Raw genomic sequence first — 144,179 nt, 5'->3', positions numbered from 1 at the left:
AATCCAGTGGGGAGATTCTGATCGTGAGAAGACGAGGCTCTCACTGAAATGAAGTGAGAAAGCTTTAGGTATCATAACGGGACACATAGGACGACGAGATCACTTATGAAAAATCGGTGCGGCAAGTGTTAACATGTGTAGGACATGTGGTTGTTGTAGCCGTGTGATGTGTTCTATCTTTCGTCTGCTTGATTCTGCCTCCAACTCCAGGAATTCTGCGACTAAAATGGGGTGGGTCCAGAGTGATCTAGGTCTGTGAGGAGTAGATCTGGCTGGGCAGTCAAACAGGTGACGTTTGTTATGTGGTCCCTGGTCAAAATCGGGACATACATCCAGCACGTTGACATCAATTCTTGCTCTGTGGGAATTGAGGCGGCTGGATTTGCCAGATCGTAATTAAGCCATATAGACTCCCAGAGTCTGTATGAATGTATTTTTTGTCCTGTTAATTATATGGTTGGCCCTATGTCATCATCTTTAATTTGTTTATTTGTTTAGTTTGTTTAAACAGGAACCTTCTCTGTTCCTTTTCGTTTCCTTGTTTGTTTTGCTTAGTTTAGTGCATGTGGAATATCTTATTTCCAATGGATTGAAATTTATTTCACACAATTCATCTTCACTCCATCATTGAACATTTTGTGTTAACATAAACAACAGGACCCGCAGCACTGTTGCATCTGCAATGCCAGCCAAGGGTTTAATAGGAACATTGTCAATGACGTAAATATTGCTCATTTACCCTCATCCACTGCCAGGCAATTACAAAAATAATCGAAGATCCTTCTTTTCAGTTTCGTGGTAATTTGACGACAGGATAAAGCCAAGACGACAATATAAAACTAAAATTGTTTGTGTATGGGTTGCCCAAAAAGTAATTGCGGATTTTTTAAAAGAAAGTAAATGCATTTTTAATAAAACTTAGAATGAACTTTAATCAAATATACTTTATTTACACTTTTTTTTTCTAACGCAAGCTAAAAGTAACAGCTGATAACTGACAGAAGAAAGAATGCAATAACAGAGTCACAAGCTGTGAGAAAATTTGTCAACGCCGACTATATGAAAAATCCGCAATTACTTTTTGGGCAACCCAATAAATTGTGGCTGGTGGAGAGGTTGCGCCAGGCTCCACTAGACGAGAGGCGTTTGGTCTCTAATGGCTTCCAATGAAGACACCTTGTTCGGGACTAGAGGATAAGACCGATCCAATCACACATTTGCTTGTTGCCTTTTGTTGTCTAAGTCATTGGCATTCTCGGGCAAAAACATACGCCCCTCGTAGAGAAGGAATAATAAAAGGCGTCTTGCTATCAAATTTGTTGAGAGGCTTGGAGTAACTGATCCTAAGACACTCACTAGAAAGGAGACCGATTCACTTTCTTTTGCTGGGGAAATATTAGCTTACCCTGCTATTTGCTGCCCACACAGTCATTATCTCAATTCGGGAACGGCCCCGCAAACATACAGAAGACAGTGTTTCCTTGGTGGATATCCCATGCCCGAAAGAATGAGATGAGCAATATTAGTGTGTATCCAAAAATATTTGCTAGTGTCACTAACGACAGCTAGAAGAGAGCGGCATGCCTATGAGAATATGGAGTGTGATAGCTGATGACAGTCCATCGATATACCCCGACGTCAGGTCGGGTATACCGGAATTGCCAGGACCTGCTTCACATTGTGACTATGCATGTGGCAGCCCGCCGATTTAAACCGCACTTGAATTAGTCCAGTAGGAAGATATTGCTTCTTGGGCAATGGCACAGGCAAAGATAGTAAGGAATCCTTTAAATCCCAAATCCATACGTGAGAGATTAAGGGAGTGCAATTTCAATCTTACAACCACCAACACGAAGATTTGCAGATTGGAGGTGGTTGAGGCGAAACAAAGATATATTCGATCTTTACTCCGGCTCACTCGATGTCTAAAGGAGTTGTGTCCTAGGGAATAGGCAAGGCGAGACTAAATGTGCATAGATGCCTTGAGGTTGGGGATTCAAGAGACGACTCCACAGGTATATATGAAGACTCCACATCGCTAAAGTTTGGCGGTTTGGTAAAAATTGTCATACTTCGATAAAATTTTACGATTAGGCACCTAGACCGGACTGGTTAAGCCCTATGCCACTCGGTTGGACTTGACTCAAAGTGTGCGTTAGCAATAAAGAAGGTAACTCAGAAGGTATTATGGCAGCAACAACTGGACGATTCCATCTCAGATGTCTGAGAGAAAATCAGTGACCACGGTCCGGTTTCTGCTATTAAATCTCCACCTGTCCTGATGGCTGGAGGTTTTAACGTTGTTTTTATCAAGAGAAAGGAAAGCACAGGAAACAAAACAGTGAAGAAAAGAACTCGCAACAGGTAGTTCCAGCAGGGTCAACCACTGGCTTGCACCGGAATCACCGGAGCGTTAAGGTACACTCCGCAGGCATGTTTGAAAGGATATTCAAAACTGTGCCGACGAGATTGCGCTTAAGCTGAGGCTACTTGGCATGCTGAAGGATGGAAGATACGGCCACGGTTCCATTCTTGATACCATGGATCCAGTGGGCAGACTCTAGAGGTTTTTGAAAAGACCCTCCGTGACACTTAACATCGGTATGTCGGTTCAAGCAGAGGCCTTACCCTAACGATAACAGAGGCCTTACCCTAACGAAACTCACGATTTATATGGACAGTATGGCAGCCCTCAAGGCCTTAGTTTCGAGAACAGTGAGGTTGAAGTACTCGATGGTTTTGGAGGTTGGGAGCCCTGAACCAACTTTGTACTCACGCCAGAAATGGCTCTTCCGTTGGAACGAAAAAGTCGCCGAACTTGCATGTGTGCCACTTGTTAATCTACTAAACACGATAGAGGCGGTGGCAGCGCGGAGGCTGTGATAAGGTGGGAATCTGCTCATGGATACCGAACTGCAAGAACACCCAGGCTTACAGTCGACAGAAGGAGAACGAAGGAATTGCTGGCCTTTGAAAAAAGATCACTAACAGAACTTGTAACCAGCCATTCTGCGAGGAATCGTACGGAAAAGGCGATTATGGAACATCTGTTATGTGAGACAGACATTCCGCTGCATGTTAATAATTCTTTGAAGACTTGTCTAAATTAGGGGATATGGTATTCTCAAATTATTAGGCTTATTAAACATTAGATATAGACCATAGAGCATGCTGTGCTCCAGTCCTATAATGGCAAGTACGTGAAGATTTTTGTTTGATTTTTAAAGCGGTCGGGAAGTAGGAGGCATTACTATTCTAAATGGACTCAAAATGTCTAGGTTAGGTTTAAGTGGCAGTCTGCCATCAGGCTCACTTACACGTTTTCGTCCATTTTGATACCAGAGGAACAGAAAAAGGAAGATGCCTTCGTGTTCCACCGTTGAACCATCCAGATCGCTTTAAAAAGCCCAATAACTTGAGAATGTTCACATCCGCTAAATCAGATAGGTTCTCATAGAAATGAGAACCTAATGTGGAACTCCTTCTGACTGCTAGTGCGAGACATATACACTTCTTCCTCGATGTGCTCACAGCTTCTGCAAAAGTCGTTGCTGGCAACCTTCAGTCTGTCAGATTGTTTTCCGGTTAGACAGTGACCTGTCATGACGGACACAATGACTGAGACGTCTGTTCTAGCCAATGACAGCAAAGTGGTAGACCTCTTCAAGTCTAGATTAGGCCACATAGTTTTGGAATGTTCACAGCCCCCTCTTTGTTACCATCTATCATTCGTTGTCCTTCGGGCCTGGTCCTGAAAACATAGCTTACATGTCGCTAGAGGCATACCCACAGATTCCAGTAACCCTGTTGTGTGTAGGGTAGTTCCTAGTCTCGCAAGCTCATCCGCTTTTCATCCTCATTCCCTGGGATATCTTTGAGGCCCGGCACCCAGAATAGGTGAATTTTCAACTGTTCAGCCATCTCGTTGAGAGATCTGCGACAGTCGATGGCGGTTTTTGTGTTCAGAAATACGCTCTCCAGGGATTTAATGGCTGTCTGAGAAGATATTTATGGCAATCGTCGGAAGGACATTATATCTTAGCCAGTCCACCACTTCCTCAAATGCACAAATGCTTGATACACACTGCAGTGGTCGGGTAACATTTTCGATATGACCAGTTCTAGATCTTTAGAGTGCACACCCAAAGCCCAACTGGCCGTCTAGTTTGGAACCATCCGAATAGAAGTCTATGTAACTCCTATTACCAGGGATATCGTAGTTCCAATCGGTTCTATCAGTAATAGTGGTACAGTAATTTTTTCAAAAAGCGGTTCAGGTAGGGTGTAATCCATACTGCCTGGAACATCGGATATTGTATGAAGGATAACGCAGTGTGCCTAGCCGCCACATGACCAATGAGAAAGCTCCGTTAACCTGCAATTTGTCTAATCACAATGTCCAGAGACATAAGATGTAGCATAAAATTCAGTGCATCAGATGGTGTCGTCCTCAGTGCGGCTGTGATGCACAAACAAGCCATCCTTTGGATCCGGTTGAGTATTGAGCAGTAGATGGACGTTTGGAGCGCCGTCCACCAGACTACAACACCATATAGCATTAAAGGTCTGACAACTGCAGTATATACCCAACGCAAGACACGCAGTCTAAACCCCAACTTTTGCAAATGGCTCTCTTGCAAGTGTATAGAGCAAGAGTTGCCTTTCTTGCCCTTTCCAAAATTTAATTTCCTGTCCAGCAAGTATTTTGCGCTTTCTGTAAATGGAACATTCTCTCCACCCAAGGAGACAGGCTCCACTGTAGGCAACTTGTATCTCCTGCTGAAAAGAACTACTTCTGTCTTGCACGGATTTATACCTAGAGGATTACCACCATCGGTAGCCCACTTTGATGTTGCACGTAGAGATTCCTGAAGTATATCTCTTAGAGTGCTGGGAAACTTTCCCCTAACCACAATTGCCACGTCACCAGCATTTCAGAGACAATAATATATTGTTAATGCCTTTATTCCAAAGTAGAGGAGACAGTACATCTCCTTGAGGTGTTTCTCTGCTGACCCATCTTTTTAGATCCACAGATCTCAAGCCTGCCGTAATGCATCTATAGTAAGTTGATGCCTCGAAACTCCAACTAATTCATGATTGACGTCGGTTTTACATTATTGAAAGCACCTTCAATGTCAAGAAATGCTACCATTGTATATTCCTTGACAGCGATAGATCCCTCTATGTAGCCTACTAGGTCGTGAAGGGCTGTTTCAGTGGATTTGCATTTACTATATGCATGCTGCTACCGCAACAGGCAATCTCCAGGAATCTTTGCCCTATGATATGTTTCTATCAACCTCTCAAGAGCCTTCAGCATAAAAGATGACAGACTAATAGGATGAAAATCTTTCGCCTTCGTGTACTAAGGTTTCCTGCTTTCGGAATGAAAATTACCTTCGTGTCCCTCCATCCCACAGGTATATGTGACATTCTGATACAAGCAGAGTATATCTCCCTAAGCCTGGGAATCGGTCTATCAGACACAGCTTGTAATTCAACCGGTGATACATCATCAGGGCCTGGCGACTTAAAGGAGTCGAAACTTCTTATAGCCCAAAGGATTTTCGGCTCAGACGCAGTTTCCCAAATAGCCTCCGACAAATGCATACCAGTGACAAACTGTTCTGGAGAATTTCCCGGGTTCTAATGTTTCCTCACTAGACATTGTCCATACATTCTCTGACTTCTGAATATACCCCACCTTAAAAGGTCTCGAGGACAGAATCTTCCTTAGCCCAGAGGCCGCAGATGTATCCTCCACGGATCTGCAGAATCGTGTGGTGCTCTTGTGGCTTTTGTTCCTTTGAAGAGTTTTCTGCAGTCCTTACTTAGACCAAGCAGCAGCAGCTGGGGTCCATCATAGCGGTCGCTGTTTGCCCCTTGGCTTGGCACTAGGGCATGCTGACACAAGTGAGTCATTCAGGGCCTTCGTGATCCGCTTGACAACTAAGTCTATATCCTCAGTAGTTTCCACTTCCTTTTCTGGTCTAAAAGGGATAGACGTGCAGAATTTGTGCCGAAATTAATCCCAATCCGCATTTCTTCTGTTTAGCCGAGGGACTACTACTGCAGTATTTCTTCTTCCGATACAAAGGTAATATTTAGTACCTCCTGCCTGTTCCTGCTAATAAAGGTCAGTTTATCCCCTTTATTACAAATCCCCAAGATTGCAGCTTATAATATATTCGATAAGCAGTTCACCCTTTCGTTGACATCCGAACTTCCCCATATCTGGTGATGTGCATTAGCGTCACTTCCTACAATGAGGCTCTTCTTCCATACAGAAGCGGCTTCAATCAGCAACTTAAGATTTGAAGGAGTCATATTTAAGAATGGTGGTGGTATGATGAAATAATCCACGTGAAACTGAGCTCTCTGTATATATGTACCCTGTGAACCTAACGTTCAGAATTCGGTCGGAAGTCTGTACGAAAGTCGGAAAATTCATCCGGATTCAAATCCGAATCCCAAAATTCTGAACCAAAATTATGGGAAATTCGAAAGGGAGTTTAGAGATGTCGTTAAGACTTCTAACCGAATTCTGATGTTGAGTCCTAATGAATACGGATTTGTTTTCCGGCTTGTCTTATCGATTCCTGACACAAATGACTGAATTGTCTTATTGATTTCCAACCGAATTCTGATAGAATTCGCATGTGTTTTCCGACAGTTCAAATTGCAAATTCCCTTAAACATTCCGTTAAGGCTCTCTCTTTTATAGCTATGTCGGAACAGCGAGCCGACACCTTTTGGGGAATAGTTTTTACATGGCGTAGTACCTCACAAATGTTGCCAGAAATAGGAGGGGATAACCACGACTGAAAAGTGTTTTTGATGTTCTCGTCGAACCCAGTCACTCAGCGTCATACATGCTAACCTCTGAAAACCTAACCTCTCCAACGAAAATATTCAAAAAATGCAAGCAAAAAAAAGACAAAACATTCCACATCAAGTTCAGACATCGTTCAGAATTCCTTCCGAAATGTCGGGAAAAATTGTCTACCAGTAAAAAAATGTGCAGCAGAAGCAAGCACAAAATAGAAGACAAGAGAAATCCGACACAGAGTCTGAATTCGTTCCGAACTATCGGAAGAAAAGCGTCAAAAACCCATACAACAGGACCTTCAGAACTGTCGGAACAAAAATTGCTACAGGCAAACAGTGCAGAAATAGTTCATAATTTCTTTCGAACTGTCAGAAGAAAAATTGAAAAAAAAATCCATACGAAGAGACGTTCATTCTTCGTTCAGAATTCTTTCAAAACTCCCGGAATAAAAATTCCTTCAGGATGTCAAACAAAATTCGGAACGAACTCGGTAAGAACTTGTCGCTGGGGACCTACATACATTCACACGTTGGTACAGAAATTTGCCATAACACCCATGATGGCTTTACTTGTTAAAAAGACTTAGTGGGTAGTTACCTACTTGATAAAAAAAAACAGAAATGGCAACACTGTCTCCAACTGATTTTCTATAATGCAATAAGCAATAGAGGGCAAAGAACGGAACAATTAATCAATCAATCGCCGTAGGAAATACAGTCATAATTTTCCACTCAAATCTCCTACGATTCTGATAGCTGTTGTAGTTGTTAGATATGAAGTTCAGCGTGAATTCAAATAGGAATACAGATTTTAAACTCCATTGCATTTTTTTCAATTCTACAATCTCGAATCACAAAAGGAATCATTCCTCTTATTTAATGGTCCGTTTCGAAAAGTATCCCAAGAACGTAACTACAAACATACACACAATATACAGGCATAACAATGACAATAATAACAGAGGAACAAAAAAAACAATTCACTCGGCTAGGAACACAGACAGAGAGAAAATGAGCGAGCGACAGTAAACCAAAACAATGGGGAGAGCACTCGACACACATGAACGGCCAGAGTAACCGAACGCCCCAACGTGCAATTTCAGATAATTGAAAACACAGCACAGCAGCGGCGACAACAACAAAAACAGAGTAATACGAAACATGATTTCTTTTATTAGTCAGTAATTGCAGAGAAAATGACGGGGGAGCACTGACTGATTAAGAGAGAGAGAGAGAGAGCAAAAGTGGAGTGGACACTTGGTGCTCATTGCAGTGGCGTGCTCTCTACATTGGAGCTATTGGCACATGAATAGGCCAAAATTGTGATGTTGGTTTGTTGCGCGTTGGTGTGTGGTTGGCTGATTGTATTGCATGTTAAGTGTGTAAATTTTTCTGTGAGAGTCATGTGCCAATGACTGGTCTGACAGGATGACTGTTATTTTGCTGCTGGTGAGCTCTTGTTGTGTTGTTGTTGGTGGTTTTGCTTATGGCCGCTGTGTGTGTGAATTTTTTTATCATGAACAAAGCGAAAACAAAATCAACCACACAAGGCAGGCAACAACAGTCGCAGCGCCGTTCGCTCGCAATGAATGCTAGTAGCAACAACAACAACAAAATATACAGTATGCAAAATCCGTATTCGTACACCCGCTAAAAATTGAAAATTGATAAAGTTTTCAATCCAATAAACACATTTTTCAAAATTGCATAAAGATTTATTAGTTTTAAGAAAAAAACAAGCTTATATGTACTTAACTCATAAAAAAACTCACTAGGTGGCGCAGTATTCATATGAATAATGGTAAAATTCATATTCGTACAGAGCAACAAGTGTAAAAAGCTAAAACTATAATGAATTATAATAAACGATAATACTTTGTTGGTTATTCTTTTTGTTTTATAACCGAATCTAAACGTCTTGGCATAGGTTCCACTAGTTTGGATGTTAACTTGAGTGATATTTCAGCCAATTCCGTTTTTAGTGCTCTTTTACGTCCTTTACGTTTTTGAAGTCGTACTTTTTAAATTTTTTCTTAAAAATTTACCAGAAATTGTGAATAGTATTGAGATCCGGGTTTCGAGGTGGTGTTTTAAGATATTTCAGACAGTAATATAGTATCCAAAGTCTTGAATCTAGTGCGGTATGTTTGGGATCATTATCCTGTTGGAAGATAAAGTAGGGTAAGGAAGTTGATAAAAAACGGTAATCACCGAAATAAATTTGTACATACAATTCCTGTTACAAACAATAGTAACAAAGCGCTACCACCTTTGCGAATACGGGGTTTGTTTCCAATTAAATGAAAAAAGCTCCATCTACCATGTAATTCCCAACACAGGGTACCACATTCTTTTGTGTCATTTATATTATATGCCTTAAAATTTTAGTAATTTTTTTTACTTAATCATGGGTATACGAATATGGATTTTGCATACTGTATTTTAAACAACAACCAAAGAAAATATCCAGGGTTGTAGACAACGACGAACGACTACGATGAATAATTTCGATAAAGAATATGGGGAGAAACTAAAAAGCAAAACAACAACAGCCGTTTACTCATGGTGGTTTTATTTTGAGATTAAGTGAAGGTGTGTGCGTCCATTGCTGGTGTACATGACACGATGAGCAAATGAAAACAAAAAATAGCAACAAACATGCTGGGGCATACAAATCTTGGCACTCAGTGTTGCTAATTGTGCGTAATTTGGTTTGTTTTTAACTATTCTACTGTCGAAATTTTGCAGTAGTTAGAGCAGTCAAACAATCGCAAACTATAAACTATGGATAGTATCGACAAATTTGTTAAATATATTACAGAATATGCATATTTTGAAAGAAAACACGTAAAAACGCGAAAATTCGCCCGGGCCGAGATTTGACCATCCACTAAAAACCTGGTACTCGACCTAAAGGGACTGCTTTTTTTCTACTCTACTAAAGTGGAAATATCGACGGATGTCGTACCTTTTTGTTACTTTTTCTTAATTTTAAAGACTTTCTATTAAAAAAACGAATGTTTGGCTTATGAAATATGAGATTGTTGGTTAACTCAATAATTTTTATCAAAAAAGGATACATTTCAACGAAAATAAATTTTACCAATAGTATCGATAGAGTTAAAAACTATCGACATGTACCAAAAAATTAAACTATCGATAGTTTGTCTGATAGGACTGGCAAGCTAACGATAGCCGCTGCATTCGATAGTTTCGATATTTTTCTTCAAAAATATCAATGACATCGGAAAATTTGTTTAAGACACAAACCAAAAATAATCTATTGAAAAAAACCATATGTAGAAAATATCGAACACGGTTTTAGCCGAGTTAGCAACGTAAATAACATATGCAGCTATCTGAAATATCCGAGGAACATCTATAAATGGTTATTCGCAATCACTCCAGAATTTACGTATGAGCAAATGCTACCGGATACAATGCCAAAAAGTTCAAATGTTCGGTTATAAGGGCAAGGGAGTCACATTGACCCTGTCGTTTTTGTAGCCAGTGAAAAAGCTTATGGGGGAAAATAATAGTAAAATTGAGGATGTTGAAACAGCTGTTGGTCATGGAAACTCAAAACTTTGCTTTCCTTGGGCTACACACAAATTCACTTCCCTTAGGGTGAGTATGCTCTTGGCAATGTCATATAAAATCCTTAGTTTACTCCTTGCTTGTGAGCTTTTTGCAAATTCAGATTCTCGTAGCAATCGAAAAATTAGCACCTTCTATAACAGTATAGTACTTGATTTTGTAAGATTTGTATTGTTACTCTATATCTCAGTGCTCCAAGCCTTTATACGAATTATAACGAATCAAGTCCTACAGCGGTATTCAGATGTTTGTCCCTGTTCCTTAATCGAATGTTATCTGCGTAATAATAATTTATTATGTTTTTACACCCTACACCATAAGATGGGAGTATACTAATTTCGCCATTCCGTTTGTAACACATCGAAATATTGATCAGAGATCCAAAAGTACATATATATTCTTGATCGTCTTGACATTCTAATTCGATTTAGCCATGTCCAGGCACACTTAATTTCGAAGAAATAAGTCTTGGCGTTTGAAATTTTGCACGAATACTTCTTCCTATAAGTGTAGGTCGGTTGGGGTTGTAAATGGGGTATATCGGTCCATGTTTGGATTTAGCTGCGATATAAACCGATTTCGGATCTTGACTTCTTGAGCCTCTAGAGGGCGCAATTCTTATCCGAATCGTCTGAAATTTAGCATGCTGTGTTTTTTACTTTCAACAGCTATGCGAAATAGGGTCTAAGTAGGTGCATAACCTGGTATAGCTGCCATACATATATACCAATCATCCGATTTGATTTCTTGAGCTTCTAAAGGGCGAAATTCTTATTCGATTTGGCTGAAATTTTGCACATATCGTTGAGGAATGACTCCCAATTACTGTGTTAAGTATAATTCAAATCAGTCCATAACCTGATATAGCTGTCATATAATCCACCCGATTACACTTCTTGGGCTTCTATAGGGCGCAATACTTATCCAAATTGGTTGAAATTTTGCACGTGGTATTTTGGTATGACTTCCAACAACTGCGCCAAGTTTGGTCTAAATCGGTTTATAACCCGCCATTGCTGTAACCCGATCTCCCAATTTGAATTTCTTAGCCTCTGGAGTGCGTATTTATTGCTCGATTTGCCTGGAATTTCGGAGACGGTATTGTTGTTGTAGTTGTGTTTTGTACTCTATCGTTCATTCTGTTGTGTTTTAAGATCCAGGAACTCTGGGACTAAGGTGGGGTGCATTCAGACGGATCTGGGTCTGAGACGAGTGGGTCTGGCTGGGCAGTTAAGCAGGTGACGTGTGGTCCTTGGTCACAATCGGGACATACATCCTGCACGTTGGCATCAATCCGTGCTCAGTAGGAATTAAGGCGGAGGCATTTGCCGAATCGTAATTGAGCCAGAACTACTCTGGTTTGCCGGGGGAGATTAATTTCTTCAGGTGCAATAGGAGGCGGTCGTTCGCCAAGGACCACAATCACCCGGTAGTTATTTCCCGTGTCTGCATGAATGTTGTAGGTTAAAGTTAAAGTCGGCCCAAGCCTGCTTTGTGATAACCTACGTCAAAACCCAAAAACAAAAACTTGATACCCAAATTTAGGGTGGGGCACCCATTATGACCGTCCCAAAACCCGCAAATGGGACATATAGACTATGGCAATATGGGACTCAAATAAAATGTTGTTGTTGTTGTTGTAGCGGAGTATAGTGCTCCATCTTTTGTCTGCTTGGTTCTGTTGAATATACAGATCCAGGATCCAGACGGATCAGGATCTGAGTCGAGTAGGTCTGGCTGGCCATTTAAACAAGTGACGTGTGTCGTGTGGTCCCAGATCACAAACGGGACATACATCCTGTACATTGACATCAATCCTTGTTCTATGTTGGAGTTCAGGCGGCTGCATCTGCCGGATTGTAACTGAGCCATAACTACTCTGGTTTGCCGGCGAGATTAATTTCTTCAGGTTCAATAGGAGTTGGTCGTTCTCCAAGGACCACATTCACCCGGTAGTTATTCCCCGTGTCTGCATGAATATTGTCTAGACCCGCTTGATATGCCGCTAGAACTAGAGGTTCTCTTTTGTAGCTCGGAACCACACGCTCTTGATCATGTATATCTAAGGAGAATAGGTAGAGGTTCCACAAATGAGTGGTGAGCACACAAATAATATTGGCGATGTCCTTAAATAGTTTGGCATGGCTGTCCGTGTCGAATGCCTTTGTTAGGCTACATTCCCTGGGCTGATTGAAGCCACTACAAATGTGTGCGTTGATGGAATGCAATGTAGTTGTTGTGCTATGCAGTCTTCAAAATTCATGTTAAGGCTCGGCAAATGGAAATTCCCCAAAGAGGCTCGGCAATAGTAGTGCCTCAAGCGTCCTGGCTACTGGTGAGAGCAGAGAGATCGTGAGGTCGTGTTTTTCTATGATTTATAACTGCCATGACAAATACGGTACATATCGGTCATTAACTGGATATAGCTCATATATATTTGAAAAGGTCATTCAAAGAACTTGACAATGCGATCCACTCAACCAAATTTGTTAATCAAAACATCAAAAAGGTTTGCTAAAATTGCAATTTTTGTCTGGCGAAAATGAGAAAATAGGCATTACTGTAGTTTCAGCAAGGATAGGGCTGTTGTATTAGCAAACATTTCGGTCAGCTAAATCAGCAAACAAAACTACAACAACAAAAAACTGCTGAAAAAATTGTTATGCTATTTATAATATTTGCCTGTTATTTGTTTTTCTTACTTTAGGTATATTGGTATACATTTCGAAATATGACTGAGCTTGCTCGCATTTTTCGTTATTGCTCTACCGCACTCATAGAAAAAAGTTTGCTGAAAATAGCTAACGCTGTCTGCTGAATACAAGTAGTTAATTTTGCTGCTATTGTAGCAGGAGTTCTGCTTTTACAGCAGTAGTACTGCAATTCCAGAGTAGCAGGCTTACTGCTGAAAAGTCTGTTGTTTGCTGAAAATGGCTGCTGCTTAATTATGAGGGGGATGTTAGAAGAAAACATTAAATACACATGTGGATGTTTATAATCACCACTAAATGTGGTGTTTAGCATGTCCGCCTAGGACGCTCAACGCCTGGATTTGAATTCTCACGAGACGATCAGAAAAATTTTCAACGCTGGTTTTCCCCTCCTAATGCTGGCAACATTTGTGAAGTATTATGGCATGTACTAATTTTTCTCCAAAGAGATGTCACACTGCGGCACGCCGTTCGGACTCGGCTATAAAAAGAAGGCCCCTTATCATTGAGCTTAAAAACTTGAATCGGATTGCACTCATTGATATGTCAGAAGTTTGCCCCTGTCCCTTAGTGGAATGTTCATGGTCCAAAATTTGCATTGCATCCCGTTTTTAAATGTGGATTTATCTACGAAATGCGATCATACCACCTACCACTCACGGTTAGACAACAAATCAGCTTGTTTGTCCTATAAAAAAACGCTTATTATCTATAGTAAATTGACCATACTGGTGAGAGCACAAACTATTGTGGGGATGGTAAAGTGTGCATGTGAATGTGTGTTACTGAGAGTGAGTTTGTTTGTAACCCTCCAAACATTTTCTATCGTGCGAGTCACTAAATCTGCACTCAAGGAAGTTGAAAACAATCTCAGGCGATATCATTTTTTACTCTAATTAGTGTCTCGGTACGGGAGAAAACGTGCCACTTGGCGATATATACCCATGAGTGACTAAATAGGGACTAAAAAAAGTGTAAAATTCGATTATCAACGTCATTTATAAAAATAAATTTTTATTTGCCAAATGTTCTTTTTACCTTTTAGAGTGAGGCTAATTTTTATTTCTCTTTCTAATTTATTTCTTTTCCAAATCAAGATTATTAATCGAAGATTTTATTTGAAATGATTTTCCCTGACTGGGATTTGAACAGCCAACCTTACGATTGTGAGGCGTATGCTATCCCTCTGTGCTACCGACCTTTCTTCATTACAGAAGGCTAAGTTAACATATATTCTATTGTTTGGGGTTTTTTGAGTTAGCGTTCAAAACAACAACAAAAAATCTAATTTTAAATTTGTTGCAATAACAGTTGATTATGAGAAACTAATTAGCGAAACATGAATGATAGAATTCCGACAGTAATGTATTTTGTTGTTGTAAATCTTGAGATCTCTACAAACTATCATACAAAAGGACCTAAAAAGTGACTATTCTGGGAGGGAGTGAGAAAGTCACTTCCAAATGTTTGGAGGGAAGTAGCGCGTGTTTGGTTTGCACACTCACTCCGTGTTCTCTGCAGTGCTCTCTGTTTAGTGAGTCGTGCGATGTTGTTGTTATTGTTTCCCTTTATCAGCAGCTTTCTTCATGTATGGTGTCATTGTAATATTTTTCAATGGTTTTTCATATTCAGTTGCGTTTTTGACGCTGCACAGTTTGCATCACGTGAGAATAGGAAAAAAAGAAACGGTAACAACATCAGCGCCAGCCAGCCCGTAGCAGCCACTAAGACATTTTTGGTTTCTTCATAGGCAACTCTTTTTCTGCTTTCCTTGAATATAATTTTTTACTGCTGTTGTTGGTGTCGAAACAAACGAAACGAAAAAAAAAATCAAATAAAAACAAGTTAACAAAGTGATGAGATTTAGAATTGGGCGATTTTTGGATTAGCGTCGAACTAAACGGAAAATTTTAATACTGCAACAACGTTACTTGTGATCAACAGTGGAAAAATTAAGGTGTGAAAATTAAAAATTAAAAAAATTACATAAGAAAATGTTTCTTTCGAAAGATATCATGATGACAAAGAAAAAAATTCAAAATTTCAAAATTCAATTCCATCGAATATCGGAAAAGAAATGAAAGCAAAAAAAATTAGTTTGTGCTTTTTGTGATTCTACTACACATGACATACAAACACAAAGCCACAGTCACACACACACACACCCATGCAAAGGTCTTCTCGCATATAAGCAAAAAAAGAAAGAAAAACACTGAAAAAAGTCTAAAGTGCCAACATCACCAATATTTACATACATCATCGTCGTCATCCAACCAAGCCAGCAGCAAAACCAAACCCATCAACCTACCAAGCAACCAGCCAGTTATTCAGCCTTACGAACCTACCAAACACAGCTCAGCTCTCGTTTAGTTCAGTTGAGTTTAATTCAAACAATCATCTCAATAATTTTTTTCGCTGCCACTGCCCGCCGTCATTGTCGTCTTCATCTATTTATTGTACATAGAGTGTTGTGACGAAGTTTCGTTCAGTGTGTTTTTGTGCTTTGTTTGTTCGCATCAAAAAGTCGTCTCTATTTTTAAGCTTACAATAGAGTACGACATGTGTGCTGCTCCCCCATGCCTCCCACCCTTCGCCCAGGGCTCCAATCTCTCTCGTTCTCATTCTCCGTATTTAGTATACGTAATTGTAAAATCATTCACTCTCGCGCTCTCTTTCTGTGCTACTGCTATTGGTTATCTCTTTTATATGCTCCCTGCATTTTTTTTATCGGTTCTTTTGTTGTCCATACACTCACGCCCTGGTGGAGCTTGGAATCAACAACAAATACAAAACATGGAAACATTTTGTTTATTATTTTAAAACACGCTTGTCCTCTCCTTTAAATGCCTGATGTATGGATAGATGGACATACGTTTTGTTGTTGCTTTCCTCATTCACCACTGCACCACACCACTACCACCACCATCAACTAACTACCTATGGTTCAGGCATTTTGTGTGAGCAACTCAGCGGACGGGTTTAATGTCGTAGCTGATGTTGCTTTTTTTGCCTAGCAATTTTTTCTATGCTCTCCATCCTCTTTAGCTTTTTTACGATAGGCTTGAAAGTGCGTGCAATAGAGGGGGGCACGTGAGTCATGAATTGTCGCGTCACGTGATTCGTGAGTGACCCTTTTTGAATTCTTAGTGCGTGAACGAGTGAAATCATGCTCACGTATCTAATCACGACTTACAAGAAAATCACGATTTAAGAGAAACTCATCACTTACGAGAAAATCACGAAAATCACGACGACGATTTTTTGCAAGAGTCTTACACATTCATCAAAAAAAACAACAAAAATTATTCGCTTCATGCAAACTATTTTTTCAGCCGTGAGTCTAGATTTCCTTGTGAGTGTCTGGTGGATCGTGATTTTCTTGTGAGTCGTGCGTGAGTAAAATTTTTGTCTCGTATGCGTGTATGATCTTGAGTCGACATGAAAAGGTCAAGCGTGAATAAAGCTTTTTTCGTGAGTGATTGCTCACATGTACATCTCTAGCGTTCAATATCCATGATTTTGCAGATAGAGTGCTGTCATCCACAGATGATTGCTTAAAATTTTCCTATAACAACAATTCGGGAAGATGAAAGGGAGTTGCCACAATGCTGTGTCTTATCCTGTGCCAGTCAGATGTTCTGAATTTCAGTGTAAAATTCTACTGTATAGCGATAACAGATAATAATAACCGATAATAACACTCTGCGTATGTATATGTAGTACTAAAATGAACAGCAATTAGTTATCATTAACTATGCAATAATTCGTTGTTGGCTATTAAGTGTTGCCAACTTTTGTAGATATTTTAATTTGAAGGGCCGTTCACACTGCATAATTGACATAATCTAAATTGTCCCCAAAACTGATAATTCGCATTTAACAACTATAGAGGGCTATCGCTTAAGGCCAAAACAGAATGTGCTTTGTTTTTGAGCAAAGTGTCAAAGTTGAAAATTCTTTCATTTTTGCGCGTAACATTTGATTCATTTGCATAGTTGCATTTTTCAACGCAAATAATAAAGGTTTGACCAAAATTTTTAATGACAAATAGTTGAGACAAATAGAACTGAGACAAATAGAACTTGAATTAATTCCAGGCAGACTACAGCTTTTGACTTTGTCTGAAAAAATAGTCTTTTTTTAAATTCGCGAGTCTCGTAGGAGTGGATTTTGAGGTGAAAGTAAGCTTTCAGACGGAATCGGGTGTGAACCTGGGATGTATTTTGAGTTCGATTTTTTCTTTCATTGTATATAAACGATCGCCCTGATATTTTGCCCGATACAGCTACTGTAGCTAATGTTAACATTAAGGCTTTGCTTTATGCGGACTATATTGTGATATTGTCAGATTTCTCGGTTGGTTTGCAGAAAGTGATAAACTTTTTAAAGAACTATCGTGACAAATGTGAAATTGTCACGATAGGTACAAGGATTGCGTCTAACCTGAAATGGTGCTAAGTAGACAGGTATATCGAAAAAGTTCATTCTTATTTTTTTCTCAGGAACAAACTTTCTGATTCAAAAATGGCGACAAAATGGTCAAAATATTTGAGCAATTCAAATATATCTGCAGACAACCAACTTAAGATCTTCTATGCACTTCTAAGACTGTTATATGCGGTACAATTTTGGGATTTGAACAGTTTGATGATGTTGATAAGTTATGTAAATTTTTTATTAAGAAGTTGTTACACATACCGGTTAACACTCCGGACTATGTACTGTACCTTGAGACTGGATTCAACTCTCTGTTTGTTACAACACTGAGTATGCATTTTTATTAATTCCTAAACGCACCAGGTATGAAAATCGCAAAAAGTTAACTCAGGCTATTTTTAAAAAATCCTTTGGACGATTAAAACGCTATTGGTTGCGTAATAATCGTCGTGAAGAGTTGCTAAAACTTCCGCACACGCAATGGATTGTCCGATGATATCCTAGAAGAGTGTTTCGCAATCCATACGGAAGAACAATAGCTTATAAAAACTTTTGTGGACAGTTGTGTGAGTTCGATTGGGAAATACTTTCTCTTCTCAGTTGTCCAGCCTGTAACCAGTTGGCACCATCATCTAGTTCAGTAGCTAACTTTTAAAGTTAATTTTGTCCATGCAGTTCCATTTTACGCAAAATTCTATGAAAAGTAGTTATTTAGCAACAGGTATTGCTGACGGAGGTTGGTTTCAAAAATGATGGTGCTTCCGGCGTTCGAGAAGAATTTGTACCCATTAAAATTCTCATGCCATTGATATTTTCGCAAGTCCAGGTTCGAGTTCCGGCAGAAAAAAATTTTTTATGCTATTTTTTCTTTAAATTAACTTTAGAAAATTCGGAGTAATTTTCTTGGGTTTCTCATAAATTGTAATTTCTAAATTTTTTTATTTAATTTTGTAGAGAAAATTAGTGGTGTAATGCTTATTGCGTTGTTCCATCATTAACAAAGTGATGGCGGTAGGTTAGAGGATGCACGGAAGACTACCAAACATAAGATGATGAGTTCAAATCTCCTCGTCAACCACAGACAAAACTTAGGTAGAGAGAGTGGCAGAGAGAAAACCGAGAGCAAGCAAAAAAATATTTTTTCAAACATTGAAAAATGAAATGAAATCAAGAAATCACTTACGGAACTAGTTTGTTGGAGGTAGCAGAAGTACTAGTTCCAGAGTCAACTGGTTACTCCAATGACAAATCCATGTTAAATTCACCAATTGTTTGCACTGAAATTAAACAAACGTAGCACGAGTCCTGATTACTTTGGTACTAGTGAATAAACAGGTTTGGAACTAGTAGCCTGGACTACTGGGTTGTTTCATATAATTCGGGGCCACATAGCTACGGATACTTTCTTTCTACCGCAAATACCTACCTATCATTTTTGAAAAAATTCTAGGAATGAATGAATCGAGGGGTAATCCTCGAGAGTGCAGTGTGTATAGATAGAATAATGTTTATCACATACTTTAGCTCAGCAGCCGCTATTAGTTGTTTGGCATGCATTTTTGTTTGTTTGCGTACGTAAATGAGATCCGCCCTAATGCGCATGTTGCATTATGACCATTGCCTTATCACCAATACGGGTATAAGGAGTTGAGGGCTTCAGTACTCTTTATTGTTTATGGAGAGAAGCTCTTGTCGTTCTCTCTAGTTTTTTTTTTTATTTATTTTTGACAGCTCTTTGAGAGCGGGACCTTCTGTGTTTTGTAGCTGCTAAAAACTGTCGTAGCATGTATCCACTACGCTATTGCTTGCTGCCATTCCCGGTTTTTAGGCTCCACAAGATTTTGTGCGTCCTGCAATACCTGTGTGGTAAAACCATTTTATGCAGCTGTAACAGGGTTTTCTAATATTTCACTAAAAACAAAAATAACTTTATGTCCATTTGTCATTGCTGCTTTCATTGTTTTTCTTCCATGAGCTTTGACAAAATTTAGTGGAACAGTGTTTTTGGTTGGGCAACTCCACCTACCTTTAATATTAGTTTAGCCTAGTGTGTATGTGTTTTGTCTGTTGCCTGAGTGCGGCTTTGTTTTCTGCATGAATGTGTGTATGAATGTTTGTTTGGTGGTATATACCTACACAATTGGTGTAGATCTGCCTTTTCATACGTTGCTTGCTGTAAGTAGTGAATTGGTGTTTTTGTTTCTTTCAAATTGCTGTTGCTTTTTGAGTTTCAATTCTTGCCTTACGGCTTTTCTCGAGGTTAGTTGTTGTTGCACTAAAGAGGAAATATTACATGGATTGGTGATTTTATTCAACGCTAACGTCGTCACCAACATCTCTTATCCGTCTCAGTATGTTTGCCAGTGTGTGTGTGTGTGTGTCTGTCTGCTCCCCATCATTCGTTCGACGATGCCAACGTCAACGCCAACAAAGACGACGACGGCGCATCGGCGTTGCTGGATTTGCCTGCCTGCTTGGCAGTGTGTTATTATTTCTAGTGCGTGCAAAGTATAGATGAAGCAAAAGTAGTCAAAGTCGAAAAAGAAGAACGGAATAAAGTTGCGTCAGTTTCATTTTTAGTTTCGGCTTAAATTTCAGACCAAACGCAAAAAGCACACAAGAACGGAAGAAAAACAGAAAAACATTGTCGCTAGATGGTGTTTGGTGTGTGAGTGTGTGTGTGTGTGTGATATATATGGTGCATATGTTGGCTTTGAAAATATTTTGTAGAAATATCCTGATTGGGTGTTCATGCCGTGGCAATACATATTCCGAAATCAAAGTGTATGGGCAAAGCCGAAAACAACATTTCCGTTGTGTGTATCTCTCACAATGTTCCAGGAAAAAGTGCTTTAATTATTGTGTCGGTTTTAATACTTATGGCAAAAAGTGCTGTTACTTACCTACATGCATATAGTATGTATGGAAAATTAAACGTATACGTACATGCGTTTATGCCTAATTAAATCTAAGAGCTATTTTTATATATCCCATTTCAAAAAATTTTTTATTCATTCCCTAGTGCTAATGAAAAAATTGTGATTTATTTTTACCAACAATTCTCATCTGTGAATCAATCAACATTTTATATATATATATAAATACATACCTATGTATATTTTTTAATTCAAAGAGAGAAAGCCAAACAAACAAAAACAACAAGGAAATTCCATTCATACAATCATTTAGCAACAACAACCACAACAACAACAAAAATAATAGTAACAACAGCACTACCATCCTTAAAGCAACACCATAAGTTTCAAAGAAAAAGCAAAACAACAACAAAAACATCACATATACTCTACTGACTCGTTTTTTTTTTGTTTATCAAACAGGTAATTATTATACTCTTCACCAACTATCGTTACTTCCTTTTCCTTTTTTTTTGTTCTTACTCCCTCTGGTGCTCTCTTTGTCACGCTCATCCTTGTTTTCAATCTCACCGCCAGTGTTGCCACAAGCAACTATTTTTTAAGGCTTCTTTTTCAAAGTGAATGACTATCATAAAAGCTGAGGTGGTCATCTTTTTAGAGGGGGAATTAAGTGCAAACCTTTAATTTCCGAAAAGTATTTGGTCTGAAATATCTACAGCTATGAGCGAAATAATTGGGAAGCGGCTACAGCGAGAAACATTTGATGCCAAAACTTGTAAAATGAGAACTGAATCGATGGCTTACAACAATTTTTTCATGCATAGGTATACACTGCAAAAACAACTCCCTTTATGAAAGTTAAAGCAGTTATTTAATGTAAATAAAAAGCAATTATTTATTGGAAATGTTAAACCAAGAGGTTAGTTTGAAAATTTTATTTTATTTGGAATTCTTGTATTTGTACTTTGGAAAGATTAAAGCACAAGGAAAAATATATAAGTTATTCAACGACGTTGTGCATAGAATAGCAGAACCCTTCGAAACCAAGTAGTAAACATTGACATCGAGGGGTCTTTTTACAATGTGCGGACCGGCACAACTGATCCAATCCTTAGATTAATATCGGGTGGACCGGGTCCTTAAAGACTGGACCATATGCTTAGAAACACACCCGCAGAAAAGTTGATGGCAAACGTGCTCATTTTAGTATCATAAGGTATTGATAGTAAAGCCACAACTTTTGTTAACAAAGTAATACCGCATGGTATGGATGAAATATGAAATGAGCAGTACTGCTTGTTACTTGCTTTATTATCGAACTGGTATTAGTTTCAATCCCAATTTGTTGCTGTTTTTTGTACAAAACCGTTGTCGGTTTTAGTACCAATCCGTTACTGAATATTCCCGCCCCTTATGAACCAAAATAAAAAAACCATTTAAAATAATTTGAATCTTGTTTCACTTCGATTATTCATATTAATAAATACAAAACAAAATAATGTTGCTCCGTGACCAACCTCGATTCTTTGTATTCAGCAATTGATTTCATATCCATTGATTCCTAGAAGTGGTTTTTATAGGAATACACTAACACTGCATCGTTTACCACAAGATACTTAATTATTTTGTTGATTTAGAAAACGTTCTTAGAGTTTACACTATTTCCATTTTCACCAAAAGCATTTCGGAGTCTTGTTGCCCACGTAATGATCTGTCAATAAAACAAATATCATAAAGTTGCCATTTCTAGTTTAACAGATATGCCAATAGGAACTTTATAACATTTTATGTCAGCTACCCTGTATGTACTGTGGGGGGATAACTTTTGTGTAGAACATATTTTTATATTTTTTCTTTTAGATTTACTTTAATGAGCTGCAATTAGTTGTTTTTTGTTTCCATTCTCCATTCTATAATTTGGTATAACTGTATATAATTCCCCATTTAGAAATAGCTATGCAATGGCAACCCTACACTATTCCCATTCATTGCTCTCGCTCTCTCTCTCTCTCTGTGCTCTTGGCATTTGTTTTTAAATGCGTTTCAATTTTATTTTTAAATTCCCTTTGCCATTTTCCAATTTGTTTTCTTTTTAACCGGAGTTTGTTTTGCTTGTTTGCTTTTACTGCCTTTGTCCTTTTATGTCCTTTAAATGGCGTTGGTTTCTTATTGGACATAAAAAAACCAACCACACAACATAAACACACTCGCTCACTTACACACACACACACACATACACACACAACAAAGTCATTGATGGTGACGATGTCGATGTGTCGCTGTGGCGATAAAAGCCACACAAAGGGTAGTATGAATGAGCTGTGTTTAATTTATTGTTGGTTGTGTTTTGTGTATTTATGTCGTTGGGGGAGGGGCGGTTGATGTTTTCTCAGCACTTGGCAGCAACGCTCTAACAAAATGTCCACATGTACTATTCACGTGTATTTACTATTCTCTCACAAGCTCATCACAATCATGACTTAAGTTAAATCTCGCTCCAATCCTTATAAGGGCGGCCACAAGCATGCAAAACCATACTTATGTAAATTGCAATAAGACGTTACTCCAGGGGTTAAATAATCTGTAATATAAATATGAAAATATACTAAGAATCTTATTTCTTGGAGGAATTGTCTGAATTACCAGATGTGTGTGAGTTGTTAGGCTTTTTCAAAGAGATCTGCAAGGCTTTGCAATGATAAGAACAGAAGGCATTTTCCTTCTCATAGCGAAGTAAAATGAAATACCTTTCAGATTGTCACTAAAACTTAAGCTAACCTAATCTTCTTGTTCAAGTCGTTTCCCATTCTTCTGTCATTTGATTTTGGACCCTATGTGCTTTTGTTTCCTTTTATGAAATGAAATTTTAATAGGTTTATTTCTTCTCTCTATTGCCTCTATTGTTTGATGGGCTTATCAACATCATCCCTTTCGAGGCGCAATGCAATGAATAAAACGAAAATGTGGGGGAATCAGCATCAAACTATTTGTATTATATGACTTTTAAAATTTCTCAAGTTCCAAATTAACACAATTCAGCCGCTGAAACTCTAAACCTTCCTCCATCTATCCATCCATCCATCATTGCCAGCAACATTTAACACCATTTTTTGTGTGTTTTCTTTCTGTGCCATTGACGTCGTTTTATTAATTCTTCCTTCTATTCAATGTAAAGACGCAAATGAAGCAGCACAAAGAGAAACGATAAAATTCTATGATGCGGCCATTCATCCTTCCCTGCAGTTGAATGCGCCCGTCCACCATTCATTTGCGCATTGGCAGTGGATGGTGTTGTGGTTGTCTCCAGATAACCGTATAATATGTGCAAACATAGGGACAAATGGACGGGCGGACAGACGCACGGACGGACGGACATATCTAAATTGTTTACTCCAACATAACGAAACGACTGGTTTGCTGGCATGTTTTCGCTCTCATACATACTACATACTTGGAAATAATAACATCTTGGAATGAATACCAAGAATTTCATTTAAACCCTCCAAGCTGCTGCCTCTGTTGAATTTTCTTCTGCCTGCCATGGCTGCAACGTCAATAGCATAAATTTTCAGCTTCATAACTTTGTAATTATGATGTGGCACAACCATCATTGCGAAGAAGAAAAACGCATTTGGCCATCCCATCGCACCACAGACGCTTTATTGGTGGTGGCTGGCCATGGGCTGCTCCACCGCACTTACTTCATCACAGCGTTTGGCGGAGTGGGGCGGCAAGCAATGTACCGCACCAAACAACAAAGATCTATTCATAAACCAAACAAACAAGAAGAAAATGTTACAAATTTATTCACACCCATAGATGATGCTCCACATAAAAAAAAGAAAAAACTTTAATAGCGCGCCATAGCGTTGTGGAGCCGCAACTCCTTATTTTGCTGAACGATCAAAACGAAATGCAAAGCAAAGAAGAAAAGACGGAATTTAATTCGTTAGCATAGAAAAATTTTTATATCACCAAAACAAAAAAAAAAAACAATGAAAACTTCTAGGGACAAGGGCGGGAGGCGCAGTGGTGATTCTTGTTCCACAAAGCGTTTTACGCAGAATGTTCATTACGAATGAAATTTTTTAACTCAAAATTAGCTAGAGCAGATGTTGAGCTGAAAATAGCTTGGGTGGGAATCTCAATGGACATATAGTCTAGGCATAACTCTTCAGGTTGAGAAACTATCTCACCTGTGAGTAACTCACCACCATAAGAGTATAACCTATTAAAAAGACAACGCAAACCTATGCTCATACACTCATAGAAAAAAGTTTGTTGAAAATAGCAAACACTGTCTGATGATATAAGCATACCGATCTACTCAGAATCACATTCTGATTCGATTTAGCTATGTCCGCCTGTCTGTCTGTCCGTCTGTCCATGTTGAATTGTGTACAAACTACAGGTCGCAGTTTTCATCCGATCGTCTTCAAATTTGTTACAGGCATGTTTTTAGGCCTAGAGACAAAGCCTATTGAAATTGGAAAAAATAGGTTCAGATTTAGATATAGCTCCCATACATATGTTCGTCCGATTTGCAGTAATAATGCAATAAAATGGTCATTTGTTAACAGTTTCTCTCAAAATTTGACTGGAAGTATTTTCTAATGACTCTCGACATTCCTGGTGAAATTCATAGAAATCGGTTCAGATTTTGATAAAGCTCCCATATATATGTTCGCACAATTTTGAAAAATATTGCAAGTGCTCATTTGTTAACCCATTCTCTAGAAATTCGGCATGAAGGATTTTCCTACGACTCTCGACATTACTGGTAAATTTTATAGGTATCGGTCTAGATTTAGATATAGCTATCATATATATATATCGTCCGATTTTCAGGTCTATGGTCACTGGCTTTTACCTTTCCCTTATGGTTGTACTTAAGACAGCAGATTTTGTTTGCTGACTTAGCTGACCGAAATGTTTGCTAAAACAGCAGCCCTATGTTTGCTGAAACAGCAGTAAAGTCTGCTTTCCCATTTTTAGCAGACAGAAACTGCTGTTTTAACAAACATTCTTGTTATTTTGAACAACAACTTTGGTTGAGTGTAAAAAACCACACCCCACTCTCCATCAAAATTGAAACTGTGATATCAACCCACGCTCACAACCTCGCTCTCTCTCTCTCTCTCTCTCTGATTAAGTTCTAGTCCTCAGTCATACTCTCTTCTCTTCAAATCCTAGTACTGACATCATTCGCTGCGAAAATACATTTTTAAACTATTGCGAAATCCGGCGGACTTTATTATTCGCCAGAACTCAAACAAAAGTCAAGCAACAAAGATAACAGCATTAAAGTAGAGTTGATTGGTTCCCATTTCGTAAGCGCTTACTTGTATTTCCAATTAATTTAAACGAAATCTGTACTGATGCAGTGACTTGTTGCTGTGTTTGTGTGTTTTGACATTTTTTCGGGCTAAATGTCCTAGACTCAAAGGCAGAAATCAAAAACAGGAGATCTTCATGGAATTTTTTATATATTACGATAAGAATTGATTACTAAAGGAGTCAAATCATCAGATCGATTTACACATCAATATTTAATTTTGATTTGTTTATATGAAAATAAAAAAACATATTGGATTTGTCATTTGGATGTCATTGATTTGTTGGACATGTAACTCTTTTTTCGCATTGTTTCTCAAAAACTGCGATATTGTTACAATAATTGGCCTATTACCTCTCCTTGGACTTGTTCGCTCAGCAGGAGCATATTCTCTTTATACATCCCTCTTAGGAGCTTGTTCGCCATAGTTCGGATGTAGAGAGATACTTCCAATGTAATATAATAAATTTTTTGTTGGTTTCGTACTTCCCTATACCAGTTTGTCAAATCTGTATACCTTTTGAATTATATCCCCTTTCGTTTCAACTTTTACAATCTTTCAATTTCAATCTTTAAATTTTATTTAATTTAATTCATTTACTTGATTAAGGCCGATATGTATCTAAATTTTAAATCCTGTATTGTTATTGATAAGACTTTTTGCCTTGTTGTGCAGGAATAACAAGTAAATTGAATTAAATTTACAAACAAATTATGCTGCCGTGCAACGATATAGGCTACCAGAAAAAGTATTCGTACAAATAAAATTCAAGGAATCCCATGCAAAGTTGATGACATTAAAATTTGGAAATCTGCAAAGATAACTAAAGCAAAAGCAAATTGGGTTGAATTAGATTTTATTTGTAAGTTGTTCCAGATTAAAAAAAATGTTAAGATGATTCCTTAAAGAAAAGAAATTTGTGCTGATGAGAGAGATGTTACTTTAAATGTGCAAATTGCAAAATTTTTTCCATGAACATTCCCGTAAGAAACAGGGACAAATTTCTCACATACGAGGGCTGCATTATAAGTTTCTAGCCTCATAATGCAAATACAAATTTTGTCATCAAAAGTGGTTTTATTGTTTTTCAAAAAACACTGATAGAAAAAGCACTGTACTTTACCAACATCGGCTGGTATTATTGGGTTGCCCAAAAAGTAATTGCGTATTTTTCGTATAGTCGGCATTGACAAATTTTTTCACAGCTTGTGACTCTGTAATTGCATTCTTTCTTCTGTCAGTTATCAGCTGCTACTTTTAGCTTGCTTTAGAAAGAAAGTGTAAAAAAAAGTATATTTGATTAAAGTTCATTCTAAGTTTTATTAAAAATCCGCAATTACTTTTTGGGCAACCCAATATTTTTTTTGCGTTATTGGCAAATATTATTAATACCATAATATTAATACCAATAATGGTTTGGTAAAACACTATTAACAGATTGGTACTGAAACCAATACCAGTTCGGTAATAAAGCTAGTACCGGACAGTACTAATCATATTTTATTTCACCATACCATACCATGCGATATTGGTACAGAAGACAATAATGGTTTGGTACAAAACCATTAACAGATTGGTACTGAAACCAATACCAAGTCGGTAATAAAACTATTACCGAACATTACTAATCAATTTTTATATCACCATACCATGCGATATTGCTACTGAAGCCAATAATGGTTTGGTACAAAACTATTAACAGATTGGTACTGAAACCAATACCAGTTCGTTAATGAATCTGGTACCGAACAGTACTAATCATTTTTTATTTCACCATACCATTCGATATTATTATGTTACCATACGGCGTTGCTTTACTATCAGTTAATGTAATGAGTACGTTTGATATCAACTTTTCTCTGGATGTATCCTCCAGCATGATTTATAAACTTTTTCAAACCAATTTTCGAAGAAGTTTTTTACTCCGATTAAGGCACCTTCAAAATATGGTTATTCAACGCATCAAGAGCATTTTCTGGACCATTTTTGACCACACATTTTTATCTTAATGCGCGGGAATTAAAAAAAAAATCATTGGATGCCAAGTCAGGCATGTATGGCGAATGACCCATCAATTCGTCGTTTTGGCTGGTCGTGGTGAACAATGATTCCTCTTCTCTTATTCGTTTTCCTTAAGCGGATCAGTGGCCAGTCGAAGAGCTTCTTCCACGAACCGCTTTCGTTTGATTTGGCAAGACTTCGAATTCCACACGGTCAATTGTGGTTTTGTTTCGGGCACAAACTTATAGATCCACGGGTCGCCACCTGTGACGATCTTATAAAATTTTAAAATCATATTGTGCGTGAGGTTTTTTTTTTATCGAATCACCTTATAAGTAGAGATTCGATAAGTTAGATCTAATCTTAAATAAAAGCCCATCTCAATATGATACATGGATATGAGGTTGTAAAGAAGTCATCACACACTTGGTAGAAGTCACAGATAAGACAGTATGCAGAGTTTTGCGAAGATCGGTGGACAAATAAGAGAAAATCGGGCGATATATGGTAGTTATATCTAAATCTAAACGAATTTCTAATAGACTCAACGAATTTCTAATAGAGTCACAAGAGAGTTGTTTGTGGAAATGTTCACATCACTTCAATATTTGCGTTCTGACAAGCAGTTGAGGAGATTCTTATGCATTTTTGCTCTTTAATTCTCTTTTATGAATTAGCGTAAAAAATTAGGGAAATTATTTTTTAAGCAAGGTTCTCTTCATTTTATAACCTCCCCGTTAGCATGGGGGTATACTTATTTCTTCATTCCGTTTGTAACACAACGAAGTATTCATCTAAGTACCCATTTTATAGTTGAGACAGAAGATTTGGACATTGAAATTGCAGAATAAAATGTATGCAAAAACATCCGCCTCAAAAACATCATGCTTAAATAGCAATTATTTCTGCTTTTCCATTTTTAGCCATTTTGTACAACAAATTTCGAAAATTACGATCTTCTCTTCCAACATAATTTCTCAGGGTCATTTGTTAAACCCCCTTGGAAAAAAATGCCTGAAGCAATCAAACGTATATAATAGTATAAAATAAAAAGCAAACACACAATATTATCCGTTCAGCAATACGTCTTCAATATTTTCCAAATTTTTGTTGTAAAACAACAAATTTTTTTGTTGAAATAGTAGACGAAAATGTTTGCTTAAACAGCAGCCTTATGCATGCTGCTGTTTTAGCAAGCATTTATGCTGTTTTTGAATAACAAATTTCGTTGAGTGTAGCTGGTGTAGCTCCATATAAACCGATCTCCCAAATATACTTCTTGAGGCTCTAGCGGGCAAAATTCTTAAACGATTTGGCTGAAGTTTCGAATCATGCCTTCTGCTATGACCTCAGAATTACTATATATACACGTGCCAGAAAAAATATTCATACACACTGACCTTAAAAATTTGTTCTTGTTTTTGAATCAAACATTTTTACAAGGGAATTGTGAAAGGGTGGGGCCACCGTACCGCAGAGATTTGCATGTCCGCCTTTGACGCTGAACGCCTGAGTTCGAATCTTGGCGGGACCATCAGAGAAAAATTTTCATCGGTGGTTTTCCCCTCCTGATGCTGGCAACATTTGTGAAGTACTATGCCATATAAAAACTTCTCTCCAAAGAGGTGTCGCACTGCGGCACGCCGTTTGGACTCGGCTATAAAAAGGAGACCCCTTATCATTGAGCTTAAACTTGAATCGGACTGCCCTCATTGATATGTGAAAAGTTTGCCCCTGCTCCTTAGTGGAATGTTCATGGGCAATATCTGTATTTGTATAATTGTGGAAGGGTCTATTTGCTCTAGAATGTAAAGCAGGAAAAGAAGTGGTACATCATGTCAGAATGATGTCAAAATTTTTTTTTAATATTGAATACAGTTCTTGATAACTGGTGGGATATCTTTTTCACAGAGGAACCGTCGACATTAGTTTTGGCATTGATTTGACTAGTCTGGATGTTTCTACCAGTTTGCCGCTTATCCTTCCAAATTGTTTTGTGTGTGTGACTCTTACGCTCCATAAATGTTCTGTGGGATTCATGTCCGGTAATTAAGGGGGTGCTTTCAGTAGATATTTGTTGGTACATAGAAACCACATCACTACTTTCTGTGCAGTATGCTTTGGATCATTATCCCGTGGGGATCAAAAGTTCTCTTCTAGATTCAGTTAACGTGCACTTTGAGGCAAATTTTGTTTCAGAATGTTAAGAAAACCACACTGATCCATTCTGGATTCTGTAAACATGAATTTCCTTACCCCACACCTCATTATAGCAACTTCGCCGTTTTTAGTACAAGGTGCACCAGAGAAACTTACTTATTTGAAAAGTCAATAAACACAAAAATACTTCAGTTATTGTTGTTTTAATTCTTTTTTTAATTGAGAATAGAACATCTCATTTTTTTTTCATGCAGTCTTGAAAATGATATCGGATAAATGGTGACCCCATTGCGCATACACTGATTAAGACGATTTTCGAAAATCGCGTCTACTCTTTGCAGCATATCAGTCGGTATGTTGGCGGCAATGACGTCGCGAATGTTGTTCTTGAGGTGTGCTATGGTCCGTGGTTGATTATGCGGATTTACAACACTACGCACATAACGCATGTTTTGCTTATTGACGCAGTCGGAAATGTGAAAGTGAGCCTCAAAGCGAGCGCGGGAGGCACGTTGCGTATTAACAGGTGAATGACCGTTATAAAAGAAGCTCTCGACTGGGAAGGCCCGCTGCTGCCTTTTTCAATACTTAAATAGAATAAAAGTCATTAATAAGTAAAAGTTCATGCATTCATGACACAGTAAAGTATTTTTGAGTAAAAAAAAAAATCAGAGTCAACACCCTAGTGCAGAAATATGTTCGGCCGATTAGGACTTACTTGTGATTATCTGATAATTTGTCAACCAATCTTCAGATTTCGCACTATTTCGAATCTATTATTACTCTGTAGATTACAGTACAGTTTGATATATAGCTCAATTTTGATTCAACCTTAACGAGGTTAGGCGCAAATTGATTTTTTATTCATCTGTAAATCTTCCCTAGATTTATCATACAACTGAAAACTATGGATTTTTTTTTATCATATATATGACCATACGCTACATCGTTTGTGCCACGTTGATTGTGCAGCTGGAAAAAGGGACAATCATTAGCTTCATTTATAACGCTTAAAACAATTCATCGATATTTCACAAATCCACCCATCATGCCGAATAGTAATACAAACTTGTATTATGATACATTACTTAATTATGCCGTATGTTTTCTTCTTCTTTTACTTCTCCTTCGCCCATATAGTATTATTATGGTCTTTCAACAGCGTACGGTTATTTGATCCTTTGATTCCATTTATTTTAGCTTGCTTTCCGTTTTTTTTCCTTTTTCTCTGTGTCATCATGGATTCCCTTGACATTTGGTTGTGGTAATAACCATAAATCGTATGAAATTGTATTTTACTGCTCCCTGCGTACAAGTATATCGCCATATGAACATGTCCACCAAACACACACACACACACTCATAAACACAAAGACGTTTAACCCAACGAAACATGTATCCAGTAAGACCACCGCTCTATGTCCTTTTACCGCAAATCAATCCTCTTGTCATTTTGGGGGTTTTCTTTGGGGGGTGCTCTTTTAAATGTCTTTTCTTTGTAAATGTCTGCTTGTGTGTGTGTGTGTGTGTGGTGCCACACATTCACATTCAACTTTACTTGCATGGTCCTGGGGTTCTTTTGCTTGCCTGGTTGTTGCTTTTTTTATTTTTATATAATTATGTACTTCCATTTAATTAAACAAAACAGAGTAACAACAAGGAGGCAATGCAAATGTCCTCTGCCCAAAGCCTCCTCCCTCGGCCCGTCAATTCGATTCATTTCAATTGAAATGAATGTATTGACGACTCTGTGATGACGGTATGACACTCACCCATGTTCCATGTCCTTGTTAATTCTTATTCCGTATTCTATTTTGCGACGCACAAAATTCTCTCTCCCTCTCTCGGGCAAATCGTCGTGGTGTCGTTTTGTTCTCTCCCCTTTTGTTGACTCAAAAGGGAAATTTCTGAAGGCTAACTAGAACACAACCAACGTTATTGAGAAGCTCCGGCCATACTCTATACACTTAGGCTAAAAGGAAGCCATCCAACCAATTGGACTAAGGAGGATAACCAGAAATGGCGTTAATGAATTCAACGTTTGGCCGTTTCATTGAAAAAGTCACGTTCCAGAGCATGGTTTGCGTCAGTGTATTGTGCCATTTGTCGATGCTAAGGGGGAAAAACAATGATTGCAAGGTCCTTGTCGCTACTCCTTTTCAGATTGTGACCATGGATTTTGGTTTTGGTTATAAAGTTATTGTATGTTAGGATTTCAATTACTAAATCCACGCCAAAAATTGCTTTAAAGAAGATTGAATCAACGAACGTCATATAAATGAATTGACCCTGATTTTGGAGTAATACTTACTATATGATAACAGGAAATCTATCTATGAAATCTGACTTGCACCGCATAGTACAAAAACAAGTAGAAATGTGCTAAGTTCAAGTTCTTTGCCCGGTGTCGCCGCTTAATAGCAAACAAAGAATAATGAATAAGCTTATCAACCATTGTGTAAAATTTAAGCCAATTCGATTAAGAATTACGCCCTCTAGAGGCAAAAATATGCAAATTTACACATGGACATTCCATTAAGAAACAGGGGCAAACTTCTCACATCTCTCTTGAGGCTCAAAAAGTAAAATCGGCAGGTCAGTTTATATGGGAGCTTTAACAGGTTATGGACCGATTCAGACTATATTTGGCACGTGTGTTTAAGGCCATAGAAAATGTGACTGAACAATTTCAGCCAAATCGGATAAGAATTACGCCCTCTAGAGGGTAAAGAAGTATAATCGGGAGATTGGTTTATATGCGAGCTATATCTTAATATGGACCGATATGGCTCATAATATGGACCGATATGCAAAATTTTAAGTGCCTGGCTTTACTCCTACGAAAGTTAGGATAGACATTCGGACATGGCTAAATCTACTTAAAATGAGGTCTTGACACATATAATGACATTATAACCCCATCCTATGGTGGAGGGTATGAAAACGCGGCATAAGATACAGAATTCTTTTTCCGCAGAGTATAAATCCTAACTAATCTTCATGACAAAAATCTTGACCGTTCGAGGCCGAATCTGTTACAGAGGGAAGTAGGTAGTAGTAGGCCTTCGGTATCATTACGAGACACATAGTTAGAAATACAAAACAATAATAAAGTACGTATACGTGTTAACAATCGAAAAATATAGACTTTGGTGAGGAGCTCGGGCCTGAAAGACCCCCCCCCTGGCTACGTCCCTGCTTAGAGACTAACAAACTGATTACTGACTTAAGTGAAATTTCTTAAAATTTTCCATATAATGTAGAATGGTCCTGTGGTAAAAATAGGGTACTTAATTTTTGGATATTTTAAAGGGGAAGGACCCTCCCCTTACTTTTATGTTCAAATACATATAAAACCTCGGTAATTAGTGGGGCGTTTAAAGCGAAATTGTGTTTGCACTCTCATAGCATACTAACAAAAGGATTGTTGTAAGGTTTTTCGAGAACCCGCTGCGCCGTTGGGGGTATTCCAGCGGAGGCAAACTGGGTGTTTACACTGACAGAAAAAGGACGTTGCAAAATCATGCGCAAACGGTCATTATCATGAACAACCGTTGTTGTTGTCAACTTACGTGGATAATTTTGTGAACGTGCGTTGTTGATTTCATGCACAAAATGTGTACGTATACCAACCTCAAGTTTACATCACATTTAAAACATAGTTTATACATAGGCGGCAGTGGTGTAGTGTTGTAAGGTGTTTGTAATACATGGGATGGTAAACAGATTCGATTCTCAGCAGCAGGCAAAATCTTTTTTTTTTTCATGTTTTTTGCCTATTAGGGCAAAGATTATTAAATTTTACAATTTTTGTTTGTTTCTCTTTCGAGACGAGCTCAATGATAGGGGATTGCAAATGGCTTTCATTTTCCATTTCCAATCCCCGATCATTGAGCTCGTCTCGAAAGAGAAACAAACCAAAACTTTTTTTCTTAAAAAAACTGTACACTAGACATTGTCAGAATGAAAACGTCTGTGGACGTTTCATTCATTGAACATTGTTGTTGATTTATGAACAATTGTGGTTGATCTGGTAACATCTGTGTGTTGATTTACTTTTATGAACCCAATGGGTTGAATTGACAACGCTTTGCTAAATATTTTCAATGGATGTACGGAGGTTGTTCGGCGACCCTTACCTATGGATGTTTGGTGTGCCATGGGGCTCTAGATAACTGTGCCTTCGGCATGATGATTGAGAAAGTAGAGGGTAGCGCTATGGCGCCGAGCAAGGAGGAGTGCGCCGAGAGATATTATGCCTTTGCTCCTGTATGTTGTGGATGTGGTAACGAAGATCGCCCTAAGACTAAGGAAGTCCTTGAACCTTGGAAATACTTCTGCTCTGCTGGAAGATGGAGATGCGCGTGGCGGAATGGTGTATGCGACGTGACTGATTGTATACCTGAGGAGTCCATTCATATTGAAGGTGTGGGGTTTCTTTTTCCCAAAAAGGAATCTCTGGGTTGGGAATGGGAGGACGGGTACACCGCTCCTTCTTCCAACTATGAGAAAGGCTGAGACTCTGCTAGGTCCCGTGCCATCGAGGATTTGCGTGGAACGTAGAGGCCTACGAGTTAGAGAGGAATGGATCGCTAATTGGTGAAGAACATTTTACGGAATCGATGAGCCCAGCCCTTCCTGTGGGAGCTTCTTTGTAAGGTGAACACCAAGATGTCGCTTATTCTTGGGCTGAGGAAATGCATAACTTCGGACAGCAGATAAGAGTCCTGACTGGTCATTGCAACATCAGGTGTTTGTCGTCGCACAGGAAGCAGATAGAAGCAGACTTTTGCAGGTTGTGCGATGACGAAAATAAGTTGGAGACGGTGCAGCCATCACCTTTTGTGTCTCTGCCCCGGAACATATGCTGTGATTTTTTAATTTAGTACATTCCACTAAGGAACAGGGGCAAAATTTGCACATATCAATGATTGCTGTCCGATTCAAGTTTTAAGCTCAATGATTAGGAACTTCCTGTTTATAGCCGAGTCAAAATGGCGTGCCAAAGTGCGACAACTCTGATTTCAAATGTCATAGCTCGTCACAAATGACGCCAGCATTAGGAGGGTATAACCAACGCAGTTCTCGCCAGGATTTGAACCCAGCGTTATCGGCGGACATGCTAATCTCTGCGCTGCGGTGGCCTCCACATTTATCACTATATTATATGTCCCTTTTAATCTAATATCATTTAGTAGTTCAAATAAAGGAAATTTTCGCCTAGTAAACTTCTATTCTGGAAACCATTTGTAGAATGCGTTCCAAACCACACAACCGTATTCCAATGTAGGCCGGATTAAGCTTGTAAATAAAGGCTTGGCCACATAAGGATCATCAAACTCCTTGGACCACCGTTTTATAAAACCCAACAAAGAAAAAAAGGAGAAAATTTTGTGTGTCTGAATGTGTCTCTACCAATGATGAGCACACAAATGCAATTACTTGCAAGCCCATGGGCCTGCTTGGGATTTCTTGTATACGTACAAAGTAATGTGCAATAGTGTGAGTATTTTTGCCAGCCACTGGTCAATACTCTTAAACACTCACACTTTCTCTCTAGTTGGAGAGAGACAATAGAAAAATTATTGCTTCGGTACATGAATTATCGTTTGCGGCTAACTCTACCAGTGACGAGCACACAATTGCATTTATTTGCAACCCCATGGGCCTGCTTGGGATTTCTTGAACACTTACAAAGTAATGTGCAATAGTGTGATTATTTTTGGCAGCCACTGGTCTATACGCTCAAATACTCACACTTTCTCTCTAGTTGGAGAGAGACAAGAGAAAAATTATTGCTTCAGAGCATGAATAATCGTTTGCGGCTAACTCTACCAGTGACGAGCACACAATTGCATTTATTTGCAACCCCATGGGCCTGCTTGGGATTTCTTGTATACTTACAAAGTAATGTGCAATAGTGTGATTATTTTTGCCAGCCACTGGTCTATACGCTCAAATACTCACACTTTCTCTCTAGTTGGAGAGAGACAAGAGAAAAATTATTGCTTCGGAGCATGAATAATCGTTTGCGTCGTTGGCTTTTGAATGTCTTTTACAATCAACAAGTTTTTGGTTTTACTAAAGGTTTACAATAAGGAAAATTGGTTACGTTCAATAATTCTGCGTTTATGGCTAACGTTTGATATGTTGAAGCGAAGTGTTACTCGGCTACAAAGAAAGAAAAACTTCGTGATAAAAGTATTTTGTATGCCATAAAAAAGTCCCAAACGTTTTAATTATTTTTTGCATGTAGTATCTGCTTTGAGTGATCCAATATGATCTTGACGGATCTATTGTGTGATATATACAAATTTGTCTTACTGAATTTGACCAATTAATTCATTGCTTTTAGATCTTAGGCCTTTTCAATAAAATAGAAAATTATAATATCATATATACATTTATGGAAAATCGTCATTGTTCATGCTCATGGCATCAACCTGATGATCTAATTTTTTTAGTTGCTCAAAATGTTTGCTTTTCTATTTACTGTAAATTATAGTTTAAACCCAACATCAACCTTAGGAAAACATTGCGTTTAAAAAGCAATTCAAAGTTAGAAAACCGACAACAAAAACACATTCATAACACCAAAAAAAAAATGAAACAACAGCAAAACCTCACCTTAAAATCAACCCCGGCTAATAAGGGCAGGTAAACAAATTCGACCAGCCAGCCAACCAAACAATCGCAGCCACCTCCGCCACTCTAACACCGTCAAATGCTATTCATAATTAATTTTTAATTATTGTTATTTGTTAAAAATCATGTTTTTATTTGGTGTTACGTGTTGATGACATTTCCTCTTTAGCTAAACAAATTTTCTCCCAAATTTTAAGTCGCTGCTGAACGTAGCCACAAATATTTAATGAGTTTTTAAAAGTCTGCTATGAACTTGAAATACACGCACACAGATTCGCACGCGAACATTTGGTAGGCTTTTATATGGTTTCCTCTAAAATGTCGTTCTTAGGTTGATTTTTAGCCTTTCCTTTCATCGATAGGTCAAAATGTAGACGATATTGGGGTTTTGGAGAGGAATAACATATTTTCAGAAATGACAATTTTTTAATGTTCATCCGTGAATTCTAATTATACCCACCACGGAAGGATTCATTTTGTCATTCCGTTTTGTCGAAATATCCATTTCCGACCCTATAAAGTATATATATATTCTTGATCAGCGTAAAAATCTTAGACGATCTAGCCATGTCCGTCCATGTCTGTCTGTTGAAATCACGCTACAGTCTTTAAAAATAGAGACATTGAACTGAAACTTTGCACAGATTCTTTTTTTGTCCATAGGCAGGTTTAGTTCGAAGATGGGCAATATCGGACTATATCTCGATATAGCCCCCATATAGACCGATCCGCCGATTTTGGGTCTTAGGCCCATAAAAGCCACATCTATTAACCGATTTTGCTGAAATTTGGGACGGTCGGTTGTGTTAGGCCAGTCGACATTCTTCTTCAATTTGACCCCGATCGGGGTCAAATTGGGCCATTATGGGCCCAAAACCTTAAATCGATATTTCGATTATTGCCGATTTCGCCAAATTTGGGACAGTGAGTTGTGTTAGGTCCTTCCACAAATTTCTTCAATTTGGTCCAGATCCCTCGATTTAAGGTCTTAGACCCAAAAAGGGCGCATTTATTGTCCGATGTCGCCGAAATTCGCGACAGTGGGTTAAGTTAGGCTCTTAGGCAACTTTCTGCAATTTGGCCCACATCGGTCCAGATTTGGATATAGCTGCCATATAGACCGATCTCTCGACTTAAGGTTTTGGGGCCAAAAAAGGCACATTTATTGTCTGATTTCGCCGAAGATTGGGACAGTGAGTTGAGTTAGGCCCTTCGACATCATTCTTCAATTTGGTCCAGATCGGTCCAGATTTGGATATAGCTGCCATATAGATCGATCTCTCGATTTACGGTTTTGTTCCCATAAAAGGCGCATTTATTAACCGATGTCGCCAAAATTTGGGACAGTGAGTTAAGTTAGGCCGGTCGATATCTTTCTGCAATATGGCACAGATCGGTCCAGATTTCCATATAGCTGCCATATAGACCGATCTCTCGATTTAAGGTCTTGGGCCCATAAAAGCCGCGTTTATTGTCCGATTTCACCGAAATTTGGGACAGTGAGTTGTGTTAGGCCCTTCAATATTCTTCTTCAATTTGTCCCAGATCGGTTCAGACTTGGATTTCCGATTTCGCTGAAATTTCGCACAGTGACTTATGTTAAGCTTTCAAACATTCTTGTCGTATATGGTTCAGATCGGTCTGTATTTGGATATGGTTATCAAAAAGACCAATATTTTGTTCTACAAATTGAACAATGACTTTTACTTTTTTGATCACTCCATGTCCGTATCGAAATTGGTCCAAATCGGACCATAATTCCGTGTAGCTGCTATGGGGGCATACATTATGCATTTTTCACCGGATTATGACGAAAGCAATATAACCGAGGTGATGGGTATCCAAAGTTGGGCCCGGCCGAACTTAACTCCTTTTTACTTGTTTTAATTTGTCAGTAGTCTTTCAAAGATGGATTAATTCAAATCGCATTTATTTGTATTTCAATAATGTTTCAGGATTTGTTTTTCGGACAAAAACGATTCCATGTTGGATAGACGCAATTCTCACCGTTGAAGAGCTGTAGCATATGTTAGGTTATACTGGCAGTCCACAATCAGACTCCACTTAGAAATGTTAGTACATTGCTATGCGAGAGGAAGAAGAGAAGGAAGATGCCTTCTAGTTCCTAAAAAGCTCTATGGGTCGTAGTTCGTAGTCGTTTGTACAATTCTCCCCTCTATTGCTTAATAGTAGACAATATCTTTGAAGTTTATGGTGAACATTTGCACCATATCGTTATGTTCTTGGATTATTTTATCTTAGTTTTCGGAAATATTTGTCTTTATTTTATTTGTTCTCTACGGCAAGGGCGAATACTATCGTCTCATTGACTTGTCCTTGATTAGCAAAGATTTTGGACAAGTCTTTCCTTGTCTGTCTTATGCTGTCATACTAATTAAGCTAAGTATACATTCAACCGGATATGTATGTATATACCTTATAGGTAAATATTTCCGTAGGACTAACAAATTTGTGTGTCTGTGTCTTTTTTTTCATTCAAGAACGATTTTCGACTTTTCATCCCTTCCACGTTGTGCGTTTCTTCCCAGCCAACATCATATAATTAGACAACTTCTGTTTCTCTGCCTCTATGAAAGACAGGAATTATGGCATGACTTGTAATAATATCCTTCAAAGTATTCATAATGTAGAGAATTATGAAATATTATTCAATCTGCAAATACAGCGATCAATTAAGTAGATACAATTAGTTATGTTTGTGTGTGTGCACATTAGGTCTCTCTACTCAGTGGTGTTGTGGCCTGACGGCCTGACCCTCAGCTGGGCTCGAGTTTTTAACAGCGGGCGGCTACAACAGTAGCAGCTGCTATTTTAAAAAATTAAACGCTCCAGAAAGTAGCTCATACCACAAACATTTATGACAGGCAGTCCTTAAAATTACCTGAATTATGTAAAAGGGTATATTTAGAGACATTTTGCTTTTTGTTTTCACTATACCCTACCCTATTAATGTGGCACAGTGTATTCTAAGTTATTGCATTTGTTTGTAATGTTGGAAGAAGTAAGACAGAGAGATAGAGACATTGATAAGGTTACAGATCGATTCAGAATCACTCTGTGAAATAAAGAATAAACCAGACAGCAACGGTGAATGTTGTGCGGTGCCGACCATTTAATTACCTAAACCTTCTCAACAAGTGTAAATTGCGCAATACCACTACATGAACGTGATATCTAAATCTGCACCGATTTCGACCAAAATCCGTACACATCGACGGTAGCTGCACAGAAGAAAATAACTCTGAGAAAAAAATCAACTACCAAAATGGTATGTGAAAAAATTAATTATCAACGAATTTTAGCTCTACATTAAAGAAATTCATTGTTGGAGTAGGTTTGTCGAGACTTGATGGACAAAATTATTGAAATTGCCTGGTTCTTCAACAAATTCTTTTGTTTGCTGCCATATATGTATATCTTCCGATTTGAACTTCTAGAGCCCCTGCAAGCGCATTTATGGACTAATCTTTCCAAAACGCCTTGCTCGACGACTGACACAATATCTAAGAAAATTGCTCGAAATCGGTTAAGATTTAGATATAGATCCCATAAATATGTTCGTCCGATTTTGAGAAATGTTGCAATAAAGGAATCATTTGGTAACCGATTCTCTCTAAATTTGGCAGAAAGGACTTTCTTATGACTTTTAATATTACTGGTAAATTTCGTAGAAAACTGTTCAAATCTAGATAAAGCTGCCATATATATATCTACCAATTTTCTCTTGTAGAACAACTGTAAGCGCATTTATTGGGTTGCCCAAAAAGTAATTGCGGATTTTTTAAAAGAAAGTAAATGCATTTTTAATAAAACTTAGAATGAACTTTAATCAAATATACGTTTTTAAACTTTTTTTCTAAAGCAAGCTAAAAGTAACAGCTGATAACTGACAGACGAAAGAATGCAATTACAGAGTCACAAGCTGTGAAAAAATTTGTCAACGCCGACTATATGAAATATCCGCAATTACTTTTTGGTCAACCCAATATTTATTTATTGCGTTATATTATAATAACAAAAATATGTCGGTTGTGCGGAAAACTAACAAACATGAGATCATGAGTTCAAATCTCCGCGGCGGCAAAATTAATAAAACTGTTTTTAGAGTAATAGTAGAGAGAGTGACAAAAAAAAAACATCCGAAAACAAGCAGCGGCGCTCGAGCCGAACTAAGAAAATAAAATTACCACCGCACCAAAGCAAACATATGTGGACTGGTGAACCACAACCCCTTTATTTAGCTTACGAATTATAATGTTGTTGTTGTCATGTGTTGTTGTCATGGCATGAAAAAAGTGCATTTCAAAAACAAATTTTTAATTTGGATCGTTGAGATTCATAATAAATTGCTACAGGAAAATTAACAAATTTTGTCGTCGGTTTTTCGACAAAAGTTGTTGATTTTCAAAACTATTTTTATTTGTGTAACACGAAATGTTATTAATTGTTTATGTGAAAACATTTTTATACCCACCACCATAGGATGGGGGTATATACTAATCTAGTCATACCGTTTGTAACATCTCGAAATATTGATAACCCCATAAAGTATATATATAAAGGGTGATTTTTTTGAGGTTAGGATTTTCATGCATTAGTATTTGACAGATCACGTGGGATTTCAGACATGGTGTCAAAGAGAAAGATGCTCAGTATGCTTTGACATTTCATCATGAATAGACTTACTAACGAGCAACGCTTGCAAATCATTGAATTTTATTACCAAAATCAGTGTTCGGTTCGAAATGTGTTCAAATTTTGTTCAGCGATGAGGCTCATTTCTGGTTGAATGGCTACGTAAATAAGCAAAATTGCCGCATTTGGAGTGAAGAGCAACCAGAAGCCGTTCAAGAACTGCCCATGCATCCCGAAAAATGCACTGTTTGGTGTGGTTTGTACGCTGGTGGAATCATTGGACCGTATTTTTTCAAAGATGCTGTTGGACGCAACGTTACGGTGAATGAACACATTTCGAACCGAACACTGATTTTGGTAATAAAATTCAATGATTTGCAAGCGTTGCTCGTTAGTAAGTCTATTCATGATGAAAACATGACACCATGTCTGAAATCCCACGTGATCTGTCAAATACTAATGCATGAAAATCCTAATCTCAAAAAAATCACCCTTTATTCTTGATCGTCTCGATATTTTGAGTCGATCTAACCATGTCCGTCCGTCCGTCGAAATCACGAAAGTGGTCGAACTCGTAAAGCTAGCCTCTTGAAATTTTTCACAGATACTCACTATTGATGTAAGTCATTGGGGATTTCAAATGGGCCATATCGGTTAAGATTTGGATAAAGCTCCCACATAAACCGATCTCCCGATTTGACTTCATGTGCACCTGGAAGCCGCAATTTCTTTGCGATTTGGCATCAATTTCACACATAGTGTTCTGTTATGATTTCCAACAACTGTGCCAAGTACGGTCCAAATCGGTCTATAAACTGATTTAGCTCCCATATAAACCGATCTCCCGATTTGACTTCTTGAGCCCTTACAAGCCGCAAATTTTGTGCGATTTTGCTAAAATTTTGCACATAGTGTTCTGTTATGATTTCCAATAACTGTGCCAAGTAGGTCCAAATCGGTCTATAACCAGTTGTAGGGCCGATATAAACCGATCTTCCGATTTGAATTCTTAAGCCCCTGGAAGCCAACATTTTTGTCAGATTTAGCTACAATTTTGCATACGGTGTTCTGTTATGACTTCCAACAACTATAGCAAGTACGGTCGAAATCGATTTATAACCTGATATAGGTCCCATATTAACCGATCTGCCGTTTTGATATTTGAGCGCCTGGAAGCCGCCATTTTTTGTCCGAATTAGCTTAAATTTTGCACATAGTGTTCTGTAACGACGTTCAACAAATGTGACAAATACGGTTCAAATCGCCTCATAACCTGATATAGCGATCTCCCGATTTGACTTCTTGAGCCCATACAAGTTTTCAACAACTGTGCTAAGTAAAGCCCAAATCGGTCTATAACGTGGTAAAATTCTCATATAAACCGATCTGGCGATTTGAATTTTTAAGTCCTTACAAGCCGCAATTTTTGTCCGATCTGACTGAAATTATCTCCCATATAAACAGGTCTCTCGATTATCCCTGTTCGGTTCCAAATAGCTTTAATTTTTGCTGGTTTGACAGATGTTTGGTATGTAGAATAAAATAAGGTCCTTCAGCCAAATTTAGTTTGTATAAATTTTTAGCAGAATCCATGTTGATTCGGCCAGGCCGAACTTAGCACGCTTTTAGTTTTTTATTGATTCAAGTGCCAAATGACACTAAAGGTGGTCCCTTATCATTGAGCTTAAACTTGAATCGGACTGCACTCATTGATATGAGAGAAGTAGCCCCTGTTTCTTAATGGGATGATCATGGGAAATTTAGAATTAAGCTTTCTAAAGCTGTCGGTTTTTGACGAGCCAATTTTGCCATATTTTGGCTCACTAAATATTTAAGCTATGTGTTCAAAAAAAAATATCATCCAAACTTATTGAGAAATATTATCTATGGTTAAGGGTTGGCCTTTTTACTTTGATGAATGGAAGTTACGATTTATTATAGTTTTTTCTTCTTTTTGAATTTTTAAACTTATCTTAAATCTGTCTGCCGCCTGTGCGTTCCCAATTCATTACGGCTTATTTTGTTAATATTTGTATACAGAAATTGTACTATGAGTATTTCATTACTCCATTGTCGCCATGATGATCTCTGGTTCCTCCACTTGCCTATGGCTTTGTCATTGGGTTGTTTTCTGTTTCCACTGTCGTTTGAGGCATCTTTCATTTGCCTTGGACTGAGTTGCATGTGAGTTTTTATTGTAAACTAATTATATTACTTTTCATATTATCAGGTTTCTTCATGCGTTGCCAATTATTTACATTTACACCCATCTTAGGCGACTGACGCCAATCTATCTACAAGCCCAGCCCATCCTTTTTTCGAAATATTTTTGTTCTTTGCCACCAGCAAAAAGAAATTCTTATGTACGTCTGTCTGTCTGTCCGTCCGTCCATCCACTCGCACAATTATTTAACTTGCTAGGCTGCTTGGGGTGGGGGTATAGTGAGCGAGTGTTGTTGAAGATACACACAATATCACCATCACTCATTTGTTTTTTTTTTTCATTTCTTGGATTATTTATACCTCAGCATTTAGTTAATCTGCTTATTACAACTGTGTTCCACTCTCCCACTCTCTCTTTGTCTCTCTTCTTGCATATTAGCTTTGTCTTCGCCCTGAGAAGTATGTGTGGTATAATTTGTAAAGGTGTTAATTCCATAGAATGTTTAATTATGCTTAAGGGGTTCGTAGAAATTAACAAACATCTCTCATTAGCCATATATATATTTTTTAGGAAATTAACCTACTTCTTAACCTAGGAACCTTCTCAACAAGGGGTGTGTGTGTGTGTGTGTAACTATGTACCTTTACTAACTGTACTAACAACAGCTTCTTAAAGCCAACATTTATGTACTCGATTCGTAAGATTTTATGAACCAATATTTGGAGGTGTTACAAACGGCGTAAATTATACGCACCAAACCTATGGTGAGGGAAATAAACATCACAGTTACATGGAGGAAAAATTTTAATAATTTTGACCAAAAACATCTTTGTTTAATCGTTTCTAAATAAAGTACACAAACTATTGTGTAATAAATAAATATAAATTGTATAAAATTGCAAGCTCTTCCAAAAAAAAAACTGTTTCTTCATTTAAAAATAAGGTTTTAAGTTCTCTTATACAGAAAAAATAAATATCGGTTTTAATCACCAAATTAATTGATCAAATTAATATTTTAATTGAAACTGCTTCAATCACGAAAATTATATTATCCAATCAACGTTTTTGAAAAAGGTGATTGAAAACATTTTTAATTAAAAAAAATTGCATATTCAATAAAACAATTTAATTTCCAATTAATTTTTTAATTGATCCAACAAATGATTGATTTTTTTGAAATTTTTTTTTATTTAATCCATAAAAAAACTATTGCAAATTTCGAAATAATCAATTAATTTTCTAATTGTACCATTTAAAAGATTTAATTGAAACTGCTTCAATCACAAAAATGATAACATCCATCACAGTTTTTGAAAAAGGCGATTAAAAAAACTTTTAATTAAAAAAATTGCATATCCAATTAAAAAAATTGATTGAACATTTTTGAAATTTTTAATTAATTTTTTAAATTGATCCAACTAAACAAATGATTGACTTTTTAATTTTCAATTAATTTTTTCAATTGGATCAATTAAAAATTTAATTGAAACTGCTTCAATCACGAAAATGATAATATCCATCAATGTTTTTGAAAATGACAATTAAAAAAACCGCATAAAAAAATGGATTGAAAATTTTTAATTAATTTTTCAACAAATGATTGAGTTTTTTAATTTTCAATTAAGTTTTTAATTGATCCAATTAAGAAATTAATTGTAAATTTCCAAAAAATTCAAATTTTTTTTTAATGGATCAATTAACCATCAAAAAAATTATTGAAATTTTCCAAATATCCAAGTAAATTTTTTAATTCGATCAATTAAAAATTTAATTGAAAAAATTAAAAATTTATATTTGAATTTTTTTGAAAAGCGAGATATATAGGGCACACCCTCAATTTCGATGCAACATGGATGGCATTTGTAAAACTCCCGGAACACGAATTTGACGTCGAAAGAGTGTTTGTTTGGGTGTTTTATCTTTTATATATAAAGAGTATTTATATAAACTGACTTTGGATACCCACCACCTGGGGTATATATGTAAACCACCTTTCGTCAAAATCCGGTGAGAAATGCATACCTTATGCCCCAAAGCAGCTATATCGAAATATGTTCCGATTTGAACCAAATACTAATAAGAACAAGTCATTGTTCAATTGTGTATAACAAAATATTGGTCTTTTTAGTAGCTACCTATCAAAAAATAAACCGATCTGAACCATATACCATGCAGAAGTCACTGTGTCAAATTTCAGTGAAATCGGATTATAAATGCGCCTTTTATGGAGCCAAGAGTTAAAATCGAGATATCGGTCTATATGGCAGCTATGTCCAAATCTGGGCCGATTTGGACCATGTTGCAGAAAATTTTTAAAGAGTCTAACACAACTCACTGTCCCAAATTTCGGCGACATCGGACAATAAATGCGCCTTTTATAGCCGCAAGACCTTAAATCGAGAGATCGGTCTATATGACGGTTCAAATCTGGACCGACCTGGGCCAAGTTGAAGAAGGATGTTGAAAGGCTTAACACAACTCACTGTCCCACATTTTGGCAAAATCGGGCAATAAATGCGCCTTTTATGGCCGCAAGACCTTAAATCGATAGACTGGTCCATATGACGGCTATATTCAAATCTGAACCGATCAAGGCCAAATTGCAGAAAGATGTCGAAGGGCCTAACACAACTCATTGTCCCAAATTTCAGCAAAATCGGATATTAAATGTTGCTTTTATGGGCCTAAGACTCTAAATCGGCGGATCGGTCTATATGGCAGCTATATCCAAATCTGGACCGATCTGGGCCAAATTGAAGACGGATGTCGAAGGGTCTAACACAACTCACTGTCCCAAATTTCAGCAAAATCGGATAATAAATGTGTCTTTATGGGCCCAAGAACGTAAATCGGCGGATCGGTCTATGGGGGGCTATATCAAGATATAGTCCGATATAGCCCAACAACAAACAGACGGACGGATTTTATTGAAAAATTCAAAAATTTCAATCACGATCGTAATTGAAAAAATGTTCAGATTCAATTAAAAAAATTATTTAATCAACAAATTTTTTAATTGAAAATGACAAAAATTTCAATCAAGATGGTAATTGAAAAAAGTTCAGATTCAATTAAAAAATGATTGAATCAATTAATTTTTGTAATTGTAAATTCGCAGAGTTCAATCGTAATTGAAAAAAAAATTCTGGATTCAATTAAAAAATGATTGATTCGGTTAATTTTTTAATGGAAAACATTTTCAATTTAATTTTTAATTGAAAAATATTTTGTTATATTTTTTTTTCTGTGCAGGATTTTTTGTTATTAATACTCTTTTATATATATTTATTCTTATATTATATTCCTTTTTTCTCTTTTTCAGTTGGAAATTGAAAGAATAATTGGCAATATTGGCCGATAATACTGCTTTACCAACATTATCCTTAACCGACTGGGCAAAAAAACAAAACGATAAACCCCAAAATAGTAACAAGAACAAAAATTGTGATCACTTTGGAGAGTAGCATAGAAACAACTGAAGAAGACGAAGAAGAAGAAGCAAAGGTTTCACATCACTTTTGGTCATCCTGATATGTCGGAGGGTTTAAAGACGCTCCTCAAAGCTGCTCAATTCATTGAGCAGCAGGAGAAATTGAAGCTGTCACCACAATCAGCTGCTATACCGGCACTACTCGAAGAATACCCGTCACAGCGTTTCATAGTTCATGCCTTTGATACAGCCGCTGCGTCAGAAGTGACCAATGGCGGTGGTGTTAGTAACGTTGTTGCTCATTTGAGGAACAGCATGAACAGCAATATCCTCAGTACGAACAACAACAAACACAATAACAGCATAAATATTCGAAACTCCAACATACGGCATGGTGGTGGCAATTTACAAGTATCATCATCGGCGCCGGCAGCTGCGGCCACGTTTCAACACGTTAATGGTCATCACACCAATAACAGCCCCACCCACCATCATCAGCATCCCCACGTTACCGCAACGGTATTAAGCAATGGTACAAATAGTGCAACAAGCAACGGTCATCATCACCATCCCCACCTTCTAAACAGTCAATTAATACACGCCAACCATCATGATTACGAATTTAATGGCAATGGCGGTGTAACGGTAGTAGCCACAACCGCAGTGGGGCCAATGAATGGTGGTGACGCCGGCACACCACCACCTTCAACTGTGGCGGCGGCACCATCTGCATCCTTAAATGGCAGGTCCAGTGAAGGTCGCATGTCAGGTGAGTCTTAACAATCTTAACAAAAAAAAATAAAAAAAAATCCATTGCAATTTTCTAAGAAGTCCTATATATTCTAAAAGGACCTAATTGGTGGAAAACCCCCAGCTGATATTTTACAAATATTTCCAATCATGGGTCTGTTGGCGTACTTGTGCAGTAAAAAACCAACTTTAATCACCTACATAAAACTGCTGGTTTACATAAACCATTTGTCAGAGGCTGCAATTGCTGCTGTAGAAAAATCTCCATCGGAAAGTTACAGCTTCTTAATTACAAAACTCTCAATATTTTCTTGATAGAAGTATCGATATGAGTTTTAGTTAAAATTTGTGAAACATTTCAAGTACGCGAACGCACATACTGTCAATATATGTTAACTTTCGGCGTAAGGTGGTCACCAACTAGGTGCCCTAGATGTCTTATGTTGCTTCATATCATACCTCTGTCCTTGTACATAACGCAATTCGTTAACCATATTAACAGCAAATTTCAAATTACTACTCGTCATTGGTGGCTCCAAATAAGCTTGTGTTTAATGTTGAAAGCAAGGCGTATATATTAAAAATTAATCGAGGTTTCTTGGTTGAAAGTAAATAAAAAATAAGACATTTTTATAAAATATCAAAAAATTGTTAACAAAATATTTTTTATAAAATAGGTAAAGCGTCGAGTATAGCTTTCATCCGCAAGCCACATGAAGTAAAGTGCCCAGCTTTGCTAAGGCAAATCGAATAAGAATTGCGGTCTCCAGGGGCTGAAGAAATACAATCGAGAGATCAGATTGTATAGGATTGGACCGATTTGGACCGATTTGAGCCATTTACAATACCAACTGACCTACACCAAGTAGTGTAGCTTAACCCCTTCGTAAGTTTGCGTGATTTTGACATGGAGACAGAAGAATATGGCTGAATCGATAAATGTCAAAACGACCCAGAATATATATTAACTTTGTACACTCAGAGACATGTGTTAGTAAAAATAGCAAAAATGGTTGCTGTAACAGCAGAAAGTCTGCTGAAAATTTGGCAGCAGTAATTTTTTGCTAAAACAGAAAACATTTTCTGTTGTTTACTAATTTCTCTGGGTGTATGGAGTCTGAAACCAATATTTACTTATGTTACAAACTGAATGACTGCGACTTATTGTTCGCAGCAAGATTTTTTTAGTGTTAACGAATAGCAGGCTGACTGACTGCTGTCTGCTGCACATGTTGCATACATTGAATTTCTACCATACCAGTTGAAATTTAACTGCATGGTTCACTAACTGTGTATCATAGATACTGAGCGATTTTCGTTCGCCCTTGTGTCAAAACCAGCTGATTTCATAAAGGAGAAACAGATGTTGAGTGACTCGACTCACTTGAGTAAAAAAAAAGTTAGTGAACCAGGCAGTAAAGCTTCTACAGGCCTTAGAAGAATAATCGGGAGATTGTCTTATATGATTTTAAACCGATTTGAGCCATACTTATTACGATTGTTGGAAGTCGTAACAGAAAGTGGCATGAAGTTTGGGCCCAGTAAGTTAAACCCAAAATCCAAAATGAAGATATGTCCCAACCAGTGTTACCCTTATTGGTAGGTTCCTACCAAAATTGGTAGGTTTTTATTCTCACCTCAATTTTTGGAAGGTTTTTCCAACATACAATGTTAATAATAAAAAATCACCGGGAATATCTCGAAATTATTTCACTTCTTGTCCTTTCTGTGTATCCATTAAGAGTTCAGAATAAAACCATGTTATAACGGGTATCACCGCTTCCAATTTCAGAAACAAAACGTTGGCTGTAACTGTAACGAGAAATGCGTCTTTTGTGGGTCCAGGCCTTCGATCGGAAAACATGGCTATATGGCAGCTGTAATATGGTCAAATCTGGCCCATACTGACTGCAACGGCGAAAATGGGTATCAAAAGTGGATTTCTGGACTCAAACCCTTAAATGGGGAGATTGCTTTATCCAAACTCGTCACAGTTGCTTATTGAAAGCGGGGTATGAATACGAATTTAATGAACTCAAGATTTCTTATCGGGAGATAGGTATAAAGGGAACTATATCACGATATAGGTCATCTTTGAACTTTACGCTGTAGAGTGATTTCAACAAACAGACGGACGGATATTTCTACATCGTCTATGAATACAACGACCTCCGCCATGTATACTTTGTATGTTTGAAAATGTATAATTTGATGTGTTGCAAATGGAATGTCAAAATGGCCAACTCTTTGGTGGTGGATGGAAAAACATATACCGCATTTTTGGCCTGTGGAACATTTGGTAGGTTATGTCGAGTTTGGTAGGATTTTTCTGAAATTTTGGTAGGAAATAATTTTCTTGAGTGGCAATACTGGTCCCACCAACCAGGCATATGGAGAAAAACAACAGACACTTTGGGGTCAATTTTTGGGGCTTTTAGGGCCTGTAGCTGTTAGGGCCAATTTGGGTTTTTCTCAAATCTTAATTTTTTCAATTAAATTAGGGTAAAAAATAATGATTTTTTGAAATTTAAAAAAAAAACTTTTACTGCCGGCTTTTTTGCTTTCCTAAAAAATTGAACGATTTTTTGAAAAATATTTCACAATTGCATTTATTTTAAGGATGCGTTTGCATACATTGGGGTGCATTTGTTTAGGGGTCATTTTTCATAATGGAAAAGCACCCCAAATTTGGGGCTTTTTTCATTTTCAATTCTGGTTTCAATTTCTTGGGGCCCATTGTCATGTCGCCATAACAGAAGACTACGTGCAATATTTCATCCAAATCGGATAACAATTGGGGCTTCTAGAGGATCAAGATGTGCAATCTGGATATCGGTTTATATTGGAGCTACATAAGATTATAGACCGAATTGGACAGTTTTTAGCTCGATTATTGAAAGTCGTAACAAAACACTCTTAGCAAAGTTTCATAAGCCCGTTCTCAAATGGCATAGTTTTTACTAGTTTTTTTTTTCGGTTCTATTCCACTGTGTGTTCTAACGTTTTTATACCCTCCACCATAGGATGGGGGTATACTAACTTTGTCATTCCGTTTGCAACACACCGAAATATTGGTCTTAAACCTCATAAAGTATATATATTCTTGATCGCCATGACATTTTAAGTCGATCTAGCCATGTTCGTCCGTCTGTCTGGCTTTCTGTGGGAAGGAGTAAAGCTAGGCACTTGAAATTTTGCACAAATACTTTCTATCAGTGTAAATAGGTTGGGATTGTCATATCGGTCCATGTTTTTATATAGTTGCTATATAAACCGATCTTGGATCTTGACTTCTTAAGCCTAAAATTTTGTATGAATTTTTTTTTTATGACTTCCAACAACTTTGACAGGTTAGGTTAGGTTTAAGAAGCAGTCCGCCATCAGACTCACTTTGACGTTTTCGTCCATTATGATACCACAGGAACTGAAGTAGGAAGATGCCTTCTAGTTCCTACCGTTGAACCATTTAATTTTTATCCGATTTGGCTGACATTATGTACAAAAACTTCTCCTTTGATCTCCAATCTGCATGTCAAATATGGTCTGATCGATCTATAATCTGATATATGTCCCATATATACCGATCTCCAGATATTACTTCTTTAGTCCCTATAGGGCGCAATTCTTAACCGATTTGGCTGACATTTTGCACAATGACTTGTACAATGGCTTCCAACATCCGAACCAAGTATGGTCCGAAACGGTCCATAACCTGATATGGCTCCAATAGCATGGGAATTGTTATCCTTTGTTTGCCTATAAAGAGTTACAGGGCAAAAAACTTGACAAATGCGACCCATAGTGGAGTTTCGGCACGGCCGAACTTAGCACGCTTTAACTTGTTATTTATGAAATGCATATTTTATTATAATATATTTATTATCGTCTTGACATTCTAAACCGATCTAGCCATGACCACCCTTCGTCCGTCTGTGAAAATCACAATAGCTGAGAAACGAATAGAGGTTTCCGCTTGATATTTAGAACAATGTACCATATCGGTTGGATGAATGCCCCATATAAACGCATCCATCACTATTTCAAAGAGTTATCTCTATCCACATAGTTTTTACGAGTTTATTTTGTTTCAATTCCACTGTGGAACGTCTGCTTTTCCATTCTCACCACACAAAAACGGATGTTTTAGGTATTTTTTGTTATTTCAAATAAAAGATTCCGTTGAGTCTATGGTTCAAGGAGGTATACTAAAATGTGTGTGGAATATTGGGTTGGGTTTTTTTTGCGTTTGTCAAAATCGTGCTCTTTGACAAATTCTACAAATTTCGTGTGTTATGTTTGACGACCGCTTATAAGAAAGATCTTCATGCCTAAATCCAAATCTAAAATACATATCTCCATAAAGGTCAAAAAATGTATGTGTTAACAGTTCATCTGCACAACCAACAATGATGAGATAGTTGTTCTTCTTCTTTTACCTTGAACAATACGCTCTATTACATGTGCAATCATGTATTCTATTGTTCTGTTTTTTTTTTTTTTTTTGTAAATGCTAGCCACTAAGAGATACAATGCGATGCGGTCAACTGCAATAAATTATCAACAGTCATTACGTATGGGGGTGGTGGTGGTGAAACTGTGATGCCATGGTATTGTGTGGTGTTTATATGTCGACATTGTACAAAATGTGGGGAAATGTTGATGATAGTGTGTTAGTGTGGTGAAAATACAAGGTAGAAGGAGTAAAACGTTCGAAATTTACAGTTATTTTGTCTGAGAATTTAACCACAAAGAACAAGAAGAGTTTTTTAATAACTACCCTGAATCATTTGGTTGGTTCATATTGCCTTTTACAAAAGGTATATTTTTTTTTTTTGGTCTAAAATCGGGTGCTTGCAAATTGAGTTTAATGAGCCGACCCTATTCCGTACATACTTGTTTTGTTGGTAGGTTTTGGAATACGAAATGTTTACTGGTGCTCGCTAGGTTGGGCTGTATGCAGCAACCAAATTAACTGAGAAAACGGAAGCCCATCAACATCCTGTCTGCAAACGTACGAGTATGAAAAAGGATGAAGCTGGCACAATGTTGTTATATATCAAAGATCACGACCTCTACTTCAACTTACCATGTATTTCCTTCATACCGCTCTCTGTTTTACCAATTTCTTTTGAACAGAATGTTACATTGTGTTACGTTCGTTCCTTTTACTTGCAACACTGTTTCGTTATGAATGCTTTTATTTAAGTAGCATGAAGTCGAGAGTTCTCTTGGTGGGGTTTTTTTTTCTTCGCAATGTTTCAAGGAGTAGCAGGACAAGAATACCTTGGGAAAATACACCACCATCATGTATGGCTACACACAGATTTGCCGTTTGGTTCAAGTACCCATCGAATGTGAGAGCATGTTGAAAAATTATACTTGCTAACCAGCATTTCGGCTAGGTTAGCGGCTGGTGGCTTGGCAAAGTTGCGAGGTCTTCTGTTGTTTGGTTTTTTTTTTGGCTATGCTTACAATTTATGAAGTTTTTTTTTTTGAATGCAGTCGGTATATGATGTTCTAAAAGGCTTCTGTGTTTGCTCAAAACATACTGCTGGCGGCTGGGGGTTTTTGTTTGGGTTCTACTTCTTATGTTTCACTTTTTGGGCTCAGACGTCGCCGGTCGTTTGAAATGACTGTCTACCTGTGGTTGAACAATTCCGACTTTCGTCTTGTTTTTAAGTTTTAATGCCTCTTATGTTGTCATTGTGAGCACATGCATACAAATTTTTTGGGGTTTCTTTGAAACGGTTAGGTTTGATTGATTTTTTTTGTGGTATGAGGGCTCGTTTGTTTGGTGGCGAAATGCTATGGTAATGGGGTTCAAGATGTAGACAGAGATTTTTTCAGTTTTGAATATTAATTCAGATTTGTATACAATAAAATAAAAAGCAATAACTAAATGTTAAAGATTTGTATTTCATGCCAGGGAAGAAGTTAGATTTTAGGTACTTGCAAACACAACCACTAGCTACGAATTTTATTTGCAGACAGAACGCGTTTTACTTCAAAAAAGACTGCCAATTTCTTTTTTTTTTTGGAAAAATCCAATTTTAATACCCTCCACCATAGGATGGGATATAATAATCTAGTCGTTCGGTTTGAAGTCATTAGTCATTGCGTTTTGTATGAGTGCTGAGTGTCTAAAAGTAATCTGTGACAGTGAAAAGTGTTCAGTGTACTCTGCTATTTTATCGTGAAGAAACTCATAAACGAGAAACGATTGCTAATTATTAAAATTTATTACCAAATTCTTGCTCTTGCCAAATGTCCATCGTTTGTTACGAGCTGTTCTGAAATTAGGCTCATTTCTGACTAAAAAGTTACGTAAATATGCAAAACTGTCGCTTCTAGGGTTAAAAATAGCCACTTGTATTCCAAGTATGCAGCCCGGCTGGTGACATGATCAATCCATTATTGTCAAAGACCAAGAAACGTTCACGCCAACGGCAGTGTTTCAAAGTTGGACCTTATGAATGGAACATTTAAACGGAAATCCGCGGAAAATGGAACAGCAATAATTTTTTGCGAAAACAATATACATTTTTTGTTGTTATTAGATGGCAAAAAGTTGAAAAATAGCTAAAAATTTCATAAATATTTTAAATGTTTGTATATTTTATCTCATCTGTTAAATTTAACGGCATATATCGTAAAATTTTTTCGGATGTTTTTTCTTTTTTTTTCTCTAATATCAGCAGACTAATTTCTCTGAGTGTAGGGTACAATGTTCTTCTTTTCCCAACATTTCCAATTTTCTACCATATTTTTTAATGTATTTAAAATTTTTGCATATAATAATAAGACGCAAATATAAGCATTCATTAGACTCCATACTATCAAGAAAAAAACTCTTTCATCAAAGAAATGTTGGAAAATCCGAAAATCCTTAAATTTAATTTAACAAATCTTTTTAGCTAATATCCTTATTTTGCAGCTTGGATTTTCAAGAATTTAAAGGCCAAAACAGAATGCATTGAAAAATGCAATTTTTCAAACAAATCCAACAAAAGTAAAGCGCAAAAGTTTAAAAATGTTCTACTTTGACGACTGAAATGGAGCGTCATTCTGTTTGGCCTACGTGATGTACTGTTTTCAGGTGTCAACGTTAAACATTTGCTGTGTTTTATTTACCAGTCTGGCGGATTCGCTAGCTTATGGATAAAGAAAATGCTCTTCCCGCTAAATGAGCGGTGACCAAAATGAAAATAAGACTGTATGCGAGAATTACTCTCCATACTTTTTACCTTTCTCTCTTTGAATGAAAATTCATTTATCCGACAAGACGATGTTTTTTAAAAGAAAATATAATATTAAACAAAAGTATTAATCTTTCCTACTTTATCTAGCGCTTTATTAGAAAAATTCTTTGTTTTTAAAACTAAAACATAAAAACGATGCCTATCGTGTTAAGATCCCCAAAATGCGCGTGGGGCATGGTCTAGTTAGGATTGTATCTCAAGTTCTTATATAGATTGATCCCCAGATTTAAGGTCCAAGGCCCATTAAATCCAATTTATTGTGCAATTTCTCTGAAAGTTGACACAGTGAGCTGCGTTTTTCTCTTTGACGTTCTTGCAAATATGGTTTAGATCGCCAATTTTGGTGTTTTCCCCACATAGACCGAACACCCGGTTGAAGATCTTTCTCCCATAACTGGCCTATTTATTACCTGATTTTGCTGAAATTTGGTACAGTGAGCTATGTTAAACCCCTATATATCCTCCTAATATCACGCAGATACGGTCATATGTTGACATAGTTGCCATAAATATCGATCTCCCGATTTAAGGTCCTGAACACATATAAGACCCATATATTACCCGATTACACAGACATTTGGAACAGTGAATTGAAGCGAGTTGGATCTAGAACAGATCATACTTGTTATGCTATGGAGCTATATCAAGTTATAGTCCGATTCGGACCATAAATGAATTGAATGTTGAACATTGTAGAAGTCATTGTGTAATATTTCAGTCCATTCGGATAAGAATTGTTTCTTGTAGGGGATCAAGAAGCAAAATCGAGAGATCGGTTTATATGGGAGCTGTATTAAGCTATAGATCGATTCAGACCATATTGGACACGTATGTTAAAGGTCATGGGCGAAGCCGTTGTACAAATCGTATGAGAATTGCGCCCTCTAGCGGCTCAAAAAGATCCAAGATCCCAAGATTTGAACCCAAGAACCGATTTGAACCATACATAGCACAGTTGTTGAAAGTGATACCAAAACACCACATGCAAAATTTCAGTCAAATCGGACGACAATTGCGGCCTCTAGAGGCTCCATAAGTCAGGACTCAAAATCGGTTTATATGGCAGCTATATCAGTTTATAAACCGATTTCATTCATACTTAGCACAGTTATTGGAAGTGATCCCAAAACATCACGTGCAAAATTTCAGTCAAATCGGAGAATTGCGCCCTCTAGAGGCTCAAGAAGTCAAGACCCAAGATCGGTTTACATAGAAGCTATATCACAACATGGACCGATTTGGCCCATTTACAATCCCAACCGACGTATACTAATCGAAAGTTAGCATGTTTTCGACAGACAGACGGACGGACATTGCTATATCGACTTAAAATGTCATGACGATCCAGAATATATATACTTTATGGGGTCTAAGACGCATATTTCGAGGTGTTACAAACAGAATAACGAAATAAGTACACTCCCCACCACATATTTTTTGTATTGCCTTCTTAAAATTTGCTAAAATAGAATCATCATTTTCAAATATATTTGATAATAAATTACCACCAATGTGACAACCATGTGTGCATGCATAGAGGCCATTAGCCAATTGAATAAAAGACCAAAACCAAAATAACAATAATATTGCATAATCAACAAATAAAAAAAAAATAAATAAAAAACAAAGGAACAATGGAACAATAGGCGGCTATTGCTTACATACATTTAAAATTTTATTATATATATTTTTTTTAGTATTAATTTAATTTAATTAAGTAAAACGTTCAATCTGACTGAATGTGGGAGATCTATAACTATGGCCCTCAAAGTTTTTAATATTGAACTACATGAGAGTTTTGGAGAGATGTCTAATTAAGGGCTCGAAGTGTTACGAATTCAAGGGATTATATATAACATAATTTTTATCGATTCATATGACAAACATATAATGAAAATTTCAAAATCCTTTCCCTTTTACTCGATATAACCACCATTTCCTTTGACTATTGCCTTGAAACGGTTAAAAAACCAAGTTGTAAACTGCACGACTGTAATCAACTTCGTTTGAAAATCTATAAAAATTGGGAATTAAAATTCTAAACAAGCTAAAGTGCATTTAATTCGTTCAATGTGCAAATTGTGCTGACGAAAATATACAAATAATTGGATCAGTAAAACAAAGAGGTTGCCTTTGTTTTTCACAACACTGTATGCTTATAAGTATGTATTTACATTATTACAATACATGATAATGCATCGAACACATACATGTACATGAGAAATGTATATAACAAAAACAAATTTATGATAAAAAAATTAATACAGAAATTCTATATAGGTATGTTTGTATTATAGGTTATATTCTTATCAAAGTATTCATGCTGTTTTATACCTAATTGCTTCCAAGTAAAATTCTTCACAAACTTATTGTGTTGTTATATGTACCTACCTACTCTTTGTGTCATTGCTTCACATCTAGTATCCATCCATCTGTCCATATGCATCCATCCATTCATCCACTCCCCTTTTAAGCAATCACGTAGAGAAACAAACACCACCAACAACAACAACTGCGTCGTTGGAACATTCCGCACACCCTCCTTCGTTGGTTTCACTTCATCCAAAAACATATCTCTTTGCATATGATATCACTGTATAATCGTATGTTTGCATTACTCACATGTATATATTTATGTATGTCGTTTCTCGTCTTTATTCTATACAAAAAAAAATAATAATAAAATAGAAACAACAAAAAAATAAACAATCAACCAAGTTTTTAGTATCTCATCCAACAGCTTAATGCACTCACACATACACTGTGTGTGGCGTACTAAGGCCACGTGTACCACTTAATTTGGGAAGAAAAATGGAAATAGCAAAAAACAAAACTCAATCGCCAAAACAAAGGCAAAAGCAAACACGTACAATAAAAAGAGAAATAAAGAGTAATCAACATTTCGCTGCGCCACTTAACTAGGGTTGCCAAACTAATTTGTTGAAAAATCAGTAATTAAAAAAAAAATCGGAATTATAATCACTCTATAAAAAATAAAAGCATGTTTTTATTCGTAAACCACATAAATAAAGAAGTGAAAACAACTAGTTCAAAGGTTAAGTTAGGTTAGGGTGAAGGGCTCGAAACTGGCAGACTCGATTAAGTCGGAAAAAATAAATAAACAAACGCCCAGCACTGTACACGACAGCAAAAAGAAGAGAAAAGTAGAAAGAAACTATTGGGTTGCCCAAAAAGTAATTGCGGATTTTTCATATAGTCGGCGTTGACAAATTTTTTCACAGCTTGTGACTCTGTAATTGCATTCTTTCTTCTGTCAGTTATCAGCTGTTACTTTTAGCTTGCTTAAGAAAAAAAGTAAAAAAAAAGTATATTTGATTAAAGTTCATTCTAAGTTTTATTAAGAATTCATTTACTTTCTTTTAAAAAATCCGCAATTACTTTTTGGGCAACCCAATATCAACGGCGAGAGTATGATCCAAGTGCCAAATTAAGTCATTTGAGTAACTACCGAATGACAAAAGGTTAAGTGCCTGGAAAAAATTTAGGCACGGAAAAAGGTGTTCAACCATTCTCTTGTGTCGTCTCCAGATGCATTGTCCTGTGTCATCTTTTGCAATGACACAAAAGCGGCTCGTCCAAACTTTGCACAGCAATTGGGAGTTTGGTCGAACACGAACATTTCATTAAGGAACACAGGACAAACTTCTCACATATCAATGAGTGCTATCCAATTCAAATTGGACTATATTTCGATATATGTATGTAGCTACTGTGGGTTCATAAATGATGTATTTTTCACTGGATTATGAAGAAAAGTGGTCAACGTATAGTACGACGGAGGTGGTAAGTACCCAAAGTTCGGCCCGGCCAAACTTGGTGCTTTTTGGCTTGTTTTACTTTGAAGGTAGCATAAATTATTCAGGTCATCAAGTCGATATTAGAAAACGTGGTTCGTTTTTAAATACCTTTCATTTTATACCCATATTGCCCAATTGTATAAATGTTATTTGGGAGTGTTTTTGGTAGTGTGGCGACCCCCTGGTACTCGGGGCAAAAATTTTATACTAAAAATTAATTCTAATTTTAAATACCCTTTACTTTTAAATACCCCATATTGCCCAATCGTAAATATGTGTGGGGATGTGGCGCCCCCCATGGCACTTGGGCCAAAATTTTATACCAAAAACGAATTTCACGTTTAATCACCTTTTACTTGATACCCATATTGCCCAAAAGTAAAAATGTGATTTGGGGATGTTTTTGGGTCGGAGGAACCTACCGCCAAAGTTGTGTATCAAAATCTTAATATACTTTTACGTACCTTTCATTTGGTATCATATTTCCCTAATCGATAAAAATGTGTTTTTGGGGATGGTGCGACCCACCCACCTAACAATTGGGACTAAAACTCTACATCAAAACCGTACTCTTATTTTAAATACAAAACAATTGCACAATCGTTAAAAAAATCCTACGGGAAGTAGGATACCCATATTGCCTCAATCGGTAAAAATGTCTGCACATAGGCCTAATTTTTATATCAAATTCTTACACTACTTTTAAACCATCTTCCATTTTCTCATTCCGTTGTTGCTGTCGCCACATACTTTCATGCTTTAGCTTTGACTTTGCATAGTCAAATTGAAGAGAACAAGCGAAGCTAAAGTAACAAAAATAGAACAACTGAATTCAGCCAGTTAAGCGATTCAAATCCATTCATGTTGCTGTGGCTTGCTTTCATAGCTTTTGATTTTTTCTTAACAAGTGATTTTTCTTGCAATGATACAAAAAAAAGTATCCTACGCTGTAACGCAAAACAAACCGAAAGTTTCGCTTAGGATATGTCAAATCATTTCTTAGGATATGTCAACTCATATTGTTTGAGTTGTATACTGCCTTTAAACGTTTAAAAATGTTGGCTTCTAGAATATCCAAACGATCATGAAATATAGACTGGATGTGGTCGGATGTTGATATTTCGAGTGTTATAAACGGAGTTTTAATTGGGCAAAATGGGTAAAAAATATTTTTTTTTTTCATCAATTTGAAAAATCAGCATTTTTAAGAATAAAAATCTCAAAAACGGCACTTTGCTGCTTTTGAAGTAAAAAATCGGGAAATCTGGCAGCCCTGCTCATTAGTCATTACCGCGAGAGAAAAAGAGAGAGAGTGGGACACACCTACACATGCAAATACGTACCCACTTTCATGAGCATTGCATACATTTATGAGCGGTTTTGTGAGTGGCATTAGAAATGTATCTAAACTTGTTGCATTATCTTTTTTTCTATGGCAAAATTGGGGCCGTGTATGTGTTGCCAACCTATAAGTTTTAAAAAATCACCAAAATGTGGGCATTGTTTAAATGGACTATGAACTACGTACGGTATTGTAAATAGTCAATACCTATAGTCTGTAAAAATAGTTTAAGAATGTCTGAATTTCTTTTATTCTCTAACTTACTACTTATACATTGATTAATTTAATTTTTTAGTTTTTTTGCTTACAGTGAAAGAATTTTTTAAGTTTTTATCAACGGTTAATGGTCTTTTATCTCTTTGCGCTTTCTTTTTGCCACCGGACAATATGCGATCTTTCTTTTATTTTCCATAATTTTTTTTTATTCAACATAATATTTGGTATGTTCATACTAAGTTTGAGTTTCATAATCAATATTTACAAAATTATTTTATTGGAATGGTTTTCCCCATATACGCTTAACCCAATGAATGGAATCAGCATATTTTTACTTAAATATTTGTTGCCTAAAAATTTAAGGTAATTGTGGAAAATACCGATTTTCACTGTGAAACACGAACTTAGTAACGGCCTTTAAATTAAGAAACACTAAGCGAGAACCATCCACCAGCTATTAAAGCCGCTTAAATCATGCCTTTTTAATAATTTTTAAAATTTGGCATCTCTGGTTTCACGCATATTTAATATAACTGCTTCTTCCCCACCTCCATTTGTTGAGTTTGTTTTGCTTAAACCACAAGCAATTGAAGGTGTACGTGTTTGCTCCAACTTGGGAGCATGAGAGTGCCTATGTATATTGCAATTCTCTTTTATTTTCTACGCATTTGATTACTGAGAATAAAGTAACAGGCTATGCTAGAATTCTCTATTATGACTTAAATAGGGGTGCGCGCGTGTGTTTTGGACAAAGTGTTGCTTACTCTCTTGTTTGTGGTGAACAAGATAAATGCAAAGAAATCTCGTATAAATACATAAAGATGGAAATGCGAATAAAAACCATCGAACGTCTCATCTGGGAGAGAACGCAGCATGAATAATCAACTAATACATTCATAGTATACCGACCATAGCTCAAAAATCTTGAGATATCTTCTATTGTATATTGAAATTGCCGCCAACGTCGTTGCCAGCACCGCAGCCGAGGAAACGTTTGTTGTAATTTTCATTATTTTGTCATAGTAAAAGGCAAGAGAAATCGACAATAAGAGAGAGTGAGAGAGAGAAAGAAAGAGCCACATTAAATACGTGCATAAGCTCGTGTGGTGTGCATGTTGAGATTTCGCCTGCGAAAGAGTGTAAAAGCGGCGCGTATCGCACTAACAGAATGTTGTGACCAGCCGCGATTGTAAACAAAGAGTCATTGAACTTTGTACGAATTTTTTTAGGGTTTCGTTTTCCTTTGTTGGCAGCTCAATGCATATTTTTCTACGCCAAATAAAAAACTTAAAATTTTAGTTGCGTTCATTAATGTGGGTAGAGGTGTTTGTCATAATTAAAATGTAAATACGCAATATCAGCTTCATATGGACATGTGCTGCCAATGTATGTGTGAAACATTCGATTTTACGTCAATAAATTCAATATTTTATGAATTGAGAAGACACCAGTGACAAGCAATCGTTTCAATGCGCCTGCTCTGTGTCTGCGACATTGCTCACCACTTTTGACGTTTAGCTGTTTCGGTTTTCTGGCCACTGCTACCACTTTTGTTGATGACGGACATATTCAGCACGTCGTGTGCTCATTACAGTTTTTTTTATATTGTACCTACTTACCATTTGTGTTGTTGTCGCGTGGCAGATTGTTTTATCTTTTTTTTCTTGTTTGGTTTTGTTGTTGTTTCTCACTTTGCACCCACACATGTAGTTTGTCGAACGGGCGGCTTTTAGCGCAGTTTGGTTTCTTGTTCACATAACGTGTTTTTCTGGTTCTTACCATGTCGCCGCTGCTCATCATTCATCGACTTTGGCGTTGCTAATTGGTGTAATGCTATCTCATGGTTGGTATGGTGGTTGCACATGTTGCTAGCTAGCTACACTGAACCACGGTGTATTGTTTGTATTTTTTTTTTAACTAGCTCTCTTACAAACAAACAAGCACATGTATGTTTGGGTGTGTGCCATTAGCTCTGCAATTGTGTGCGGAATATGACATTTCGCCCCATTAAAAACACTTAGTTTTGAATAGGTATCTAGGTACTTGATAGAAATTCGCTGGTAAAAATGAGATCCTTCAAATTTGGAGGTGTTTACATTGTTTAACCTTCAATCAGCACGCTGAATGACTTGATTATAATGTATGTACATAGGTAGACACTTGTTTGTCAGTAACATTTCATACCTAGCATCAATTCAGTCGCTGAATGAAAAAGATTTTGTGTTCCAGAGTTAGCCTACTTACTTATGATTACAATATGTTTTTACACCCACCACCATACAATGGGGGTAGACTAATCTAGTCATTTCGTTTGGAACAATTTGAAATATTGATCTGTGACCCCACAAAGTACACGTATTATTGATCGAGTCTGATCAAAAAATAACCGTTATTCATATTTTTTTCAAAAAGTATTTAGTTATTCATCAATAAAAATCTTGTCTCCTTCAAAGTAATCCCCCTCAGATATTTTTTTCCATTTTTGACATCTTGAGCCCCAAGAGGAGCCAATTTGGCGCAAGGACTTCTGAATTCCAACTACCATGCCGAGTATGATCCGTCTTGGTCTATAAGCTGTTATAGCCTCCATTTAAACCGATCAACAGATTTGATTTTGGACCCCGCAGCATTCTCAATTTTCATCCGATTTGGTTGAAATTTGGCCCAAGGACTTCTATTTGGACTTTCAACATCCGTGTCGAGTGTGATCCGAATCGATCTATAAACTGAGTCCATACAAGCCTCCATTTTAATTCGATTTGGCACAAACACATCTGTAATGACTTCCAGTATACGTGCGAAGTGTGATCAGAATCAGTCTATATACTGATAAAGGCCCTTAAATACCGATACCCCGATATGATTCTTGAGACCATAGAAGCCACAATCAACTCTGATTTGATTTATAAAAAATAATTCAAATAAATTGTGAGCTAATAAGGGCAAATTTTTAGCGGAATTCAAGGGTGTGGGTAACCAAGATTCGGACCGGTCGAACTAAGCACATCTTTACTTGTTCACTTAAATTTAGCGAAAATAGTACGAGAGTTTCAGTAACAAGTAAGAAAAGGCAAAAGTCCGGCGTAGCCTTTTACCAACAAGCTCAGCATATTAGACTAAAGATATTTATGTCATCTTCCTATAACTAAATCTAATTAAATTTTGTAAATATGTTGACAAGTCAATTAAAACCGGATGCAAAAATTTTTAAAGATCGGACCTAAACTGTGGAAAGTGCAACCATTATAAGATGAAGCAAGTACCTTATAGGAAATTAATTTAAATTTATACCAATTTTGTTTTTACAAAATCAATAGCGCCCGTCCTTCTTCGATCCAAAAGAGTAACCAGTCAGGGAATAAAATTGACCCCTAACTTAAAGATTTACGTGGACAGGCAGACGGACATGGCTAAATCGTGTCAAAAAGTGATTCTAAACTAATCGGTGACTTATCAAAGGATACAACTTTTTCCCACTTAGCGTTGCAAACAAAAGTACAAAGATATAACACTCTGTACCACAGTTGTGGTATAAATAGAATAGCCTGAAATATTGTTAAGAACCTGAAATCTAAATATTAGTGTTGCCAACTTTCAATCACAAAACAAAAATTAGAAATCCAAATTCAACAAAACAGAAAGGAAGGCATCGATATGCATATCATTGATATGTATTTACTCATACTCATATACCACAATGCACTCCAAACAATGAAACAAATACCACAAGCAAAAGTGTTAGTTTGTATATGCCTTGTCATGGGGATTATCAGCAATGGGTTTCTAGAAGGGGGTTTTTGAAGTTACATACCCACTTGCTACTCTTGACAACACTTCAACATCCAAAAGAGAAATATTGATAAGAATGTTTGTTACACACCCACTTTATTTGTAAACTTTCTTTCTCTCTCTCTCTCTCTCTATCCACTCATCTCTCTCCGAAATTTGCTCTTTATTATCTTGATTTTTTTTCTCCTGTTACGTTTTGATGGCGGCAAAGATGATAAGATGTTTCAGTTGGGGTGTTTCATTCACCAACAACACATCAACAAATTATCTCCATTACTTATTTAATTTCAGTGCTGACGCTCAAATCAAATAGGCGAGACTGTTTGACGTTTACATTTTTACTTCTTCCATCCGCCTACACGTACAAACATATGTATATATAATTCTCTCCGAAGCTCCCTCAGTTTATTTACAACATATGTTGACAACAAACAGCTGTTTTTTGACGGTAAAAACGTGCGCTAGCACATGAACACACATATACTATTGCCTCCCCGAATGTGTATAGATGATACCAGTTAGAAATTCATAGAAAAAAATCCCAAAGAAAAATAGGTACATATTATCAAGTAAACAGCATAGCTTAATAAGTATGTAGTTCCATTCATTATACACATGCCTTTTTGGTAGACACCCCGTTATCAACAATGTTTTCGAAATCCAATTGAATGTTTCTTTTCATTGGCATATTTTTTTCTGCTTCTTAATTAAATTTTATTTAATTATCTATTAAAAGTGGTCATGTGTGGTGTGGGAGAATGTGGGTGATGGGGCAATAAAGTGTGATTTTTTAGTGTGGTAGCGATCCAAAAGTAAACTATCGACCTATCGATTAATTGACTTTTCTTTTGTAAAAAAGTCGAAGTAGACTTTCACAGAATAAAAATGTCAAAAAGTCGACTTTGAACTCAAATAATTGACTTTTCAACTTGTGTGATAATGATTCAATGGTTAAAAATTCAAATATTCGATAAATCGAAAGACGACTTTTACTTCCATAATCGAACTTAGCTTGTACTAAGATGAACAATTTTAACACAATGGTTGGACCTTCAGAGCAATTAGCGAAAATTTCTAAAAGTCCCAAATATTTCCCTATTTTGCTAAAATTTAGGACAAAGATTTTCATACGAACCCTTGAAATCTTTGCATAATTGGATCTTTCGGATGAATGGGCCGGTTTCTTCATAGACTATCTTCAATTAAAAAAATTAAAAAGTAAAAGCGTGCTAAGTTCGCCCGGACCAAAATTTCAGACAAATCGGATAATAATTACGCCCTCTAGAGGCTCAAGAAATCAAGATCTCAGATCTGTTTATATGGCAGCTGTATCAGGTTATAGACCGATTTAAATCATATTTGGCGCAGTTCTTGAAATTTATAACACAACACGTCATGCTAAATTTTAGCTAAATCGGATACGAACTGCGCCCTCAAGAGTATCAAAAAATCAAGATCCCACATCGGTTTATATGGCAGTTATATCTGGTTATGGACCGATTAAAACCATATTTGGCATAGTTCTTGAAAGTCATAACAAAACACGCCATGACAAATGTCAGCTCAATTGGATAAGAATTGTGCCCTCTAGAGAATCAAGAAGTCAAGATTCCAAATCGGTTCATATGGCAACTATATCAGGTTATGGACCGATTGAACCATGTTTGACACAGTTGTTGAAAGCCATGACGAAACACGTCATGTAAAATTTCAGCCAAATCGGATAGGAATTGCGCCCTCTATAGGCTCAAGAAATCAAGACCCCCGATCGGTTTATATGACAGCTTTATTAGGTTATAAACCGATTTGAACCAAACTTGGCACAGTTGTTGAAAATCATAACAAGAGACCTTGTGCCAAATTTCAGCCAAATCGGATAAGAATTGCGCCCTCTAGTGGTTCAGGAAGTCAAGATCCAAGATCGATTTATTTGGCAGCTATATCACAACATGGACCGATTAGGCCCATTAACAATCCCAACCGACCTACTCTAATAAAAAGTATATGTGCAAAATTTCAAGCGGCTAGCTTTACTCCTTCGAAAGTTAGCGTGGTTTCGATCAAGAAATATACTTTATGGGGTCTTAGACGAATATTTCGAGGAGTTACAAACAGAATGACGAAATTAATATACTCCCCTCCTATGGTGTTTGTTCATCAATAACTTTCTTCAAAGTAATCCCTCTCAGATATATTTTTCGTAGACTTAATACAGTTTTTTAATCCATTTTTTCGAATAGAAAATAATCAAATAGCGCACCAAAACACGACTAACCTTTTTATCTGTCAAAAACAAACGGACGTTTCGAAATGGCTGATATTACCAACATATATAACAGACATATGTACCAACGCAACAGAAAAAAAAATTAAAATCGAACATACGTAACTCACGAAATTTTAAAGTAACGTTTATTTTTTGATAAGACTTTGTATGTTTATTACTTTGGTGAGATTTTAGTTGGTGATCGCAAAAAGCCTATTTGGGTTCACATTTGGATATTGCTCTAATATAAACCTAGGTACATTTGTGACTCCCGCTTTGAATAAGGTCCATGGTGGAGGGTTTATAAAATTCGGCACGAACTAAGCAAGATTTTGCTCGTTACTTGTAAACGGAGTAAATTTATGTAAGTCTTCAGGAGTATTCATGCTCGTTCCTGTCCAAAACATAAATGAAATAATGTATGGCAACTCTGTTCTCATGGGTGTATCAAATACATACCCTTGTTAGTCAGTTCTGAGGTTATTTTTAGTTTGTGTTTATTGTTATAGTTACACATTCATATTCAGCCGCGATTTCTTATAAAGTAGCGGTGAAAGTGTCACTGCTAAAGTTATTTCCTTGTAGCTTGTTGTTGCGTTTGTCTTCGTTAACACCTGCTTTAATGATTTATAGGATACCATTTTCGAAGGTTTTACGGCAGAAGTACCTGTGGTGTTGTTTATTTTTGTAAGACTTTTTGCTACTTCATCTGTCGCTTTTGGCATTTGAACATGCAATGTTTGCTCCTTATCACATCACACAATTACTACCGCCCTAACTTTCCAATCCATACATATTCTCTCTGCCTCTTTTCCTTCGCTTCATTTAAATGACACATAAACCTTTGCGTGTGTTAGTCACAAGTGTTAAGTACATTAGTTAATTTGTAATCACATGGCATTTACCTCAATACCCAGTACCTGCCTACCTACCAATCTTATGCCTTTTCTCATCTCTTCATAAAAAGTTTGTTCTCAGTTGAAATCAATGGTACAGCTTTTTATTCTCAGTCAGTTAGCTGGCTGTTGCGAAATACTCAAAGCAGTGCAAAAACGCTTCGCTCAAGTCTCTTTCTATATCTACTACAATAGAATGGGGAGTATAGTGGTCTCGTCATTCCGTTTGTTACATCTCACAATGATGTTACCTAATCCCAAAAATATATTCTTGAACGTCTCGATAAGGTGATTCGTTATGCTCATTTGCCTGAGACCAAAATTTGTCTTCGATTTGGGTTATATTTCCTCCCGAAGATCAGCAACCTTCAAACTTTCTTTAATTTTTCAAAGAGTTCGTGGTGGTGTGTAGCCTAGGTTCGGCTATTCAAGCGTTTTTACAAGTCTTTCCACCAGATTGCACAATGTTTATCCTTACGTACCACTCACTGCCAGTGAGCAACTGTGCTTTTCATTATATATGGGTACAAATACGCAAAGTTATGCAGTACTCCAAATCTACATGTGTATATTAATAAAAGAGATTTCTATGTGGCTTTAAGACACTTTGCAATGTTGCCATATTTTTTCCATTACATTATATGGATAAATCGCCCGAAGAACTTTTTGCTAATATATGTACATAGAAATAACGTTAGGCCAATATCTAGTGAGGAAACACTAGAACCACTCTTGCACATTTCCCTGCAAACCCTCCAACGGGAAGCGTGGCGCCGGAAATGGTTATCACTGACATATAATTGTAGTTGAGTGTGAGTCACGGATGCTTTGGGCGTTCAAAAGTTCCGACCCTTTTAAATCGTCTTATCCAGATATTTATCGCCGGTTGAACTACAAGCTGTGTCCTATAGGCTGGCTCTTTGGCTTGGGAGATATACTCTGCTTGTAGTATCAGCATATCGCATATACCTGTGGGATGGAGAGATGCAAATGTAATGTAAAACCTACGTCGATTATAAAGAACGTCGAAACTCTGGGCGTTAATATCACAGGAACAGGAGAAGGAAGATGTCTTCTAGTTTCTACTGCTGAACCAACCAGATCGCTTTAGAAATCCCAACAACATGCGAATGTTCACATCCGCCAATTCGTCTGAATTGGAAGTCCTCAAAGAAATGAGAATCTAACGTGGAAATCCTTCTGCCTGCCAGTGCGGAACAACCACACAGCAGATGTTCTACAGTCTCCTCTTCAAGGCGTCCTTACAGCTTCTGCAGAAGTCGTTACTTGCAACCTTGAGTCTATTAGTATGTTTTCTGATCAGACAACCTAAAAAGAGTCGTCTCCGATGTTTCCCTTATAAACAAGTCCATAGACTGAATTTCCAACATAACTTCCAATGACCTAGTCGCAGTGGTTTCCATAGCCCCAGACACAAACTATAATGTGACTTTGTAACCATCTGTCATTCGTTGCCCTTCATGTATGACACTAAAGGCATAACTACAGATTGCAGTTCCCTTGGAATGTGTTAGGTAGTTCCTAGTTTTGCAAGCTCGTCAGCTCTACAATTCCCTGGGCGATATTTCTGTGACCCGACACCAAGAACAAGTGAGTTTTGAACTGTTCAGCCATCTCGATGGGAGATTAGTGACAATCGATGGCGGTATTTGAATTCAGAAATATGCTCCCCATGGATTTAATAGCTGCCTGTCTGTCTGATAAGATATTTTTGCCAATCGTCGTAATGAAATTATATCTTAAGCTTCAATTATACGATCGGACATATCATATGAGCTGCCACTTTCTGTATTAATAAGACTTGTCTTATGTACTCCATATACGAATAGAGCGCGCTCTAATCGTTATGTATTCTCATATGTATTGTACTTTGTTTATACACATATCTACATGTATATTCGTTAAACAAAAAAAGCTCGATTTAATCGATAAAGTGGCATATTAATTCTAACAAGCCGATTAGAGCGCACAACAAGCCGATTACTCGCTAAGGTGTATGACTATAGTGGCATGGGGCGAATTAATATCCGCACCCTCTTTTCAACCTCACCTTTTCCAATACCCCTTTCTCATAATAAATTTTTCATGCGTATAACACGATGTGTACTACTTCCAGAGTTGTATTTGTGAAAGTACATATGACATGTCTGATCGTTAAGCCACAGCAGGCTTGGTATCTGCAAATCTACATAGATGAGTAGAGGGCTCCATCGATATAGCCATGAACACTATTAGCAGAAAGTTTCCGCACACTCTCTAAGACATCCTTCGAAAATCTCTAGGTACCACAGCAAAGTGGTGTACACTCATCCCCATAAGCACAGATTATTTCGCTTAAAAGTTTTGCAAATAAAGCCATATGGCAACCCTCATACTAAATAAACCATACCTGTTTTGGCTTATAGTCCCCAATATATGGGCGGTGTGTTTGAGTATGCGTGAATGCAATCAGCTTTTATTTGTCATGTTCGTTCCCCTTGTCGTTGTTGCTGTTATTATTGTTGGTAGACGAGACATCGCATGGGAATGCTGTCGTTTATCGGTCGGTAACAACATTCATTCGGGTCATATTTTATACAAAACAAAGCCCCAACGAATTGAAATACGAAATGTCGCTGCCGCCAACATCAACGTTACAACCGCCGTTGCTGCCAATTCACTGCTCATTGCAAAGTGGTGTTAGCTGTTATTGGTGTTAGGTTTTTTTGCTTTGTTTATGGCCTTTTTTGTTTGTGATGCAGCGTTGTGGTTGAGGGTGACGATGTTTGTAGGAGGGTGTAAAAGTGGACCTTAAAATTCTTACACTCCCACACCTACAACAGTCTTTTGTGTATGTATGTATCTGCAAAGGCAAATAATGCAAAAACACGATGAAAGAAAGCTCTGTTGTTGTTGTTGCTATGGCATTGGTATGGGTTAGGTCTTTCCCAGGTTGTCTGTCATTCATTTATAGCCATTGACGTAGAACGTACTGTTGTGGTGTTTTTTTTTTTAGTTCATTGGCTCACAGGCAGGTTGCCGGGGGCGAATGACGGCGAAACACATTCCGATGTTGTGTTTGTTTTTTTTTATTTTACTTTTCTGCAAAGTGCTTGCTCTCTGTATCCTGGCCAACTACAGGCAAACAACCAAAGTGCTGTTGTTGTCGTATGACGTTCCGTTTTATACGTCGCTGCTGCTGCACTTATGACTGCTGTCGCTGCTACTATTTTTTGCATGTCGCCTGCTTTTGTTGTGGTTTTTAGAACATCACCACTGCACGTTGACTGAACTGACTACTGGCTCTCTGCCACCAACAACGACTCACGGCGGAGACATTCATGTACAACTCAAAAGAAAAAATCCCAAAGAAAAATTAAAATTGCATTTCAATTTGTTGTTTGCTTCGCGTTCGTCGTTTGTGAGCTGCTGAGAATAATTTGTGCAAAAAAAAAAAAAATAAATTCAATAACAACAGCAACGAAGCAAACACTGTATAAGACGAAAAAGACTAAAGCATTGTTAAATTTTTTAAATAAAAATAGCAATCATTCGTAAATAAGTCGCTCGCGTGTGCGGTTGACAAAACGTTATAGTTGTTGGCTTAAAATCAAAAACAAACAACAATTGCCAAAAACAAAAAATATTTCGATATTGTTTTTTAATGTTTTCGTTAAAATGTTGATAAATTCCATGTCAATTGAAAGAAATCTGCTTAACAAAATAAACGCGTTCGCGAAACGTGGTTGATGAAATCACGTCTTTTGCTTTGTGTCTTGTTCTTTTTGTATCAACCCCAAGTTGTAATCTACGCCGTCTAGAGCGTCATGTGGCACCCTGCACTTAGCACCAGTAATAAACCACTTCAAACAGAGTTGTATGCAAATGCAGCATTACCACCACCACCCATGGGAGCACCGGATGATATTTCCCTAGCAAATTTAGTGAATTTAACAAAATTACACGAGAATGAGTTGATGGCAAAACCCCAAACGTCATCGACAGCCACGAGCCACTCAATGGCGGCCAGTGTGGGTGCAGCCAATGCAAGTCCTTCAACTGCCGCAGCAGCGGTGGCTGCAGCAGCTGCCATGTATTACAATGCCAGCAATGTTCTATTGCAGAATGGTCCCCTAAGTCTTATGGCCCAACTGCAACAATACATGAGAAACCAAGTGCGAACCTGCCCCAAAAGTCCAGCGATTCCTTCAACACCCTGGCCGGCAACAGCAATTGCTGAAGCCAGCAACGGACACTTGTTGCTTGCTCCATCTGAACTTGCCGCCAATGGGTTGATGGCAACAAGAGTCACAAACTCAACGCTACCACTTCGCTGTGAGGATGCAATACCGTCGCAATTAGTCACCTCTACTAGGAGCGCCTCGGCGCCAGTCAACAATTCGGTAATAGATTTAATGCCATTGGATGTACTAGCCGATACCTTCATTCGTTTGAATGCATTGCATTTGTCACAACAAACGACGACAGTTACTCAAACTAGCCTACAGCCAGCCGTCATACAATCGCCAGCATCATCACATAGCCCGTCAAGAGGGGTGGGTGATGATAGCTTTGGCTCGGTGGCAGCAGCCGCAGCGGCAGCTATGTTGTCTATGCGTACATCACCACTACCTGTGAATGCGGCGGCGACGGCTCCCGCCCCTTCATTGGCCATTGTTCCTGCGCCACCGACGACAATACCATCGCCAGCATTTGTGCATAACAATCATCCTTTGTTTAAGCCTTATTTTTATATGGATAGTCAGCAACAATATCTGAACAAAGTTACAGCGATTAATGCCTTAAATGCATCCTCAATAAAAACTATTCCCAGTGCGAGAGCAGCATCTTTGCCCGCGTATTCTGATATGCATAATTATTCCTCGAAACCGTCTCTAACTGGATTTAAGAATTCTTTATCGAAAAATTCCTTGCTTCGTGGTTCGTTATGTTTACCACCCCGCACCAGCAGCAAGTCGCCAGCTGTCAACTGTGATCTCAAACGTACTCTGCGTAAAAGAAGCGATCATTTCCTGCATAAACAAAAGTCGCCAAAATCGAAAAGCTATGATACATCTTCGCTGCAGGGTCATAGAGCGGAGGTCAGTGGCGACAGGGAACTAAATGAAGATGAGGTGGATGAATCTCTACTGCCACCACCAAAAAAGAAATGGATACGTCACTATCTAAATGGTAGGCAATTACAACACACAATTTTTATCTTCCATTTTTTCGTCACAAAAGGCTGGATTTTTATAGGAGTAATAGTTCTACGCAGATTGTAGGGTGTACAAAGTAATAATGTAGATTTTTTGCCTGAAAATGAAGACAAACCTCATCCATAGTATTGTCCAATGTTAACCATTACTTGACCAAAATAAAACGGGAGCTACTATTTGTATAGTAACTGTACAACATTTCTCCTGTAGGTCTATGGACAGTATATCCATCGCTATATGAATTGGAAAGGGGGCGCTAGTGAGAAAAAAGTGTCGAACTTAATTGGTGTTGTCTCATTCATTTCATAGAGGTAATTTCGCAATTTTTTCGAGAAAAAAAAATCAATTTTCCAATGTTGGACCTTTGGACCCCCCACACACCTAAAGATTTCTGATGAAAAAAATGCCCAAAAATTTATAGTTTCCCATAATAGTGGATACTTTTTATTTCAAATCAGCAGACAATGTTTGCTCATACCAGCAAACTTATTTCTCTGGGTGTAATACAAAATACCCTTCTGATACTACCAAATACAGAACATTATGTTTATGCCATGGATATTCGGCTTCAACATCAACGTTAATGTGGCTGATTGGTTTATATGACATCTATATCAGGTTATGAAACGATTTGAACTATACTTAGCAACGTTGTTGCAAGTGATACCAAAACATCACGTGCAAAATTTCATTCAAATCGGACGAAAATCGCGCCCTCTAGAGGCTCTATAAGTCAAGACCCAAGATCGGTTTATAGGGCAGCTGTATGGACCGATTTGGTGGTGGTGGTGAGTATCACCACTGAATTTATACTTTCCGTAATCTTTTTTCTTCAAATTTAGAAACAAAAAGTAATGCCATGTACACATTAGTAGAGCAATAACAAAAAATGCGAGCGAGCTTCAGCCACATTTCGAAATGTATACCAATGGATGCGATGTCATGTGTGCAAGGAATTTGTTGATCAGGTAGCATTTTTTTTCAGTAATATTCCACAAATTAGAATCATCTCTTCCAACCAAATTTCTAAACCAATTTCTCTAAATTAATCAAAACAAGTAACAGGCAAACATAAAATATAGCATAATTTTTTTTCAGCTGATTTTTGTGCTTAAATGCAGAAGATTTGGTTTGCTGATTTTGCTGACCGAAATGTTTGCTGAAACAGCAGCCCTATATTTGCTGAAACAGCATTAATGTCTGCTGTCCCATTTTCAGCAGACAAAAACTGCTGTTTTAGCAAACATTTTTGCTGTTTTGAATAATAAATTTCGTTGCAGAAATTTAGTAGTGCTCCCTTTTTGTAGCGTTCAAGCAGAATTTTCAACACTCAATATCGCATTTTAATGTATTTTGGTTTCAATCAACACAAGATCCAATTTTCTTGTTTTTGAATAATTTCCGATGTTTTTTAACGAATGGAAATGGCTTGTTGTTTGACTCGAATTTTTTGTGTTTAACAATAATCTTCCTTGAGTAATGCTTTCAATTCCTTATTTTCAAATACCTTTTGGCAGATCAGTCCCTTCACTGTCTACTTGTAGAAATCACCATTTTTGAGTCTCGTTCACAAGTTTTTAGTCGATCAAAAGCTTCTAACAATCGATAACTTTCAGCAGCGGAAAGACATTAAATGGACTTGCCGTGACTTCTTTTTCAGACACAAAATTTAGCTTCAGCGATTGAATAAAATGTCTGTTTACACTGTCGGTTATCGATTAATGTGTTGTTATTCTGTTTGACTTTTCTGTTCAGCTTTCGGAATTATTGAAAAAAAAAACATTAGCAAAATCTCATAATTACATAATTTTTTTTTTTTTTTCATATTAGACCAGGATTAATTATTTTTAAGTGCTCCGTCTAAGCCATAAGGGGGGTTTTAAGTTCCTGTTTCACAGTGAAGTATACATGTTTTTCACGATTACTTTTTTGAAAAAAACTGTAAAAATCTCTCTGATAACATAATACTTGTATAAAATGTTATCATAAATAATGAGGGAATGCCCTAGTAAATGCAATAGCCAAGCGTTTTGGCTTCAAAACCTGTTACCTACAAAAAGTTAACGTGAAAAATTTTAAATTTTCACTGTGAAATACGAACTTATTACCCCTTACCTATAAGCGTAAAAAAGGCATTTATTTATTTCCCTTTTTAAATTTTTTTATGCAGTTTTTATGCGAGTTTTTATGCGACTTCCCACGTGAACAACGACAGTTGTTCATATAGAGTATCAACCCATAAGGTTGCAGACAAAGACCGTATACGACCAAGACATAGGGTCTGTTTGGTCTTCCTAATTTCGTAAAAGTGACACAGTTTAGATTCATGCAAGTTGGCACATAGAATGCAACATTTTAACCAATTCATCTATTTGTTCCTTCATAAATACAAAATTAATTTGCAAATTATTACGAAGTTACGTTCAATTGCGTTGAAAAAGAAGTTTGTTAAATATACAAATAAAACTTTTCTTTAACATTTTTGGCACAGTTAATAGCAAGTTTAAAACACTATTTTTTTATTTAATACAAAAATTGAAAATTTTCAACATCATACCGCTAGTAAAAACAACTGTTTCATACATGTTGGAGCCTAAATTGTGTTTTCTTTTTAGAAAAGAAGACTAATCTTGTACAATTCCTAAAATCTTTGGTTGCAGAAAGCGATCAGCTGACATAAAACTTTTTGAAAATTTGACAGTACTTCCCATTGAGCATATCAACTTGTTCTCTTTTAATCGGCGCATTTTCACGTCCTCAATGTTGATGGGGCCTTTTCACTTTTTGTTATTGGCAAGTGTGGTAACCTTTTATTACTCAGCCATGGACAGATGTTAACTCTCCAAAATAGCATATTTGGTATTAGATGTGTTCGGCAATTTTTCCAGTAAAATTTTTTTTTTTTAAAATTTTGCAACTTTTTTTTAATAATATTGCAGGTGTTTGTAAAACATCTGTCCAAAGCTGCACTTTGCTGCAGGGGAAAAACCCTGCATCAGAAGTGTGCAGCTTCTTAATTACCAAACTTTCAAAGTTTTGCCGACTGTAACGCACTCTTTTGCCGGCAAATAATATACAGAATTCTAATAAAATTTTTTACAAATTTAAATTGTTTTTCCTTCCACCGTAATGCGTGTCATATGTTACACCTAGAAATATTGAACTTGACATCAAAAATTTTAAATTTTTGATTGTCATATTATTTGGAATGGATAAAGCCTATTTGCAATCAAAGTTTTGCAGGTTTTAGGGGATAAAAATGCTCGCTCCTATATAACCACTGACAAAAATCGACTTCTTGAAGCAAAATTCTAATTCGCCAAAAAAATAAATTGTGCATATCTATCTTATATTAGGACTCAACCTCAATGCCAAGTATCTCTTCTGCAAACCGATGTTTTGAATATATTTCTTGAGTTCAAAGGAATGATAAATCTTATACATATGTTGAATAAGTTATATGTTAGTCATCGGAAATCTTAATCCGAAAAACCTGGCGAACGACGCGACGGCTGACAATATATACGATTCGTGCCGGTCGAACTTAAAGCTTAAATAGATACATACTTGTTATGACTAAAAACAAAATAAAGTGTGAAATGCACGAATATTGCTTTTCACTTGCTCTACCTGTTCATCTATCCCTGCACTTCTATCTGTCAGACCAACTGACTGAACATGTCGTAGAATAATTCCATTGTTCATTTGGTAGGTAATATGCGTATGTGCTCAGTTTCACCACTAGAGCATGTGTTTGTATATTTCTCCGCTCGGTTCCTTGTCTGTCGACTGTCCCAATCCATTTTGTCGTTATTCATTTAAACCAATATCAATTTGAATGATTGACATCTATTAGATCGCACATGTTGCTCATTAGATTTTTTTTGGCATATTCTATTTGGTGGGCTGTCAGTGTTTTCTGTTGGCTGCCAATGTGTACTACATATCTTACGGTCGTTAGTTTTTACTTCTATGTTTACTTTTTAATTTGCATTTATTAAACTGAATAGAACACTTAACTAACCCAATGCATTCATACATGCATACAATGCCTATGCATTTGCTGAGATACAGAGAGCTTTGGAAAATGGTACAAACTCAATCTAATATCTTGCAATTATTAGTAATCCACCTTTTGTCTAATGACAATAACAAGTAAGTACTCGTTACAGCAGTACAAAGGGTTCTACAATGTGTGTGTATACACTTTGCTGAAAATGACTGCTGCTTAATTATGAGGGGGATGTTAGAAGAAAAAATAGCACACATATGTAAATGTGTGTCTCAGTGGATGTTTTAAATCACCGCTGAATGTATACTTTCCATCATCGTTTTTCTTTAAATTTAGATACAAAAGCCATGCCAGTCGTGTGGACATTAGTAGAGCAATAACAAAAATGCGAGCTAACTCAGCCAAATTTCGAAATATATACCAATGGATGGATGAGGTAGCTTCTTTACAGTACTATTCCACAAATTGAAATCATCTCTTCCAACATAATTTCTAAAAAAAATCTAAAAAATGCATAAAGGAATCAAAACAATTAACAAACAACCATAAAAAGTAGCATATATTTTTTTCAGCAAAGTTTTGTACTCAAAACAGCTGATTTTTTTAGTTGAAATATCAGTAAGAAATGTTTGTTAATACAGCAGCCCTATGTTTGCTGAAACAGCAGTAATGTCTTCTTCCCCATTTTCAGCAGACAAAAGCTGTTGTTTTAGCAAACATTTTTGCTGTTTTGAATTAAGTGTCCCTAGTCACTGCAATGACCGATAAACATAATTTCAAAGAAGGGGGAGTAAAACAACATTCAGCTAATAAAATTTAAACAAATTCCAAAAACTCAAAAATATGTATATAGATAACTACTTTTCCAGTAAAAATTTGTTAATAAAAATTTGCAGGAGAGTAAGAATAGCCCTAACTTTCTTTTGCTGTTTGTTTGAATTAAACAACTGGCTTTCATAAAACAGCTGTTCGATGCTGCGAATTACTGCTGGGAAAAAAAACTTCCAATAGAAAATTGCATGCTCTCAATTACCAAACTCTCAAAATGTTGCTCGCTCTAACCTACTCCCCCGGTCTCTTCTGCTGGCAAATAAAGACCGCTAACGACTTCCAGTAACAATTTGTAAAATTTTTTGAGTACACGAACACACTTGATATCGATAAATCTTGCGCTTTGCTTGTTTTGTTTGTAATGGCAAATGCTAAGTTTTGTAATAAGCATAATTGTCTCTTTACATTTACGCTACATTAATTTTACATTTGCGGTACGTTATCGAGAGTCTAACCATGGCTTATGTAGTCAACTGTGAAATATCGTTCAACTTATCTACATGGTGCACAGAATTATATACATATGTATCTCACAGAATAGGTACTATTATTAGGCGCCTACTGCTACTGAGATTATTTTATCTAATAAAACTAAGGAGATGTGCTAGCACATGTGCATGGTGACTTATTTATGTATGCATGTGTGTTTGTATGCTTGTAGATTTTTTAATTAAAATTGATTGCGCCCTCAAAGTTGATGTCATTCTCTCAATGATAGCAGCAAATGCATTGAATGTAGAGATGGGTTTGTTGTTGGCGAGGCAAAACGAAATTGCAAATGCAAACGAGAATGGCCAACACTTACACAAACTAGTCACACAGCAATCGGTAACAACAGAAAAACACACCTGTATACAACGTATCTAAACGGTACACCACCCTCTTGTTTTCTCGTTAGCTTGCATGTTGCCCACGACCTACGACGCCTCGTGTATGGCAGCTTGGTATTGCGTTTAAATGGCTGAGTGCTTTAGCGCAGCGCTTTGACGTTATTAGCTGTGGCAGAGCCACGGCAGCAGATACATCTGCTTGTGCAACAAATTAAGCAAACACTATAATTATTTTATTAAGTTTAGAAAAGCTACATACCTATTGGGTTTTGTGCGAATGCATGTACTTGCATGTGTATTTGCCAATATTTGTACACGTGCACTGAGTGGCATGTGCTCAATAGTTGCACCATGTCATACAAACATTCACAACAACAAGAAGCTGATTGTAATAGGGAAAAATAAATTACAGAGCACGAAAATAGAAACAAATTCACATCAAGTAACAAATGGAATGTGGAATAAGTAAAAACGCCTCAATGAGAATCGCTTGGGCATGGGCTTGAAGAGGAAGTATAACTCGAAATTCTTCAAGTCCAAAATAAATAAAAATTATGCATATTGGTATGTTTGTATGTGTCAAAGGGGGTTTCAACTAGAGCTGGCAGAATATCGATATTTTTTGACTGAATATCGATTGATATTTTTCTGATGGTTGCTATGGCAAAAGTTACTTTTTTTGCAAAACTAAACAAAATTAAGCTATCTGACACTGAATGTATCCTCTAAGATCCATTGTGCCTATAGAGGGCGCAATTTTCATATGATTAAGCTTACATATTGTACAATAACATCGTAAGAGCTACATAACGGAAATCGTAAGACATGCATAACGGACAAACCTAAAACACTCAAGAGTTCAAACCGTAAGGTGCAAAAAACTGGGGGGATGCGTCGTACCCACTTATAGTAAAGGAAGCTCTCGATGTCTAGGATGATCTAAAGCAAATAGCAGAATGTCCAAAAACTGAGAGAATGTCCAAAAACGAGCCATTCACTTATAGTGAAGGACGTTCTCGATGCCTACAATTTCATTTAAAAAGCGGAATATCCAAAATGACCACACGTCTAAAGTCTAAATCAAAAAGCGAATTTCTTGCAATGCTACTTTATCTAATTCTCTTTTTTTATGATTTTTTGTCATTTTTTTTGATTTTATTTTTAGATTTTTTCTGTTAGATAAGCTAAGCTCGTAACATAGCACTGTTAAGTGAATTGGTTTGTGTCTCTGCTAGTTAAAGTTACATTTATCTTCACGGACATAACAACACATTTTATGTGCTCAGGAAGTTGAAAAAGGGAATTGGTCTCTATGGCAGCGGTCCGTTGAAGTTGTCATGAGTGTCGATGAGTCTTATTAAGCTAATTGTTATCAGTTGTAGGGATATCATCTAAAAATGTGCCTTTAAGAGTTACTAATTGAACCGAGCCCTATCTGCTGCGCCTTCTTTCATTCTCTAACACCTTTTATTTGAGTCCTTTATTAACATGTGCGGTGGAACGACCCCAGATATTTCGGTGGCATAGGGCGGCACCCTGCCACCCTACCCCGAATTTAGATACCAAATTTTTTTAGGTTAATTTATATGTACACAATTTCGCTTGAATTGCCTCGCCCATCTTCGAAAGCTAACGTTTTTGAAAATTAAGCGATTTTCACTCACATCTGACTAGAGTGCCTATCTCTTTTAAACTACCCGCGTAGTATGTCGAGCTGGGAAACAATCAATGGTATTATCGATAGGTTGATTTTTGCGCCAATATCGATAATTTTAACACCATCGATACTAACAGGAAAAATAAAATGGACCCTTTTTTGATAAAAATTATTGGACTAACAACCAATCCCATAATTTATAAGCCAAATGTTAGATTTTTATTAAAAATCCTTCAAAATTACGATGAAATAACAAAAAAGTACGACATTTGTCGATATTTCACACTATCGATAGTTAAGAGGAAATATATCGAAATTATCGAATGGAGCAAATATCGATGGTTTGCCAGCTCTAGTAATATGGGGGTATTCAATGTTGTTATACCATTTGTAAATCCTCGAAAATTTTCTCTATGGCATTCTTAATCGATTTAGTCCATCCATCTGTCAGTCGAAAGCGCGCTTGCTTTCGTTGAGTAGAGATAGCCGCTCGAAATTTTGATAAAAAAAAACTTCTTATTGATGTATGGAGGGTGTATTAGATTCGGCCCAGCCCTTGTTTATATAAATTTTATAGCACCTTTGCGAAATTCGAAATATTAAGCTCTTATGAAAGTTTCGCACACAAATAATTTTTTTCGAATTTTGATACAGCTGCCATATATACACTGTAAAAAAAAATGGTCACGTCATCAATACCTCTTGGTAACGAGGGTTGCCTTTTATATTTCGGGATTAGTCAACCAATGTATTGTAATCTGCCAACTGACAGCTCTATCGTAAAGCTTGACATTTTTGAGGTTATAAGTATTCAGAACGTTTTGACATACGAGCGCCATTTATGTTGTTTACAGTAAGTTAAAAGATTCATCTCGCCCAAAAAAAAAAATGGAATTAAATGGTGAATATTTTCGTGCGATTATGACTTCTGCGAATGACTTCTTTTTATTCCCGTACGTAAAAAATAAAATGAGAGGTTAAAGTTTTTCGACACCTGAAGAAGCATTTGATACGTTCAGAATGCACGTTTTGGAGATAACTCAATCAGAGTGGCAAAAGTGCTTCGACAATTGGTTCAAGCGCATGCAAACGTTTATAGAACTTGATGGGGAATATTTTGAAATATTTCGATGACTAATATTTGTTTTTGTGTTCTCTAATCCCGAAATATAAAAGGCAACCCTCGTATAACTTTTTTCAATATAAAACGGTACTGAATGCTTTACACTCGGTATAGTTAAAAAAAGGGTTAAATTCACAATACCGCATGAAAGGGAAGATAGCACATCTGGCATTAACTTTTCCTTCAGTTTATGTTCGATTTACATTTACGCTTTATAGTACTAACATTTGTGTACCTATTTTTAAGAAATTTTAAGTTTTGGTCATCTAATTGGGGATTTGGTGGATTTTTAAAGAAAATTTGGTAGAAAAAATGTTCTGCAGTGGCAACACTGTTCAGTGCAGTTCTCCTACAAAACAATCATTCTGATCCCACCTAATACAGTGTTTTACACGAGCACCATAGATATTCGGTTTTGGTGATGATTTGGCAAATGGGGTGGCACTTCGGGTTGGTTTTCCAGGTATATCCATTTTTTGCCACCAGTAACAATTCGATTCAAAAATTATTTCGAGGTTATCGAGCAGGATTTCCGACATGCTAATTTCAATGTCTCAAATCTTTAATTGCTATGTGTTAACCGTAAAAAGAGCTTCGAATATATTTCTCATTCATTTAATTGACAATGCTAGATGTTTTATACAACCATCTCCAGACTCCAATGATCCAATAGTATAAACTTGAACGAGTGCGGTAATATTTAATTTCCAGTCGTAGTAATCGTCAGTACTAAGCGCTGTTTGATTGTTATTCTCCAACATTCTAGTTGAAGCAATTGCAAAGTAAATAGTATGAAATTAGTTTTGTATTAGTACATCATAGCTTTTCTCTTCTATTTTTTTTGTATAAAAAATGTAAATATTTTGTGTTATTTTCCATTGGCTAATATTCAGTTATGCATCCGTAGCATGTGACGTCGATAAACTGGATAGTCATTAAAGTAGTGCATATCTTTCTTTATACTTTTTTAGATTTGTGTATTACAATTTGTTGATGTTTTTCATATTCATTCCTACGATTAAAGTGTCAATTGTACTGTAAAGTTATACAGTCATTTTTATATTCCATCATGACATGGAGGTATAGTAACATCGTCATTCCATTTGTAACTTATCGAAATAATGATCTGCGACCCAACAAAGTTTATGTATTCTTGTTCGTCTTGATATTCTAAGTGTATTAAGCCAGAGGGCGCAATTTTTATCTAATGTTTTGGTATCAAATCGGTTGATAATGCGATATAGCTGCCATATAAACCGATTTCCCAATTAGACTTCTTGAGCTTCTAGAGAGCGCAATTCGTTTCGAATTTGGTTTACATTTTGCATACATCTTTTAGGTTGGATTATCAACCATTGTGCCGAGTATTATCTATTAAAATTATTGATAATCTGATGTAGACGCCATACAAACCGATCTCCCAATTGGACACTCTGAGCCACTGAAGGGCATAATTATTATTCGATTTGCCTTAAATTTTGGAGGTGGTATTTTTCTATGACTTCCCTACGGGAAATGTGAAGTCAAAAGTCACTTAATTATCGTTAAAAAATATATTTTCTAACTAATGTTACCCCCTTTAAAATACTTGCAAAGTTATTTTAATAAGTGGCAATTCGTCACTTCGAGCGACAAAGGTTTTTTCATGTAAGGGGACAGGAACTGGGACCGGTACCTATCACCAGAGGACTTATCCCCCAAAAGGTTTGGGACCTGTCCCATTTCCCGAAGGATTCTAACAGCCATGACAAGTACGGTCCATATAGGTGGATAACTTGATGTAGCTCATATAGTAGTGAAAAAGTCATTCAAAGAACTTGACAAATACCATCCATGGTGGAGGGTATATAAGATTCGGCCTGGACGAACTTAACACGCTTTTACTTGTTTTTTCTCACTCTCCCAAATCCCGCTACAGTCATTAAAAATAGAGATATTGAGCTGAAACTTTGCACAGATTCATTTTTTGCCCATAAGCAGGTTAAGTTATGTTAAGCTTGATATAGTTGCTATATAGACCGATCCGCCGATTTAAGGTCTTAGGGCCAAAAAAAACCACATTTATTATCCGATTTTGCAGAAATTTGGGACAGTGAGTTGTGCTAGGTCTTTCGACATCCTTTTTTAGTTTGGCCCAGATCGGTCCAGATTTGGATATAGCTGCTATATAAACCGATCACATGATTTAAGGTGTTGGGCCCATAAAAGGCGCATTTATTGACCAATGTCGCCGAAATTTGGGACAGTGAGTTGTGTTAGGCCTCTCGACATCCTTCTTCAATTTGGGCAATCTCTACCGACCTTCCTTTGATATAGGGCTGCTGTTTGTATTTCAGCAGTTCGCTGTATTTCCTACTCTTTATCATGGTGTCCCCAAGGTTTTGAGTAGAATGGACGTAAGGCTTATGGGTCTGTAAGCCTTTCGAGGCGCATAACTTGCCTTGCCGGGCTTGGGTATAAGCACCACCCTTGCCTCCTGCCAGGTTCGGAGTATATGGAAGTCCTATGCACGCTGTAATAATAGTGGCCCGATGATAGATAGCCGCCAGATAGTCTGCCTCATTCTGTAGTAACGCCGGAAATATTCCATCAGGTCCGGGTGACTTAAATGGTTTAAAGCTCCTCCTTCACCATAAATTCCTTAATTATAAACCTTCGATCAACCTAATTATTCCTAGATTCCGGTGTCTTCGTGAGTCTCGTCGTATCCTGTGAAAATGGGTTTTCATCAAAAGCCTCAACAAAGTTGTCTCTGTCTCACTCCTATGTCGTCTACTTAAGTCTCAGTTTGGGCAAAGGGTTTTTAGAGATTTGGATATAGCTGCCATATGGACCGATCCGCCGATTTAAGGTCTTTGGCCCATATAAGGGGCATTTATTTTCCAATTTCGCCGAAATTTCGGACACTGAGTTGTGGTAAGCCCTTTGACATTGTTCTTCAATTTGATCCAGATCGGTTCAGATTTGGATATAGCTGCCATATAGACCGATTTCTCGATTAAAGGTTTTGGGCCCATAAAAGGCGCATATATTGTCGATATCGCCGAAATTTGGAACTGTAAATTATGTTAGGCTCTTCGACATATTTTTGCAATTTGGTCCAGATCGATTCAGATTTGGATTTAGCTGCCATTTAGACCGATTTCTCGATTCAACGGCTTAGGCTCATATAAGGCGCATTTATTTTCCAATTTCGCCCAAAATTTGGGACAGTGAGTTGTGTAAGGCCTTTCGACATCCTTCTTCAATTTGGCCCAGATCGGTCCATATTTGGATATAGCTGCCATATAGAAGGATCTCTCGATTAAAGGTTTTGGACCCATAAAGGAGCATTTATTGTCCGATGTCGCTGAAATTTGGGACAGTAATTTATGTTAGGCTTTTCGACATCCGTGTCTTATATGGTTCAGATTGGTCTTTATTTGGATATAGCTACTAAATAGACCAATATTTTGTTCTACAAATTGAACAATGACTTGTACTTATTAGACCACTCAATGTCCGTGCCGACCATATCGGACCATATTTCGATATAGCTGCTATGTGGGCATAAATTATGCATTTTTCACCGGACTATGACGAAAGCTGATTTACATATATACCCGAGATGGTGGGTATCCATGTTATGTTTATGTTTGTTGTTATTTTTGAGGTTTTCTCTCTTTTTTCCTCTTTCATCTTCTAAAGACACATTTTAAAATTCTCAATGTTCATGGCGCCTTTCCACTCTTCGTTTTAGGCAATTAACCTTCTATTAGTTTACCCTGATAATTCTATTGATATTAAAATTAAAGACATAGTTGCATACAATGGTATTTGTTAGACATTTAATTACTACCCTCCAAACATTTGGAAGTGACTTTCTCACTCCCTCCCAGAATTGTCACTTTTTAGATCCTTTTATATGATAGTTTGTAGAGATTTCATGATTTACAACAACAAAATACATTACTGTCGGAATTCTATCATTTATGTTTCGCTAATTAGTTTCTCATAATCAACTGTTATTGCTACAAATTTAAAAATAGATTTTTTGTTGTTGTTTTGGACGCTAACTCAAAAAAGCCCAAACAAGAGAATGTATGTTAACTTAGCCTTCTGTAATGAAGAAAGGCCGGTAGCACAGAGCGATAGCATAAGCCTCACAATCGTAAGGTTGGCTGTTCAAATCCCAGTCAGGGAAAATCATTGCAAATAAAATCTTCGATTATTAATCCTGATTTGGAAAAGAAATAAATTAGAAAGAGAAATAAAAATAAGCCTCACTCTAGAAGGTAAAAAAAAACATTAGCAAATAAAAATTTATTTTTATTAATGACGTTGATAATCGAATTTTGCACTTTTTTTAGTCCCTATTTAGTCACTCATGGGTATATATCGCCAAGTGGAACGTTTTCTCCCGTACCGAGACACTTATTAGAGTAAAAAATGATATCGCCTGAGATTGTTTTCAACTTCCGTGAGTGCTGATTTAGTGACTCGCACGATAGAAAATGTTTGGAGGGTATTCATAGTTAGACTATATAAGAAACAACAACATACTGCATGTAAAAGTATAACCAATATGAAGGTGTTATTTAATGCACTGCATCATTTAACTTAATTTGGTAATTTTTTACTTGAGAAGTACCTCAATTTGGCATCATAACAAACATTCAATGACCTATACTGGGCGACGTTAAAATAATTAAATTGGTTTTACTTTTTATTGCATAACATGGCTAATTGACTTTGTGTGGACACATTGTTTGCTTTTGTTGCATTTTGTTTCCCCCCTTGTGTGTATGGGTGTTCTGAGAATTAAGAACCAATTATCATCTAAGATTATAATTAATATTTCACACATGTATGTGTGTCTACATACATATATGCACACATGCTGCAGTAAAATAAACCTAATTCTCATTCAGCTCTGAGTTTATAACAGTCATTGGGATTTTTTAATTGCCATAGTTGATAGAAAATTGCTATAAAAACTCGAATTCGATTTTTTATTTTGTGTGTAACTTTTGAAATATTATGGCACACTACAATACTATTCTATGTAGTTTCTTCGATAAAATTGCTCCCCATTTATATGGAGTAAATAAGTTATTATATCCAAAGAACTATGTGGAACACCTCTGTAAAGAATTAATAATGGAGAGAGAAAACAACTGGCCAAGATTTACTAATGGAAGGTCAATTTAAATTTTTTTTTGAATTTTTTAAAGTCTTTGACATTAAGGTAGTGAACTTATAGATCCTTTATATAAGTTTCTCTTATCTGTGTAATTTGGAACTATGCACACAATTATCCATTTGAATGCAATATTCGACACTCTAATGTTGATAAGATTTCATCTTAAGATTGGTTTATCATTCGGATCATTTTTAGGATAGATGATGGAAATTAATAGAGAACAGTCTAAAATTCAAATACGATATACATTAAATCAGGAGATCAGTTTATATGGAAGTTAGAAATACTGGGGAAAATTGTAGAGAATATGGCTTTTTTCTAATTGACACTCAGAAAAAAGTGGTTCATAGAATTAATTAAAAAACTTATTCCAATTAAGTAAGTAAATTTTAATATCATTTGGTTAAAATTTGCATAAAACAAGGAAAAATTGCAACTGTTTAAGAAATTTGACACAACTTTAGTTAGTTGCAAATAGTTCATAAAATTGAATTTGGTAAGTTATTCTACTAAACCATAATTCTATTCAACAAGTAAAATATTCCTTTGGCAGACAACGCTTTTATTAACTCATGATAAAATGTTCGTTTTTTACAGTTCAACGATCCGTAAAATCGATTTTCTTCAAGTTGAATATAAATTTGTAGTAAATAAGTTTATAAAATTTCCTAATTTGAGCATTTCTGTGCAACTTAAAAAAGGCGTAAGTTTTAACTTAAAAATTTGTTTAAATATAGTTGGTTTCGAAGATTTTTTAACTGAATTAAGGGAAAACAAACTTTTTAGGATAACCAAGTTTTGTTTAATAAAATTAAAAATTTCTTAATTAAATCGTCATATGCAATTGAGTTTTTTTTCTTAATTTATTTACATTAATTTATATAAGATATTGAAAAAGATGCTTAATTTGCTTTCAATATATCATTTAGTATTTTTCACATATGAATGTAATTTTTATAGCATTCATGCATCTCTTGGTTAAAATATCTCTCTTAAAATCCTAATCTCTTCGTTAAAATCCTAAAACTTGAAAAAAACTCGAAAGGTTGGTTTATGATTTGAAATTATAAAGGTTTATATGGCAGCTATATCAAATTTTGAACCGATTTCAACCATACTTGGCACAGTTATTGGAAGTCATATCAAAACACTTCATGCAAAATTTCAGCAGTCAAGACCCAAGATCGGCTTATATGGCAGCTATATCAAATTATAAACCGATTTAAACCATACTTAGCATAGTTATTGGAAGTCATAACAAAACACTTCGTTCTAAATTTCAGACAAATCGGATGAGAAGTGCGCCCTCTAGTGGCTTAAGACCCGAGATCAGTCTATATGGCAGCTATATCAGATTATAAACCGATTTGAACCATACTTAGCACAGTTCTTTGAAGTCATAACAAAACACTTCATGCTGAATTTCAGCCAAAGCGGATGAGAATTACGCCCCCTAGATGCTCAAGAAGTCAAAACCCAAGATCGGTTTATATGGCACTATATATCAAAACATGGACTGATGCGGCTCATTTACAATACCAACCGACCTACACTAATAAACATTTTTTGTGCAAAATTTCAAGCGGCTAGCTTTACTCCTTCGAAAGTTAGCGTGCTTTCGACAGACGGACCGACATGGCAAGATTGATTTAAAATGTCATGACGATCTAGAATATATATATACTTTATGGGGCCGCATATTTCGAGGTTTTACAAACGTAATGATGAAATTAGTATACGGCCATCCTTTGGGGGTATACCCAAATAGAAAACCAAATTTGCAAAATGTTTGCACATGGTAATTTGGGTTAGGTTAGGTTAGGTTTAAGTGGCAGTCTGCATCAGACTCACTTAGACGTTTTCGGCCATTGTCATACCACAGGAACAGAAGAAGGAAGATGCCTTCTAGTTCCTACTGTTTAACCACCCAGATCGCTTTAAAAAGCGCAATAACTTCTGAATGTTCACATACGCTAAATCCGACAGGTTCTCAAAGAAATGAGAACCTAAAGTGGAACTCCTTCTGACTGCTAGTGCGGGACACACACACAGAAGGTGTTCTATAGTCTCTTCTTCCTCGATGTGCTCAGAGCTTCTGCAAAAGTCGTTGCTGACAACCAATTAGACAGTCACCTGTCATGACGTACACAATGACTGAGACGTCTGCTCTAGCCAATGACAGCAAAGCAGTAGACTTCTTCAAGTCTAGATAAGGCCACATAGTTAGCTTACATGCCGCTAGAGGCATACCCACAGATTTCAGTTTCCCTGGAATGTGTAAGGTAGTTCCTAGTCTCGCAAGCTCATCCGCTTTACAATTCCCTGGAATATCTCTGTGGCCCGGCACCTAAACCAGGTGAATTTTGAACTGTTCAGCCATCTCGTTGAGAGATCTGCGACAGTCGAGGGCGGTTTTTGTGTTCAGAAATACATTCTCCAGGGATTTAATGGCTGTCTGAGAAGCTATTTATGCCAATCATCGTAATGACATTTTATCTTAGCCATTCCACCATTTCCTTAATTGCAAGGATCTCCACTTGATACACACTGCAGTGATCGGGTAACCTTTTCGGTACGACCAGTTCTAGATCTTTAGAGTACACCCCAAAGCTCACCTGGTCGTTTAGTTTGGAACCATCCGTATGGAAGTCTATGTAACTTCTGCTACCAGGGATATCGTAGATCCAATCGGTTCTATCAGGAATAGCGGTACAGTAGTTTTTATCAAAAAGCGGCTCAAGTTGGGTGTAATCCACACTGGCTGTACCAAGGATAACATAGTGTCCGTAGCCGCCACATGGCCAATGAGAAAGCTCCCTAAACCTCACGACAGTGGTCGCTGCAATTTGGGTAGCCACAACGTCCAGAGGCATAAGATGTAGCATTAAATTCAGTGCATCAGATGGTGTCATCCTCAGTGCGGCTGTGATGCACAAACAAGCCATCCTTTGGATCCGGTTAAGTATTGAGCGGTAGGTGGACTTTTGGACCGCCGTTCACCAGACCACAACACCATATAGCATTATAGGTCTGACAACTGCAGTATATACCCAATCCATGACACGCGGTCTAAACCCCCAACTTTTGCCAATGGCTCTCTTGCAGGTGTATGGTGCAAGAGTGGCCTTTATTGTCCTTTCCAAAATGTTGGATTTGAAGTTCAGTTTCCCGTCCAGCAAACCACCCAGGTATTTTGCGTTTTCTGTAAATGGTTCATTCTATCCACCCAAGGAGACAGGTTCCACTGTAGGCAACTTGTATCTCCAGCTGAAAATAACTACTTCTGTCTTGCACGGATTTATACTCAGACCGCTTTTGGTAGCCCACTTTGCTGTTGCACATAGAGCTTCCTGAAGTATATTTCTTAGAGTACTGGGAAACTTTCCCCCAACGGCAAGTGCCACGTCATCGGCATACGCGACCACTTTTACGCCTTTTTATTCCAGAGACAATAATATATTGTTAATGGCTATATTCCAAAGTAGAGGAGATAGTACACCTCCTTGAGGTTTTCCTCTGCTGACCCATCTTTTTAGATCCACAGATTCCAAGCCTGCCGTAATGCATCTTTTAGCAAATAAATTATTAATAAACTTTCTTACGGTAGAGTTGATGCCTTGAAACTCCAACTCCTTCATGATTGACGTCGGTTTTTTCATTATTGAAAGCACCTTCGATGTCAAGAAATGCTACCATTGTATATTCCTTGACAGCGAGAGAACCCTCTATGTAGCCGACAATGTCGTGAAGAGCTGTTTCAGTGGATTTGCTTTTACTATATGCATGCTGCTGCCGTGACAGGCGATCTCCAGGGATCTTTGCCCTAAGATATGTTTCTATCAACCTCTCAAGAGTCTTCAGCATAAAGGATGACAGACTAATAGGACGAAAATCCTTCGGCTTCGTGTGGCAGGGTTTTCCTGCTTTCGGAATAAAAATGACTTTCGTGTCCCTCCATCCCACGGGTATATGTGACATTCTGATACAAGCAGAGTATATCTCCCTAAGCCAGGGAACCAGTCTATCAGACACAGCTTGTAATTCAACCGGTGATACATCATCAGGGCCTGGCGACTTAAAGGAGTCGAAACTTCTTATCGCCCAAAGGATTTTCAGCTCAGATACAATATCCCTATAGCCTCCGACATGGTAATTTATTTATAGTAAAAAATTTCGAATATTTTGTTCCAACAATTTTTTTTTGTATGAGTTAATATTGTCATACACGATTGTTTACCATATGTACAGAATGAGAAAAGTTAATTTGGCCAATTTATCGTTAAACTTATCAGAATTTCATATGGTTACGCTATTTTGAACAACAACACAAACTAAAATTGAATAAAAATTACTTAAAAATTTCTTTTAACTTAACATGGGTTCACTTTTTTTTTGAGTGTACATGTTTACATTTATACTTTATGTTGTTAATTTACTCAAACTTTACGATTAACAATTGGTGACTGGCAATTAAACAATACCGCACAATCAGTTTTGAGTAAGTAGAGTCGTTCTGCAAAAAAAACCTTAAATTGTACAGAGAGAAGTATGTCCGCTGCTTCCTGAAGACATTTTCGTGGCCAAATTTACATAGAGTATGTATATAAAGTTAAATATTGATTAGTAAATGATTTCCAAAGCATTTTCTCATTTACATACGTTTTTTCGCCCTTATTGCAAAGCAATACAACCCTACCTACACACCACAAAAGCTTACGTAAATGGTATCATTTCAAGATAAGAGCAACAGCTCAAAAATCGCCTACGTCAGTTCAAATGCAAATCTTCCACCATCCATCATAAATTTTAGATTCCTGTAAAAAAACCCCGTAATGAGAATTATTTCGAGTGCGCATGTCCACAGTTTTTGTTGTTGTACTTTTGATTCCTTTGGCTTTACATAAGCATAAGTTGTAGCTGTGTGGAGTAGGAGGATATTCACATTGAGAAATTAACCCGGCTAACCTAAAAGCAGCAAACCACGTGAATTAGGTTCCATTCAAACAATTTTGTGCAACGATGTATTTTTTTTGTTGTTATTCTTTTTGATTGCTCTTGGTAAAGTTGGTTGTTATACAAACACATTCAGCATCCGCTGTAAACATGTGGACATTATGCATTCATTTCGGGAACCATTTAGACAGTGATTGCAGCTGCTTCAGAATATTGAATAATTGAAAGAATTTTTCAGAATTAATGCATTCAAGTTTTGAGTCACTGTAGACTTTTCCTTTTTGCATAAAGGAATATTAAAATTATGTTTTTTTTTTATATAAGAAAAATTTATTATTCTTTCTTTTTGTTATTTTGAAAGACCTGTCTATAAAAGGTGTCGTTTTATGTGAACCATTCTTTTCATGGAAAAATGGTTCCTTTCCTCCGTAGCTGGAGTGAAGATATTTAAGCACTTAAAAAAATTTGTTAAATAGCATTGTACCAGACTTTTCCAAAAACGGACAGTCATAACAATGCTGTTGGGTCTATAAAAGTTTATAATTCAACTAAAACATGCTTTAACCCATTCTGGACCACTACCCTTCTTGTGGTGCAATCGCTTTGAAACTTAACACGTAAGAAGCTTTCGGTTCCCTGATAAATAAAAGGTATACTCGGTGTTTTAATGTAGTATAGTTTCCGGAGTAGGAAAAAACGATAGAACAGACACTATATATAAAATCGAAAATAAAATTGAAAATGCATATACATTTTTATTTTAATTTTTCCTATCTTCTGTGGACTTCGAAATGTACTAAAATTAATATTTTTACATATTTTTCTTTTTTCATCAACATATAAAAGTTGTAAAAAAAGTGAAATTTAAAAAATTTTTTTTTGAAAAAAAATTCCCTGGCTTATTTTACGAAATATTTTAACAAAAATACTACAGGAATAATTTTTTTTTAAAATTTTTGTTTTTTTATTATTCTGTAAAAAAAATATTGAAATTGTTCTTTCAATATAAGTTAGTAACATACAGCCAATACGTACATGTAAATGCTCACCAAGTCTCTGATGCGAAAACGCGAAACCTATCGAAAATGGCTTAAAGAACTTAGGTTAGGTTGAAAACAGGTAGCGGATATTAATCCCCCCCATGCCACTATGGCATACACCTAAGCCAGTAATCGGCTTGTTGTTAAAGAACTGCCTGGACAACTAAAATTTTTTTTTTGTCACTCAATTCGTTCGCCAATTCAATGAAAACAGCTGTTTTCTCTTTATAAAATCAGCTGTTTTTAATGAATTGGCCAACGAATCGAGTGACAAAAAGAAAAAAAGTTGATGGCCAAGGCCGTTATTGAATATTGAATATACCCACCACCGAAGGATGTGGGGGTATATACATTTTGTCATTCCATCGAAATATCCATTTCCGACCCTATAATGTATATATATATATTCTTGATCAGCGTAAAAATCTAAGACAATCTGTCTGTTGTCACGCTACAGTCTTTAAAAATAGAGATATTGAGCTGAAATTTTGCACAGATTCTTTTTTTGTCCATAAGCAGGTTAAGTTCGAAGATGGGCTATATGGGACTATATCTTGATATAGCCCCTATATAGACCGATCCGAGAGAGTTGTGTTAGGCCCTTCGACATTTTTCGTGAATTTGGCCCAGATCGGTCCAGATTTGGATATAGCTGCCATATAGACCGATTTCTTGATTTATGGTGTTAGGCCATTTATTATCCGATTTTGCTGAAATTTGGGACACCGAGTTGTGTTAGGCCCTTCGACATCTTTTTTCAATTTGGCCCAAATCGGTCCAGATTTGGATATAGCTGCCATATAGACCGATTATATGATTTTAGGTCTTGGGCCCATAAAAGACGCATTTATTGTCCGATGTCGCCGTAATTTGGGACAGTGAGCTAGTTTAAGCCCCTTGACATACTTTTGCAATATGGCACAGATCGGTCCAGATTTGGATATAAATAGCTGCCATATTGACCGATCATATGATTTAAGGACTTGCGCCCATAAAAGGCACATTTATTGTCCGATTTGGTCAAAATTTGGGACAGAGAGGTGTGTAAGGCCCTTCGACATTCTTCTTCAATTTGGCCCAGATTGGTTCAGATTTGGATATAGCTGCCATATCAACTGATCTCTCGATTTAAAGTTTTTGGGTCCTAAAAAGCGCATTTATTGTCCGATTTCGCGAAATTTAGGACAGTGAGTTGTGTTAGGCTCTTCGACATTTTTCTGAAACTTGGCCCAAATCGGTCCATATTTGGATATAGCTGCCATATAGACCGATATCTTGATTTTAAGTCTTGGCTCCATAAAAGGCGCATTTATAATCCGATTTCACTGAAATTTGAAACAGTGACTTATGTTCAAATGGTTCAGATCGGTTTATTTTTAGATACAGCTACTAAAAAGACCAATATTTTGTTATACCCAATTGAACAATGACTTGTACTTATAAGTATTTGGTCCAAATCGGAACATATTTCGATATAGCTGCTTGGGGCATAGGTAGGCATTTTCACCGGATTTTAACGAAAGGCATTTTCACCGGATTTAACGAAATTTCACGATAGTAATTAAAAAACAAAGTTCAGATTCAATAAAAAAATAGTTGAAAAAATTAATTTTTTAATTGAAAATTAAAAAAATTTCAATCACGATCGTAATTGAAAAAAGTTCAGAGTCGAGTAAAAAAATTATTCAATCAATTAATTTTGTAATTAAAAATATTTTTATTTTCAATTAAATTTTTAATTGAAAACATTTGCGTGATTTTTTTACTCTGTGTATTTAGTACTCAAAAGTTTTGCAGAGATCGATTGTACCAACTAATGGTCCCATCGGGCAAGAAATACATACATCTCTTATGGGCCAAGCGCTTAAAACGGAATTTGGTGATAAGTGCGCCTTTTATAACTGCAATATCGTAAAGCGGAAGATCGGTTCATATGGTTATGTAGAGTCCGATAGGTAGTAATTGTGTCTTTTATAGGGCCATTACCTCAAATGGAGAGATACGTCTATGTGGGTATTATATCCAAATACGATCCGATCTGGACCACCATAATGTAACTCCTTCCACAATATTTCAACAAAAGGTCTTTTGCTTTTGCTACCCACTGTTGCCAATTTTGGGCGTAATATGTACTATAACGGTTTCTATTGTAATTTGTAAAATGTCATTATGTTTATTCACTACCACACACTCACTGCACATGTTTTCTTATACTACCAATGCCACCTGTTGTCTTTTGTTGTAACGCCATGCTCATCGCGCCATATACAAATTCACCACTTTATGTGTGCTCCTCTGCATTATTTCTGCATCACCCCGAAACAGTCAATTTTATATTTTTATGTTTTTTTATCATCTTGATTTTCTTTACAAACACCCACCCACACACAACTACCAACAACACCTACCTTCCTGTCTAACCTGACAACACACCCGTGTCCACTCTCCCAAAACGAAATTGGTTAAACATGAAAAAAAAATTAACTCAATTCAAATCAAATCGAATCGAATTGAAGAAGATGATAACACCTTGGTCTCCTCCATTACAACCTCGCCATGTCTGCTAGTCAGCCATACAGGCCCTAGCGTCACCTTGTCCTCCCACAACAACAACGTCAACAATAACACCACTGGTGGTAGTCGAGGCACAATAGTGGCACAATCAGAACAACCACTTTCGCCACAACAACTCGAAGAACCCGAGGATATTGAAATGTTGGTGGTAGACGAATTGCCGCCACAGACAAGTTCCCGAAATCCTCAAACACAGAGTGTCTCTAAATTGTCGTCGATCGATAGCAATGGCGGGGTGTTGGCAAATTCTGCTGACAATGTTTCTTCCTCCACTTCCACTTCCATGACCAGACAACATTTGCTGCTGAGCAATGGTGTACGCATTGTGTCGCCGGCTACAATAATGGGTTTGCAACAGCAACAGCACAGTGGTAATGGTTTGGGGGCAGAATTGCCAAAGACCATTAGTATTCCTTTGGGTGGAAAAAATCAAATACCTATTTTAAGTGCAGTGCCTTTTGCCACAGTGTCATCGGTGGCGGCCACCCAACAACAGGCCTTGAGCGGTGGTGGCCTTGCCAGCCGACACAAGCCTTTTACCCCGCTAACCCCACCGCCAATGTCGAGTAGAAAATTTGTTGAGCCCTCACAATATCGCATACGAAGTTACTCATTGTCCTCCCATAAAATTTCAGCCAACCATCAAATGCATGTACAAAACTCCAACAATGGTAACCACAACCACCACTCCAGCAACGTCAGCGGCAGCGGCAGCAGCAACAGCAATAGCATGATGGTCGATGACATACCGCCAACGCAACAGCATAGTGGTGGCTATGCCACCTCAACCTCGTCATCCATATCGAATAGTCAACATTCGCCGCCACGGCAGGGAGCTGGCAATCACTTTATACACATGATGAATGCTGCAGCAGCATCACAGCAGGGCGGATCTGCTGGCGGCAACCCGCATGTGACGCCTAGAAGGCGTACCATAAGTTCCACAAGTAATGGGTGAGTACCAAATACATTGATTCATGTTCGATTCCTAAATTTAAATGCGTAAATTAGTAAACAAATTTTATGTTATTTCCATAAAAATCAGCACAAATATTTTCGGAAATTTCCTAAAATGAAAATTAACAACTCAACTTGAATTTTACGCGTATAACTTATTAAGTGAATGTTTGATTGATACTTGTTGAGTATATTAAAAAAAAGATGAATTTCAACTTTAAACCCAAATCCCTTGAAGATATATCCTGTATAAATTTTAAACAAACCTATATCCCCTTCGTTATTTATGTTGGCTTTGACCGACATAAATTGTATCGTCTAATAACCTTTCTCTCTTTGTCCTGCTCTCTCTTTGCTTCTTAGGGCCGGTACCCGTGAAGTTCATAATAAACTGGAAAAGAATCGTCGTGCCCACTTAAAGGAATGCTATGAGGCATTAAAAAATCAACTGTCACTAAAGGATGAGGATCGCAGAAAAACTTCAAATTTAGCTATATTGGGTGAAGCTTTAAAATGTGTCCAAGTAAGATGATCTTTTGTTGTTTTCTAACATTACACTTCATTGCAATAATGTTGTACTCTTTTTCCTCCCCCCGCCTTATAGCATTATCAAAAACAAAAACAAGAATTGGAAGCACAATGGGAACATTTGGCCAATGAAAAAATTAATAAACAAAAACGTATTGTTTTCTTAAAACGCGAACTCGGTCCAAAGTATGAACAAATATTTTCGGGTATATTTCCGGATATCGAAATTGGTAGCATTCCAAGTGAGAGCGGTAAGTGCGAAATCCTATACCATTAATTTAAAATATTTAAAAATTTGAAGAACTTACATTGGGTTTAAATTCTAGTCTAGTTGTTCTAGTTGTAACATTGAAATACGCTCTTATATATTGCTCAAGTTATAATTGTGGCCATTCTGAGTTGGGAAGTCAGCTACAGCCACCTGTTTGAAACACAATAGCATCCAAGCGAACAAAGGTTTTGTATTCCAAATGGGCCATTGAACAATGCAAATAGGTCATATAGGATTATATTTACGTATAGCCCCATATGATTTTCTCTTAACCCATTAACGTCTGACCCTCGATGCCCTTGTCCGATTTTGATAACATTTCGTACCTTTTTCCCAACTCGAGCTAGAATTTTTCAAAGACATCTCTTTTTTTTTGGGATTTTTCTACCCACTCGGCGTTAATGGGTTGAGTATGTAGTTTCCATTTAAATGTTTATATTCTACTCTTTAAGAGATTTTGGTAAAGTCCCAATACTGCAAAATCGATAAACTTAAGTCTTTTAAATATGAGTAGTGTTTAAGCGATTTAAGCTTTAGCCACACTGAACACGGCTATGCACTATTGTGAATGACTATACAACAGCTGTCAGAGAAGCCGATCATATTCATGTCATTATTAAAGTTTGCTGTACTTTATTCTATTACTGGATAGACAAGCCGTGAGGGCCAAAAATAAAACGCAAAAATAGTTCCCCGTGCTGTCTGATATCGACAGGAAAAAGGCAGGCTCTGAAAGAATGCTGACATCTTGAATTAACCGCCTTGTATCAAGCAGGCAGTAATACAAACACAGACAAGAGCAATACGAAATAAAAACCACTGATTGTTTAAAGTTGATAAAATGATGTGTTGCGTTTATTCGTTATATAAACAAAGGATGTTAAGGTTATACAAAAGTTACAATGTTGAAAGACCTTACATGTTTTAGTTGTCCAGCAAAGAAGGCCGGGTTCAGTGCCTGAATGTCTTATTATAATCTTAAAAACTACAATAATAGTTATTGTTCATAGACAAGGCAAAAGATAATAGAAATTTTTCAATGAATTGTCTTCAAACTTTATCAAACACTTTTGCGTTGCCAATAGTAAGGAGACTATCAATGAAAAGTTCAAATCTGTCCAACCTGCCAAAACAATACGAGAAAACAAGAGAAAATATTTGTAAAATTTATAACTACAATTTGCAAAACATTTGTGGGCATAGAAGTCAAATAAAATATATTAAGATTTGTGCACGCAATTTTATAAATATTTGGTTTTAATTTTATTTTGTCATTCACAATAGAGGATTTCTGCTAGTGGCCACTGTTATTTGTTAAAAACATATGGCAATCCTGACGACAGATGTTCTACATAATCCTGCACTGGTAAAAGGTCTGTTCGCGTACTTTTCCAGTAAAAATTTGCAGGAGAGTAAGAGCCATTTTACTTTCTTTAAAAAATTTGCAATCAAAAAGTACCCGAACGACTTCCAGTGAGGAATTTGGAATCAAAAAGTACGCGAACGACTTCCAGTGAAAAATTTGCAATCAAAAAGTACGCGAACGACTTCCAGTGAAAATTTCCAAACAAAAACTGATTTTTGTTTTGGTTTGTTTTTTTATTTGCTTGCTTGAAATTTTTTTTTTAATAAAAAATGCTGGCGATACTTGGATACAACGGCTTTACACTTATACTTGTTGTGCTGACAAGATTACACTTGTTGTGCTGACAAAGATCCCTTGGAAGGATACCTTGGAAGATACCTTGTTTTTGGATATTGTCCGGCTATAGAACATTTTGTTCTACGGTTCTCATTCAAATTCAATTCAGCACAGCAAATAACTCTTATAATTAATGCAAAAAACACGTAAAAGCGTTCCAAGATCGACCTGCCGAATCTTATATACCTTCCACCAGAGATCGCACTTGTCGAGTTCTTTTCCCGAAATCTCTTTGTAGGCAAACAAAGGATAAAAGAAAATAATTGCTATGCCATTGGAGCTATATCCAATGTTGTTGTGGCTACATTTTCATGTGGAGGTGGCGATCCTCGTCAAGCTCTTTTAGGTGAACAAGCTCGTTCCTGTCCAAACGACCGATCGCCTTGTCATATCGAGCATCGAGGGCACTCAATTATTTGTGCAAGAGCCGGTGAAGCCCGGGCTCTCATTGAGATTCTCCGTTCGATACCTCTGATTGTCCGCGACTGCCATTGCAGCTACTCCGTATGGAGCATTGCACTATCCACAACCTGTGGATGCGTCCGGTAGCTCGCAGCTAAGCTTCTCATGACAGCAATGAACACCACACAGATTGGACCTCAATGTTCCAGCTTCTGTGGTGCTTACAACTATTCCGTTCTGGGGGAGACCATAGTGGAAGTCATAGTGTAAAATTTCAGCCAATTCGAGTAAGATTTGCGCCCTTAAGGGGGCTCAAGACGTAAAATAAAATATATAGCTCTATCAGGCTACAGACAGATTTGGACCATATTTGGCACGTACGTTGAAGGTCATGGGAGTTGTTAATTTAGCCAAATCCGATAATAATTGCGGCTGAAGAAGTCAAGATCCCAGATCGGTTTATATGGCAGCTATATCAGGCTATGAGCCGATTTGAGCCATATTTGACACAGTTGTTGGAAGTCATAACAAAACACGTCATGCCGCATTTCAGCCAAATCGAATAGGAATTGTGCCCTCTAGACGCTCAAGAAGTCAAGACTCCAAATTGGTTTAAATGACAGCTATATCAGGTTATGGACCGATTCCACCCTTACTTAGCACAGTTGTTGGAAGTCAACAAAACAGCTCATGCAAAATTTCAGCCAAATCGAATAAGAATTGGGCCCTCTAGTGGGTCAAGAAGTTAAGATCCGCGGTCGTTTTATATGGCAGCTATAGCAAAACATGGACCATTTACAATCCCAACCGACCTACACTAGGGAATCGTAATAGGAAGTATTTGTGCAAAATTTCAAGCAGCTAGCTTTGCTTCTTCGAAAGTTAGCGTGCTTTCGACAGACGGACGGACATGGCTAGATCGACTTAAAATGTCATGACGATCAAGAATATATATACTTTATGGGGTCTTAGATGAATATTTCGAGGAGTTACAATTTTATTCTACATAACAAACTTCTGTCAAACTAGCAAAATTAATGTTTCTAGGAACCGAAGAAGGATAAACTAAAGACCGGTTTATATGGTAGCTACATCAGGTTATAGTTTGATTTGGACCGTACTTGGCACAGTTGTTGGAAGTCATCACAGAACACCGCATGCAAATTTTCAGCCAAATCGGATTACAATTGCGGCTTATAAGGGCTCAAGAAGTCAAGTCGAGAGATCGGTTTATATGGGAGCTGTATCAGGTTATAGACCGATTTGGACCGTACTTAGCACCGTTTTTGGAAGTCATAACAGAACACAACATGCAAAATTTCAGCCAGATCGGACACAAATTGCGGCTTCCAGGAGCTCAAGAAGTCAAATCGTGAGATCGGTTTATATAGGAGCTATATCAGGATAACGACCGATTTGAACCGTAGTCAGCACAGTTGTTGGAAGTCATAACGGAACACTATATGCATAATTTGTGCCTAATCGGAGGAAAATTTCGGCTTCCAGGGGCTCAAGAAGTCGAATCTGGAGATCGGTTTATATGGGAGCTATATCTAAATCTTAATCGACATGGCGCATTTGCAATCCCCAATGACCTATATCAATATTAGGTATCTGCGCCTAGTTTTTTACCGCTATCGTGATTTCGACAGACGGACGGACATGACTAGATCGATTCAGAACGACGAGACGATCAAGGAAATATATATATATATATATATATTTCCTTGATATATATATATATATACAGAACGACGAGACGATCAAAGAAATATATATATATATATATATATATATATATATATATATATATATATATATATATATATATATATATCTTTGATCGTCTCGTCGTTCTGTATATATATATATATATGGGGTCTTAGATGAATATTTCGAGATGTTACAAACGGAATGACAAGATTAGTATACCCCCATCCTATGGAGGTGGGTATAAAAATCTATATCGATAAGATGGCATCTCAACTGGAAATAATATCCTGAGGGCAAACTTAGGTACGTTTTAGAGGCCTCAATATCGTGATCGAATATGGTCCACATCGAACAATATTTTTGTATAGCCGCCTTATGGACGGATCTCCGAATGTTATGCCTAGGGCCCGTGGAAGCCGCAGAGTATGGTTCAAATCTGACCATATTTGGATATAGCTGCCATATATGCGTGGAAGCCGCATTGACCACCCGATTTCGGTAAATTCGGTTTCTTAGGACCCTCGACAAACGTATCGAATATGGTTCAAATCAGACAATATCTGGATATAGCCCCCATATAGACCAATCTTCGGATGTAAGGTCAAAGGACGGCAGAAGCAGCAGAGTATGGTTCCGATCGGACCATATTTGGGTATAGCTCCCATATACCATCTCCCAATTTATAGGCTTTCACCCATTAATGGCTTATTTATTACCTGATTTCGCTGATTTTTGGAACAAGGAGTTGCGTAAGATCCTCAATGCTCGTGCTGGATTTGGTTAGATCAAACCATATTTCGATATAGCTGCTACGGGTTAATTTTTAGCTATTATGGTGAAATGTCGGTGGTGGATATCCAAAGTTCGGCCTCGCGGAACTTTATGCCTTTTTACTTGTTTGTGGATTACTATAAGAGCGCAAACAAAATTTCGCTTAAATCGCACCACCCATTTACGAATTCTGGCGTTTATGAAAATTAAGATAACAGAGAGGGTTCGCGAGTTTCTAGGGCATGCAATTTTTGTTTACTGGGCGACATTTTATATGCAACGGACTTTTGGGAGCATCAATATCCACAAAAATAGATTTTATGCATGAAAATGCACCGAAAGTAGCCATTTGCATACATGTTCCATAAATTTTACATCATGTCGAGAATCCATGGTTAGGCGCGAATGAAACTAAAACAAATTAGTTTTACCTTCATACTAAATAGTCTACTTAAGTCTTCCTCACATTTTCTTTATGACAAAAAATATTGAAATAGGATCCATAATATCCGTTTCTTTATGTTCCAAATCTCTCCGAGGCGATATTATTATTCCAAAATTAGCAATCATAGTTTGTAGCTTGGTGTGCTGACAGACAGAGAGACAGACAGACAGCACAGGCACATGCAATGCAAATCATCAAATGCATTATCATGAAAAGCAGTAACAATAACGAGTCCGATATAGAGCACAAAAATATATTCAAAATTTGTACGATTTAAAGTAGTTCAAGTATTGAATCTGATTTGGACACATATTTTTGCATCTCATCAAAAACCAATTCTGTTCGGCGGTAGTTGTGCTACATTGGCCATTTCTTTGGCCCGCAGCAAGAGAACCACACAAAAGACCCGCGACGAAATTGCGAAATATCCATAACTGCCATCAAACGCAGTGAGCAACCACCCCGGCGAATGATCACCATAAAACAGCATGCTGGTTTCTCTGTAAACAAATGAAATGCATTCTAATTCCCAATGAAAGAGAGTGCGACAATAAAAAAATCAAATTCTTAGATAAAGAAAGGACATATCAAACAATTTATTTATGAATTCATTCTATAAAGCTAGAAAGACGTATGCATTCATTACCAGCGCTGGCGTTTCCCCTTTCCTGCCACTTCAATCCATATTTGGTGGTATTTCCACCAATAACACTGCCTTGTCTTTATGCTAATCATCAAAGCTTCGAGGTGTTTCTGTTGTTAAATACTGAATTCTAAGTACAAAAAAGGAAAAATGTGCTATTGATGAGGGCCTTCTGTTGTAAAAGACTCACGCAAAGAAAAAGAAACGGATAAGAATTTATTTATCATTCATTTCGGTTTTGTGCGAAGGTTAAAAGTGGATAATAACGAGGGCAAATATACATACTTGAAATTGTGACTTGTTTGTTCGTTAAGCAGAGTATTCTGTTCAGCTTTGAGAATAGTTGTAAAAAACTTTAACGAAATATCATTATTTTTTCTAAATACAATTAAAAGTTTTTTTTTGTGCCAACACAATCATGCCTTCGTGCTGCACAAGGATTAATTGTTTTCAACTGCAAGCTTTGAGCCATAAGTATAAAAAAACGCTTGTTTTTTTCGCACATTTTTCATTTAAAGTTTTTTTATATGGAGTTTGACAGTTGTTCACGTGAAAAGTTTGACAGTTGTTCACGTGAAAAGTTTGACAGTTGCTCACGTGAAAAGTTTGACAGTTGTTCACGTGAAAAGTTTGACAGTTGTTCACGTGAAAAGCCGAATAGGGTGCCAACCCATATATAAAATCTTACTTTACATTTCGGATTTAGCCATATGTGGTTTATAAAGAGTGCTATAACCATAATGTACGTTGTTAACTGTGAACCAACTCAGGGGCGTGAAATGAAGAACAATTATGAATTTTGTGATTAGCAGGGATTTCCTGATCTAGATTTTTTTTGAGGTTACATTTTAGTATATAGAGCGCACAACAAACCGATCACTGGCTTATGTAATATCCGCAACCTCTTTTCAACTTAGATTAGGTTAAAGGACAAGTGCCTTCAACATAACCTAATTGTGAGTCACACCCTTACCAACTCTATTTGACATGCCATTGTTTCAGTATGTAAAAAATTCCGCAATAGAAAGATACACATGCATTTTCTCCACTTTCTGATGGCTGTTTGACAGCATTATCTATCAAATTTGTCCACAATCGGGAGAATTGACCGAAATTATCAGGAAACCATACCTTAGTATTGGGATGGTACAATTTCTAAGACCTAGGTTCGATACGTCTACCCACTTGTTTTTTTTTTTCGTCGGAGTTTTGGTTTTCCCTCTCTGCGTTAACTATCAGGTCTATTTATAAATAACTTCTTAACTGGATCTTCTTCATGCGCTATGACAACATCACCTAGTCAACATAGTCGTTGCATTTTGATAGGTCAAAAGCCATTATACTGCACATACAGCTTGTGCTTTATATGACGCCTATATTTTACATTCATCAATTTCACAAAAAACGCATCTCTTGTGTTGTTGTTGCTGTAGCCACACTTATATGTGTAGGTAACGACCTATGACGCTTGAGCAGTAGAGCTGGCAAAATATCGATGGCACTATCGATATTTTATTTTTTGTCTGAATATCGATTGATATTTTTTCTTTCGATACTATTGGCAAAGTTTCATTTATTGCAAAACTGATCAGAAATAAGCAATACGACACTGAATGTATCCTAAAAGATACATTGCGCCAATAGATGGTGCAATATTCAACCAATAGGGGTAAAATTTTGTACAATGATTCCTCTCGTGACTTTCAACTGACATTATTAAATTTGGTTTTATTCGTTCTGTGCATTGATATTGCTTCTATGCAAATCGATCTCCAGATTTTTACTTCTCGTTTTCGTTTGAAATATTGGTGATGGGAAATTAACGATACTATCGATATTTGATAGTTTGCCAACTCTATTGAGGATCATAGGTTAGCAAGCGCCAATTACTCGCCTTGTCGTATATATCAGGCATTTAGTATTTAAGCAAGGCCGGTGGCGGCCGGGGCAAAAATGCACTTTATAGGGCGCACCTCCGCTGAAATGTGCACCCCATGGGGGGAAGTGCTCCAACCTAGGCAATATGCAGGAAAGCTTAAAAATTGGAACTGGGAAGGACTTATGGCGACTTGATTTTGAACCGTCTAACGTAGGCAGTATGGATATCAAATGAAAGCGATTCACGAGTATATTAGTAATGTGGTAGTATAAAAATTAAATGAACAACATTTTTTATTTTATGGGAAAAATATAGAATATCGTCAAAAGAAAAAAAATCTTGTCCCTTCAGTCCCTTGTAATCTACTCGTAATTACTCTATTGGTTGCAGCACTTCCCACTGAGGAGAGTTTATGGTCTCTGGGGGGGCTACGTGGGCCTTTGCGCCAAAACGGCCTTCAGATTCGTGTTCCTGGGGTCAAGCCGCATTTACATACCAAATTCCAGCGAAATCGGAAGTGCGCCCTATAAAGTGATTTTTCCCACTGAGACTCACAGTGAAGCTGACAAACTATGGATAATCGAAACATTCGATATTTTTAATGATAAATATCGATAACATCGTTTATTTCCCATCACATATATGTCAATCGAAAATGAGAAGTAAAAATCGGGGGATCGATTTATATAGAATTCATATAATGCAGAGACCAAATAAAATCAAATTTAACCAGTAAGGAGGGGCAAAAGTTGGGCGGTGCCGACTGTATAATACCCTATACCTTTCCTATAAGTACAATGTGGGAGCTATATCCAAATATGAACCAATTACGGTTGATAAATGACAACATTATTGCAAATTACTCAAAATCTGACGAACATATATATGGGAGCTATAGTCATCGAACAAAGCGTTGTGCAAAATTTTGGCAAGATTGGTCAGTAAATGCGCTTGCAGTGGCAATTGGAGTGAAAATCGGGCGATATACATATACGACAGCTATATCTAAATCTGGGCCAATTTCTATGAAATTCAACAGTAATGTCGAGAGTCATAAGAAAATCCTTTCTGCCAAATTTCGAGAGAATCGGTCTAAAAATTAGCACTTTATTGCAATATTTCAGACGAATATATATATGACAGGTATATATAAAACTGAACTGATCTAGAGCAAACTTTTCAGATATTGTAATAGTCGTCGAGGAAAGCGTTGCACAAAGTTTTGGCAGGATTGGTCATTAAATGCGCTTGGAGTGAAAATCTGGTTATATACATATATGGCGCCTATATCTAAATCTGAACTGATTTCTATGAAATTCACCAGTAATGTGGTAATGTCTAGAGTCAAGAGAAAATCCTTCCTGCCAAATTTCGAGAGAATCGGTTAACAAATGACTTTTTTATTGCATTATTACTGCAAATCGGACGAACATATATATGGGAGCTATATCCAAATCGGAACCGATTTTTTCTAATTTCAATTGGCTTCGTCTCTAGGCCGAAAAACATGTCTGTATAAAATTTTAAGACGATCGGATGAAAACTGCGACCTGTACTTTGTACACAAATAAACATGGGCAGACGGACAGTCTGACAGATAGACAGACAGACAGACGGACATAGCTAAATAAAATCAGAAAGTGATTCTGAGTCGATCGGTATACTTATCAATGGGTCTATCTCTCCTCCTTTTGGGTGTTACAAACAAATGCACTAAGTTAAGGTATAATAAAGTCGGTTCAGAGTCATGAGAGAAACCATTTTAGCTCAATCGAATGAAAATTGCGCCCTCTTTAGGCGCAATGTATCTAATAGTATACATACATTGTTGGGTAGCTTATTTTTGTTAAATGTCGTAAAAAATTAGTAAAATCTGCGTTGGTATCGATAGGAAAAATAACAATCGATATTCAGAAAAAAAAAATAAAATATCAATAGTGCCATCGATATATTGCCAACTCTACTCCACTCTACTCCATCAGAAAAAAAATTCAGTTGGCAACATTTGTAAGCTACTATGCCTTGTTAAACTTCTCTCAAAAAAGGTGTCGTATTGCGGCACGCCGTTCGGACTCGGCTATAAAAAGGAGGCCCCTTACCATTGAGCTTAAACTTGAATCGAACTGCACTCATTGATAAGTGAGAAGTTTGCCCCTGTTCCTTAGTGAAATGTTCATGGGCAAAATTTGCAATTTTGCTTATTAGGATCAAAGGGGAAAAATATTTATATATATCGTTAAACTCAGCCAATAAAATTGGTATTTATGAGTTGCCTGTATTTCGATTTACGTCGCGATTTGTTACAACCAAAAACGACGTTAATCGAGGTATTACTGTACTATTATCTATTATCGCATAATATCGATGATATCGAAATCAATCGAATACATCTCATTTGCACTGGATATGGAATGAAAATAAAACATTCCCATTGTCTTATATATATATATGCACTTCCTCAGTCTTCGTCGCTGATTGGTCGGGGACTATTCGGTCGCAGCCCGCTGACCTCTTAAGTAGCGTGAGTTCCCCTGATGTCTATAATGGCCGTACATTTTGCATTAATTTCTAAAAGATTTCCATTTGACAGTTGTTTTAGTTATACATATCTACATTTATTTCACTTACACTAATTAATAATAATTTTAATATTTTTAATTTTAATGCCTTGTAATTGTTTTCTTACAGACACCATTACTGATGTACATTCACTCTCATCTGGCCGTGGCAGTACATTGTACAGTTCATCCAGCTCGCTGTCCAGTGGTGGCAGCAATGGTAGCAACAGCAACGGCAGCAGCAATGCAATGTCATCACCAGTTGGCGCTGGTGTAAGTAGTAAAAATCAATTGCATACTATAGTGATGATGAAAGAAATTGAGTGTTAGCATATTAGCGAAAAGAAAACAAAAAACCCAGACACGCACACCAAACCGAATCACAAGACTCACAGTTAAAAATCCGCATCCACTTCCTACAACAGAAAGAAAAAAAAAAAAAAAATAATGGTGCAGAAACAATTAAGTATTATTTTTGCTTATAATTTTTGTTCTCTATCGGCAATTCTGTTGAGTCCACAGCATGCGAAGAACCACAAATCCTTCCCCCTACCAACAGTCAAGCAACCAGCACCTAATATTCCCTTCTCCTGTAAAGAATCATAAAGCAATTAGCAATTTGTACAATAACTTTATTTCTTTAGTTTAATTTATTGAGAACTTGCTTGCTTCCCTTTCCTTATACCACTCAGTCTCTCTTAAAGTTTCGAAGAGAAGAACATCAACTAAATTTTTATTCCACTGAAATCGAACATCATTATGCTGCCTTCCGCAAGAAAAACATACACAACCAATTTTAATTAAAAAAAAAAAAAAAACAAACAAACAAAACAACTACGATCTCATTTTAAATGTAAAAAAATATTTTTTTTTTCAATTTAATTTATAAAAAAACACATATAATTTATAAATACGAGTATATGTATATAAATTTAAAAAACTGCTTTCAAAATAATTACACACACATTTTGATTGATCGATGCAAATTGTATCTGTAATTGTTACAAATATAGTTACAAACTGCTATGCCAACCGCAATCTCGCCTGTGATAACTAAAATCAACAACAACTCTAACAACAACAACAACAGCAACTCTTCAACATCACCAATTTCAATTAACGGCAACAATTTGATGTTGCAGCAGCAACCGCAACGCAAACATCCAACGACAACAATTGCTACGACTACAATACAAGCCGTAGCCATCCCAACTCAGGTCGTCACTGGACTTGGAGGAGGCAACACTGCTGGAACAGCAACGGTAACAATCAATGGCGGAGGTGGCGGAAATAACAGTCCCACAGCTGTCAGCTCCAATGCTTTGGTCACATTCGGTGGCAGCACTATGCCATTGTCGTTGACGGCCAAAAATATTTCGGCCACAGCCATCACACGTGGCTCGCCAACACCATCGACACCCTCACCGTCACCATCCTCATCGAGTGGCGTCTCTTCATCGTCATCTTTGATCTCGTCATCACCTCCCATCAATGGGGTGATTAGTAATGGTCGCAATGTGACCGTTAACATTCCTAATGGCTTGAAATTACAAGCAGCCACCGTCAATGGAGTGACTGGCACTGTAATCGGCAATGGCGCCACTTCGGCTGCCGCAACCATAATCGCAACTTCAGCACCCGCACAAGGAGTCAATAATACAAACAATGGTAAGTTATGAATTTCACATCCAGACTAGCATTGTATCCAATTCAGCTAGGCCAACAAAGTCCATGGCTGGTTAATGGACTGGATGCATTGCCTTTTTTTAATATATTGGGTTGCCCAAAAAGTAATTGCGGATTTTTCATACAGTCGGCGTTGACAATTTTTTTCACAACTTGTGACTCTGTATTGCATTCTTTCTTCTGTCAGTTATCAGCTGTTACTTTTAGCTTGCTTTAGAAAAAAAGTGTAAAAAAGTATATTTGATTAAAGTTCATTCTAAGTTTTATTAAAAATGCATTTACTTTCTTTAAAAAAATCCGCAATTACTTTTTGGGCAACCCAATAATAAAAAAATTTGAAAAAAAAAATCTATGTACGTAGGTAGATATCCAAAATATCAGTATTTCATTTATCAATATTTGTTGATCTACCCGTCTGTCCATTAGTTTTCTATTTTCTTTGGGAAAGTATGACTCATTTCTTGTTAATTCGAGTATATCGTGCTATTAATCATTGCCTTTTTCAATTGATTCCTAAATGGTGTTAACGGAATTCTCGATTGCTAGACCAGGCGCATCTTCTTCAATTTCGAGCGAGCGGGGTCTTGCCTTTAGGCATGAACCTTCCTTGAAAGCCAATTCTTCTTCCATTCACACATCATGGCCTGGCAAACGTGGTCATTGTAACTCATTTGAACTCTAACACCAATACAATTTTAATTATTTCGTTGGTCAACACAATAGATTTTTATACCCACAACCATTGGATGGGGACATACTAAACTAGTCATTGCGTTTGCAACACCTCGAAATATTGATCTAAGACCTCATCGACATTCTGAGTCGATTTAGCCATGTCCGTCCATCCGTCTGTCGAAATCACGATAGCGGCAACCGGCTGTATGTACCGGATTAGCCCGATGAATGGCTTTCATCTTCAAGGGCTGCCGCGTCTGTGAAAAACTGCCCAACGATAGCGATCGAAAACGTTAAGCTAGCCTCTTGAAATTTTGCACAGATACATACTATCGATATAGGTCGTTGGGGATTGCAAATGGGCCATATCGGTTCAGATTTGTATATAGTTCCAATATAAACCTATCTCCTGATTTGATTTCTGGAGCCCCTGGAAGTCGTAATTTTTGTCCGATTTGGCTAAAATTTTACACATAGCGTTCTGTTTTGACTTCCATCAACTGCACCAAATACGGTCTAAATCGGTCTATAACCTGAAAGCGCTTCCATAAACCGGTGGTGGGTTTCTTTTACTTGTTTAACTTATTGCACATCGTTTTACTGCTTGGTTTTTGCCATGTGACTTATTTGATGGTTTTGAATTCTTCAACCGAAATTTTTTTCTACCAAAAAATTTTAAAATTGAGTGTAGCGCTTATACATGATACACAAATTTGTTATCCGATTTCGATGAAATATTGTGGCAGGAGTTACATTATGGTGGTCCAGATCGGATCGTATTTGGATATAATACCCACATAGACGTATCTCTTACTTGAGGTCATGGGCCTATAAAAGACACATTTGCTACCTTTAGAACTCCACATAACATGACATATGCACCGATCTTCCGCTTTACGATATTGCAGCCATAAAAGGCGCATTTATCACCAAATTCCGTTTTTAAGTTCTTAGCTCATAAGTTATGCACATTGTGTTATGTTATGACTTCCAACAACTGTGCCTAGTACGGTCCGCATCGGTCTAGAACCTAGTATAGCTCCCATATAAACCGATCTGCCGATTTAACTTTTGAGTTCTTTCAGGCCGCAATTTTTTTTTATTATACTTGTTTGGTTCCTTGAATTTTAATTTTTGCTGGTTTGACAGAAGTTTGGAATGTAGAATAAAATTATGCCCTGAAATCCAAATCCTATCACGTGATCTTGCGTAACCGCGATTGAAATAAAATTCTTCTTGCGTGAGAGCGTACAAGCAAAATCATGCGCAGACACTCCTCATGAGAAACTGACGGCTCACGAGAAAAATCACGACTCACGAGACACACACGTGCTACTCAGGGGATACTCACGACTTCTGGGACACTCACGGGACACACACTTGCTTCGCACGAGATACTCAGGGAACACTCTCGAGATACTCACGACTCACTGCTCAAGGAACACTCATGAAACACTCACAACTCTCGAGACGCTCACAACTTACGAGATACTCACAAGACACTAACGGCACTCTCACGAGATACTCATGACTAACGGAACTCTCATGAGATACTCATTACTCACGGGACACTCACGACTTACGAGATACTCACGACTCACGAGACGCACACGACTCACGAGATACTCACCCCTCTCGAGAAAATCAGGACTAAAGCCTGTCATAACGCCGACTTTTCTCCCGAACAACTTCAAAACGCATTATAAAAAAATGGTGACTGCACCAATACAAACTTGGCTTCAATAAATTACCAACGTAATTGCAATCCCATGGCAGCCGGTTGTACGTACCGGATTGACCCGATAAAGTTCTTCATCGGCAAGGGCTGCCGCCTCAGTGTACAACACTTTTGTTGTGTGTTGTTGTTTGACTTTTGTTTGTGTTCTGGCAAAGATTAGAATCCGTGGGATTTTGCAATAATTTTAATGGCACTTTCGATGTGAATGAGTCAGTACCAGACTTAACTGTTAAAAAAATAAGATAGAACACAATTTTTTGCATGCAATACCATACGCACACGGTATTTTAGTGTACGATTCAGGCACACTGTCACTATCGGAAAATTATAAAAGAAGTAGAAACAATTCTGTCTACATATGTATAACATTTTCCATTGATATTCTAGAAATGTGTTTCACGACTCCTACGGACGATTATAACGCAATGAATTGTGAGAGAATCGTCGCGAAGAGTTACTAACATAAATTTGGTTAACCCGAAGCCTTTCGGGTTGACGCAGTTCGAGTTGAGGGAGTGGGCGACGAAGGCTCATATAACCCTCTGGATCATCGAAAGGGTCGATAAGACGACGAAAATCCTAAGGGGAGATCCAGATCGTGAGAAGACGAGGCTATTACTGAAAGGAAGTAAGAAGGAGGTCAGTTTAGCTTTCGATATCATAACGGGGCACATAGGACTACGAGCTCACTTATGTAAAATCGATACGTGAAGTGATAGCATGTGCGGCTAACAGATAGCGACATTTAAGTGGGGACACAATACCAGACATGAACCAACATAGGGGCGTACTATGGAAAACAATTAAGGATTTTGTAAGTAGCACGGAATTCCTAACTTAGATTTTCTTTTTCGATGTTACTTTTTTAGATTACTAGCTTAGGTGTATGTCCATAGTGGCATGGGGGGATTAATATCTGCACCTTTTTTTCAGCCTAACCTAACCTTTTAAAACTTACGCACGCGCAATGAATTGCTTAGTGGAATTCTAGAAGAGTATTTTGCGACTCACACCAAAGAAAAGTGTCTCAAAAGTCGTATCAGCGGCACTATAAAATAGAGTTACGTCATCAATCCCATGGCAGTCGCAAATGCTGCCGCCCCAGTGTACCCAACACTGCTACAACAACAACAACAAAGTAACGTCATCAGGACAAGCCATAGATTTCTCATATTGTATATACGAAATGCGTGCTATGCCCACGGTTATGGTCCAGTGAAAGCTAGGGGAATGGCATAAAGTTCGCATCACCCATGATTTGGCGATTATTTTCCTAATATTTTGATATGACACATGAGTGACTAGGGTGGCGTATGAAGAATGTTGGCACAATTATCGAATAGTAAACATACGCACCCATTGCCAATAAATTTACAGATCGATTACTCTGATCAACAAAATGAAAATATTGTAGTTTGCTCTTTCCTATGATTTACTTAGTGATTCTATTTCAAATTAGATAATGAGACATTGGAGAATTTCGTATGCCATTGGTTGGCTTTTACCAGAACTAAGGTGGGGACACAATGGGAATACCAGACTTGAACCGACTTAAGAGCTTGGAATAGAGAACTCTTGTGAGTAGCACAGAATTTCTGACTTTTTTCGTACATTTTAGAATTTACAACAAACCGATTACTGGCTTAGGCATACGTCCATAGTGGCATGAGGCGAATTTTGTGTATATCCGCACCCTCTTTTCAATCTAAAGTAACTTCAACTTAAATTGAAGCATTACATCTGAATCCGCCAACAGTTTTTCTCCAACAGCTCTTGTTTTTGGGGCCATAATTTAGATTTTTACCCAGTTTTTTAGGTTTTTTAGACACTACAAAATATTTTATAGACGTTTTTCGATATGAATTCGCAAAGATGTTAAGTGCTTGACCCAAAATATTTTTAACTATATTTGTGATAAATTTATGTATATTTGAAAATCATACGTCGAACTTTGTTAATGTTTTGTATTAGCAGTGGTTTAAACTTGATTAACGTCCTCAGGACAAGCCACATATTCCTTTTAACAAACAGACTGACACTGAAAGACAAAAAATCGGACAACTGGTTTTTGTAAACCGTTTTGGGAGCCACCGTATCGTAGCTCGTCGAGATGATCTTAGGAAATAATTTTCCAGCGTTGATTATTGCCAAATTGTTACGACAGTTGTGAATGTTTCAGCCACATAGAACTTCGGAACAAAGAGGTGTCACATTTCTGTTTCTTTAATTTGATCCTTAACCCATTAATGACGAATGGGTAGAAAAATATTCAAGAATAGAGCTGTCTTAGAAAAATTCTAACTCCAGTTGGGAAAAATGTATCCTAATAAAATTTGGATTGGCACAAATTAAAGGAATGAAATTTGTTAAAAAAATTCCCGTCATATAAGGTCATGTTTTGCGGGAAAATTGGCTTAACGACGAATGGTTAGAAAAATATTCAAGAATAGAGCTGTCTTAGAAAAATTCTAACTCCAGTTAGGAAAAAGGTATCCTAATAAAATTTGGATTGTAGCTCGTCGAGATGATCTTAGGAAATAATTTTCCAGCGTTGATTATTGCCAAATTGTTACGACAGTTGTGAATGTTTCAGCCACATAGAACTTCGGAACAAAGAGGTGTCACATTTCTGTTTCTTTAATTTGATCCTTAACCCATTAATGACGAATGGGTAGAAAAATATTCAAGAATAGAGCTGTCTTAGAAAAATTCTAACTCCAGTTGGGAAAAATGTATCCTAATAAAATTTGGATTGGCACAAATTAAAGGAATGAAATTTGTTAAAAAAAATTCCCGTCATATAAGGTCATGTTTTGCGGGAAAATTGGCTTAACGACGAATGGTTAGAAAAATATTCAAGAATAGAGCTGTCTTAGAAAAATTCTAACTCCAGTTAGGAAAAAGGTATCCTAATAAAATTTGGATTGACATAAATTAAACGAATGAAACTTGCTAAAAAAGTTTTCCCGTCATATAAGGTCATGTTTTGGGGAAAAATTGGCTTGCCGAAAGTTAGCAATTTTTTTATATCAAAAAAAAATCGAACAAAAAATGTTCTCAAAATTCTTAGGAGTGAGATTTCTGGAAATCTTTTTAATGTTGCATTTGGAGATTTCTATATTTAAAAAAAAAATTTTGGCGATAAGACTACTACTTTTGACAGCAAATCATATTAACAAATTGATTTCTTGTCTTTCTTGATTTTTTTTAATTTTTTTTTTTTTCAAAAATTTTTAAACATTTTTTTTTTAAATTTCGGTTTTATTGTTTTTCAATTTGAGCTTAATAACAATGCGAATGCAATACATAAGGGAGAGATTGTTAAATGAGTTTTGAAGAAAAAAATTCGCCAGTTACTCAGACTAGCCAGGACACATATTACCCCACTGATAGACACGTTTCGATAATTGGGTTTCTTCATCTCATCGGCACCATCCTGAACTATGTCCTTCTGTCGGACCGGTTCACAACCGGTGTTGCCGTTTTTGGTAAGCTGACTCAATTTTTGGTAGGTTTTTCTAACATATAAATACAAAGTTAATTACTGAAAAAATCGACGGAGATAACTCAAAATTTATTCACTTCTTATATTTCTGTGTATTCGTTAAGAGTGCAGAATAAAACCATAGATGTCGACGGACAATATACTGTTACAAGGTGTATCACTGCTCCAAATTTCAAGAAAAAGTGTGAATTCTGATATAGACATGGCAGCTGCATAACAAATATTTTAGATCAGATGCTGAGGGGATCAGGCAACACACTGTAACCGCGAAAATTTCTCGCATTTCTTGGCTCAACACTTAAATCGGGAGACCGCTTTAACCAAACTCGGTATGGTTGTTTATTGAAATCGGGGCAAAAATACGACTTTATGAAATCAAGATCGGGAGATCGGTATTAAAAAAGCTATATTAAGATATAGTTCATCTTTGTACTTTAGGCTGTAGAGTGATTTCAAAAAACAGACGGGCGGACGGCTGTGTTGCAAATGTGTTGGCCAACTTTTCGGTGATGGGTAAAAAAACATATAAAGCATTTTTGGCTAGTAGGTTTTGACCAGATTTTGTAGGATTTTTCTTAAATTTTGGTAGGAAATAATTTTCTCAAGTGGCAACACTGTTTACAGCCTGTTGTTCGTGGTACTTAAAGTTGAGATTATAATCATGCGGGGAAGATGATGAGACGTTGCCATTGCCCGGCTTTTGCGTCTAACAGATATCGGCACTTGGGTGGAGACACAATACCAGACATAAACCAACTTAGGGTAGTGGTATTGAAAACAATTAAGGATTTTGTAAGAAGCACGAAATTCCTAACATAAAATTTCTTTTTAGAGGTTATTTTATAGTTTTTAGAGCGCACAACAAGCCGATTACTGGCTTAAGTGTATGTCCATAGTGGCATGGGGAGGATTAATATCTGCACCCTCTTTTCAACCTAACTTAACCTAACGTATAGGCACAAATCTTATGTGAAATCTCAACTACTACTACCAGAGTGTTCGCTGTAAGCTTTTTCGCTGAGCAATATCTCTTCAAACAAACTCCAACTCCCCTCTATGGTCTTTGCATTCATATTATACCTTTGTCAACGAGGCAAGCTCCGCCTGCCGACGTCAACATCGGGAACTGTAAAATGCAAATTTTGCCCATGAACATTCCACTAAGGAACAGGGGCAAATTTCTGACATATCAATGAGTGCAGTCCGATTTAAGTTGTTAAGCTCAATGATAAGGGTCCTCATTTTTATAGCCGAGTCCGAACGGCGTGCCGCAGTGCGACACCTCTTTGGAGAGAAGTTTTACATGGCATAGTACCTCACAAATGTTGCCAGCATTAGGAGGGGAAACCACCGCTGAAAATTTTTTCTGATGGTCTCGTCAGGATTCGAACCCAGGGTCAAAGGCGGACATGCTAACCTCTGCGCTACGGTGGCCTCCACATCGGGAACTGTACTACATAAAAATAAAAACACCGTGTATACCTTTCATTTATCAGGGAACTGAAAGCTTCTAACATGTAAAGTTTCAAAGCGATTGCACCACAAGAAGGGGTAGTGGTCTAAAATGGGTTAATAAATAAATTCAAATTTTTAAAAACCGAATATTGAACTGAGTTGTACTTTCCCATTTTCCTCTATCCTACCTCTAAGATATCACTGTATTGTAAACATAACCTGTATTTTTTTTTAATTAATACCATTGGCTTTTCTTAACTTCTTTTTATAATTTCCCCCCACATAACCTAAACCATCATCAATCCACCACTGTAGCAATAATGTTGCAAGCCTTACGCGGTTGCCATTTAGTGTAAAAAAACTCTAAAAATTTGGCCAAATATCAAAAAATAAAAAAGAAATGAAAATTCGAGAGGACTCAACAACGAACTTGATAGACAAAGAGAGAGAGAGAGAGAGAGAGAAAACGAGAGAGAGAGAGTGAAAGAAAAAAGGGATTTTTTTATGTGTTGACAACACCATAAGGATACAACTAAAAGAAAATTAAACCAAATGATATGTACAAAGCGGGAAATGGTCATTTCTTTAAAATGATTTTATCATATAAAATAATTTATTAGAAAAAATAATAATAATAAAAAAAAACCCACACACAAATTAAAGGTTGACACAGTTTCACAAAAAAAACAAAAATCCATCAACACCAACGCCAACAGAAAAATCAGAGGTTTTCCTGGTTTGTATTCCTTCTATCTCATAGACAAAAATAAAATTGAAATAGACTTTTGCGCTAATGGCAAACAATTGGAGTGTGTCTGTCTATCATACAATATTCAAAAAAATTTGCCCTCTCGAAAATTTTGTTGAAACCAACAATTAGAAAAAAGGCTAACAGTGCTATTACCACCACCAATCAACTACCACCAAATCAAAACTCTCGTTCGTACCACCACCACCACCAACAACAACAACAAGAACAACCAAACCACCTCAATCACCATTTAAATCTTAATTTGTGTAACTGTGTGTAAAAAAAGAATGAATGATAGATAGATAAACTCTCTTTGATCTCTCAAACAAACAATTTTATATTTTCTGCAGCAGCAGCTCTGGTCAACAGCCACTTTCCGAGCCAACAACAAATCAGTGGTGGTCGTAAGAAAACTTTAAGCTTGGTTGGCAGTAGCAACAACCACCACCATGGCACAGATAATGCAATGGCCAAAAATCATCAACATCATCAGCATCTGCCACAAACGCATCATCACAAACAGACACAAAATCATCAACAATCCACGGAAGATGGGGAGCAGCCTGCAAAATTATTAAAGGTATTCAGTGGTAGTGGTGGTATAGGTGTTTTGAGTGGCATGGGCGTTAGTAGTAATCCACAGCGTGAAGGTGTGACTGCAACCAATGTAACCAGCCATGCCCAAACTATTACCCATGCCAACAACAGTTTGCTCGGAGGCTCAGGTGACAATTCAAAACTACCACCAACAAGTGACAAATTGCTAACGAATGGCTTTGCGGCAGCATCTTCCCCGTTTGCAGCCAGCGAGTTGTGCCGTTTGCCCGGAGGGGCTGAATTGAACATTCTACCAGCCAGCAGCAGTACTGCCTTAAATGGCATAAAAATAGGTGGTCCCAACACCAACGCCACCACCACCACTTTGGCTACAGCATTTTATCATGCCAATGGCAAAATCACATTTACTAATAACCTACCCGCCGTAACCTCATCTGCCGCCGCAACCACAACATTACTACCATCAGTATCGTCATCATCAACAATGCCAAATAGAACAACAAGCACTAATGGAATTTTGCTCAACGGAACAGGTATGTTTGACCCTTGACTTCTCTTGGCCTATCTCAAACCCATTCATTGTCTACATTCACCACATTTGCAGATACATCAAGTGTTGCACCACCACCACTGCTGGCAGCTCCACCATCCGGAATGTCAACAGCTAAATTAAGCAGTCTGCATTTCCCCAGCAATTTTGCCCAATTATTGGCTGCTGCGAATGCTACCAGTAACAATCAAACAACAACCAACACCAACACTTTTGTAACATCCAGTAATTATGGCGTGCACGTCAGTGGCCCATCGAATATAACAAATTTGACGGCTATGGAATCACCAAAATCAAAAGTAAGTTTCCACCCCAGTTTCAAGCAATCGTCCTAAAATCGAAACTCGGTGCCATATATCATTCGTATCAGTTTCAAAGTGTCAAGTCAATCCATAGGCCATTGATATATTGCCACAAAAGTTAATCCATAAACACCTTGAAAACAAAAACCTTTTTTTTTAACAGCAAATTGTCTAGTCAAATTAATTTTACAGTTATGTCCCATATATCACTGACAATAAGCGGTATCGAGCGGAGAGTCTCAGTGAGAGGTCGGGTGGCACCGTCACTTGCACAAATACTGAGTGCCTGTGATGCTCGATATGACAAGGCGAGTTATTGGCGCCCTTAATATAACCAATGGCCACTCCGTTCCCACGGCGATCGGTCCTTTAGACCGGAACGAACTTGCTCACTCACCTACAGGAGCTTGACGAGGATCGCCACCTCCACATCAAAATGTGGTAACAAAAACAACATATCTGACCAGTCAACAGTTGACTTCGTTGTTTCTGAATTTAAAACACGAAACCATAGCAGAAACCAAAACTCTTACTAAGTGGTATCGATCTGCGGCCCGCCGTTCGAACTCGGCAATAAAATCTAGGTCTCTTTTGATTGAGTTTAAAGCTTAAATCGGATAGCGCTCATTAATGGAAGGTTTTAGTCGAGTAAAAAAAAAAAGATTCCAAAAATCTTAATTTTTGTTTTTCCTTGTTGTTAGGGCGAGAATTATTTTTTCGGGATGTGTTCATTTCAAGACGAGCATAATGATCGAATATTTCTATGAAATCAAAAATGAAAGCCATGTCCGAAATCAAAAAAAAAAAAATTCTCCGAAAACTTCTTACACATTACATGAGACAGTGAAGTAAAGCCAACCCCCAAAAGATTTCTCAGGACAAACATTTTTGGGCCTTTTATATACAACTCTAAACGCAGACAAAGCATTCTCATCTGCGATATATTCGATGAAATCAGCGATGAAATTTTGGATTGTACATTGATAGTAAAAACTTCTCCCAAAGAGATGTCGCACTGCGGCACGCCGTTCGGACTTGGCTATAAGGAGCAGGCCCCTTTTCAATCGAACAGCACTCATTGATATGGGAGAAGTTTGCCCTTGTTCCTTAACTCGAACCCTTTATAGTTTAAAAACTGGAAAACTCAGGGCGATCCGGGTTAATGGAATGCTAATGGGCAAATTTGCACTACATTGGTAACCAAAAAAAAAAAACACAATTGCGTCCCAAGTATCTAAAGGGTACAACCCAACCAAAAACCCTATAAAAAAAATATTTAGACCGATCCCTACTATATGAGACCTATATTTTGGGAGTAGATTACGAATCCTATAAAGAAATAGGGAGACAAATGCCAGGGACCCGCTACTCTCTCAAAGCAATAAGTCAACTATGGCGACTAAAAATAAACTGATATTGCCCCTTACAATCCCCAAACGATCGGCATGACGCAAATTCGACAGTCGAACAGATATGATTCGGGTCACTAGCAAGTGAATATTCCTACTTTATCATGGCTCGAAAACACTGCGAATTTTTGAAACAATATGAGACCTATATTTTGGGATTAGATTACGAATCGTATAAAGAAATAGGGAAATTCCAGGGACCCGCTTCTCTCTCTCAGAGATTTCTAGAGGCGCAATAAGTCAACTAGGGCGACTAAAGATAAACTGATATTGCCCCTTACAATCCCCAAACGATCAGCATGACGCAAATTCGACAGTCTAACAGATATGATTCGGGTCACTAGCAAGTGAATATTCCTACTTTATCATGGCTCGAAAACACTGCGAATTTTTGAAACAATTCGAATGTTCTCAAAATTCGTAATGCTTGAAAAGCTAATAAATCGTCGACGGGGTACTTCAGTACTACTTGGGCGGAAAAAGTACTAACGTACTGACTTTCCATCCCTGTTGTTGTTTTTGTAGCCACATTTTCATGTGGAAGTGGAGATCCTCTATAAGCTCCTGTGGGTTAGCAAGCACGTTCCGGTCCAAAGGACCGATCGCCGCGGGAGCATGGTGGCCATTGGTTATTTAAAGGCGCCAATAATCCGCCTTGTCATATCGAGGATCATAGGCACTCAGTATTTATGCAAGAGCCGCTGCCACCTGCCACCTCCGCTCGGTACCGCTGTGATTGTCCGCGACTCCCGTTGCAGCTACACAATACTTCGGTAGCTCGCAGCTAAGCCTCTCTTGATAGAACTGAACACCACACAGATCAAACCTCAATGTTCCAGCCTATGTGGTGCTCACAGCTATCCCGTGTCGGGCTCTCCATCCCTGGTAGCCATCCATTATCACAAATAGACAGCCTAGAGGAGGTTTACAATCGGCGTTGCACTCACAGATTCCAACCTTGGTCAGCTCGTCAGCCACTTTCCCCGCCACCCCTGATGGCCCGGAACTAAGCTAAATCTGATAGCAGCCCCCAAACGTCCGAGACGCTCCTTGCATCTCCCGATAAGCCTCGACTTCACATGACCCGCAGTCATGGCCCTTAGTGCCGCCTGACTGTTCACATAAATTGTGACAGTCTGACCGCTCCTGTTTCAGAATCACATACAAGGCCCTGAGGGCCTTAAAAATCTTCAGCCTAAAAATACAGCACCCGTCCAGATGACTATGTGAATCCCTAATTCCAAGGAATTCAAAAAAACCCCTTCCCCCATCTAGCTTGGACCCATCCGTGTAGCCCAAAGCTACCTCACCTTCAGATCGCCAGAAGTAGCATAAACCAACGTATTGTGCTATCGCCAATTACCATCGAGCGCCTCAGTGTACAACACTGCTACAACAACAACAACCATCGACCGGTTGTACGTTCTGGATTGATTGATGATTTAGCCATCTCCTAAAACACTTGTACAAACTCGTATTGACCTAGTTGGGGTATCATGTTAAGCATAGTCTAGTAAAAGAAAACATTTTTTGATGGTATTCTTGTTCTAAGCTTCGGCTATCAGAAGCTTTATAGTTTATTTATTTTATCCACAACTATAATTAACTATCTTTTTCCAATTGCTCTTCTTTTTAGTCAACAATTGTTGGATGGCGTACTGGAGCTACGACTACTAACTAAAACTAGCAAAATTAGCAGAGAACTTATATGGCAAATGGTTGTAAAACGAAACAAAGTCTCAATTCAGTTTTTTTTTTTTTTGTAAAGAAATCAATCAAATAGCAAACAACAACAATATCTTAACACATACTACTCCAGGGTGAAACAAGAGTGTTGAGTCGTCATCGCCGCCGTCAAAGTCGAATACGAATGCAGTCCTAACGATTGAAGAGAAAAATAGTAAGAAAAAAATAGCTTGAGGAATGAAAACAACAAAAAATGAAAATGCTCCCACCTTTTGTCTATCATGACATGTGACAACACACCACAACAACAACAACAACAACAAAATAAAGCAAAACAAACAAACAAAACATGAAATGAACAATTTATATAATGATACAAACAAAAATCATCATCAACAACAATTACTAAAAAAAAAAACACACCTTCTTATATAGATCGATATACATATACACAACAAAGTACATAGAGTGCATACATGTATATTAGAATACAACAGCAGGAGGTTTTCATTCATTCACCACTTTAAACTACATACAAACACGTATTTACATGTATATTATACGAGTATCATATGAAAAAATCAAATCAAATCAAAACAAAACCCAAAACTATCACCTACAAACACACCTAACCTCCTACCCCTTACACACACACACACACACATGATATGATTAGCAACGATACATTAGAGAGGTATGACAGTAAGCGCTACAATTACAAATTACGCAAAGAGACAGAAAGCGAGAGATTTATTTATACTAAGCAAAACAAAAAGAAAATGATATTGAAGATAAAAACAGTTCCGCCCATCGTTAGCATCAACGATTTCGTAAACACATATATGAAAAAAAGTTAGTAGAAAAGAAGAAAAATCAAACGAATTGGAATGTCCAAGAAAAGTAAGGAAATTTGATTTCTCAACCCATCTCTTCCCGCACACACTGATTTTTTTTTTTTAGTTATCCCTTGCCTTGCCTTTCTCCAACGATAGCCAGCCCGTTCGTTCTGCCGAAAATCTCCACAGTAGCCATAATAGCAAAAGCAATTTTGATTCATTGTTCTGGGAACCCACATGAGGTTTCCTGTCTATCTTTCTTTCTGCCACAAAAACAAAATTTTTAAAAAATTTACTTGAATAATGTATTATTATTTTTTTTTAGCTCTATTCAACTATAATTAAAAATTATAGTTGAAATTAAAACCAGTTCTACACCCAAATTCTATTCAAAAATTTTTATTTTATTTGGTTTTTTAATTGAAAATTTTATATATTTATTTTTGGTTATTTTATTTGCTTAAATAAAAATTTTATTTTTTTTTTCTTCCATTCAACTACAAACAAATCCAGTGATCAAAGTTCTTCATTCAATTTTCATTCTTTTTTTTAATTAAAAATTTGTTAATTTTATCGTTCAACTATAGTTTATTTAATTTTTGTTGATTTTATTAAAGCTGCTTTTTAAATTGATATGGCATAACAATTTTAAAGTTGATATTTTTTCTATCAAAAAATTAGCTGCAGTAAAAATTTTTAATTGAACCAAAATTAAATTTCAAAAAGATTTGTGCAATAAATATATATTCAATTTCAATTAATTGTTAATGTGTATATTTTGGTTATATATTTTCGTTTTTGTGCTAAGAATTACCTTAAAAAAATCTCTTTCAGATTCTCTTACCTGTCTCAATTTACTGAAACAAAAACAATTCTGAAATGGATGAATTCACGGTATATAATTTGGGAGATTAGGATTTTGATCCTCCCAAGGTAAATGGTAGGAAATTGTTTTGGATTTTCTGTTTAATGTAGGTTATAAATTTTTAAAAATGTTTTTAACTTTATATTTTTATTATCATGCAGCTTTATAAGCTTCCAAAATTGTGGATTTTGCCATAGGATAGGGGTATACTAATTTCATCATTCTGTTTGTATAACCTCGAAAAAAAGCGTCTAAAACCCCATAAAGTATATATATATATTCTTGATCGTCATATCATTTTAAGTCTATCTAGCCATGTCCGTCCGTCTGTCTGTCAAAAGCACGACAACTTTTGAAGGAGTAATGGGCCAAATCGGTCCATGTTTTCATATAGCTGCAATATAAATCTATATTGGCCTCTATAGGGTGCAATTCTCGTCGGATTTGACTGAAATTTTGCACGTGGTATCACTTCCAACAACTGTGCTATGTATGCTTCAAATCGGTTCATAACCTGATATAGCTACCATATACACCGATCTGGTGTCTTGACTTCTTCAGCTTTTAAAACGGCGCAATTGTTATCCGATTTGGCTGTAATTTTGCACGTGGTGTTTTGGTATCACTTTAAACAACTGCGCTAAGTACCATTCAAATCGGTTCATAACCTGGTATAGCTGCCATATAAACTGATCTTTAATCCTGACTTCTTTAGCCGCTATAGGGCGCAATTCTCATCCAATTTGGCTGAAATTTTGCCTAGGATGTTTTGTTATGACATCCAATAACTGTGCTAAGTATGACGAAAATCGGTACATAACCTGAAATAGCTGTCATATAAACCGATCTGAGATTTTGACTTCTTGAGCCCCTAGAGGGCGCAATTCACATCTGATTTGGCAGAAAATTTGTACAACGGCTTCTCCCATGACTTTCAACATACGTGTCCAATATGATCTGAATCGATCTATAGCTTTATATAGCTCCCATATAAACCGATCTCCCGATTTTGCTTCTTGAGCCCCTACAGCGCGCAATTCGAATGAACTGATATATTACACAATGACTTCTACAATGTTCCGAATCAGACTATAACTTGTTTTGTTTTATTTTTCAGATTGTCAGATTGTGTTTACATTTTAGGGTAATGTCATAAAAAAAACATATACAAGTGTTATAACAAAAATGATGAATCGTATATCTTATGACATATGTGACATGTCATAAGACAAGCACATATAGTGTCATAGCAGCTTAAGTGCCGTCACTATAGGGTGACAAGCCGTTCGGACTCGGCATTAGAAAGCAGGACACTTATTATTGAGCTTAAACTTGTATCGGGCAGCACTAATTGATATGAGTGAAGTATCCCCTTAGAGGATTTTTGGTATGGTTGAAAGGCGCGTGACTAGCAACCTTGTTTGCTGGCCTTTTCACTCATAAAGAGAGAGAAAAAAGGAGACAATAATTAAAGTCCACCATGGTTAAGTGCACATCTCTGGAACCAAAAAGAGGGATCTAGGTAGGCCAGAGAGGAGTTCTCATAGGCGGGTGTTCCGCCCAGTCAGCCACTTGGCCTTCTACCGTAGTCCAGAATGACCATAGGGCATAGTGCCTGGAGGAAATCCAGGTACGAAAAAGTGTGCTCATCCAAAAATATGTGTCTTTTTCTCGCAATTGTGCGGTAATGACACAAAAGTTACTCGACTGCTTCCAAATCCTTCTCATCAACGCAGACCCTCCAGATGTCTTCCTCTCTCAGTGTCCAACGCTAAGCCAAAGAATTGACGTTGCAATTACCAGTCAGCCAGTCACTCATATCAGCAGTTCGAGGCCATGCTTCCTCAGCCCCAGGATAAGTGACATTATGTTCCGTGAAACAACTCATGACGTCAGCCTACGCCTGATTCACACAGGTTAAAGTAGAAAGCCTCTATCCTACCGATAAACTTGAAAAGGGTACGGTTCACTGGATCAGTATCACGACCAGCGCTCGCCACGCGATAACTATGAGGAGGACTATGCGAGTTGAAATCCTTAGCTCCGATTTATATGATCTTCATCGTCGACACCAGAAGCTCAGCTGAGAGCTACCCGGCGCTTCAAGAGGTTGCGGTTAGTGGAGTGCCCCGTGTACGGAGTAATTGCAAATGAAAAAAATGCAAATTTTGCCCATGACCATTCCTCTAAAGAACAGGGGCAAACTTCTCACATATCAATGAGTGCAGTCCGATTCAAGTTTAAGCTCAATGATAAGGGGCCTCCTTTTTATAGCCGAGTCTGAACGGTGTGCCGCAGTGCGACACCTCTTTGGAGAGAAGTTTTACATGGCATAGTACCTCACAAATGTTGCCAGCATTAGGAGGGGAAAACCACCGCTGTTTTTTTTATGGTCTCGCCAGGCGTTCAGCATTATAGGCGGTCATGCTAACCTCTGCTCTACGGTGGCCTGCAAATGCAGTCGAGGATAATCAGCGGTATGGAGGGAAGAGTCTCAGTGAGGGGCCAGTCGGCACTGGCTCTTGCCCAAATGCTGAGTGCCTATGGTACTCGATGTGACAAGGCGAGTTTTAGGCCCCTTTAAATAATCAATAGGCAATACAATAAAATAAGCTTGCTCACCTTAACGAGGATTGTCATCGCCACATACATATGTGGTTAGGATAGGTTAGGTAAGAGTGGCAGTACTTTTACAGACTCACTTAGACAATTTTAAGTCCATTGTGATACCACAGTAGCGACAGACCAAGGCTTCTGGTGGGAATCGAACCCACTACCCCTGCACTGGTAATCCAAGCACGCTACCTACTCTGCTACTGGGACGCTGAAACAACAATAGCTCCCGGTATCTAGCAGAGCTAGACAGCCTTCTCCATGGTTTGAAGAAACTCTACACCTCCTAACCCTTTCCTATAAAAAGTTATATTCTGCGTTATTAATCTGAAACTTGATTTACAACAATTGTCGTTTTATGGTATACCATTCCCATTCTTTGTCCCTATGAAATGATCTCTCAAATCAGTTTTATTTTACAAATCGCTTTTTTTAACATTTGTAAGACCCAGAACAGTGCCTGTTGATTTTTTTTTTGTACTTGCCATGAACAAATTAGCGATTATGAAGTGAATGTCGGCGAAGGCAATATTTAGTCTAAACACCTAACCCATATATGGACTAAAAAGCTTGCACAGTGATTTTTAAACATTTTTTAAATCTACACATGCCGATAAGGTAACTGCAAAATTGCCTAATTTTTTTCTTCTCTTTGGACGCATTGATTTTGTTTCCTTAAATTCTTTATGAGATTACAGCTGGACTGTTGAGTTTGTCTCAGAAGGCCCTCTCCATGGTGACTCCTCCCCAATATTTAGCTTGTATATAATAAGATCTGTTATAAGTGTAGCATATATGATGATACTAAGCTAACAATCCACCTATCCATTAACCTTCCTCCAACAACAAATGAAGAACCCTTAGCCAATATTTCATCCAAACCATCATCATATGTTTTTAAAATGAACGTCAGTGTTTCCGTTTCCGCATATCCGTTCTTCTTCTCGTAAGACAAAGAACATCATAAAAAAATACACAGAACTCAAACTCAAAAAAAAAAAAAAAACAAAAACAAAAAAATATTACGGAAAAAAATGATATGTGTTATGTATTAGTTTATAAAACAAGAAAGAATTTCTTTAAATTGTTATCTATATTTTTAGTAATTTGTTTGTATATTTTTCTTTTGAGTGTTTTCATTTTCAATTTAAACACAAATGAATGAAAACAAATTAAAAAAAAAAATGATGAAAAAATAAATAAACATGTTGTTTTTCAACGCTGTTTTGTAACAGAAACCACCAAAAAAGGCAACGCTTTATAAAACAAAAAAAAAAAAAACAAAACAAAATAGAAAACTAAAAAAAACTCATTTTAAAAAAATATTTTTTCTAAACAAAATTGAAGAAGGTATGTCCCCTATTCCCAACATTTGTAAAGAATGCCATTAAAGAAAAAAAAAGTGAGCAACCATTAAACAAAACAAAAAAACCAAACCAAGCAGTAAAAAAAAAAAAAAAAAACAATTACAATATTTTTAACGATTAAAAATTGTAACTTATTTTGGCAGAAAAAAACTACCAACAATTACAGATACTAATTTTATGTTAAATGGAGAACAAAAAAGAAAAAAAAAACAATCAAAAATTACAAAAATATATAAAAAAAACAAATATACAATTACAATTATAACAGTGAGGAAATATTAAATATAACAGAAACATGCTTAGTTGTTTACAATTTGTAAGACTTTTTAACCCCAGACACCATCATTACCTTTTTTTTAATCCCAGCCAAAATTGCATCTCTATTTTTTTATTAACCTCTTCTTTTCCAATCTTTCACATATCCCCCCACCCATCAATTTTGTGCAGATATTTTGTTTCTATCATCATAGCAAAAATAAATCTAAAAAAATATAAAAATCTGTTTGTAATATTTTAAGCAGAACTAAAAAACCACGAGAAAATTTAAAAAAAAAAATAAATAATTTTCAAAATACAAAAACAGAGTATATATATACACAACTAAAACAAACAAAAACTAAGCAGTTAAGAGAAGAAACTTTGTAAACAAAGCAGAAAATAATACAAAAAAAAAAAAACAAAAATTATAAAAAGTGGAAATATAGTCAAGTAACGTATAAAAATATAAATGCAATTTGTAAAAAAGCATAAAAGAAATCCAACTAATTAATCTAAATATACATAGTTTATAAATGCAAAAACAGAAACAAAAAAAAAACAAAAAGAAACAAAAATTAATCTATATATACATATATATATATTTAATATACATATAATGTAATTGAATATACATAAATTATAATTAATAATAATAATAATTATAATAATCATAACAACGTATTAATGTATGTTTAAATGTGTAAATTAAAATTAATAAATTAATCTTAAACAACAATAAAGAAGAAATTTTTCAAATAAAACATTTGTAAAAAAATTCAAACAAAATGCCTGTGCATCAACAAATTCTATTTTCTATAACGAAGCGAAAACAAAATGATATTATACATATAATCGAACACAAACAAAAGGAACCCCCATCTCCAATACACATCTACAACAAATCTTTAAACTTTGTGTTCTCCTCTTTGGTCATCTGTAATGTTTTGCGTTGTTACACATTATTGTTTCTCGTCTTTGATTGTGTTGCAGAGAAGTTTTTGAAAGTTTTGAACATGTCAAATGTAATGGACCATCTGGACGCAATTGATCCGAAATTTGTTTTATTTTCATGTCAACTATCTTACTTTACATATATTTTTTACACAATCTTGTCCACCTCTAAATCGAACTTTAATGACCTAGTGCTACGTGTCCCGAAATGTCTTCTCCGTCTGCGTTTTGTACATACCGAAATCGAAGAAATCTTCAGATCCTAGTTCTGTTGGATTTGTCAGAAACGAATCTAGCATAGGTCGCTTGATGTAAGTGTCCACCGGAGCGCTGAGGTAAGCATTTCCGTCTATAACGCTGAACGCCTGGGTTCGAATGCTGGCGAGACCATCAGAAAAAACTTTTCAGCGGTGGTTTTCCCTTCCTAATGCTGGCAACATTTGTGAGGTACTATGCCATGTAAAACTTCTCTCGAATGAGGTGTCGCACTGCGGCACGCCGCTCGGACTCGGCTATAAAAAGGAGGCCCCTTATCATTGAGCTTAAAACTTGAACCGGACTGCACTCATTGATATGTGAGAAGTTTGCCCCTGTTCCTTAGGGGAATGTTCATGGGCAAAATTTGCAATGCTGGCAACATTTGTGCGGTACTATGCCATGTAAAACTTCTCCCCAAGGAGGTGTCGCACTGCGGCCCGCCGTTCGGACTCGGCTATAAAAAGGAGGGCCCTTATCATTGATCTTAAACTTGAATTGGACTGCACTCAGTGATTTGTGAGAAGTTTGCCTTAGAAGTTCCTTAGTGGAATGGTAATGGGCAAAATTTGCATTTGCTGTTTCCACGAATCGAAAAAACAGTCACACTGATAACGTTGCTGTGTCAACTTCTTACAATGCCACATAAGTATCGTCGTGTTTTTGCTACGATGTACAGTGTTGCCCTGGTGGACACAAAAAAAAAAAATAGAAAATGAAAATTATTATGAAGGGGTCGGGTATGGATGACAACTCAACTATGGTTGCGTTGCCAGAAGATAAAATCATGAAATAAAAATTAGTATAGGTTAGGTTGAAAAGTGGATGCAGATATTAATCCGCCCCATGCCACTATAGACATACACCTAAGCCAGTAATCGGCTTGTTTAGGTTGCTGGTTGCTGTGTCAACTTGTCACAATGCCACATAAGTATCGTCGTATTTTTCCTAAGATGCACAGTGTTGCCCCGGTGGACAAAAATAAAAAATCTGAAAACGAAAGTTATTATAAAAGGGTCGGGTATGGATGGCAACTCAACTTGCAAGACAAAAGATAAAATAAAGAAATAAAAATTAGGTCAGTTTCATTCAATATTGTTCAGCCACTAAGTAAATTGTAAACAAGTAAAATCGCCCTAAGTTCGGACGGGCCGAATCTTATATACCCTCCACCATGGATCGCATTTGTCAAGTTCTTTGAATGACTTTTTCAATACATATATGAACAACATCAAGTTATTGACCGATATGATCTGTACTTGTCATCGCTGTTAGAAGTCACAGAAAAATTGCACCTGCAAAATTTCATGCAAATTCAGGCTATATTAGGTTATCAACCAATTTAGACCTTACTTTTTGGTTTAGGTTAGGTTGAAAAGAGGGTGCAGATATTAATCCGCCCCATGCCACTATGGACATACATCTAAGCCAGTAAGCGGCTTGTTGTGCGCCATAAAAACTATAAAGCAACCTCTAAAAAGTAGCACGGAATTCCTAACTTAAAATTTCCCTTTTAAAGTTTTTTAGAGGCATGGGCGGATTAATATCTGCACCCTCTTTTCAATCTAACCTAACCTCAAAAAAGAAAATTTTAAGTTAGGAATTCTGTGCTACTTACAAAATTCTTAATTGTTTTCAATACCACTACCTTAAGTTGGTTCATGTCTGATATTGTGTCTCCACCTAAGTGCCGGTATCTGTTAGACGCTAAAGCCGGGCAATGATAAAGGAAATGCTCCAACGTCTCATCTTCTTCCCCGCATGCCCTACACATGCTATCACTTGCCGAGCTCACTTATGTAGTCCTATGTGTCCCGTTATGATACCAATAGCTATACTGACCTTCTATTTGCTTCCTTTCCGTAATAACCTCATCTTCTCACAATCTGGATCTCCCATAGAATTTTCGCCGTCCTACCGACAGTTTCGCTGTTCCACAAAGTTGCATGCGCATTCGACGCCTTATCCTTAAACTCGGACTGCGTCGACCCGAAAGGCTTCGGGTTAACCAAGTTTATTGACGGCAGTCCTCTGGCCTTCACCGCCAAATCGTCTGCTCTTTCATTTTCTCTTACTCCGTTATGGCCCGGCACCCAAACGATGCGGATTTTGCCATCCTAAGAGAAGGCGTTAATCTCCTTCTTACTCTGCAAGACTGTTCGTGACCTTACCGTCCTGGTTATTATTGGCCTTATGGCAATTGTACTGTCGGTAAAGATGTTCACACTCGACGTCCTCGCGTAAGCACCACACCACTTCACGATTTCTGTGATCGCCCGGATCTCCGCCTGCAGGCAATCTAAAACAGATCTCAGTCTCTGGGTTCTCAATGCAAAACCCCCAGGCCCACTCTGTCCTCAAGCTTTGATCCATCCGTGTAACATGATCTTCCAGATGGCAATACAATCCAAGACTGTACCGATGGCCGCAGTGCCTCACACTCGACTTTAAGGTTCATCTCTGGTATCCGATCGGAAATCTCCCCTTCCTTCCAGGTTTCCTATCATCGCCTCGATTATATCGCGATGGTATGAGTTGCTCCCATCCTCAATCCATTCTTCCATCGCCTTAAGTCTCATAGCCGCGATGGCTGCCTCACATTTAATCTGTATGTCAATGGGTCGAATATCTAGAATAGTCACCAGTGCCCTAGTGGGCGTGGTCCTCATCGCTCCCTTTTTCCAGGACAACATGTTCTCTGAACCTGTTGTATGGTCCTTATGTTGCACTTCTTCTCCATAGCAGTCCACTAAACTACTGAAGCGTAAGTAAGTATTGGTCTAATCATCGACTATCCTCAGATTCATGCCCCATTTTGAGCCCTACATCTGTGAGCCTTTTTAGTACGCTCCTGAATGTGACACTTCCAATTCAGTTTCCTGTCCAAGATCACATCTAAGTATTTGACCTTTTCACATATCGAAATTGTTCTATTGAGGAAACGTGGTGTGTTAAATTGGCCCACCTTCGTCTTCCTCGTGAACAGGCATATTTCAGTCTTCTCTGGGTCGTGCCCAGTCATATGCCATATGCAAGACCCTTTCGGCCCTTCTGCATAGCTGGTTCGAATCCTTACCCCCTAGAAGTATTATAACATCGTCTGCATAGCAGACGGGTTCAAATCTCTCATCAATCAGCATCCGTAATAGGTCATTTATGGTGGTCACCCATAGGAGTGGCGTTAAAATGTCTCCCTGTGGCGTACCCTGTGCCACTTTCTCCCTTATATTTATGCCATGGGACACACAATTTATCCACCTGTTCCTTAGCATATGGTTTATCCAGACTCTAAGGACCGGGTCCACCCGGTACTGGTCTAAGGATTGAATAAGTGTGTCGGTCCGCACATTGTTAAAAGCCCCCTCGATGCACACCGCCAGTGTGTACGTTTTGGCATCGAAGGATTCTTCTATTGTATGCACAACCTCGTGCTGAACAGTCTCCACCGACCTTCCTTGACATAGGCATGCTGTTTGTATTTGAGCAGTTCGCTAGATATCATACTCTTTATCATGGTGTCCACAATACGTTCCATAGTTTTCAGTAGAAAGGACCTAAGGTTTATGGGTCTGTAGGCCTTTGGTGTCGCATGACTTGCCTTGCCGGGCTTGGGTATAAAAACCACCCTGTGAAAATTTTTAGCCACACGAGGCGCCAGATAGTCTGCCTCTTTCTGTAGTAGACTTAAATGGTTTGAAGCTCCTCAAGGATTCCTTCACCATAAATTCCGTTATTATAAACCTTCGATCAACGTCATTATTCCAAGATTCCGGTGTCTCCGTGAGTCCCTTCGTATCCCGTGGAAACTGGGATTTTATCAAAAGCCTCAACATGTCCTTCGTTGTCTCTGCTCTCACTCCCATGTCGTCTACTAAAGTTTCAGTTTGGACATGGGTTTTTGAGAGAAACTTTTCTATCTTGGCGGCGTCATTAACGCTATCGACCTGTTCGCAGAAAATCTTCCAGAGGCACGTTTTGCCGCTCTGATTATCTTATTGTATTCCTTGAGCGGTGTGTAACAGACATCCCAATAAACTTCCGCTTTTTTACGATGTGCTCTGTTAAAAGGTTTGGGGACCTCTATTTTTTTCTTGGTCTGATTTCCTTTCTTGAAGAGGACAACTATCTTCGAAGCACCCCACCAGTGCAGTCGTAATCCTGTTGACATTTTCGTCAATGTGTTCTATGCTTGGACAATCTAAATTATCTTGCCCAAGTCTTCTTCTGAGTAGTCTTCCGAATTTTGGCCAGTTGGTTTTCAACTTATTCCGGAAGCTTATCGGATTCGGCGCTGGCCGTGCTATTCTAAACCTAATGTAGCGATGATCAGAGAAAGAGTGTTTCATGGACTCCCTCCAATCTTGTACCTCATCGATTAGATTATCCGAACATATCGTCACATCTAATACCTCCTCCCTTACCCTATTAACAAAGGTAGCGGTGTTACCAATATTAAGTGTTATTAGGTCGTTAGTATTCAAGAACTCTGCCAGGATTTGGCCCAGCTTTTTAGGGTTGGTTCTACCCGACGAAATGTGGTTAGAGTTCGCATCGCACCCTATTAATACCTCGTTTCCTGTCTGTTTTGCTTTCCTTACCAGCCGTTGCAGCTCCGACGTGGGTGGCGGTGTCGAAGAGTCGAAAGGCAGATAGGGTGAAGCCAGGTATGCTCCACCGTCTCCCTGTCACACCACTGTTGCATCTGACGTTGACAACTCTGGGGAAAATATATAATTCAAATTTTTATGACAAATAACACAGGTCCTCGGCCGAGTACCAGTGTTAGCATAGAATAATAAGGCAACATGAATCTTGCCCTTGTCAATGCTACATAAGCATCGTCGTTTTTCTTACGACGCACAGTGTTGCTCCGGTGGACAAAAAAGGAAAAAATTTTAAAGAAAAAATATTTATATTTGAGGTCCCCTTCAAATGATGGGTGTTTTCGTACAAAGGTTTTAAAGAAATATTTTTTCCCAAAAATTTAAATTTTTGTTTGTGTAAACAAAATGGATTTTGTATGCCTTTCTTTTTTTGTAGCAGTGTGTTGTAAACTGAGTCTGGAGCCCTTGCTGATGAAAGGCTCCATCGGGCCAATCCGGTACGTACAACCAGCTGCAATAGGATTGATTTTATAAGCTAATTTGTTAGCAAAACATTCTACAAAAATTTTTTTACTATAGCCATCTGAAACACTAAACCCCAAAACATGAACGCCGGACATCAGTAAAATGGAAAAAACAATTCAGGGATAAAGTCGTGCGCTACGGCAAACGCCTTCTATGGGCTTAAAAACTCAAATCAAAAGATTGGTGTATATTGGACCTATACCAGGTTATATATCGATTTGGACCATACTTGGCAGAGTTTATGAGAGTCAGAGCAGAATTTCAGCCAAATCCGATAATTCCCCTTATTCCGGTTGACGACGGCGTAGTCGTATGCCGAAATTTTTACAAATGGTATTATGGTTGTCGAAATCAATGGTTAGGTTAGATTGAGTGGATTGCCCATCAAAGATGAGTTCACTCGTAGGCAAGTCTGACCAATTGTGGGTCCGCCCGGGGCAGACGAACCCATTCTGTGACACTCGTCTGCCCTATCATTTCCTGGAATCCCCTCATGCCCAGGAATACTCAGCGTTATATAGTGGGTCCGGAGCCTATCCATGGACTCCAAACTATCCGCCAAGCATCTCAACCCTAGGGCCTTGAGCGCCGCCATACTGTCTTCATAAATTCTGAGTTTCGAGGGCGGTAACTACCTCAGCCTAAGCGCGACCCTGGCGGCGCAGTTCGGAATATAGGCCTCAATGGGCCGCATATCCAGCATCGCCTTCAGGCCTGCCTGCTGTGTGGATGCCAATGCCCCTGTGACTCCGACGCAGGCCAGTCTCTGGACCTTCTCAAACTCCTTCTCTACTGCATTCCACCATATCAGTGCTGCATAGGTCAGTACTGGTCTCACGATGGCCGTATACATCCAATAAATCATCTTGGCAGCTACCCCCCCCCCCTTCCTACCAAACATCCTCCTGCTGAAGTAAAAGGCGTACAGTGCCTTACGGCTTCTTTCCTCGGTGTTCCTCTTCCAGAACAGGAGCCTGAATTCCGGTATCTTATACCAACGCTTGAAGAGCACCAGCTCCGTCTTCCCTGGTATGGTCCTCAACCCATTTCTGGTAGCCCATCGCGACAACCTCCTCAGTGACCCTTCCATGATTTCGCTGATCGTCGACAGAAACCTCACTCGGACTAGCAGCACGACTCCCCACTGAGATCCATCAGGATTTCAGTAATCACGAGGTTTCATAAAATCGGCGAGAACATCCCTCCCTGGGGCGTTTCTCTGGTCACCCGCCTTCTGACCACACTATCTCCCAGGTTGGCATTAATAATCCTGCCATAAAGCATGGGAGATTATGGGGTAAATCCCCGTTCGGTTGAGTGCGGCGACTATCGATCATATCTCCACATTATTGAAGGCCCCTCAATAACCAAGAAGGCCGCCAAAGTCACTCCTTCCGTCGGAGAGACGTCTCGACCTCCTGTACCACCTCGTGAAGGGCAGTCACCACCGACCTGCTTTTGAGATATGCGTGTTGTGCCCCACTGAAGTTTTCCGGCGTCATTCTCCCTCTCACCTTCAGGTCAATCAGTCTTTCGAGTGTCTTCAGCAAAAACGATGACAGACCTCCCTCCATGCCCTCAGTATGTAGGACGAAAATTCGTTTACTTTTTTGGTATCACGTAAGTCGAATTCGACTGTCAAATTATACGAAAACGATCGATATTCAATTTAAATCCATTCTAAACTACATCGGGCCTGTTTGCCGAAAGAGTATGAAACCTACTTTTATATGATTTTTTTTATTTACCACAATATTTTTTTTCATCATCCAGTCGAAGGCGAATAAGTTACAGAACACCACGAAATGTGAAATTCGCCTTCGACTGTGACTGCTGTCGATTTCGCCTTCGACAACGGGTATAAGGGTGAATAATTGCACCCTCTGAAGGGTCAAGATGTTAAATCAAGAGATTAGTTTATATGGGAGCTATATCAGGTTATATACCCATTTGGATCATACTTGGCAGAGTTCTTGAGAGTCACGGTAGAAATCATTGATAATAATAATAATTTGTTATTCAAAACAGTAAAAAAGTTGGCTAAAACAGCATTTTTTGTCGCTGAAAATGGGAAAGCAGACATTACTGCTGTTTCAGCAAATATAGGGCTGCTTGATGAGCCCTTGGACAACGCAATTATCAACCAGATTGGCAAAAAACATGCACATTGTGGTTTATTAAGACTTCTAACAACCATTACAAGTACAATCCATGTCTGCCGATAACTTGTTATAGCTCCATATAAACTGGCTATGATTTGGAAAGCCATTTAATGAACTTCTTACATTTGATCATTGGTAAGGAGGTATATAAAAAGCGACCCAGCCTAACACAGTGCGTTTTTACATGTTTTTATCTCTTTAAAAAAAGAAAATTAAAAAGTTTTGGAAAATTTCAATGAACAGTTGGTCTATAATTTAACCATGAACCGTCTTACAAACGAACAACGCTTGGAAATTATTGAAATGCGTGATCTGTTAAGAAAGTTCATCACGTGCTTCTTCCATTTTACGACGAAGCTCATTTTGGCTCAATGGTTACGTAAATAAGCAGAATTGTCGATTTTGGAGTGAAGGTCTGCCAGAAGCATTGCAATGCATCAAGAAAAAGTCACTGTTTGGTGCGGTTTATGGGCTGGTGCCATCATTGGACCGTACTTCTTCAAAGATGATGCGAATCGTAACGTAACTGTGAATGATGAGCGCTATCGTGAGATGGTTCCAACTTTTTTATGCGCAAAATGCAAGAGCTTGACATGCATAACATGTGGTTTCAACAACCACATGCCACACAGCACGCGTAACAATGGACTTATTGAGAGGAGGGTCGGAGAAATTTATATTTTACATTCGGGACCGGTCAATTGGCCGCCTATATCGTGAGATTTAACGCATTTAGACTATTTTTTGTGGGGCTATGTTAAAGTTCATGTCTATACAGACAAGCCAGCTTCAATTGACGCTTTGGAAGACAATATTGAAGCATTTATTCGTGAAAAACCGGCCGAAATGTTAGAAACAAAATTGGACTTAGCGGTTGCACCATTTGAGGTGCAGTCACGGTCAACATATGCATGAAATAATCTTTTGAACATTAAATTATATGGACCATACTATCGCTTTTAAATTAAGCGAAAAAGAGAAAAGAGAAAAACTTTCCTATAGCTCTTAAAAATTCACCATATCATTCTTGATTTAACCACAGGATCAGGGGTTTACCGTACCGCTTGTAACCTAGCATCAATATGTGATTTGAGCTTGGTAAGTATAGAAGTTTATGACCTCTTATACCCACACCAAATATGTCCTCAAAAGGGCACATAAATCGATAAACCGAATTGACTCTTTGAAACTGAAGACGCTCAATTTGCATCCGACTTGGTTGACATTAGGTACGTGAAGTACGCCAACAGACTCCGGCACGTAGATGCGGATACGATACCAGACTTGAACCAGCTTAGGGGCATAGAATGAACGTGAAGTGCGTAGTGGAATCCATAGTACCCCTGAATCCATAGGTTCCCGGCCACGATGGACTATGGGATATGAAAAGGCTGAATAATATGCCAGGAGAGCCTCATCCACGGCCAACAAACCAGTCACCAGTTTGCAGACGTACTTCTACCTAACTTCGGAATGCGGAATCTGTCCAAGGAATGCCTAACTGCCTGGACACTGTGGTATACCTTCAACCGTTGGGGACGAAGGAGTTTTTGAGAAAAAGTCATGGAGCACTATTACTGCACACTATAGTATTAACCGAACACTGTCTGATAGCCCATATGGGAATCCCACATAGGTTAGGTTAGGTTTAAGTGGCAGTCTGCCATTAGGCTCACTTAGACGTTTTCGTCCACTGTGATACCAAAGGAACAGAAGAAGGAATATGCCTTCTAGTTCCTACCGTTGAACCACTCTAATCGTTTTAAAAACTTGCGAATGTTTTCATCCGCTAAATCAGATAGACTCTCAAAGAAATGAGAACCTAAAGTGGAACTCCTTCTAACTGCTAGTGCGGGACACACACACAGAAGGTGTTCAAAAGTCTCTTCTTCTTCGATGTCCCTACAGCTTTTGCAAAAGTCGTTGCTGGCAACCTTCAGTCTGTCAACATGTTTTCCGATTAGACATTGGACTGTCATGACGGACACAATGACGGAGACGTCTGTTCTAGCCAATGACAGCAAAGCAGTAGACCTCTTCAAGTCTAGATTAGGCCACATAGTTTTGGAATGCTCATAATCCGGCATAAGATTACTGTAAAAGTTGTGTGAACTGGCACTTGTTTTGTTCATGTTCCATTTTGGGCTGGCGGTTTCTTCCGATCAGGGAAGCTTCCTCCAATACATAGGCAAGATGGGATGATTTCGACAGGGGACGCGATGAGATCCTACACGCGGGATAGGAATTCGGGGTGCAAATACAAGAAGACGTGTTTTAACGACATTTGTTCCTCACTCTCGTATTATATCTCATATCATCTTCCTTTCACGTATTTGATAATGATCTGGGAACCCACGACGTTTTTTGTTTTCTAAACAAATTTTATTTATTCCCTAGCCAAGGGCTCACAATGGGCCAAATTGACCTCCGAGTGAACTCACCTTTATCGTGGGTTAACAATTCAAGCTAAATCTAAGGCCAGGTCAATAAATAAATTAGCCCCCATAAAACCCGATACCTCAATTAGCTTTTTGAACACATAGAAGCATCAATTATTAAGCATTCTAATGTCTTCATAAAAAAACTCTTAAATAAAAACTGATTTTCTCATTCTCTAGATTGTTGACTGTTAGGGCGAAGATCATTAAATTTTACAATTTTTGTTTCTTTCTCTATCGAGACTAGCTTAATGATCGGAGATTTTCTATGCAAATGGAAAAGGAGAGCCAGAGATAGCAACACACGCCAACCACTATTGGAAGCGTTTCGTCTTTGGTTAGAAGACTTTTCAACCATATAAGGTGGGATGGCTTCAAGGGCCGTGCGTTGGTATGTTGTATTTGAATCGTATTGCGAAAACGCCTCTGTGATACAATTACCACATTAACCACGCTCGACAACCCTGTCTATTAGCTGTACTATTTCCCAATGCATGTGTTTTTTGTGTAAAGGCTGGTACTATGTTCGTTTTTCACCGGTGAAAACACATGTTTTTCACGCTTACTTTTTTGAAACACTAACAAATTTTCAATAATAACATAATCAATGAGGGAATGTCCTATTGAATGAAATCAGCAAGTTCTTTTGCTTCAAAATCTATTATCTAAACAAAGTAATTATAAAAAAATTTCGCTAAAAGCGAACATAGTACCACCCTTAATAATAGACTTTTTGTGTGACAATTACACTACTTCCGTGGTACACATGATTCTGTGCATTTTTTCGGATTCGGATTTAGGTACCCAGGATTTGATCCGACCAAACTCAGACCGTTTTTACTTGTTTATTGGCCCTGCAGGTGAAGAGACAGGCGATATGTGGAAGAGGATGAGACAGACACCGGCGCTTAGATAGTTACACAATAGCATACATGAACCGACTTAGGGGCGTGGTATGGATTGAGATTTTGTGAGTGGCACAAGTCGATTACTGGCTTAGGTGTATGTCCACAGCAGCATGAGGTGGATCAATATCCGCGCCCTCTTTTCAACATAACTCATAACCTAACCTACTTTTTTTTAACACTTTTTATACCCACCACCGTAGAATAGCGGGTATATTCATTTAGTCATTCCGTTTGCAACACATCGAAATGACAATTTCCGACCCTACAAAGTATATATATTTCGGATCGTCGTAAAATTCTAAGACGATTCGACGATGTCCGTGTGTCTGTTGCAATCACTCTAGAGCCTACAAAAATTGAGATATTGAGCTGAAATTGCACGCTGGTTAAGTTCTTAAATTTTTCCAAAAAAGGGTCTAATGCCCTTAAACACTTTATTTTTCATCCGATTTTGCTGAAATTTAAAACAGTGAGTAGTTTAAGGATTCCCGACAACTGACCCAAATATGGTTCAGATCGGACTATATTTGGATATAGTTGCCATATAGAGCGATCTCCCAAAAAAGGGTCTGAAGCCCATAAAAGCTTTATTTTTTATCCGATTTCGCTGAAATTTGCAACATTGGGTTATTTTAAGCCTCCCGACATCTGATCTAATTACGGATTAGGTCGGTCCATATTTAGATATAGCTGTCATATAGACCGATCTCCCGATAAAGGGTCTGAAGCCCATGAAAGCTTTATTTTTTATCCGATTTCGCTGAAATTTGGAATAGTGCGCAGTTTTAAGGCTACATCTACATCCGACCCAAATATGGTCTAGATCAGACTATATTTAGATATAGCTGTCATATGGACCGATCTGCCGATAAAGGGTCTGAAGCCCATAAAAGCTTTATTTTTTAACCGATATCGCTAAAATTTGAAACTATCAGTTATTTTTAACCTTCTGACACCCGATCTAAATATGGTTCAGATCGGACTATATTTAGATATAACTGCCATATAGACCGATCTGCCGATAAGGGGACTGAAACCCACAAAAGCTTTAGTTATTAACCGATTTCGCTGAAATTTAAAACAGTGGGTAGGTTCAAAGCTCCCAACATCCAACCTAAATATGGTTCTGATCGGACTATAATTAGATATAGCTGCCATATAGACCGATCTGCCGATAAGGAGACTGAAACCCACAAAAGCTTTAGTTATTACCCGATTTCGCTGAAATTGGAAACAGTGAGTAGGTTAAGACCTCCCAACTTCTGACCTTAATATGGGTCAGATCGGTTTAAAATTGGATATATCCGCCAAAAAGACCAATATTTTGTTCTACAAAATTGAACAGAGACATATTTATAAGACCACTCAATATCCGTGCCAAATTTGGGTGCTTAAGTGATCCAATTTTCATCGGATTGTGACGAAATGGGTTTTGCATATATACCCGAGGTGGTGGGTATCCAAAGTTCGGCCCGGCCGAACGTAATGCGTTTTTACTTGTTTTTTGTTTCTACAACTATCTGGAGAGATATTCGGAGCATTATTGCTCTTCAAAGATGACATTTCCAACAGTTTTCAAAGATTCGCAATACATAGAACTAAAATAAAAAAGACCTTACATCCGACATAGAACTAATTTGGCGTGACTCTTGGTATATGATCCATAGGACTAATTTTTGCTACAATAATAAGAGTATATCTGTAAAATTTAGTTGTTCGGAAAATAACGTGATATCGATCATTATTAAGACGACGATGCACAGTTTGTCACTTTGGAGGCACAGAAAAATCTTCATGAGATTTGGTATGGATATAAATGTGACATTTGTGAGATGATGTTCAAAATTTCAGAGCCCTAGAAGGGGCAGAGCGTATAAGTGGTCCCTAAAAATTGATCATCCCTGTGTGATAACATTCTTACCGCAGGATAATGCGTGTGCCCAAAAAACGTACTTTCGTGGTGGCGAATATAACAAAACATACATTTGGGACGCTTTACTTTCAAAATCATCAAAAGCCGACTGTAAAATATAGGATCAAAATAAGCTATTTCCAAGATAAGCATTTGTCTATATTGACACGTAGTTATGTTCACTTCTTCTGGTTTCAACTTCACTTTTAATTTCAGCATGTTAATGTTTTAAATTCACTCAATTGATTTTGTTTACAAACTATTCATTCATTTAAAGTATATGTGTAGTATATGTACTATGATGTACTCAATCTATCACTGGACCAACTTTAATTATGAAGTTTCAACAACAACAATCTAAACATAAACTTAACCACAAGAAAACAATTCTCTTATTAAAATGACATCTGAATCTGTGAAATAAGATATCAAAGCAAACATAAAAAAAAACAAAACAAACGAAAACATTTTTAATTCATTTTTAAGGTAGTAATAGTTATTATATACGAATATGATATAAATAAATGTATGTATGTGTGTAGAGAATTTATATAAAATATTAAAAATACATTTAATAACAAGGCAAAATAACAATAAAAAATATGTGAACAATGAACAACAAAGTTACTCAAAAGTCAATGAATGAAATATTGAAATATTTCACCAAAAGTTAATAAAAAACAACACATAAAATTATGTAAGTTTGTGTTTGCATAGTGGGGTTTTACAAAGGTGTCACTTCAATTATAATTGAATTGATTTTGGGGTCAGTTTTTAAAGGCCGTTACTACATTCGGTTTTTGCGTTGAAACTACATAAAAAAAACAAACGGAAAAATTTACCGAAATGTGTTCGTTTCGTCATAACTTGTTTTTTTTTTATCTAGAGAAAATTTACATTTCGGGATGCCCACTGAGAGCACAACCACAGTCGCTGTGCAACAAGTCATCTTCTTACGCAAAATAAACGCGATCGTCAAACTTCTAATTGTAACTGAGTGTTTGTTAGCGTTAGTGAAGTTGCTCACACGCATTTACTCAGGTTGGAAAAAAATAAAAAATAATAAATAATATAAGTAAATATACTCAAAAGAAAAATAAATATTTGCTTCACAACAAGCAACTCAATCAATCTGTACGAAATAATAAGGTTTGTGTTGCCCTTTTGGTCTTGCAATTACAACAACATTTGGATAAAAGTGACTTAGGCTTTTGGAAAGTTGCACTTATTTAACTTATAATAGTGAAAATACTACAAAATCTAATTATTTTTATAAATAAATTCTGCATTTGTCTCTTTTTAAATTGTTTTGTGTTTCTTTATATTGGGTTGTCCAAAAAGTAATTGCGGATTTTGACAAATTTTTTCACAGCTTGTGACTCTGTAATTGCATTCTTTCTTCTGTCAGTTATCAGCTGCTACTTTTAGCTTGCTTTAGAAAAAAAGTGTAAAAAAGTATATTTGATTAAAGTTCATTCTAAGTTTTATTAAAAAAGCATTTACTTTCTTTCAAAAAATCCGCAATTACTTTTTGGGCAACCCACTATATTTGTTTTGGCTGAAATTACAAAATATGCATGCATTTCAGTACTACCCATACACTCACATTTGTGTGTACACATGCTCGTAAGCAGCTGATAAATTGTTTGTTATTTTTTATATGTAAATGGCAACGTTTTGGCCAAAGAAACCCAAAAAAAATCAAATGTGGTAACCTAGTCAAATAACCGAAAGAACGATTTTCGAAAAATTTTCCGTAAAAAAGAATCTAGTACCAGCCTTAAGGCGGCACAAGTGATTCGAAAGATGCGGTGTGGCTGGCTCTTAGGGTGAAATGAAATGTCAGCTACAAAATATATTCTTTATTACAAGATCATTATCAGGATTCACTGAAAAAAGCTGGAAGCACTTCTCCGTGCTTAAGCAGTCAGATGCGACCTCATGCGCTCTTTAGGTTGTGTTAGGTTAGGTTGAAAAGAGGGTGCAGATATTAATCCGCCCCATGTCACTATGGACCTACACCTAAGCCAGTAATCGGCTTGCTGTGCGCTCTAAGAACTATAAAGTAACCCCTCAAAAAGAAAATTTTAAGTTAGGAATTCCGTGCTATTTACAAAATCCTTAATTGTTTTCAATACCACTATCCTAAGTTGGTTCATGTCTGATATTGTGTCTCCACCTAAGTGCCGGTATCTGTTGGACGCGAATGCCGGGCAATGACAAAGGAAGTGCTCCAACGTCTCATTATCATCTGCCCCGCATGCCCTACACATGCTATCACTTGCAGCACCGATTTTACATAAGCGAGCTCGCAGTCCTAAGTGTCCCGTTATGATATCAATAGCTATACTGACCTCCTTCTTGCTTCCTTTCAGTAATAGCATCGTCTTCTCACGATCTGGATCCACCCATAGGATTTTCGCCGTCCTACCGACTGTTTCGCTGTTCCACAATGTTGCATGGGCATTCGGCGCCAACTTCCTAAACTCGGACTGCCTCGACGCGAAAGATTCGGGTTAACCAAGTTTATTGACGGCAGTCGTCAGTCCTTCACCGCCAAATCGTGTGCCCTTTCATTTCCCCTTACTTCGTTATGGCCCGGCACCCCAACAATGTGGATTTTGCCTTCCTCAGAGAAGACGTTTATCTCCTTCTTACACTGCAAGATTGTTCGTGACCTCACCGTCCTGGTTGTTATTGTCCTTATGGCAATTTTACTATTGGTAAAGGTGTTTACACTCGACGTCCTCGCGCTAGCTCCACACCACTTCATGCATTCCCTGATTCTCCGGATCTCCGCCTGAAGGACCCTATTATGGTTAAGTAGTCAAAAACAGATCTCAGCCCCTGGGTTCTCAATGTAGACCCCTAGGCCCACTCTGTCCTCTAGCTTTGATTCATCAGGGTAACATGATCTCCCAGATGGTTATATTAGGTTTACCGTCCTGGTTGTTATTGCCCTTATGGCAATTTTACTATCGGTAAAATTGTTCAGACTCGACATCCTCGCGTTAGCACCACAGCACTTCATGCATTCCCTGATTGCCCGGATATCCGCCTGCAGGACCGTATTATTATAGTCTAAAACAGATCTCATTCCCTGGGTTCACAATGTAGACCCCCAGGCCCACTCTGTCCTCTAGCTTTGATTCATCCGTGTAACATGATCTTCCAGGTGGCAATACTAGGGTTCCGTCAATCCAAGACTGTGCCGATGGCCGCAGTGCCTTGCACTCGACTTCAAGGTTCATCTCAGATATCCGATCGGAAACCTATTCCCTTCCTTCCAGTTTTCCTATCGTCGCCTCGATTATACCGCGATGGTATGAGCTGCTCCTATCCTCAATCCATTCTCCCATCGCCTTAAGTCTCATAGCCGCAGTGGCTGCCTCACTCTCAATCTGTATGTTAATGGGTCGGATATCTAGAATAGTCTCCAGTGCCCTAATGGGCGTGGTCCTCATCGCTCCGCCTATGCCAAGGCAACATGTTCTCTGAGCCTGTTGGGTGGTCCTTATGTTGCACTTTTTCTCCATAGCAGTCCACCAAAATATTGAGGCGTAGGTGAGTATTGCTCTAATCACGCTCCTGTAGAGCTAGTGGACTACCTTCGGATTCAGGACCCATTCGGGCCTACGGCCCGTCCATATAGTGGCCAACATCTATTGGGCTTCTCAGTACGCTCCTGAATGTGACACTT

General features: G+C 37.5%; 2 protein-coding genes across 4 annotated transcripts; both read left to right on the top strand.

The window, feature by feature from the left end:
- Window positions 1–14,766: 14,766 nt before the first annotated feature.
- LOC106080849 (protein doublesex-like) lies at window positions 14,767–48,708 on the top strand. The gene is made up of 4 exons (XM_013242441.2): window positions 14,767–15,096; window positions 20,599–20,914; window positions 46,737–47,613; window positions 47,694–48,708. Exons 3-4 carry the CDS (start codon window positions 46,947–46,949, stop codon window positions 47,720–47,722), a joined length of 696 nt encoding a protein of 231 aa, XP_013097895.1. The 5' UTR covers window positions 14,767–15,096; window positions 20,599–20,914; window positions 46,737–46,946; the 3' UTR covers window positions 47,723–48,708.
- A 21,702-nt stretch (window positions 48,709–70,410) lies between these two features.
- On the top strand, window positions 70,411–127,149 carry LOC106080848 (probable serine/threonine-protein kinase DDB_G0282963). 3 transcript variants are annotated; one of them, XR_009398007.1, is made up of 10 exons: window positions 70,411–72,373; window positions 94,544–95,555; window positions 95,922–96,081; window positions 96,163–96,337; window positions 106,601–106,743; window positions 107,484–108,138; window positions 116,631–117,371; window positions 117,443–117,687; window positions 120,736–121,685; window positions 121,746–127,149. XR_009398007.1 is itself a non-coding variant. In XM_013242439.2 (9 exons), the coding sequence occupies exons 1-9, from the start codon at window positions 71,008–71,010 to the stop codon at window positions 120,778–120,780; spliced, it is 4,542 nt and encodes a 1,513-aa protein (XP_013097893.2). In that variant the 5' UTR covers window positions 70,411–71,007; the 3' UTR covers window positions 120,781–127,149. The 3 variants fall into 3 exon arrangements, 2 of the variants coding, with proteins under 2 accessions (XP_013097893.2, XP_013097894.2); XM_013242439.2 differs by having other exon boundaries at window positions 120,736–127,149; XM_013242440.2 differs by having other exon boundaries at window positions 70,430–72,373; window positions 95,237–95,555; window positions 120,736–127,149.
- The last annotated feature ends 17,030 nt before the right edge of the window (window positions 127,150–144,179 follow it).

Source organism: Stomoxys calcitrans, chromosome 4, assembly GCF_963082655.1.
Source record: "Stomoxys calcitrans chromosome 4, idStoCalc2.1, whole genome shotgun sequence".
Lineage (NCBI taxonomy): Eukaryota > Metazoa > Arthropoda > Insecta > Diptera > Muscidae > Stomoxys > Stomoxys calcitrans.
This window is presented reverse-complemented; position numbering and strand designations above follow the sequence as displayed.

What these genes read in the sequence shown, in the direction of transcription:
- LOC106080848 (XM_013242439.2), top strand. Translation starts at nt 71,008, where the DNA reads ATGTGGCACCCTGCACTTAGCACCAGTAATAAACCACTTCAAACAGAG. An exon ending in GATACGTCACTATCTAAATG is followed by an intron (nt 72,374 to 94,543) that starts GTAGGCAATTAC and finishes ATCGAATTGAAG; the next exon opens with AAGATGATAACACCTTGGTC. An exon ending in CATCACCAGTTGGCGCTGGT is followed by an intron (nt 106,744 to 107,483) that starts GTAAGTAGTAAA and finishes TTACAAATATAG; the next exon opens with TTACAAACTGCTATGCCAAC.
- LOC106080849 (XM_013242441.2), top strand. Translation starts at nt 46,947, where the DNA reads ATGTCGGAGGGTTTAAAGACGCTCCTCAAAGCTGCTCAATTCATTGAG. An exon ending in CAGTGAAGGTCGCATGTCAG is followed by an intron (nt 47,614 to 47,693) that starts GTGAGTCTTAAC and finishes ATATTCTAAAAG; the next exon opens with GACCTAATTGGTGGAAAACC.